This window comes from Panthera tigris, chromosome D1, assembly GCF_018350195.1.
Source record: "Panthera tigris isolate Pti1 chromosome D1, P.tigris_Pti1_mat1.1, whole genome shotgun sequence".
Classification (NCBI taxonomy): domain Eukaryota; kingdom Metazoa; phylum Chordata; class Mammalia; order Carnivora; family Felidae; genus Panthera; species Panthera tigris.
The window spans coordinates 113,107,374-113,243,791 of record NC_056669.1 but is presented as its reverse complement, the minus strand read 5'-3'; the positions used below and the strand labels follow the sequence as shown (position 1 = coordinate 113,243,791).

The following is a 136,418-nucleotide window of genomic DNA, read 5'->3' as shown; positions in this document are numbered from 1 at the left end:
CCCTCTCTCTCTCTCTCTCTCTCTGCCCCTCCCCCGCTCACACTCTGTCTATTCTCTCTCTCTCCAAAATAAAAAAAACATTAAAAAAAATTTTTTTAATGAGTTATTGGGACCTCATCAAGATAAAAAGCTACTGTATAGCGAAAGAAACAATCTGCAAAACTCAAAGGCAACCAGCAGAATGGGAGAAGATATTTCCAAATGCAATATTGGATAAAGCATATACAAAATCCATCAAGAACTTGTCACACTCAACACCCAAAAAACGAATAATCAAGGGAAGAAATAAGCAAAAGAGAGTAAGAAATGGTCAGAAGACATCCAGATGGCCAACAGACACATGAAAAGATGCTCCACATCACTCATCATCAGGAAAATACACATCAAAACCACAATGAGATACCACCTGGCACCCGTCAGAACGGCTGACATTAACAACTCAGGCAACAACAGATGTTGGCGAGGATGCGGGGAAAGGGGAACCCTTTGGCAAACTGGTGCAGCCACTCTGGAAAACAGTATGGAGGTTCCTCCAAAAACTAAAATAGAACTACCCTAGACCCGGCAATTTCGCTACTAGGTATTTATCCAAGGGATACAAGTATTTTGTTTCGAAGGGTCACAGGCACCCCCATGTTTATAGCAGCCCTATCGACAATAGCCAAAGGATGGAAAGAGCCCAAATGTCCATCGAAGGATGAATGGATCAAGAAAATGTGGTATATACATACAGTGGAGTATTACTCGGCAACCGAAAAGAATGAAATCTTGCCAATTGCAACTATGTGGATGGAACTGGAGGGTATTATGCTAAGTGAAATTAGTCAGAGAAAGACAAATATCATATGACTCATATGAGGAATTTAAGATACAGAACAGATGAACATAAGGGAAGAGAAGCAAAACATAATATAAACACAGGGAGGGAGACAAACCCTAAGAGACTCTTAAATACAGGGAACACACTGAGGGTTGCTGGAGGGGCTTTGGGTGGGGAGATGGGCTAAATGGGTGACAGGCATTAGGAGGGCACTTGTTGGGATGAGCACCGGGTGTTATGAGTAAGTGATGAATCATTAAATTCTATCCATGAAATCATTATTACACTATACGGTAACTAGCTTGGATGTATATTTAAAACGATAAAAATTAAACATGAAAAGAAAGGTGAGGAGGGAGCTTGTCTTCAGGACAACAGCGAGGTGATGAACAGGGGCTGGCCTGGGAACGGCGCGGGGCTGGGGGGCTGGGGGGCGGGAAGGTAGGGAGAGGCTCTCAGGCTTGGGAAGAAAACTACAGAGACCCTAAGCCGGAACTGAGTCTGGTGGCTTCCAGGGATGGAGAGAAGGCTCCCGGGGCTGGGAGAGGTGGGGAGCATGCACGAGGGGGGGGGTCAGAGGGAGGAAATTCTGTCCGCAGATGGGCCTTGAGGCCAGAGCAACATTTGCCCTTCCCTGGTGTCCAGCCTGCAGCCCTGACGATGAGCCAGTTCCTTGAAAGGAGTTTCTCTCTGTGTGATATTCACACCCTCTTGGTTTTAGTTTCTCTGGGGCACCGGGTTCAGGAAAACCTTCCTGGGGAGGGTGCCCCCGAGGTGGGTTGCGCACCACGCCAATCAATGGTGGTGACCGGGCCCCGCAGGGTGGGAGGTGACGGGGTCTGGTCTGCAGGCTCTGGGCAAGCGCCCGGTTAGAGTACCGACGATGCAGGATGAGTGACGTGGCCAGCCTGCCTTGTGGCAGGGTGGGGGGCGGGGAGGGCCCTGGGGGGCGGGGAGGGGACGGGTCCGGGCCAAGCCCACTGTGTTAGGGATCATCTATCGGTGGCTTGAAATAATACCAAGTATTCTCCCAGTTCTGGAGGCCAGAAGTCGGAAACCAGCCTCACTGGGTTAAAACAGACATGTCACAGGTCTGGTTCCTTCTGGAGGCTCCGGGGAGGTGCCTGCAGTCCTTAGCTCAGGGTCTCTTGTCTCATCCTCACTGCCAGCCACCTAGCATCCTCCCTCTCCACTCTGACCCTCTGGCCTCGCTGGTACTTGGACATGAGGGGCGAAGTCAGAGCGAGGCCAGGGGAGGGACAGTTGTGGGAGCAGGCTGCCGGGGGGTGCCAGGGGGCACATACAGGAAAACTAGAGCAAAGGGACAGATAAAGAAAAGAAGGGCATCTGAGTGGCCCATAATGGGGCCTGGGGCAAGTGCATACATAACCTGAGGGAGGCTGAGTTGAGGGGCTGGAGATGGGATGGGTGGGTGGCTGGACTTGAGAAAGCTGACTGGACTGTGAGAAGATAGGCCACGGGGGATGGACTCGGTAGGATGGGGTCCTAGGGGCTGGGTTGGATGGTGTGGGTCATGGGGGCTGGACTGGGTTGGATGGTGTAGGTCTCGGGGGCTGAGTTGGGTGGGTGGGATGGAGCCCTAGGGGCTGGGTTGGATGGTGTGGGTCATGGGGGCTGGACTGGGTTGGATGGTGTAGGTCTTGGGGGCTGAGTTGGGTGGGTGGGATGGAGCCCTAGGGGCTGGGTTGGATGGTGTGGGTCATGGGGGCTGGACTGGGTTGGATGGTGTAGGTCTTGGGGGCTGAGTTGGGTGGGTGGGATGGAGCCCTGGGGGCTGGGTTGGATGGTGTGGGTCATGGGGGCTGGACTGGGTTGGATGGTGTAGGTCTTGGGGGCTGAGTTGGGTGGGTGAGATGGAGCCCTAGGGGCTGGGTTGGATGGTGTGGGTCATGGGGGCTGGACTGGGTTGGATGGTGTAGGTCTTGGGGGCTGAGTTGGGTGGGTGGGATGGAGCCCTGGGGGCTGGGTTGGATTGGATGGGATTGGTCATGAGGGCTGGGTTGGATGGAATGGGCCCTGGGGGCTAGGTTGGGGTCGTGGGGGCTGGGTTCTGTTGGATAGAATGGGTCATGGGCGCTGCGTTGGGTTGTATAGAATGGGTCATGGGGGCTGGGTTGAGTTGGATGGAATAGGTCATGGGGGCTGGGGTCGTGGGGGCTGGGTTCGGTTGGATAGAATGGGTCATGGGGTCTCGGTTGGGTTGGATGGAGTGGGCCCTGGGGGCTGGGTCATGGGGGCTGGGTTGGGTGGGTGAATTGGGTCATGGGGGCCGGGTTGGGTGGGAAGGGAAGGTTGGTTCAACTGGGGTGGCAGTGGTGGTTAGACTGTCTGTCCCAAGTCTGCTGGGCTGGATTGGGTGGGTTGTTTGTCAGTCCTGCTCTGTGTCAGTACTCCAAGTGCCCCACAGAAGAAGGTGTGACTTGTGTCGCTCCCGGCAGGTGGAGGCTGATGCCAGGGAGGGGTGCTGCCCAAACACCTGCATCGGGCTCCACCCAGATGTGCCAGTGACCACCTTCCCGGCAGCTGGCTGCAGCTGACCTTTCCCCAGAAGCATCCCATTCTAAGGGACCCGGCTTTGCCCCTGGAAAGGGGCCTGGGGCCATCTTGCCTCAGTCCACCAGAAGTGTCCTTGCAGGGGAAGGGGGTGTCTGCCTCAGTGCCCTGCAGGGGCAGGGCCATGCGAGCCCAGCACAGCCTCACATCGATGGGTGCACAGGTGGGTGCGGGCCAGATCCCAAATCATCTCCACTCCTGGGAGAACCTGCTTGGCCTCAGTGTGACCGGAACAGATGTTATCTCTCCTGCAGCCCTCCGCCCTCTGCCCACGGCCCGAAGGGCTGCCAGGCTTGTTCCCAGGGCTGGGCCGGTGGCCAGCGGTCAGTACCCACCTGCTCTGGGGAATGCCAGCTCCTCTGTGGCACCCAGCCCCTCCCAGGCAGCCGGACAAACGGGTCTGGGGCTGTAACGCCCCCTCTCTTGGGAGCAGTGACTCAGAAAGGCAGGGAGGGTGGGTGGGGGCAGTGGCCCCGTGTCCCGTGCACAATGCCCCGATTCCTCCTCCGTGACCCCAAGTGTTCCTGCGACTCTGGCTCAGACAGTCAGTGAGCAGAGGGACAGGGACGATGGGCCTGGGCCCCGCCCCCTGGAGGCCTCCACTTTCAGTCTGGAGGGACCCAGACCGTGGGTGCCAGTCCCCTGCCCTGCAGGTGACCCAGGGCTGTCCCTTGCACTTCCCACACTCGCTCTGGGGAAGCGTGGCTCTGGAGACACGCGGGTCCCCTGCTGCGAGACCCCAGGCAGGCCCTCAGAGGCTGCTCCTGGAGACTTGGCCTCTTGTCTGTAAAATGGGACTGTGATACAGAGCCTCTCCTGCAGGGAGGGCACAGTGCCCGGTGCCCGAGGCATAGCCCACCCCCCTCTGTCTGAACGAGGACTTTGGCCACCTCTGTTCTGACCTCGTCTGTACCTTCTAACTGGTGAAGTTCTTTCCAGCTGGCCTCTCATCGGGCAGAAGCCCCCGGGGCAGCATCCCCTGATGGGGACGGAAACTATGTCTCCAGCACAAGCCTGCCGGGAGCCAGCGAGACTCCCTGACCGCCCCGAGATGGCAGATGGCACCCACCTGACCCTCGCCGCCCACCGGCACATGCCCACCCACTCGCCCCATCTCCCTACAGAAACCAGCCAGTCTCAGCACTGCGGAGACCGTTCTTGAGACGCAGGCCCGCCGTCCTCCCAGAGCTCGCCTCGCTGAAACAGCCTCTGTGTCACCACCACCACCCGGCCTCTGCCTTTGGATGTTGTGAGCGGCGAGCGGCCGAACCCGGTCTGTTCGGGACCCCTGAGCCAGGTGTCCTTGCCCCCCGCGCCCCGGCCACGTGACTCTCTGAACTTTGCCCCCTCTGGCCACATGCTGAAGGGGGGACCCGAGGAGGACCCCCCACTCACTGCTCTGCCGCGAGTTTGCAGGACGGGGCCCCTACCCTGGATGCTGGCAAAGGAGGGCAGGGGGAGGCCCAGGCCCTGGGCAGGGGGTGGGGTCTCGCAGGGCCCCCGGAGGGCACCTGGGGCTGTGCAGGCCTCCCCTCAGGAGTATGTTCGGGAAAACCTGGTACCACAGAGTGCCTGCAGGGGTGGCCTCGGGAGGAGCGGCCACAGCAGGGGGACATCCGTGCGGCACCCGTGGGGGCCCTGGGGACGCATGATGGGCAGAACCCACGCAAACCCTGCCCTCTGGGAGCTGGGGGCCTGGGCAAGTTGGGGGGGATGGCAACTTCAGGAACCGTCGAGGGAGCAGGCACAGGGCACTGGCTGGGGGCACATCACAACTTACATGGGAGGTCAGGGTGATGACCTGGGGGGAAAGCGAGCCTCCTGACTACTGGGGCAAGCGTCCCGGCCAAGGGACGGGGCAGCAAGTGGGAAGGCCCCAAAGTGAGCACGGGAGGTGGGGTCGGCCAACAGGAAGGCGCCGGGGGCCCCAAACCGCTGAGCCTGGGAGCCGCCCTCAGAGGTGCTGGAGTGGCTGGTGCCTGTCGCTAACCCCGGGGAGCGTGGCAGGCCAGGGGCAGGACCGGCCCCGAGGGACGTGGCCAATGCGGCCAGAGGGACAGCTGGGGACAAGCCTCCCCAGGGAGAGCCCCCCAGGGGAGACAGGGAGAAGGAGGCGGGTCGCCAAGATGACTGCGGGGTCCCGCCTGGCACAGGACAGCGGGGAGGCCCCAGGCCCTGCTGACCTCTGAGCACATGATGAGAGGCCTTCTTGTGGTCAGCAGGGCCTGGCCGGCCACTTCCTTCCCTTTCCCGAAGCGGCCTCTGCGCGCTGCGGGTGGGGGCGGTCGTGGGAGGCTGGGCTGCGCCCTGGGCCATCCTCTGCCTTGCAGCACCCCCTGGGGGAGGCGGCCCCTCTGCTCAGCCTCGGCCGGTCTCTGCCCACAGCCGCCTGTGCCTGGAGCGGGGACAGAGGCTCTCGAAGCCCCTTCAGTGCGGCCACAGCCCATTGGCCCTGCTGGTTTCTGCCATCTGGGTGGCCCTGCCTGTCCTTCCCCCTGTCCCCTGACCATGGAAGATCTCAGGACCTGCCCGGCGGCGAGTGGGGTCCAGGCCCCGTGCCCCCGTGGGGAACAGAGCACGAATGCCACTTCTCCCCGTCCCTGACCCTCAGTCCGCTCACCCTGCTCTGTCCCTTCCTGCCAACCGGTCCCCTTGTCCTGGTGCTGGGTTGAATAGAGCCCCCTCCCAACAAGAGATAGGCATACCTGTAAGGGTCAATTTGATGTGTCAACTGGGCTGGGCCATGGCAGGTGGGGCGGGGGGGAGGGCTGACATTTGGTGGAAGTTGATTCTGAGTGTGTCTATGCACGTGTTTCTGGATGAGACTAACATGTGAATCGGTGGACTGAGTGAAGTTAGTTTTCCACAGGGTGGGTGGGCCTCGTCCAATCAGTTGAAGGTGTGACTAGAACAAAAGGCTGACCCTCCCCTGAGTGAGAGGGAGCTCTTCCTGCCTGATGGCTTTTAGCCTGGGATGTCAGCTTTTTCCTGCCTTTTGGACTAGAACTGGAACGTCGGCTCTCCTGGGGCTGCAGCTTGCCACCTGGAGATCTCGGGACTTGCCAGGCTCCGTAATCATGTGACCCGATTCCTTATAAAATAGACAGGTGGATAGATACGCAGATTGATTGATGATAGATGATTGACAGATGATAGACAGATAGACAGACAGACAGACAGACATCCTGTCGGCTCTCTGGAGAACCCTGACTAACACAGCATCCTAATCCCGAGAACCTGTGAGCACATGACCTCACACAGCAAAGGGACTTTGCAGATGGACTTGAGTGGACCACCCTGAGCTGGGGGGATTGCCCTGGGTGGTTTGGGTGGGCCCTAAAGGCAATCACAAGTGTCCCGATGACAGGGAGGCAGGAGGGCCAGAGACAAGGAGAGTCTGGAAGACACCAGCCGCTGCCCATGTGGTTGGGGGACGGGGCCACGGACTGGGATTCCCAGAAGCTAGAAAGGCCAGGAACGGATTTGCCGTGGAGACTCCGGAAGGAGCCAGCCCCGGGGGACCCCTGGACTTGAGCCCAGTGACACCCATGTTGGACTCCCAGCAGCTCCCAGACCATCAGGTGGTGGTGGGTGTGGCTTTGAGCCTTGATGTTGGCTGTGGGAAGGGGACACAGGCCTCCAGCCGGCCTGGGGGGATTGGGTCAGGCTCCTGGTCCCCCTCACGTGTGAGTCCCTGACTTGCCAAGGGGGGGCGACATTGTCCACGTGCCGACTCCTCAGAGCCAGGGGAGGGATGGAACAGGCTGCTCAAGCAGCTCTCCAGGGGGGCCTGAGCCCTGCCACCACCCCCAGGGGCACAGGGAGGAGTCTCCCCTCCAGACTGCGCCCCCGGAGCAGGGGTGCTTTCCCGGCCCCCGCCCCTTCCTGGGCCCCTGTGCTTCACCTCTCGTTGACCTTGCTGGGTCACCAAGCACAGCCCCCCGCTGAGACCCAGGAGCCCTCCAGGAGTGGGTGCCAGGAGCTGGGTCTGGCGGGGAAAGGGAGCCCCCAGTCACCCCGGCAGGGCGGTGACAAGAGTCTGCTCGGCCCTCCTCCTGCCCTCCCCGCTCCCCTGTGGGCCGGGGACAGAGGACAGGGCCCTGTCACCTCCTGTACCGCCCTGGGAGCGGCCCCACAGGATCAGGGGCCTTCCCGCCCCTCACTCCCAAGGAGCGTTGTTTCTGTTGGTCACTTTTACGCTCTCGGCGGTGCAGGCAATTAGCTCCCAGAGGTGTATTCAGAAAAGCAGTGCACACACGTGTTTAGAGCTGCGTTCACACCACCCCCCCACACACACGGGGGTCACACCGCGTTCACACCCCCCCCACACACACGGGGCGGCTCACACCGCAGACGGTCACCGGCCCCCGCCCTGGAGGCCGGAGCCCGAGGTCCAGGCGTGGGCGGGGCAGGGTCCCCCCGAGGCCCCTCTCCTGCGTGTGGACAGCCGTCCTCTCCCTGTGTCCTCAGGGGGTCGTCCCTCCGTGCGTGTCTGGGTCCCGATCCCCTCTTCTTACAAGGACCCCGGCCGCACGGGACCAGGGCCCACCCCGGTGACCCCGTGTCACCTTAAACATTCACAGATGCCGTCCCCGTGTGTGGTCACGTCCTGAAGTCCTGGGGCCAGAACTCCAGCACGGATCTGGGGGCACAACTCAGCCGTCACGGCAGCACCCCTGCCCCTTCCACGTCCTCACCCCCGCACACGCACATCCTTCCTGTGGGCACACGCACCTCCGTATTTCCAAGTCGCAGCCCGGAACGGCTGTCTGCTGACCTCCCGCTGTGCGCTACAGAGACGGGGCTCTCCCCGGTCAGGCCCCGGTGACACACACCATGGGTGTCCCCACGACCCCCTCCGCCGGCCCACCCGGGCCCACACTCCTCTGTTCTCTGCACCCTGGGGCCCGCAGACTCCTTTGCCCCCCCCCCCCCACAGCTCCCTTTCCGCTCCTCTGAACACTTGCCGATGGTTCCCGGGGCACTTGGACACAGGACACAGGTCCACGTGGTTCTCCCCAGGCCCCCACGCCTCGTGCACTTCACCCCTGCTCAGCCCGGCTGCCGACTCGCCCCGCAGACCTTTCCCGAGCAGCCTCGACAGTGCCGTCCCCGGTGCCTGCCTGCTCTGGGCCCCCATCCCCTCCTGTCCTGAGGTCCTGCCCCCACCCCGTGCAGAGAAGCCCCCCCCCAGGGCCCCGACAGGGGGCTCCCCAGCCCAAATCTGAACCACCTGGCACCATTTTCACTGCACCTGCTGCGTTTGCTGTCCCGGCGACCTGTGGTGTGAACCCGTCCTTAAAGTTAGTCTAACCAGTCTTGACATACGGCTGTCCCAAGGAACGCGGCTCTGCGGTTGAGGGCGGTGAGCACACTGGGGGGCCCCCTGGTGCCCTGTGACCCGCTCACCGACATCCGCCCTCCCGGCCCCTCCCTGCCCCCAACCCACCCAGCAGCACCTGCTGGAGTTTGCGCAGTCTGGACTTTGGTGTGGTCGTAGTCAGGTAGCAGTAGTATCTCTCTCTCTCTCTCTCTCTCTCTCTCAATGTTTATTTATTTATTTTTGAGACGGAGAAAGAGGGAGGCAGAGGATCCGAAGCAGGCTCCGCACTGACGGCACAGAGCCCGACGGGGGGCTCGGACCCACAGACCATGAGATCACGACCTGAGCCAAAGTCAGACGCCCAACAGACTGAGCCACCCGGGCGCCCCTTCCTCTGGTCTCTTGCCCCTCAGCGTAATTATTCCGAGATGTGTCCTTGTCACTGCCTTTATCAATGTTGCTTTACCGTTGCCCAGTAACACATGACCATTCTCTCAGTGCCTCAAAACAACACGAATATATCATTTTACGATCCCGGACGTCAGAAACCTGAATGGGGTTCACTGGGCCAAAACCCAGGTGTCTCTGGGCCGTGCTCCCTCAGAGGCTCCAAGGACACCCCGGCTCCTTGTCCTTTCTGGCCGCTCGAGGCCCCACACTCCTCGGCTTGTGGCCGCCTTCCATCTCCAGACGCAGCCACGGCGGCCAGTCCCCTGTGGCCTCCCTCCGGCCCTCCTTCCGGGAAGCCACACGCCCCTCTCCCACCTTAAGCCCCCCTGTGATGACAGGGCTCCCTCAGCTAATCCGGGATGATCTCCCTCTTTCAAGGTCAGCTGCCTAGCAATCCTAACGCCGTCTGCAACCTCTCCTCCGGTGCCACCCGCCGTTCGAGGGTCGGGGCACGCCCGTCTTCCGGGACGTTGTTCTGCCTGCCACGATCGATGTCACATTACTTTTCATCGATGAATAGTGTTCTAGAACATGCACGTGTCGCAACCTGTCCCTCCTTTTCAGCGCGGGCGCACATTTGGGCGGCTTCCGGTTTCTGGCTGTTCCAAACAAAGCTGCTAGAACATTCACGTACCCGTCTTCGCGGGGGTGTATGCCTGACTGTCCCGTGGAACAGATTGCTGCCTCGTGGGGAGGGGCGTGCGGGATGTTCAAAGGCCTGTCCAAACGGCCTCTGCAAAGTGCCTGTGTGGCTCTCCCCTCGCGCCAGCGCCGCGTGGGGGCCCCGGTGGCTCCAGTGCCCTCACCGGCACTTGGTAGGGTCCCTACTTCCCATCTTAGCCGCTCTACTAGGTGTTTCGTGGCCTTTCGCCGTGGGTTTCTTTGGCGCGTCCCGAATGACTTAGGAATTTGGGCATCTTTTCAGGCGCTCATCGGCCACTTGTGAATCTTTGTGGAGTGTGCCTGCAGACCCTTCCCCATTTCTTTATCGGTCCACCCGTCTTATCGTTGGTGGGGAAAGTTCTTTATATATGCCAGCTACACATCCTTTGTCGTTTTGCAAAATATACGTGTTTTGCAAATATTCTCTCCTAGCTGGTGGTTTCTTCTCGCATCCTTTTGACAGTGTCTTTCGAAGAGAAGTTCAAAAATTTTTTTGGTGAATTCAAATTTATTGATTGTTTTCTTTTATACTGCTTTTTCTGTCAAGTATCGTGTTTTTTTTTAATTTTTTTTTTAACGTTTATTTATTTTGAGACAGAGAGAGACAGAGCATGAACGGGGGAGGGGCAGAGAGAGAGGGAGACACAGAACCGGAAGCAGGCTCCAGGCTCCGAGCCGTCAGCCCAGAGCCCGACGCGGGGCTCGAACTCGCGGACCGCGAGATCGTGACCTGAGCTGAAGTTGGACGCTTAACCGACTGAGCCACCCAGGCGCCCCATGTCAAGTATCGTGTTTAATAAATCTCTGCCGAGCTCAAGGTCAGTAAGATTTTCATCCCTGCTTTCTTCCACAAGCTACACAGTCTGATCTCCGACATGAGGTATACCCTCCCTTTTCAATTAATTCTTGCAAAGGCAATCCTTTCTCCACGGGATTGCCTCGGCAACCTGGCTGAAAACTGGGCGACCTCACGCGTGGACGCTGCTCCGACCGGAGTCTCCGGGTCAGGTCACTGAGTCATTCACTGTTCCTCTGCATCAAAGTGAGTTCACCTCCCTTACATCCTTGCATTTTTACATAGTCTGGAATGAGCTTGTTAATTTGTAAAAAAACAAAAAAAAAACAAAAAAAAAAAAGAAAGAAACAAAGGAAAAAAAAAACTCCCGGGGTTTGATTCACACTGGGTTGAATCTATACAGCAGCTTGGGAACAGCAGGCACCCCGGTCACATGGAATTTTTTCCTGTCCGTGAACCCTGCCTCTGTCCATTAATTACTTCAGCTTCCTACCTTCTCTCGGAGCATCTTAGTTTTCAGAGTGCGAGTCTTAGATGCCTTTTGTCAGATTTACCTACAAATATTTTCTATTTTTTTATTCTTTTTAAAACGGCATTTTGAAACCTCGATTTCCAAATGTTCGTTTCTAGTGTAAGAAATACAATAATAGGGGCGCCTGGGCGGCTCAGTCGGTTGAGCGTCCGACTTCGGCTCAGGTCCTGATCTCGTGGTTCATGAGTTCAAGCCCCGCGTCGGGCTCTGTGCTGACAGCTCGGAGCCTGGAGCTGCTTCAGATTCTGTGTCTCCCTCTCTCTCTGCTCCTCCCCTGCTCATGCTCTCTCTCTCTCCCTCTATCTCTCTCTCTCTCAAAAATAAATAAACATTAAAAAGAAAGAAAGAAAGAAAGAAAGAAAGAAAGAAAGAAAGAAAGAAAGAAAGAAAGAAAGACAACGGATTTTGTGTGCTGACCTTCTATCCTACAAACCCGCTGAGCTCCCAGGTTGATTCTAGCAACTCACAGATTTTGTGGGGTCTCTAAGAAGATGATTGTGTCTTCCTCAAATAGAGTCAGTTTTATTTTCTCTCTGCTCTGGATGCTTTGCTTTCCTTCCCTGCTTGTACTGGCAAGACCTCGAGCACGTCATCGGACCGGAGGGGTGACGGCAGGCACCCTCCCTCTCTCCCGTCGGCGGGGAGAGTGCTCTGTCCTGCACCAGAAAAGGCCATGTCCGCCCTGGTGGTGTTATAGACGCCTGTCATCAGGTTGTGGGATTTCCCTTTTATTCCGTTTTCTGGGACCTTCTCTCAGGAATGGAGGGTAGGTTTTATAAAATGCGTCTTCTGCACATTTGAAGATGATCACACACTTTCGCTTCTTTTAGTCTGTTTGTTTATATGATGAACTAAAATTCATCAGTTTTCAAATGTCACAACCACCCGGCACGCCGGGAAGAAGCCCCACTTGGTTGCGTGTTATCTGTGTCATGTTAAGACTTTGTTAAGAATGTTTGCATTTCTGTTCACGGCCTGTAGTTTTGTTTCTGATAACTCACACCTGTGCCTGGTTACGGGCGCAGAGCACCGCCGGCCTCGGAGGAGCCCCGGGAACTGTTTCCTTGCCTTCAAATTTCTGGAACAGTTCACGTAGAATGAGCGTTATTTCCTTCTTGGGTGTTGGGTAGGATCCGTCATGAAGACGTCCTGTCCTGGACGTCTCTAAGGCTTTAAAGCACAATTTCAATTTCTTGGTCGGTTTGAGGTCACCTGGCTCGCGCGCCTCCTTCGGCAAAGCCGGGGCGTGTGGTCAGTTCGCCTCCGTGGATGAACTGGAAGAAGGGTGCTTGTCACAGTCCCTTCCTCTCCTTCACGCTTCTGCTGCATCTGTGATAACCACCAGGGTCTCTCTCCTGATACCGACAATCCGTGTCTGCTCTCATTGTCTGCATCAATCCGACGCGTAAAAGGTTGATTAAGTTGTTTAATCTGAAAAAAAAAAAAAAAAACAGCTTTGGTTTCATTGATTTTCCGTTTCCAATTTCATAGATTTCTGCCCTCACGTCCATCACTTCCTTTCTTCTGCCGACCTCAGATTTCATCTGTTTTCCTTCTCCGATCTCTTCAAGCGGAGGCTGAGGTCATAGATTTGAGACCTCTCCTCTTTTCTCATGTGACTTAAGCCAGATCCAATGAACTTGTTAAAAATTAATTTACTTCTTAAATCCCAGTGTGGCTAACGGACGCATTGTATTAGGTTCAGGTGCGCGGTATGGTGACTCAGCAGTCCTGCTCGGTCCTCCTCGGTGCCTGCCAGGAGCACACGCCCGAGTCCCCGCCCCTGTCACCGCCCCGGCCTCCTCCGCCACCGGACACGCGTGCCCTCTGAAGTTCAGAGTCTGATCCTTTGTCTCTCTTTCTCTGCTCCTTTGTTTTGTTTCTTAAACTCCACGTGCGTGCGAGTGAAATCACATGGTGTTTTTGCCTTTCCAACTCCTCCCACCCAGCCCTGTCCCCTCGAGGTCCATCCATGTTACGTCCAATCAATGGTGACATCGTGTTTCCGTTTTCATTCTGTTTGAAATGCTTTCTGGTTTTCCTTCTTTGACGCATGTGTTATACCCGAGTGTTGTTGTTTGCTTTCTATATTGTATCAGTTTCCTGCCGCTGAATGACCGGTTATGCAAATAGAGGCTTCAAACAACACCCCCTTATTTTCACCCGGTCCCGGAGGCCAGGATGTGGCGGGACAGCGTGGGTCCTCTCCTGCACGGACACCCGCCTGGCAGAACTCAGGCCCTTGCCGTCGGAGGACTGAAGTCCGGGCCTCCTGGTGGCCACCTGACTGCCGTTCGCAGCTCCCAGAGGCCCCTCTCAGGTCCTCCTCATGCCCCTCCACCGACCGAAGTGACAATGAACCTCTTCTCCCTCAAGCTTCAGATCTCGGACTTAGAACTCTCTGACTAGGTTGGGCCCATCCAGACAATCTCCCCGTCTTAAAGTCAACTGAATAGTACCTTAATTACGTATGCAAAAATCCCTTTGTTTAACAGAAAATTCACAGGAGTAACACCAACACCAGAGGGCACAGGTCACAAGTCCACCTTAGAATTCTGCCCACCCCACTCACACCACCCCCCACCCCCCGGGGATTTGGGGGTTTCCCACATACTGCCCTCTTTTACATTTAGAATTCGATTCTACGGTAGCCGCACTTGGTCTGATTTGAATCCTTTTAAGCTTATTTAAGAATTGTTTTACGGCCCGAAGTATGGTTTACCTTGGTAAATGTTTCATGGGTACCTGAAAAGAATGTGAATTCTGCTGTTTTCAGGGTGGAGTGTTTTATGAATGTCAATTATGTCCATTGGGTTGGCAGCGGGGATCGCGTTCACTTCCTTCCTGACTTTCTGCTTACTTGTTGCCGCGATTATTGACAGAGTTGTTGAACTCTCCTACTGTCGTTGTGGGTTTGTCTACTTCTCCTTTCAACGCCATTAACTTTTGCCTTATGTATTTTAAAGCACTGTTATCAGGTGCGTTAACGTGTAGGATTGTTACACCTCTTGATGAATGGACCCACTTACCACTATGAAATGACTTTTTTATGCCTGATAATATTCTTTGCACAAAACGTACTTTGTCTTGTTGGGAAAATAAGTAAAGTTCTGCACCGTAAGATGGCTGATGGGACTAACATAACTCTAGTTCCTAGCTTAGAAACTCCTTCCAGGTTCTTCTTCCTGCCCTGCTTGCCGTGTGAGCCAGATTAGTACCAGCGCGGGACGCAGAAGTAACGCATTATGAGAAATTGTCCCCCTTGCTTGTGCGCAAGACTCAGACATCTGGAGAAGGATCTCCTCTGAGCCCGCCGGTGTAAAATAAAACTCCGATCCACCAAGATCTCCGAGTGCTGCTTGGTTTTTCCGCCAGTGATCCAGCCTGGTTCCGTAAGAGTCTGAAGTTAATATATGCCACTCTCTTCTCTGATGATGAGGATTACCGTGGTGTATCTATTTCTGTCTATTTACTTTTAACCTATTGGTGTTTTGTGTCTTCATGTTTATTTTTATTTTTATTTTTATCATATGCCTTTTAAAAATATTTATTTATTTTGGAGAGAGAAGAGAGTGTGAGCGTGACAGGGGCAGAGAGGGCGACAGAGGATCTGAGGCAGGCTCTGTGATAACAGCAGTGAGCCCGATGTGGGGCTCAGACTCATGAACCGTGAGATCATGACCTGAGCTGATGTGGGACGCTCAACCGACTGAGCAGACCTAACCTCATCACAGTGACCCTCCTGTCTCTGGAATGTCATTCTGTATGGACACTAGGCTTACAGACAAAATGGAACAAGGGCACCAACGTGACCTGCCATGAGCTGGTGACCCCAATGTCTACCTAGACCCCGCTGAGTGGTCTGGAGGGAAATAACAGAACGCACAGCTCCCAATAGCTGTTTCAATGTATTTTGTGTGTTTTGAGCGAGAACTTGGCTGATAGATGTGGAGTGGGGTATGAGAGAAGGAGGCTGCACGGCCTGAGGGAAGAGAGCCTCCCTTTGCAGAGCTGGGGACATCAGAGGAAGGAGAAGGCTTGGAGGGGACATACTTGCGGTGCAGCCATGGGTCGGATTCTGGAGTCGAGTTCAGGCAAGAGGTCTGGGCTGAGGGTCAGTGGATATGTGGAGTTGAAGGCCACAGGCATCACTGACCGAGCTCCCTGGGGACAGGGCACACCCAAAGCAGTGAAAGGGCGGAGGCTGAGGTCATGAGGCATTTCAAACGGGAGGAAGATGGAGGGTTGGAAAAGGTGGTGATGCGATCGTTATTTTACGGCCGGGAGGACATGTCTCCCCCTCCGTGGAAACCAGTCCCAGGTGTACAGATGATCTAACAGTAAAAAGTGGAACTGTCTAAGGAACGCAGCAAGCAATGGGCAGCGATGGAGAGGAGATGACAAGACTCTCTGGAGGTGGCGGGTCTGGATTCCAATCCCGACGGGGCCAGGCGTGACCTCTGTGAGCTTGTGAAGGTCACCAGCCCCCGTGCCCCTCATTCATCATCTGTACGATGTAATAATGGCGGAGTTCCCTCTTGGACCAAACGGCCTGGCCCAGATGACCCGCTAGACGTGAGTTAGCCCTCATCATCTTCGTTAGTGGTCTTTCTTCTGGTTTTTACTTGCGTCGCTTTAGTGCCTCAGAGCCGGGACGGCCTTTCCAAGTGTGACACTGAACCCAGAGGCCAAACACCTGAAAGACTGACGAATTTGGTTACGTACACTTTTTTCTTTTACGTTTGATTAAGTTGAAAATTTTTTAAGCGTTTAATTAGGTAAAACCCTAAGTAGGCCAGGTCAAAAGGCCACTGACCAACTCAAATGAATGGCAATCACAGAAGGGGTTGCGTTTCCCTAATATATGGGGAGCTCCTGTAAATAATCTTCTTAACAAGAACCAGTGGAAACACTGACAACCGAGATAAGCAAGCATTCAGAGGAAAGGAAGTATAATCGGCCTAACTATATGAAGACGTGTTCAAAGCCCCTCATAATAAAAGAAATGTGGATGAGAACAGAGATACCATCAGTTTCTCATCAGATGAGAAAAACAGAACAAAACAAAGCCTTTAACATGCACACAGGTTTGTGAAACAAGAGAATGGGGCAACAAGTCTCGCGTGCTTTGCTGGAGGAAATATAAATCAGACCAACTTCTGGGAAAGGGAATTTGATAAAATGCATTGAGTTTCAAGTGTACGTAACCTTTGACCCACCAGTTCTCATTCCGGGATTTGTCGTGCAGACACCCTCGTGCGTGTGCGGACGGAACGTGTGCGGTGCCGTCACCACAGCCCCGCGCACGCTAGCGGGGGTCCGCCAGACCTAGACGTCCGTCCCGAGAGGGCTGGCTAGGTACATGTGGAACACCAGGTACAATGGAGCACTGGAGGGCTACGCTAGAAATGAGAGTAAGGAGGGTCCCTGTACACACTCCGGGGAATGATCTCGGAGACATTTGTTAAGCCAAAACAAAAACAAAAGAAAAAAACATGGCCCAGAATAATTAGTATGATATACACAGGAAAGAGGAATTCAAATAATGTATTTTAATCTCCCTTTTTTCTACAGGATATCTCAGGATGGACACAAATGAACCTGGGGACCCAGGAGTCTTCTGGGAGGAAGGCGGGTGGGGGGTGGAGAGGGAAAACCATCCATCGAGAGCTTTGACTGCACACCCCTTTTCGTTTAGAGCCATGTGAACATATTAGTCAAAAACAATAAATCGAATTCTAAGTTGTTTTGGATGTTTATTTTTGAGAGAGAGACGGAGAGCAAGCGAGGTAGGGCCAGAGAGAGGGAGGGAGACACAGAATCCGAAGCAGGTTCCAGGCTCCGAGCAGTCGGCACAGAGCCTGACGCGGGGCTCCAACTCACCAACCGAGAGATCGTGACCTGAGACGAAGTTGGACACTCAACCGACTGAGCCACCCAGGCACCCCAACAATAAATTGAATTCTAAACATGTTTCGAGAAAATCCATTAAGAGAAAAAAGAAGAAAAACCGTATGTTCGTCTTATAAGCTGTGGAAATTTTCCTCATGAAATTCAACGTCTATTCATTATTTTTTTTATAACGAGTATCATAACCAATTAGAAACCGAAGGGAAGTTCTTTAGCTTGATAAGTTAGCTACCAGAAATCTATGGCAAATACTATATTGGATGGTAAAATATTAAAAGCATCCGTCCCGGATCAAGAATATAACAAGAATGCCTGCTGTCACCATTTTTTCTTAGACATTGGCAGGAAGCCTCGCCAGTCTACAGACCAACCAGATCGATAGGGGAGGGAGAAAAAGGACCGGGATATGAAAGGAAGAAAGTTCTTAGCATTCTCAGGCGATGTCACTGCGAAAACCTAGAGAATCTCCAGAAAAAACTTGATAGGAGAATGTAGCAAGGCTCCTGGATAAAAGATTAATATACAACAACCACAAAAATGAAATGCCTTTCTCCAAACTAGGAGCAACAGACAATACGCTTCAGAATTACATGTATCAATTACAACAGTAACAAAAAAGGTAACTAACAAACATGTTTATGACCTTTGTGGAGACAGAGAATTACAAACAACGTGTCAAAGGATTAAAAGGAAACTAAATTAATGGAGAGACAGACAGACAGGACAGAGCTTCCCAGGGGACTAGACAAGCTGATTCTAAAATTAATATAAAAGAGCAGTGTTGTCAAGAATGTCCTTGTATTTAGTAACTGGAAAGAGAGGAAGAGAGACAGAGAGACAGAGACGGAGAGAGAACAGGCTTCCGTCCCATCACTAGCAAGCATCACTCTGAAACAGTGGCTGTTAAGACGCAAGGGCCCTGGCAAAGGTAGGGGCCGTGTAACAGTGTAGTGCGTTTTACTTGTACTCAAAGCAGGTGTCTTTGTCCTTGCTCATTCCATTCCTGTTGTCCCCCCCCCCCCCGCCCCCGCCCTGCCCCGGAATGGAAGCTCCCTGGCTTTGCTCGCTGCTGATTCCGGGGGCCTCTGACCGGTCGGCCAAAAGATGCTCCCGTCACCCCGAATGAGGCATCGTCCTGAACTCCCCCTCAGACGTGGCCTTACATGAATGCAGTTTTCAACGTTAAGCCATTTTACGCTCCTGGAACAAACCCACATTGGTTCGGGAGGGTTTGTTACACGGTTCGGGACATGACCTGCTGACATTTCGTTTAGGATTTTTGCATTTAAAATAGGATCCCCTTGGACCTCTCCTTTCTTGACTGTTCTTGTCTGCTTCTGGTAGTGAAGTCATACCAGCCTCATAAAAGGGATGGTAAAACCCACTTATGTTTATGTTCAGCAGAGCACCTGTGTGAGATCGGAACTCCTGTGCTTTGATTTTCTTTCCTCCTTGTGGATGTTCGACCTCTGATTTCGTGTCTTCCAAGGGGCAGATACCTTTGGGTTTTATTGTTCTTGAGTCGGTTCAATGTTATCTTTTTCTGTGAGCTCGTTTATCCCCAAAACAATTCAAATTGCTTTGTATAAAGCTGTTTATAGCATTCTCTCGTTATTGTGCAAAGTTTCGGATGCATCTGCGTTTGTCTCCTTTTCGCCGTTGGTGTTGTGGGTGGTTTCCCCCCACACCCCCTTGGGTCTTGGGAGCACTTGTGATACGTCTTTGTTTTCAATGTCATCAATTCCTACTGCATTTTAAAAACGCGTTTCCCTCAAATTCTGGAGGGCGGTTATTTGCCCTGTCTTCTCCTTCATACGCAAGGTGACCGCCCCGCTGACCTCAGCCCGGCTTCCTTTCCAGTGGAGAGCTTCCGGTTTTCCCAAGCACGGCGTCAGCCGCATTCCCGAGACTCTGCTCCACAGTATTTCCTGTTTTCATCATCGCCTTGTGCCAAGCTCTATCTGACCCCCATTATGAGTTATTCTTTGCCCTCCGGCTAGTTTAGAACGTCTTTTTTTTTTTCAGGCTCAGGATGCATTTTACAGGTCCTTGTTATTTTGTTTTCCTAACTCTCTTGTATGATCAGAGATGGGGGGTCGGTATGGGGCACATTCACGAAAGTACACGAGACTAAGGCGGTGGGCTTAGGTCATCGGTTAGCGCAAATGTGAGCCTGAGGAGAACGGTGACTCTGTCGGGGACAGAGAACTGCATGGGTCCTGCTAGATGGGGCTTGTTACCGTGCGGTTAAATCCTCTGTGCATGCTGCGTTCCAGAAATTGCAGGCAGCTTGTGTCAGACTAGCCCTCCGCAGACAAAATATACACATTCTTGACTCCTTAAAAGGACTTGGCAGAAGCTTGATGAGCTTCGACGTGAGGGCGAGCCCCGGGGGCTCTGGTCCCGAGGGTCTCCGGCCCGCGCAGCAGGGCGGCCCCGGCACGAGCAGCAGTCTCAACCTTGGTGAACTCGGAGGTCAGAGGGCAGGGCCTGGGGTGACAGAGGACACCCCAGGTAAGAGGGAGCCACAGAGAGGGGACCCTCCATTTGCACGTAACTCCCTCCAAATCCAGGGCCCCCGACCCCTGAACCAAGCACGTGCAGGGGGAGATCCAGGGGCCTGGCTGAAAGCGGCAGCGGGGGCACTGAAAGAGCTCAGAGTTTCAGAGTGCTCGGCAAGGCGACAGCAGCAAAGCGGGGAACCTGGTACACACCTAGGGCGTCCGTCCAAACCCCAGGAGGGCCACGGCCTCGGAGCACACCGTGCCCCAACAGTAAGCCTGGGGACAAGACGGCTGTTCTCACCAGGGGCGAGACGAGGTCTTTGCAAGCTCCGCGTGCCTGGGGAGGAGGTAAGCGGTCTGCAGCGACAAAAAAACGCTGGAACACTAGAGCGGCTCTGCGCTGGGCCAGTCTGACAGATTGGCAGAAGCGGAGAAGTCCCTAAAAACTCACAGACTACTTGTATTCAACTGAGACAAAACAGGTCATCCGAATGGCCCTCAACCGCCTAGAGAAACTGAACGTGCCATTTAGAGGCTCCTGAGAGGGGCGCCTGGTGGCTCAGTCGGTTGAGCGTCCGACTCAGGCTCAGGTCATGATCTCACTGCTCGTGAGTCCGAGCCCCGAGTCAGGCTCTGTGCTGACAGCTCAGAGCCTGGAGCCTGCTTCGGCCTCTGTGTCTCTGGCTCTCTCTGCCCCTGCCCCTCTTGCGCTCTGTCTCTCTCAAAAATAAATAAACATTAAAAACAATTTTTTTTAACTTTCAAAAGATTTAAGTCTCATGGAATAGTTTACCTGAACCCGATGGCAATTAGAAAAAAATTTCTTTAAAGATATCTAGAGGGGCGCCTGGGTGGCTCAGTCGGTCGAGCGTCCGACTTCGGCTCAGGTCACGATCTCCCGGTCCGTGAGTTCGAGCCCCGCGGCGGGCTCTGCGCTGACAGCTCGGAGCCTGGATCCTGCTTCCGATTCTGTGTCTCCCTCTCTCTGTCCCTTCCCCGCTCATGCTCTGTCTCTGTCTCTCAAAAATGAATAAACGTTTTTTTAAAAAGTTAAAAAAAAAAAAAAGATATCTAGAAAAGTCCCGAAATATTTGATATTCTCCTCCCCACCCTCCCCCCAAAAAAAGGAATTCCAAGGGAAATTCGAACATTTGAGCCAAATAAAAATGAAAAGAAAAACACACCATCGTGGGACACAGTTATTGCTGAGAAGGAAATGAATAGTTTAACATGGTCATCTTAGTAAAGAACAGAGGTTTAAAATGAGTGATCTAAATTTCCATCCAGCCAACGTTAGTAGAACGAGTAAAACTGAGAGCAGGTGTCCAGAACAACGTGGGTAATGTCTCCCTCCGGGTGCAAGGCGGTGGGTTTGCAAGGGGCCCTTATACAATATGGGGGTTCCCTAAACTGGGGGTGCACCATGGGGGGGGCGCAGACCCACCGCACTTTTGAGACTGTGTCAGCCAGAGAGGAGGGCAAAATTCGACAGAAATAAACACTCACAGAAGCGGGGGGGATGGGGCCACTTTGGGGTTCCCTTTCCTGCACCCCGAGCGCTGGGAGGACACGGGCGTGGCGTGTGGGGCACTCACAGGACCGTACATCGAGACGGGAAGTTTGCCGTACGTCCGATTAAATGTGCATTAGAGGTAAGACAGGCATTATTCACTGTGTTTATTGTTAATCTCTGCGTTGCCTTCACCCCCAGTCTTTCTCCCCCTGTACCTGCTACCGGCTAATATTTAGTTTCTACTGCTTTTTATCCCTAAAATTTACTCACTTTATTGTTTTCGGTTAATTTTTGCTTGGTTTTACCTGAGCGTTTGCTCCCCAGGTCGACATTGCTAAGCACAAAGTCGGCAGACAGTCCCGTGCTGGGCCCTTTCCAGGCGCGAAGTTTCTCGAGCCTTCTGTTTCTGCCAAGAGACCTGCTTCCTGTGGAGCAGTCTCCCGGTCAGACACCCGACACCCCCTACGTTTTGAGCAAAGAGCTCTCTTGCCTTCCCTTATCGTGACCCCTTAGGACGGGTTCCTAAACCGTAGCGCCCCCCGCCCCCCCCCCCCCCCCGGTTTCTCAGGGCTGCACGAACGGGGCCACACTGCACGCACACCCTTTTCCTACCTTCCTCAGCCGCGCAAATGGTCCACGTTCTTCAGGGCGAGCGCACCCTCCTGGAAATTAGCCATCGTGTGTCCACGTGGCTTTGCCGTCCCTCTCGGGCGGGCATTTGCTCCACGGCGAATCTGGGGCCGCGGTGACCGTTCGCGGACGCGTGTGTCGTGACATTTACGTGCTTTCACCTTTCCCGGGTAATGCCCAGTGGCCCGGGTAAAGGGCCGCACCCGGTCCCCTTTTGGTGGCAGACCTCCTGATCGCCGGCATCGTCCACAGAGCTTGGCTCCGTCGGGCACTTAACCGTTAGCCCATCTGGATGCTGCAATGGTAATCGGTGTGATTTTTTTACCCAGCCGTGTTGAGATACCATCCGCACGCGACGCACAATTCGGGGCTTTTGGTACATCCATGGGGCTGTGCAGCCGCGGACATCTCTGGACCCCCGTAGAGACCCCGTTCCTCTTAGCTGCCACCCCCAGTATCCCCACAGCCCCTGCAACCGCTCAGCTCCTTTCAGCGTCTACGTACTGGCCTATTCTGGGCGCTTCGTACAACAGGGAGCGGAATCCTACCACGCGAGGTCTTCTGCGGCCGGCTTCTCTCACGGAGCACGTGTTCAAGGTTCCTCCACATTGTGGGGCGCGTCAGGGCTTTGTCTCCTTTGGCGGCCACATGACAGGCCGTCACAGGGATCCCAGACATCTCGTTTCCCTTCCACCAGTTGGAGGGCACGCGGTTGTCTCCTCTCCGTGGTTTTGAACGTTCGCGTGCACGTTTTTGCGTGGAGGTACGTTTTCATTTCAGTTGGGCGGATACCCGGGACTGGAATGGCCGGGTCACACGGTAACTCGACGTTTGGCTTTTTGCAGAACCGCGAGACCGTTTCCCAGGGCGCTGCGGTGCCCGCACACTCTCGCCGGCACTGTTCGCTACTGCCTTCCTTCCGGAACGTACCATCCCGGCAGGTGCGATGGGTTTCTGTTGACCGTCTTTCCACGTGCTTGTTGGCCACGTGTGTGTCTTCTGTGGAGAAAAGTCTACCGATCGGTGCTGGTTTAATCTGCGCTCCCTGATTACACGTCAGGGAGATGATCTGCTTTGAGCATTTACCGCCATTTCCATCTCACGATTGCAGAATGGCTGTTTGAATAGTTTGCCCACTTTCTATTGTTACCTGTTCTGTTCTTTTTAATTTTTTTAAAATGTTTTTTATTTATTTTTGAGACAGAGAGAGAGACAGAGCAGGGGAGGGGCAGAGAGAGAGGGAGACACAGAATCCGAAGCAGGCTCCAGGCTCTGAGCCGTCAGCACAGAGCCCGACGCGGGGCTCGAACTCACAAACCGAGAGACCATGACCTGAGCCGAAGTCGGATGCTCAGCTGACTGAGCCACCCAGGCGCCCCGATTGTTACCTGTTCCATCCTTTTACCGACTTGCGGGACTTGGCCGTTTATTCTGTACACTTAAAGCTTTGCTTTTTACGCACGTTCCAAACACATCCTCCAATTTGTGACTTTTCCTTGAACCTTTTTTACGGTGTCTTTTGATGAACGGAACTTAGTTAACTAGACCTAAATGTGGTAAAATACATCGATTCTATTTTCCGTTCAACTATGGTTTAAGAAATCTTTTCCTGCCTTAGCTCATGAGGAGACTTAGGTGTCCTGTAGTCTCTTTTAAATGTGTTGGGACATTGATCCAAAGCTGGGACACGTCCTACGGCCCCTGTCCCCACGAGTCACGCGGTCACACTCCACGCCCTCGCCTGGGTGCGGTCCAGTCAGCGGGCTGGGGCAAAGATGAGGGATTCTGCAGAGGGAGTTAAAGCCCCTGACCAGTGCCTTTGAGGTAATCAGGGAGGTCTTCCTGCTGGACTTGAGCCCATCGGGGGAGCCCCTGAACACAGGGTCCAGAGGCGGGGGGCCTCTCTGGGGGAGTCTCTCTCTCTCTCTCTCTGCCGCGTGCTCACTTGCAGGACGCAGGTCTGCCCTGAGTTCTACAGCATGGCCAGGAGCTCCGCCCACAGCCACACGGGGTCCTCGCCCAGTGGGGCCTTCAGATGAGAACGCAGCCCCGGCCGGCCGCCCGCCTGCGGAGAAGCCAGCGAGGTGTGCCCAGACTGCCCACCCACACAGGCCATGGGAGGGTGCTGTCTCCAGTCACCGGGTCTGTGATAAAGCCTCACACCGCACAGGAAGTGCCAGTAAAGCCAAGGTCGAGGAACCCCGATCTCCGGCATGTTTGCTCTATAAAGAGCCAGAGAGTAAATATTTTGGGATCCGCAGGCCGCGGCCGCCCAGTGCCAGCACTGTAATCATTTCCCCTGCCTGCGTAGTGAATACCAGCCCCATTCAGACGGACGGACGTCTGGGTGGTTCTGCAGGGGTCTCTGCTTCGGGGCCTCACGTGCTGGAAACAAGGTGGGCCGCTCCCTGCAGAATCCGGTGAGAACCCCCGCTGGGCCCCGCCGGGCTGTCGGTGGCATTCAGCCCCTTGTAGGTGCAGGACCGAGGGTGCCGCCTGCCGGCTGGCTGTGAGTGAGGGCCTCGCTCGGCCCCGGAGAAGCCCCCCCACCCATGTGAAGTCTGTCACCGTGAACTGCTCTGACGTCCTCTTCTGACACCAGCCGCTTTGGAAGACCTTGTGCGATTAGGTTGAGCCCACCCGGGGAATCTATTTTAAAGTCAAACCAACGGTCTACAAAATCCTCTTGCCGAGAAACAGAACACAGACACAGGAGCGATATCGTTGGGTCTTTACGCGCCGTCCTGGGAATTAGGGCAGGAAATCTGGGCAGTGGGGCGGCAGGGGGTGGGGGGAGATCTGAGAACCCAGCCCACCGCTGCCACTGTACCACGAAAGAAGCCACAGATGGTGTGGGAAGAAATGCAGGGGGCCGTGTTCTAATAAAACTTTAGTTGCAAAAACAGTGGTGAGCAGGATTTGGCCCGTGGCTGCTGTGGTTTGCTGACCCCCATTCCAGGAAGTGTCACCGGCAGCTGCAAAAACCATGACGACTGAAGATGGGGAGCCTGACGGCAGGTGGCTCTAGCTGGCCGTGCCCCAGCCGCTGCCCGCCGGCCAGTCTCTTGGAGGGGACCCATCAGCGCTCAGGTGCCTTCACATCTGAAGCAGTCTTGCCGACAAACTTGACCTCAAACCAATCAGGTCCAACGAGGGATAGAGTGTAGAAGACAGGATACGGCATGATCCATAAAATCCGGAATGTGGGAAACTTGTTCTTGCAACTAATTCCAGGGGGGTGCTTCCTGATGAACGGGGAGCTTCGGGGATGTAGCCCGCAGGGCCGTGTGAGTTCTGTGGGGGTCTGGATGCAAAGAAACCACCCCAAACCCATCCGTGAGGCGGTCGGGAAAATGTGACGATATACAAGCATTGCCTGTGCACTTTCCGGACGGGGTGATGGTAGGAGGGCAACGGAGAGTGACCTGTCTGCGGGGGTGCGTGTCCGGGGCTTGCCCGAGAGTCGTCTGGACAGTGAGTGGAGGGGCATGGCTGGGACCAGACTGGCCACTTGGTGATGGCGGCTGGATGTGGGTGAGAATCCTAGCGTTCTCCGTGCTGTGGTCCGTGTGCGAGATCCCCCCAGCACAGGGATAGCGAATACCCACGTTCCGACTGCAGCATTAGGCTCCCAACGGGCCGGCGGCGGGGGACTGGTGGAGGCTCTGGGAGTATGTGGGGAGTCTGGCCCATCCGTTAGAGGACCCAGGGAAACAGGGCCTCGCGAAGGGGGCCGCACCTGGACAGGACGGCCGCGAGCTCCCTCGGACCACCAAGTGTTTGTGAGTGGGAGCCAGTGTGTGCCTCAGGGGCCCTTCTCTCCACATGGCCCCAGAGGACGCTGCTCCCATCCCCAGGGATGCCCACGGGGTCCTGGAGCTCACCGCAGACACCCTGGACACGGGGCCCCAGAGCAAGAGGTGGGAGCGGGTCCCACAACGGCAACAGCAGACCCACCAGCGGGGGCGTGTCCGTGACCATCACTGGGGGCCCGTGTGGTTGGCCCCCCAGGCTCCTGGGGCAGGCGCTGCTCCGTCCGGCGCCGGGGGCAGAAGCAGGCTCAGCCCCGGGGCTCTGGCCTCCGGCGTCCTCTGCTCTTCCAGGGACTGGCCTGGACCCTTGTGGGGTCTTGTCACATCCCACCAGGGTCACCAGATGTGCAGGTTACAGCCTGGCCTGTGGGTGGAGCTGCTGTGGCCCCTGGGCACCAGGTTCCACGGCCCCATCCCCGAGTGTCCCCCAGGCTTCATACTTCTTCTGCTTTGTCTCTCGCCGGGCGGCCCAGAGTCTCTGGCTGGTCAGTGGTGCTCCCGGGTCACCTGCCTGGCCCTCGGGCCCACACCCCATTCTGCCCTGCAGCCGGGCTGGCCTGAGGGGGCCCCGGTGTCCGGTCCCTTCAGCACACAAGGTCCTGCCACCCAGTAAGGCCGTGGGGGAGCGGGGGCTTCAGGGACCCCCACTCCCTGTGGCCAAAGTCTCCCGGGAGAACTGCTGGGCCGTGGACCACGGAGCTCCCGGACCGGCACCCACACGCCACCCCCGAGCTGGCCTCGGGCATGTCCACCCTGGCTGGTCCTCCGGGCCTCATGTCTCCAAGACTTCTCTGACCTCAGGAGTCGGGCCGCAGGGAGTCAGACACGGGGTTGAGGGCGGAGGGGGGCCAGAGTGGGGAAGCAAGTGGAGGGGGCCGCAGCAGGTGGGGTCTGAGGTCAGCCCCTCGAGGCCGGTGCCCATTCTCTGAGGTCCCCGTCCTGGGACGCACGGCCTCCGCAGGAACCGGCCCCCGGTGGGGAAGGGGCTGCGCGGGTGGAACCCCGCCCCCACCCCCAGCACCACCCCCACAGCAGACGCAGCCCTCCTGGGTGTGCACGGGTGCCCTGAGCCCCTGATCTGCCGTCGTGTGGGCCTGGTTCGGTGCCCCTGAGCCCCAGCTCTGGGAGTTGACAAGCTGCACTGGGGGGTGGGCCTGCTTGGGCCTGGGGAGTCCCTTTCCCCAAGGTCAGGGTGAGGGCCGGCGTGGCGGTCTCTTGCTCCTGGCTGGGTCCAGTTCAGGGGAGGGCAGAGAGGACAGAGAGGCCCGAGGGGCTGCTAGAGGCCGGGGGTGGGGCCGGGAGGCCAGCTTAGGAGCTAGAAGCGCCCCCCACCCCGGACCAGCGAAGGCTCCGGGCCTGTAGATGTGGCTCGGACATGTGGAGTTGGCCGCTGGCCATGTGAGACCCCACGTGCTGTGGAGGCAGCCCGGCCCGTGCCCGATCGCACCCTGGCGGGAGAGCCGTCTGCTCCCGGGCCAGGGCAGCACCTGCAGAGGTCCGTGTGTGACTGTCCAGCGGGCAGGAGCTGGTGGGCTTTGTGGGACCGGGACTCCATCCCCCCACCCCCAGAGCAGGCTCATGTGCCGGGACAGCGCGAGGGCAGGGAGACGAGCCTTCTGTGGGGATGCCGCGGCGCTGGCATGGCCCTCCCCAGGCGGCCCGCCCCTGCCCTGTCCCCTCTGGCCACCTCACTGCTGTCCTCTGCCATCTCCGGGCCCCACCTGCCCCCACCCCACCCCGCACCCCCCCCCCAGGAGCCGCTCCTCTGTCTGTGAGCTGATGGCCTGGCCTGGCCTGCCCCAGGGCCTGGGTGCCGGGCGAGGTCCCTGTGTCTCCCTGTTTCCTTGCTCTTTCTCTGCCAACCACACAGAGACTCTATCCGTGGCCTTTGACGCCTCCATATCCAGGACTTCAGGTGGCCCTCTGGCTGGGGCGGGAAGGGGGGGTGCTGGGCAGAAGGCCTGAGGTCAGGAAATCAAACCCCATTTCGAGATGACCCAGCTTTCCCGTGTCCTGCCTTGAGCTCGTCTGGGGGCAGGAGGGGTCGCAGGGTGAAGGCCGGTTGGGCAGGCCTCTGGTCAGACCGGACCCCAGGACGGGGCTGCGATCCAGGAAGAGGGTCCCCGAACGGCGATTCCGTGGGGAGGGGCCCCAGGACGGGCCTCTGGGAGGGTCAGGCAGCGGCCTGTGCTGCAGGGGCCAGCGAGAGGCGTGTGCACGGAAGGGGGCGCCCAAACGCCTGCCAGGGCGGCTGGGCCCGGGCCGGGCGGCAGGCGGAGCCAGGCTGGGCGGGCAGGGAGGGTCGGGCGGGAGCCGGAGGTCAGGCCGCCTCCAGGAGCGGCCAGCGGACAGCAGGGGGAGCTTGGAACCTGACTGATCCGGCCCTGCCCCGGCCACCCCGCCACCTCGGCCCTGGCCCGACCTCCCAGGCAGGGCACGCTGAGGGGGCCTGCGTTATCCAGGGGCCCCCCGGCCGCCCTGGGGGTGACAGCTGGGAGGCTGGCAAAGGCCCAGGAGAGGGTACCTGCGGGGAGGGTCCCGGGCCGGCCAGCACTTCTGGCGGCCACCTGCAGACCGCCAGCTGCATGCCGCCAGGGAGGCCAGGGAGCCCCGGACACGCCTCACGGGCGCCCCAACCTGAGCGTCGGCCGGGGCTGCGCAGGGACCACGGCGGGGGTGGGGACCTGCGGGCGGCCCCGCCCGCTCCTGAGTCTGTTATGAGGCATCACAACCCTCGCCCGGGGTCTGCACCTGGTGGACTTTCTGCGGGTGTGTGGTCGCTACAGGCTCCGCGTGCCCACACGTTGTCCCCACCCGACACGTGTCCGGACCCCGAGAGGTGGCCAGGACCTGGCCACACACCCTCCCGGGGCCCCCCACCCTCTCTCGGGGCAGCAGGGCCCGAGGTCCCCCCGCCACCTCCCACGCCTGTTTGAGAGTGGTCTCCTGTGCATCTTGCCAGAGACCTGGGTCGGCCTGCCACACACCTGGGGGAGGCTAGGGGGCCGCAGTGGCGTGGGAGCAGGGCCGGTGGTCAGGCCTCGCGCGCTCCAAGGCAGCTTGGGAAGGGGCAGGCCCAGGGTCCAGGCGATTCCAGGGCCCCAGAGACTGAACGAGGCAGGCGAGGACAGCAAGGCGGGGACACTCCAACCTGGGTGGGGGGAGCACTGGGCCTGTGGGGTGCTGAGAGAGGGGACCCCACTGGGCAGGCCCACCCAGAGATACCCCGGAGAATACAAGCCAGCCTCCCTCCCACCCCGGGAACCCAGACCAGAACGTCTGGACAGACCCCCTCGCACCCCTCGCTGACACCCAGGGAGCCTGCGTGCCCCGGAACAGGCTTCCCGCACGCGGGAACCCTTGGGGGCACGTCTGGGTCCTGGCTCACCGGGGAACCCCTGGGAAGCTGGGACAGCTTTGTGACCCCCAGGAACCCCCCGGGCAAGACGGGTCACATGCACAACCCCCTCATACTCCTGACACAGGCAGGGAGACAATGGGGGGCAGAGCGAGGCCAGCCCCAAAAGGGGCCGATGGGGAGGGGGTGTGAGCAAAGGGCCCATCTTCCCGTGGGCCCCACGGCACCCAGGGGACAGGGGTCTGCGGCCCCCGGAGACGGTGTCCCCCGAGCAGCCTCCGCCCCTCCCCCTGGCCTGCGACCCCGGACGCTGCCCCAGGCCGAGGCGAACAAGTCCCTGCAGACGGGCTGCCCCCCGCCCCCTTCCCGGCGGGAAACGGCAGACGCGGTGGAGGGGTCTAGAACGTGTGCCCAGCCACTCCTGCTGGCAGCCTGTCCAGGACATGCGCCGTGTACGGAAGGCTTTGATCGCGTGCTCCCCAACCGCGGGGTCCCCCCTCTCCCCTCCGCACGGTCACTCCCCACCCCTGCCCCCGCTCGCCGCCCGGCCAGCGATGCCAGGGTTTGCATTGGCGTCCGGCCAAAGCCCGGAATGTGCCTGCTGGCTGCGGGACAGCTGTTCCTGGAACAGAGGCGACAAAGCACAGACTGTCTTTGAGACGTGGGCGGACGGGGTGCAGTCTGCCCAGAGCCACGCATGAATAGAGCACACAGGCTCTGGGACAAGATGAATGGGCTCACACAGGCCGGACACCCGTGAATGGGCCCCAGGCGTCCAAAGACGCGGTGGAACTTGGAACCGGCTGGCAGGGCCTCTGGGAGGTGTGGGGTGCCGCCGCTGAGAGCACACGCTGCTAACAGCCCTGGCGAAAGGGGACCAGAGCAAGAGCGCGTGGGGTGCGGGCCCTCGGGAGGGGGGTGCGAACCTGCAGTCAGCACACCCCGGTGAGCAAGCCCGCGTTCACCATCAGGGCGTCTCCAGGCTCCTGGTTGTGTCTGTGCAGCGTCACGGGGTGCAGGTCCCAGACCCTCCGTGATGCGGGGTCACATCCCTCAGACGTTCCGGGCAGTGTGGGGGCTTCGGACCCCCAAGGGAGGGGCACTGAGCCCCCCGGCGTTTAGATGGCAGGGAGCAGCCCGTGTGGACCGAGCACCAGCCCAGCACAGAGACGCCGGGACAGGCCTGGACGGGCTCCCCCGGGCCAGACGCCCCTGACCGGGCACCAGACGTCCAGAGACACCTCGGGCCTACGTGAGCGGCGGGCGCTGGGGGCTAGGCCGCCCGAGATCCTGACGACTTCAGTCGTGCCGTGCGGGAGCCGCCTTGCCGATGCCCAGGGCTGGGGGTGGGCGGCCCAGGGGCCCTGGAAACTGGGGGCACAGTACTTTCAGGTCACTGGCAGGTCACTGAGATGTTTGGGGGACTGGGGCACAGGCTGTGCGGACACTCAGAGACTCAGAGCCGCGGGTCCCCGGGGCCCAAGCCTTCACGTGAACGGTGTGGCCACGCTAGGAAGAAGGGGGAATAGAGGGCCGGACCCTAATTCAGAGGAGGGTGGTGGAATCCGGAGATTCGGGGTGGTAGGACTCCGGCCCCCATCCGTTCAGGTGAACGAGGGAGGATCTCTCAGCCCTCAGGTGAGCTGACGGCAAGCCAGGCCAGTCGCCCAGAGCCACGCAGAAGCGGGGCGGGGAGGCGCCGGCTGCGGGGACACAGACGGGGCCGTCAGACTCGCAGGCAGGAGCAGGAGGCCGCCACCTCCCGGGACCCGGCTCTCGAGAGCAGGTGCTACAGGCCTGGGGCCCGAGGCGCCCAGGTGAGGCACGAGGGGGGCTCCGGGTCCTTAGTTTTCCGGGCTGAGGGGCGTACCCCCTCGGGCTACAGAGAGGCCCAGAGGGCGGGCTGGTATAGGAGTCACCCCGAGGCCCCAGGGAACGGGGTACGGTCCGCGGAGCCTCCAGAGCAGAATCCACGAGTTTTCCGTGACCGGCCACCAGGCTGTAGACGTGGGGTGGGCAGTTGGGCTCTCGGGCAGAGGAGGGTACGGGAGCCCAGGCGCTCCGACCAACAGGGTTCCGGACCCACTCAGGCTCATGGGGTACAGGACCCGTACACTGCAGTGAACGGGGCTCAGAACCCAGACACTCAGAATGATGGGGTTCAGCTTCCACACGCTCTGTCATGGGGTTCAAGACCCCAGGCGTGACCCCATCATTCTGAGCTCGCGGGAGGCCTAGGACGGGTGTCCCAGACACCTGGGCGGGCCCAGCACACAGATGAATGGCGCACACGGCCACAGACGAGGGTGATACGCGCGGGTAGGGGTAGACCGAGCACAGGGCGTCCGAGCCACAGGAACGAGGCCACCGGGGGGGCCTGGCCCAGCACTCAGGCCTACGGGAGACATGTCAGTGCAGGACTCAGGTGCCCACGGGGCCAACCGGTGAGCAGGAGAAGGGGGCCCACCGGACCTTGGCCGCCACGGTCCCAGGAGGGGCCCCCAGGGCCCGGGTCACGGAGAATCCCGGTTTTCGGACCTGGGAGCTGGATTACAAGCTGTGCTCGCAGTCAGCCGCGGAAGCGGGTGTCCCCTGAGCGTCCAGGTGAACGGGGAATATGCACCCAGACCGTCCACAGAGTGGGAGTCACACCCCCAGAAATCCGGGCAGCCCACAGACTCCCAGAGGAAGGGGGCAGAGGCGGCGTGGGTCACAGGGCTGGGGCAAGGTGAGCGCGCGGGGCCCGCGGGAACGGGGGGCGGCGGCCGGGGTCAGCGCGGGCAGGGTGCACGCGTGCTGTCCTGGCACGTCTCACGCTTCTGTGCCAGCAGCTCCCGGCCACCCCGAGCCAGCGTTCGCCCTGAGTTCCAACCTCAAACATTCCCCAGGCAACCTCAAAGGAAGCACCCCCGTCCAGGAGCCCCGCCAGGGTCTCCGTGCGGCTGTCGGCTGCCAAGCCGCCGTCTCGGGGGCCGCAGGGCTGGCCGGGGGCTGCCAGCTCTGTTTGGTTTTCCCCTTCCTGCCCTGGACGCTCAGACGCCCGTCTCGCCGTGGAGGCGCCCGTGTCCTGGGACAGGCACAAAGGCCCTACAGTGGGGCTGGGGGGGAGCCGCGCACGGGGCACATGTGCTCACGCCACACCAGGGCCCCGCGGCACGTGCGGCCGGCCTTGCTTCTTCCCCCCAGAGCACGGGCGCCTGCCTGCCCCCCAACGGCCTGCTCCCGTGGCCCCGAGGCGTCAGCCGCTTCTCCCAAATCCCCATCGCCGGGTAGGACCAGGAGAAAGCGCCGAGCCCCTGGACGGGGGGGGGGGGGGGGGGGGGGGGGGGGGGGGGGGACGCGTTCCCAGAGCCGCGCGTGACCGGCAGGTCCACGCACGCACACGCAAGCCCGCCCCCCACCTGCAACGTCTCCCGAGCGACCTCGGAGCCGGGGGCCGAGCCTCCCGGAAGTCCGGCCTGACCAGTCCTGCCGGCGGCCCCCGTGCCACCGGCTCTCCTGTTAAGCATTAACCAGCTCTACGTCTGGCTGCGGGCAGGAGTGGGTTCAGAGAGTCACCCTGGCCTGGAAGGGTCACTCAGGGCCGGGCCCGGGGAGGGACCTGAGCTGGCCAGAGCAGAGAGGGCGCTGAGGTCACAGGCCCTGCTGGCCCTGTCAAAGCAGGAGCTGGGGGTGGCGGCGGGGGTGGGGGGCTGGTCCAACAGAAACCCAGAGCTCTGGGGACAGGCCAACCTCGCCAGGGGCACAGGCATGGATGGAGTGACGTCCAGAAGCCCAGGCGTCAGCAGGGCAAGGCAGACCCAGATAGTCGCCTGGTGACGGCTTGCCCACGTGACAGTGCGTCCGGGCCAGCCCTGCCCAGCACGAGCCGCGCGGTTCTGGCCGAGCTGTGGCCTTGTGCCTTTTCAGGCAGCACCAGAAAGCTGCACTCCTCCAGACCCAGACGTCCCTGGGGCTCAGGACACCCTCCTCGGGGTGCAGAACCTTCTCAGACCGGGTCCGGCCGTCCCTCCCTCCCGCTTCCCGGTGTTCAGCCCAGGTGGGCGGTCAACCCCTTATTGCCAGGCCTCCGGAGGACCAGAAATGCCCCCGTGTCCCCTGGAGGGACCCCTGGAGGTGGCCCGGAGCCTGGACGCCTGGTACCTGGGTCTCAGGGGGGACCCTCCTCCCAAGGGAGTTCCCTGATTCCTGAGGGCCAGCAGTTCCGGCCTTGAGGTGGGGCTCCCCGAAGCCCTGCCTCTCACATCCCTCCCCCACCCAGCAGACTCTCTCATTCACTGGAGGCCCGGCCACGGCTCCTTGCGTGTGCTAGGTAGAGAGGAGGCCTGGAGGCCAGGCCGGCCGCAGGAAGTTCAGGCAGCAGGTGAGAATTTTCTACACCGGGGCGGGGGAGGGAGTGGTGACTGTCACCCCAACAACATCTGGGGGAGCCCTGCTCTTCCCGAGGGGGAGACTTGCTCCCTCCCACAGTACAAACAATGCCAGCTGGGCTGTTGATGGGGGGCAGCGGTTGGCTTGACTTCCGTGGGTGCCCAGCCCCAGGCTGACGTGGATCCCTCCACCTGGCGGAGTCGGGGCTCCCGAGTGGGAGAGGCAGGGTGGACCCAGCACAAACGGCCTGGCAGGTCAGGTGGTCGGAGGGTGGGGAGTCACGGGGAGGGCTTCCTGGAGGAGGTGGGGCTCACACAGGCCTTGAAGGGCGAGTAGGGTGGGGTGGCATGGAAGGAACATCGAGCGTCAGCACAGAGCAGTGGGAACCAAGCTGGGTCCGTGCACACAGGTGGCCACGAGGCCGTCCTGCTCCACAAGGAGCCTTGAGGCCGGATCTGCACAGGGGCGGGAGGGTGTGTCCCACAGCGGGTGGCCGGGACAGGGACTCCACTTAGGAAGGATGCCCAGCCCCCTTCCTGGGGAAAAAGAGCCTTAGCACTAGAGAGGCTTTTCCCCGCCGGGTCACAGAAGAGGGAGCAGGGGTGGAACCTTGGAGGGACCTCCGGCCTCCTGGGCTGTAGGCGGGAAGGCCCCTCCCGGAGGTGGCTCCAGGCCTGGAGGGCGGCGGGGGGCGCTGGGGTAGGAGAGCCGGACAGCCCTCCCATGGCCCCCAAGAGTCGCCCTTGGGTATCTGCCCCCCCTCCCCCCCCCCCCCGGGGTTCCCGGGCACTTTCCCAGAAGCCGGACCTGCTGGCTGGGTCCAGCGGAGCGGCCGGCGCCACCTGGTGGCGGCGCGCCTGCCTGAACCTGCACCACCATGGGGGCCTGGCGGTCCTGAGGGACCCTGTGCCTCTCCCAGGCCTTGGGGTCCTGCAGCCCTTGTGGCCAGCCTGCCCAGGGTCCTGGGACACTCTAGGGCCAGCTTCCAGGCATCTCCTGCGGTCCTGGGGTCAACCTTCCCCAGGCCGGCCCAGGAATCCTGCCAGGCGAGCAGTACTCGTGCGTCCGTGCCCGGCCCCGCCCCCGCCCCCGTGCAGGGGCCGTGGGAGGGGCACACGCACACACCTACACCCGCAGGTGTGCGCACACCCACAGGCGTGTGCGCACACACAGGCACGCACGCGCCGGGATTCTCCAGCCGACAACCTATCTGGAATTCTCCACCATGAAAACCTCCAGTGGAGCTGTTCCAATCCCAGAACACACACAGGCCCTGGCGTTTCCGGAAGGTTGGCTCCCGGGGAGCTGGGGGCTCCGACCCCCCGGAAGCCCTCAGGCCATCGAGCAGACCTGGGAGTGTCCTTCAGGGGACATGGGGCCCGGAGACCTGTGAGCTTCCACGGCAGGGGCTCACCCGAGGGGCCCCCGGCCACACCCGTCTCCATACTTGGTGGGGCCCGTGCAGAAAACTTGCAGCCCTTGTTCAAAATGGTTACAATTTCCAGAGCGCGAGGGCGGGTGTTGGACCAGGCCCGGGGCCCTTCCCTCTGCGTGCGGGACCTGCCTCCACGTCCCTTCTCGGTGCTGTGGCTCCACGGGCCTGGGCCTCTGCTCCTGTCCCTTCGCCTACTGGTCTGTGAGAGGCCTCGTGGGGACAGCATGCACACAGCCCCTGCAGGGGTGACGGGGCCGGGCCTGGGGGCCGGGCCACCTGGGGTCTGGGCGCTTCCCCGCCTCTTTAAGCAGAGGCTCCATCCACAGCACACGAAAGGGCTGGGGTGGTTCTGGGAGTGAGGCCTGGGCGCCGTGCAGGAGCCAGGGGATCCAGGCCGGGTGCCTGGTGATTCCTGGAGGGGGTGGCCCGGCCTGGCCTTTGTGGACAAACAGGAGGAGGCCCCTGGTGGCCAGAACCGTGACTTTGGCCACCAGTGCTCCCCGGGGGGGGGGGGGGAGGGGGGAGGAGGAGCTGAGCCAGAGAGAGACTTCCGCGGGTCTGGGGTCCCAGGATGCCCCGTCGTGGCACTGGCCCCCAGCTCAGAGCCCCACGTCCCTGACGTGGGTGTGCTCCCACCCCAGGCCCCTGGCAGGGAGGCTACACCAGGCCCACTCCCCTCCCACCAGCAAGAAGGGTGGCAGGTCGGCAGGTGGGCAGGTCCGGGCAGCGGCTGCTGAGTCAGTTTGCAAGGAATGTTCTGGCCTCTCCCAGCTTCACCCTGTCCCTGCCTGCCCCCACCTCACCCTTCTCCCCAGGCGTGGCTGGCATGGCGCCCAGGCCAGGAACGCATCTCCAGCCCGGGCTTGCTCGGACCAGCTCCCCCCCAGCAGTCGACCCCCACCACTCCCCCTGCTTGCCCCCATGACCTCAACAGAGCCCCGGTCCCTCAGAGCCCCCACCCCCACGCTCCCAGGTTACTTCCCGGGCCAGAGCCCCCCCCCCCCCCTCCGCCGCCCCGCAAGCGTGAACAGGCTCCACCTGTGTGACGGAGAACCATGGCAGGCCTGAGGTCAGGGCGGGGGTGAACCGGGACCCCAGCGACAGCCCCCAGGCAGATCCCAGGGCCCAGGGGAGAGAGGCCTGGAGGGAGGGGGCTCTGCAATGAGGAAGGCCTGGCCTGCTGGGCTGGGGGCTGGGGGCTGGGGAGGCGGCCAGGAGGCTGGGCCTGTGTCTGCTGAGCCGGCCGTCTGGCCGGGGCCTTCCTCCCTTGGCTCTACTCACAGCCCTTGCCCCCAGCCACCCCAGGCTGCCTCCTTGCCCAGGCAAACCCTGGGCTGATGCTGCTGGGCAGATGGGGCAGTGGGGCTGGGGGCCGCGGGGCCGTCCCCGGGCGTGACCCGGCCACCCGGGCGCTCTGCTCCAGGCCAGCAGGAAGGGGAGATGGGGCGCCCCCCAGACGCCCACAGCACCCTGGCCCCGGCGGGCACCACAACTGTACCCGGGCTCATTCCGGACCTCATCGCCAGGCTCCCCTGTGAGCTGCGGGATGCCCAGCAGGGGTGTGGGGATGGCGGGCCCGGTGGGGGCAGCTGCTGTCCACGGATGCACCTCAGGCCCCTTTCTGTGCCCTCCCCCAGGGCCCAGCTGGGCGCCCACGGCCATCGCTGTGGCTGCCGGCGTCCTCGCCGTGTCCTGCCTCCTCTGTGTCGCCTGTTGCTGCTGCTGCCATCTCCGCAGACAGGGCTGCAGGAAGAAGCCCAGGGGCCAGGAGGCTGTGGGCCTGGGCGGCCCTCAGGGCACCACCAGCATCCACCTGGTGAGGAGCACCAGCTGCGGGCTGCTCAGTCCCAGAGGGCAGCTCAAGGCCCAGGCAGGGAGGACCCTCCCGGCCGGGGGAAGTGATGAGCAGAGGCGAGAGGAAGGCAGTGTAGGAGGAGGGAGGCCCCGAGCGCCAGCCCCAGGGGTCGGGCCATGGGGAGCCACGGAAGGTCCTTGAGGAGGGCAGTGCTGCAAGAACGGATGTGGGGGAGGCACATCAGTTAAGGCCTGTGCCACAGAACTGAGGATACGAGCCCTTCTGTGGCCTGGTCTGGAGGTAGGTGCTTGGACCGCAGACCTGGGGCTGGGGCCCGGGAGGCCCAGGGCTGCCACGGGGGCCCGGTCCCAGCAGCCCCCGCCTCCTGTCCCCACCCGCCCCAGGTGCAACCGGACGTGGAGAGCTCGGAGTCTGCCCCCGGGGGCCCCCAGCACTGGGGACGCCTGCTGCTCTCCCTGGGGTATGACTTTGGAAGCCAGGAGGTGAGGGGCCCCCCTTGCAGGCCCAGAGGGTCCGCGGGGCGTGTGCAGGGGAGACGGGTGCCGGGCGGGCGCTGGGCGCGGGGCCGCCCGGGGACGGCCCCCGGCTGAGCAGCCCCTGGCTCCCAGATCCAGGTGGGCCTCAAGCAGGCCGCAGACCTGAGGGCCGGGGGCCAGGGCGGCACGGCAGACCCCTACGCCCGCGTCAGCCTCTCCACGGGGGCGGGGCACACGCACGAGACCAGGGTGCATCGTGGCACGCTGTGCCCCACGTTCCACGAGACCTGCTGCTTCCACGTGCGTCTGGGCTGGGGGAGGGGTGCGGGGGGCCGGGGCCGGGGCGAGGGGACCCGCTCACACGCTCTCCTGCAGGTGCCGCAGCGCGAGCTGGCTCGGACCGCCCTGCGGGTGCAGGTGCTAAGCTTCGGGCGGTTCTCTGCCCACGAGCCGCTGGCTGAGCTCAGCCTGCCGCTGGGCACCGTGGACCCGCAGCACGTCCTAGAGCAGTGGTACCAGCTGGGCCCGCCGGGCACCGCCGAGGTGAGCCCAGGGACTGCCGGACTCCGGCCTGGCCCTGCCCGGGGTGCCCCGGGGGTCGGGGGGCGGTGGAGACCGAGGCCCCCCCATCTCGCTGCCCGCAGCCCGAGCCCTCGGGTGAGCTGTGCCTCTCGCTCCGGTATGTGCCCGGCTCGGGCCGGCTGACCGTCGTCGTGCTGGAGGCCCGAGGCCTGAGCCCGGGACTGGCAGGTGAGAGCCCTCCCTGCCCCTTCCACATGGAGAGAGAGGGAGCCCTGTGCTTGGCCCTGGGACCCGGGATGCCTTCTGACCCCTTCTGCCTGCCCAGACCCCTACGTGAAGGTCCAGCTCATGCTGAACCAGAGGAAGTGGAGGAAGAGAAAGACCTCGGCTCGGAAGGGCACGGCCGCCCCCTACTTCAACGAGGCCTTCACCTTCCTCGTGCCTTTCAGCCAGGTCCAGGTGGGCTGCCTGGAGAAAGGGGTGGGAGGGGCGGGGCGGGGTGGGGTGGGGTGGGGTGGGGTGGGGCGGGCCCACCCTTGGGGCCAAGCTGACCCCTGTCTTTCTCTCCCTCCCTGCCCTTCTGCCCGCCTCTGCCCAGAGCGTGGATCTGGTGCTGGCCGTCTGGGCCCGGGGCCCGCAGTTCCGGGCCGAGCCCGTGGGCAAGGTGCTGCTGGGCGCGCGGGCCTCGGGTCAGGCCCTGCAGCACTGGGCCGACATGCTGGCCCACGCCCGGCGGCCTGTTGCCCAGTGGCACCGCCTGCGGCCCGCCGGGGAGGTGGACGGCGCCCTGGCCCTGAAGCCCCGCCTGCACCTGCCCTTGCCTGGCTCCTGAAAGCGCCCTCGGGCCTCGGCCTCCCAGGCTGCGGTGTGGGCGCCTGTCCAAGCCGCCCCACGGGACCACTAATAAACGCCTCCTCCCGTTGCCGTGCTGTGTCTTTCCTGAGCCCTCGGGGACACGGTCGGGGCAGGGGTTCCGCCGTCACCGCTGTGGGGAAAGGACCCGAGGCCTCGGGGGGTGAAGGGGTCCCCTCCAGGCCCCACGGGGACGGTGTGAAGAGGTAGGGAGCCCTCTCTGTCAGCGGGGCTGCAGGGACAGTGTGGTGGGAGGTAGGCTGGAGCCGGCCCCGTGGGGACAGTGTGGGTGATGAGGAGGCATTTGGGGGGTGGTGATGGTGGAGGGAAAGGAAAGGACTCCAACCTGGGGGGGGCCCGCTTCGCACCCCCCCCCCCCCGCCACCGCACAGGGCCCCAAACCTTCCAGAGGCCGCTGTAGGGCCGCCTCTTCCAGACGGCAGGGGGCAGTAGATACCTTCGGAAGCCTCCTCCGGCCTTCGGGGGCTCAGCCCCGGCCAGGAGTGCAGCAATAACCCCCACACATCTGGATGGCTTTAGCTCCCCTGACCCTCCCTGTGGCCCGTGAGGCCGGCAGGCCTGGGGCCACGCACCCCCAGCTCAGAGGATGCCAAGTCATGCTCCTACGGATGTCTCTGCTGGGTGGGGGGCCCGGGCAGTGTGTGGTGGGGGGACGGGGCTCAGTCCCGGGCAGCCGGGCGGGCCCCAGGCCCCCTCAGGTCAGGGAGAGGTTCCCAGGCGGTGGTGTCACCGTCCTCGGGTTGAAGGACGCGTTCGAATGAGCCAGGAACCACCCCAGGGCAGGGTGTTTCCGGCCGGCTGCACGTCCAGGCGCCCTCCCTTCTTCTCCCAGGAGGGAGGGTGGCATCCCACCTAGGGGAGGGCAGCCCCCACCCAGAGGGCCCTGGCCACTGCCGCAAGGCCGTGTTTGGGGGTCTGGGCCTTGGGGAAAGGAAGGGATGTGGCCAGCTCGTGCCTGAGATGCCCGGCCCGGCTGGGAGGCAGCAGTGAGATGCAGGGCACTGCTCCCTCCGGGAAGCCTGCCCGCCCAGGGGAAACTGTGGGGAAACCGCAGTGTGGACCCTGACTTAGGACCAGAGTGACCCCTCAGCTGATCTCGAGCCGTGTGCCCCGAGGTGGCCCGGCGAGGCCAAGTACATCTGACCACAGGCTCCTTGCAAGAACAAGGGAGGCTTCTCGAACTCGTCACTGAGCTCTAAATAGAGCAACCCAACCTCGGTGTACACCCCCCCCGGCCCCCCCACCACCGCCAAGACTTCTTGGACTGGATGACAGCACGCGGCTGGGCCGGGCCAGGCGGCCTGGGCAGGTGGGGAGGCCCCTGTGCCCCCATTGGTCTGAGGAGGGCTCCATGCCCTTTCTGAGCAGGGGCCCAGCCTGGGGGAGGCCATTTATACCCCTCCCCCTGGGCCCACCAGCCCAACTTGCCGCTGCGGCCTGACCTCGCTCTTCACGTTGCTGCTCAGACTCTAGGTGAGGCCAGCCCGGCCGGCAGAGGCCAGGACAGGCGCTTCTGGAGCTTGTTTGCAGGATGAGTTCCCTGGGTGGGGGTCTGGGGGCTGGGGGCCACCTCCAGCAGCCCTCTCTCGGGGGCTTGCATGGTGTGGGGCGTGAGCCGGAGATGCGTCGGGGGACGGCCTGGGGGCGGCAGGGGTCGAGGACGGCCCCCCCGATCAGCAGGCCTCACTCTTGGGTGGGACACCAGGAGGAGATCTGACGGGTCGGGGGACCCCAGGCCAAAGCGGGGAGTGGTTTCTCACATGCACTTGGGCCCAAAGCCGAAGGAGCAGAGCTAAAATTAGCTGGATGGCTCTGGTGGCCACCTGCGCTGGCCCGTCCCACCCCTCCCTCAGGGACAGCTGCGGCCACTCCGGGCCCTGCCTGGGACATTCTGGGAACACTTTCTCCTCTTCTCACCCTGGCAATTCCAAGACAGAGCCTCAAGGAGGTCGGAGTGGGGGCAGGGCAACAGGCAGGCTTGGTGCGAGGCCTGCCCCCACCCCCACCCCACCCCCAACCTGGGCAGCCGGTGTCCACGGCAGGACAGGAGCCACCGCCCTCACACCTCGGCCTTTTCTCTCCCACAGGCTCTAAGCCCAGGACTTCAGGATGGGGGAGTAAGTGCCATCCAAGCCCAGGGCCCCTGCCACCCCTGCCCTCCCCCACCCCGGGGTGGGGGGGGTCTCCACAGCGCCCAGCCCCCGCCCTGGCCCCGTCCCACTCCCACCTGCCCCCACGCTGCCTCATCCACGCCCTGACCTCTGTCTTCTCTCCCCTACCCCACCTGCACTCTCGGGACAGTGAGGAGGTGAGTACCTACTTGGGGGGGGGGGCATGAGACACAGAGGGGATGGGACCCCCTACTTGGGATAGGTCAAAGGTCAGAGCTCAAGGGAAGCTGCCCAGCCCTCCCCCCACGAACGAGCCCCACCCAGCCACCAGGACAGGGGCGAAAACAGGAAGTGGCTGCCAGTGCCTCGTGGGGCAGGGGAAGTGAGGCTGTGGCCAGGTCACCAGAATCGCTTCTTATTCCCGATTGCCACCCCCCCGACCCCCCCCACCACAGCCTTGGCTCTGTAGGGATGCCCTGCACCTCCCACTTCTCCCCTCCCCTTAACCTTTGAACCCGACCTGCCACCTGGGTACAGGTGTCCTGGGCCCAGCCCCCCCACCGGGGCCTCCGGAACCCCGGTGTCCAGCTGCCTCCTAGACAGGGCCCACCGGCCTGGGGCGGGCTGAGCGGGAGGGGATATGGCGGTGCTGGGGACTGGGCTGGCCCTGACTCTGCCCCCTCCCCCTTGCCCCACAGAAACGCAACAGGGCCATCACGGCCCGGAGACAGCACCTGAAGGTAGGCGCTGGCCCCGAGAGGGCCGTCCCGGGGTCTGCGCGGGGCGAGGCCCCCACAGCCCCTCACTGGCCTGCCCCCCACCCCCCCCCCCTGCAGAGTGTGATGCTCCAGATCGCGGCCACCGAGCTGGAGAAGGAGGAGAGTCGCCGTGAGACTGAGAAGCAGAACTACCTGTCTGAGCACTGCCCCCCACTGCACGTCCCCGGCTCCATGTCTGAAGTGCAGGTACCCTCCCCTGGCGGCGCCCCGGCCTGCTGCCTCGGTCTCCCCACCGGTCAAGAGAGGGGGCAGGGCAGGTGGAGGTCGGGTGGGCAGCGGCCCGCCCACCCGCTGCCCCCACCCCCAGGAGCTCTGCAAGCAGCTGCACGCCAAGATCGACGCGGCCGAGGAGGAGAAGTATGACATGGAAATAAGGGTCCAGAAGAGCAGCAAGGAGGTGAGCGGCCGGTGGGGGGGGGGGGGGGCCGGGACAGGGCGAGGGGCGCCCTGGACGGGAGGGGGCGGGGGGCCTGGCCAGCGCGGGCTCCCACCCAGCCCTTCCCCGCCGGCAGCTGGAGGACATGAACCAGAAGCTGTTCGACCTGAGAGGCAAGTTCAAGAGGCCCCCGCTGAGACGGGTGCGCATGTCGGCTGACGCCATGCTCAAGGCGCTGCTGGGCTCCAAGCACAAGGTGTGCATGGACCTTCGGGCCAACCTGAAGCAGGTCAAGAAGGAGGACACCGAGAAGGTACGCTGCGGCCCGGCCCCAGGCTCCCGGGGTGTCTGCGGGGGGGCTCGACCGCGCTGCCCGCCTCGGGGGCGGAGGGGGGGGGGCGACAGGGAGGCTAAGGGGTGACCCGCAGCCTCCTCCTGAGCCCTGTCCTGGCCCGTCCCCAGGAGCGGGACCTGCGCGACGTGGGCGACTGGCGGAAGAACATCGAGGAGAAGTCTGGCATGGAGGGCAGGAAGAAGATGTTCGAGTCCGAGTCCTAGGCCGCCCGTGCCCCACCAGGGCCCGGAGCTCCCGGCGCAGTGAGGGAGGATGGGGCTCGTCTAAGTGCTCAATAAAGGATTCCAATCCCCATGACTGGTCTGGTCTGGTCCTGCGCAGCCTCACTGCCCACCGACTGCCTCGGGCGCCCAGCAGACTGTTGTGTGCGGGGGGTGCTGGCCCAGGGTGGGTTGGTGTGGTCAGTGGTGAGCGGTCCGTCCCCGCTGTTCCCCAAGACCTGCCCCGGACTCGCCCGCCCCGGGAGGGCTTGGGGGCAGATGGCCTGGGCCGCGTCGGAGCCACGGTGGCGGAGAAGAGGTCATTTGTCCGTTTGCCTGGCATCATCAGGGGGCCTGCCAGGCCCAGAGACCCTCTGTGTGGCGTGATTCCATGCGACGTGGGTGGCCCCCCATCCCTCCCACGGGGGGCTCGTGGGCACAGTCCCGTCTCAGACAGCCCTCCCGGGGTGGCTCGTGCCCATCCAGCAGGGACGCACCGGGGCTGGGGTCCACGCTCCCGCCTGGGGGCTGATGGCAGGCCCACCTGGCCCCACGGCAGGCCCGGCGACAGGGCTCACGCTGCGTCTGCGCCCCCCCCCCCCCGCCAAGGCCTTGGCCCACCTCACAACGTCAAAGGAGGCCATCCCTGACAGGCCCTGAAGAGGACGGTCACGGCAAGGCCACGGCTGTCCCACCTCCTCTGTGGGGAGTGACACGGTGACCCGCCAAGGTCTGAACACCCGAATATTTGGAGGGGTACCCAGGAGAGATGCCCGGGGAGGCCAGGCCACCCACCCTGCCCTTGGGGGAGCTCCCCGAAGGCCCTCCCAGCTCGGACACCCGTGCACGGCCCCCAGCTCCAGCTCCGGCAGGATGTTGGGGGCCAAGGCACTCCCCACGCAGAGCTGAGAGTGGGCAAGGCAGGCAGTGAGTTCAATGAACAGTTTCGGTGGCCAGATAGAGCGATAGGGGCAGCACCCCACCACAGACCCGACAGAGTGACCTGGGCAGGTCCAGGGGCCCTGCCTACCAGGAGGGTCCTCGGGAGGCAGGGACACCCGGCTCCCCCGAGACTCAACATCCTGGTTTGGGAAGACTCACCATGTGGAGAAATGATGGGGTTTTTTGGTTTTTTTTAGTCAAGGAAATGTCAAACACACAGTCCCAGGTAGTGACCCCCTGGGTGGGAAGGTGATGGGAGGGGCCACGCAGGGACAGATGCCGTGACTAGGGCTGGGAAGAAGATTCGCGGGTGTTCGTTACAACAGGCAAACGGGACAAGGAGCAAACATCACAGCTAGCCCCACACGCCCTCTCTGCACACGGCCGGGCTGTCCTGGTGTCCCCCAAAAGACACACAGCCTCGGGCGGGGATGTCCGTGAAGCCTGTGGCCGGCCCAGCACCCGGCACACAGAGGGGGCTCTGCATTCTAGAAAGATCTCCACGGGTGGAGAACAGGCAGTCCAGGAGTGAGGCTGGAGTGGGGGAGGGCACAGGAACCGCAGCCATCTCCCGGGAGGGAGGGAGGGGAGAGGGGTGGGAGATACTTAAGAGACAGAGTCCCCGAGGGGGATGGGAACAGGCGGGGGTGGGGGGGGCTCCTCCCCAGGGAGGGGGCTCTGAGCAAATGAGGGGCCGGCTCTCAGCTGTGGGTTTGCTGGACGCAGGGGTCTGGGCTGGAGATGGGGGTCCGGGCATCTTCAGAAATGAGTGTTGGGGGATCCCCAACAATGGGCAGGAGGGGGAGGGGAAGAGAACGCTGCTCCTGGAGGCCCGGGCCGGATGCTGCCCAGGAAGGACCCCGGAAGCGAGGAGCAGGGCGCCAAAGGTACGGCGGCCGTGGCCTGCCGTGTCGGTGACGCTGGAGGTCGGGGTGTGGATGCAGCCGCAGGAAGCCCCAGGGGACCTCAGCCGGGAGAGGTGAGGAGGGGGAGCATGGCAGGCAGCCCAGGAGGTCAAGGGCAGGAGGGCGTGGGGCGGGGGCAAGGCTGGTGCGCGTCCAGGTGGGCTCGTGTGCGCCTGTGTGAGGCAGGTTCGTGCCCACAGCTCTTTCCCTGTCCTCGACACCATCCTCCACAGAGGGCTTCCCGGAGGAGGCGCTGAGCCAGGGCTGGGGGAGCAGCCCCACAGATGAGCCGGGAAGCAGAGAGGTGGGCCAAACAAATCCACATACAGCAACAGAACTGAGGGAGCAGGTCGCAAGGATGCAGACCGGCAGGTGTGCGGTGGGGGGGGTTGGGGGCGTCCCCAGGAAGCAGGCCCCCTTGGTCTTTCGGGGCCGAGGAGCTGAGGGGGGGCGGATGTGCCCGTGTTCTGTGTATCGTCACCCTTGAAACTTTTCTGTAAGTTTGAAATAATTTCTCCAAAGTTAAACTTTTCCTTGACCATCGAAACAATAAAATTCCCGAGCAACCGTGAAAACAGATGAGGTGGAATCGACCAAGATGGCGTGGACCAGGTGTTGGATGTGGAGACATGGGCGTGGACAGGCCGGGCGAGCACTGGGACCACAGGGCGGGCCTGGGGGACCCCGCACCCCTGCTGGGGCCGGGCAGGGACCACAGGGCGGGCCCGGGGGACCCCGCACCCCTGCCGGGGCCGGGCAGGGACCGCAGGGCGGGCCCGGGGGACCCCCGCACCCCTGCTGGGGTTGGGCAGGGACCACAGGGCGGGCCCAGGGGACCCCGCACCCCTCCCGGGGCCGGGCAGGGACCGCAGGGCGGGCCTGGGGGGACACTGCCCCCCCCACCCCAGTATGAGGTGGTGAGAGGGTGCGTGAGGGCGAGCCGCCTTGGCCCGAGGAGGCAGGGAAGAGTGGGCAGTGCCTCGTTGGGGGACCTGGAAGTGTGTGGAGCTGGGACGGGCATGGTCCAGGGGCTTCCCAGTTGATGGGACTGGCCCAGACTCAGGGGGACCTCCCCTCCACCCCTGCCCTGCCGGCCAAGGGGAAGCCCGAGTGGGGCTCTGGGCCCAGAGTTCCTCTGTGAGCAAGCAGCCCCTGCTGAGGCCCACCCCTCTCCCCGGCCAGCCTTGCCCCTGTGACCTGTCCCCTCTTTGGTCCCTGAGCACCAGCTCTCTGGGTCCAGACCTGCCTTTGTCCCTTGTGAGGCCTCCGGGTCCTCTGCTGTTCTGTTTCTGCCTCCCTGACACCTCCTGGCCGGCTGCTGGGACTCAGTTTCCCCGACTATAATGGGAGAAGAGAATGCCCACCTCACTGGATGGCCAGATGGGGAGGGACCAGCGCGTGTCCCCAGCATCACACATGTCACACCTGCCTCAGTACTGGGCCTGGAAGCATGTCTGGGCTGTTCCTCGGCTGCCCGCCCCCCCAACCCCCCAACCTTCAGTTTCCCTCAAGTCACTTCTTCCAGGAAGACCTCCATGATCCGTCAGGCCCCAGGGCCCAGCACGTCTGGGCCTAGACGGCCATCACTAGAGGGGAGGGAGGCCGTCGGGTAGGGACGGGACTTTGGGCGCCCCCTACCCCCCCATCTCTTAGCCACGCCCATCACCAACGTCCTTGCTGGGAGGGGGCCCGGCCCACGGGAGACCCTCCATCCAGACAGCTTCTCCCCCCAGTGCCCACCTCGGTTCCCCGGGACCCTCCACCTCTGAGCCCCTCCAGGCCGGCCTCGGGGAGGGGGCCCTTCTGCCCCGCACCACCCCCTCGCTCTGGAGGGGATTGCTGGCAACTCCAGGTGCAGACCGGTACCGGCCCACCTCCCAGCTGCCCCACCAGGCCCTTCCAGGACCCCCAGTGACCTGGGCCCACGTCACCCAAACCAGAGGCCCCAGCACCAGGCTCTCACCTTCCTCCCCGGGGCCTTTCCCGACTATAAAATGGAATAAGGGAACCCCCAGATGGCCAGTGGCCCCTCCTCACCTGCCTGTCTACCCATCTGCCCCTGGGGTCCCTCCAGCCTGTCCGCCCCCGGCTGCCTTTCAGACTCCCTGTCCCCTCCCGCCCAGATGTTGACCGCACCATCTGGACCCCCAGTGCATCCTGGGCACCCCAGCGTCTCACTGTCTCACCCCGGGGCTCGTAGGGGGCTGACGCAGGACCTGCCGGCTGCCGAGGACACTGCTGCCTCTCCCTCCCGGGCGCGCAGCTTGAGGACCGGTGACGCCCTGACGCTGAGCTCTCGGTGGCGCGTGTGCATCCAGCCGGGCCCCTGGCCCCCCAGCCCTCCTCACGGTCTCCAGGCCCCTCCCCTGCCGCTGGGCATGGAGCGCCAGCCGGGGACTCTGAGGCCCTCAGGGAGGAGAAGCCTGGGGTCCTGGGACAGCTGCGGAGACCCCTCCCCAACACCTCGGCCCCAGAGTTGGGCGGAGTGAGGGCGGAGCCCCCAGGGCTGTTTGGTACAGCAACTGCTCCGCTTTCCTGAGCAACAGGTCCCTGCGTCAGTGTCCTGGGGCCGCACGAGGAAGGCCCACACACGGGGCTCACACCGCAGACGGTCACCGTCCCCCATCCCGGCGGCCGGAGCCCGAGGTCCAGGCGTGGGCGGGGCTGGGTCCCTCCAAGCCCCTCTCCTTGTGTGTGGCCGGCCGTCCTCCCCCTGTGTCCTCACGGGGTCGTCCCTCCGTGCGTGTCTGTGTCCCGATCCCCTCTTCTTACAAGGACCCCGGTCACACGGGACCAGGGCCCACCCCGGTGGCCCCGTGTTACCTTGATCACCTACAAGGCCCCGTCTCCTGTGCGGCCCTGCTCCCAGGCCCGAGCTCATAGGGACACGGCTGAGCCCACGACCCTCTCCAGCCCACCCTGTCCTCTCACGCTCAGTGTCCCCTCCTGAACCTGAGAGCACCCTTCCCACTGCCCCACACGGCTCGCCCCCAATCCTCTGCCCACACTGCTCCGGCCCTGGGCGCTGGCACGTGCTGGCACTCCCTCCCCCTGAGCTCAGGCCTCCGCGGGCCTCCTCACACACCCCTGTGCTCCGCCAGCTCCCCGATTCTGACCAACCAGCTGTCCTTTCTGGCCTGCCCTGCCCTGCGTGTAGACGGCTTCTCCATTCCTGACCTCTCCTGCTCACTCACTCCGTCCATCCTCCCAGCCCCTCTCCAGCATCCTGTCGCTCAATGTCACTTGAGCGTGTGGTCCTGACACTGTCTTCCCTGGGGAACCCGTCCCACCTGGGCCTTTGAGGTCACTTTGCCCGCGACCCCAGCTGCCCCTGGACAGTTTGCCCGGGTGGCCCGCAGACCCTGCAGAGTCAGTGCACCGCCCCCCCCCCCCCCACTGTGTCCCTCTGCACTGCCCGCCCTGCACAGACCTCCCCCTGGCCCCGGCCTCAGGGCTCTGTGTGCCGCTCGGCTCAGTGCCCGAGCCAGGAGCCCGCCTGGAGCCCACCGCCCGCCAGCAGCGCTCACTCAGGCCCAGCCTTGGGTCGGCTTACGGCCTCACTCGACCACCCGCTCTGCCACTGGCCCGCGCACGTGTCTGCAGGCGCCAGGATGGACGAGGCAAGGTGTCCACCTCTCAAGTTCCATTGCCGAATGACAGCAAGGGACCCAAAGAGGGAGCATCCGTTTCTCAGCAGACCCCTCTCGTCAGAGCAGGGCGCGGGTGGCACTGCGGGTCCCCGGGAGGCCTCGCCCCATCCGCCGAACGGCGAGGAGGGCCCCTCGAGGAGCCGCCGGTGAAGGGAGGGGTGGGAGCCCCGGTGGCCAGGGCTGGACGGTCCAGGGCATTTTCAGCTTTATCTGTTTAAAGCCTGGAGAGGTTTGGGTGCGAGCACGTAGAAGGGTGCTGGCCCGGGAGGGAGTCTGACCCAAGGTTCTGGCAGAGGAGCTAAGGGGCAGGGTTGGGGCAGAGCAGGGGGGCTGAGCGGGGGGCAGAAGAAGGGACTGAGCAGGGGAGCAGAGGAGGGGGCAGAGCAGGGAGGCAGAGCAGGGGGACAGAGTGGGAGGCAAAGGAGGGGGCAGAGGAGGGGTGCAGAGCAAGGGTGCAGAGCAGGGGGCAGAGCAGGGGGCTGAACAGGGGGCAGAGCAGGGGGACAGAGAAGGGGGCAGAGGAAGGAGGCAGAGGAGGCGGCTGAACAGAGGGGCAGAGTGGGGGGCAAAAGAGAGGGCAGAGGAGGGGGGCAGAGCAGAGGGCAGAGCAGGGGGACAGAGTGGGAGGCAAAGGAGGGGGCAGAAGATGGGTGCAGAGCAGGGGAGCTGAGAAGGGGGCAGAGCAGGGGGACTGAGCAGGGGAGCAGAGGAGGGGGCAGAGCAGGGGGGCAGAGCAGGGGAGCCAAGCAGGGGGCTGAACAGGGGGGCAGAGTGGGGGGCAAAGGAGAGGGCAGAGGAGGGGACTGAGCAGGGGGCAGAGAAGGGGGCAGAGCAGGGGGGCAGAGCAGGGGGACAGAGCGGGGGACAAAGGAGGGGGCAGAGGAGGGGTGCAGAACAGGGGGGCTGAGAAGGGGACAGAGCAGGGGGACTGAGCAGGGGGGAAGAGAAGGGGGCAGAGGGGGGCAGAGCAGGGGGCAGAGGAGGGGGCAGAGCAGGGGAGCAGAGCAGGGGGCAGAGCAGGGGAGAAGAGCAGAGGGCTGAGCAGGGGGGAAGAGAAGGGGGCAGAGGGGGGCAGAGCAGGGGGCAGAGCAGGGGGCTGAGCAGGGGAGCAGAGGAGGGGGCAGAGTAGGGGGCAGAGGAGGGGGCAGAGCAGGGGGCAGAGGAGGGGGCAGAGCAGGGGGCAGAGCAGGGGGCAGAGGAGGGGGCTGAGCAGGGGGCAGAGGAGGGGGCAGAGCAGGGGGGCAGAGCAGGGGGCTGAGCAGGGGGCAGAGCAGGGGGCTGAGCAGGGGGCTGAGCAGGGGGCAGAGCAGGAGGGCAGAGCAGGGGGCTGAGCAGGGGGGCTGAGCAGGGGGCCAGAGCTCAGGACTACAGGTGGTTCCAGATGAAAGTCCCGCCTGTGCTGGCTTCTGCGTCTTCCTTCGAGTGTGGGGTGACGAGGAGGGAGGCCTGGGGTGACCCTGGGAGGGGCGACCGCATCTGGGCTCCTTCAGCACCCTGCGGCCTGCAGCACCCCCCCCCCCCGGAGGATGCGTCTGCCTCCCAGCCTCCGGGCCCATCGGGGCTCGACGGCAGGGGGTGGACGGCTGGCACAAAGACCCGCAGCCAGGGCGGCTTACACAGCAGGAACTGGTGTCCCCCAGTCCCTGCTCCAGGCGTGGGCAGGTGGGTTCCCTCCGAGGCGGTGAGGGAGAGTCTGTTCCGGGTCCGTCTCCCCCCCGCCCCACATCCTGCGGTTTCCTGCCTTGTTTGAAGCTCCCCGGCTGGTAGACGCACCCCCACCTCTGCCTCCGCGTCCTCACGTGGCCTCGCCCTGCGTGCGAGTCTCACTCAAATTTCCTCTTTTTATAAGAACACAGTCTCATGGGACGAGGGGCCCACCCTGACGACCTCATCCTCACTCATTACATCTGCAAGGACCCTTTCTCCAAATCAGGTCCCACTGTGAGGTCCGGAGTGGGGGGGACACAGTTTCCCCCCCCGCAGGAGGGAGCAGTTGCCTCTGGGCCTTTGAGGACGGGCGTGGGCAGGGGAGGCCAGCAGCCCGCGAGGGCCCTGGGGTCCGGCGAGCGTCCAGAGGGTCACAAGGGCCAGGGCCTGAGAGGGGGTGAACGGGCGGGTCCGGCAGGTCAGGGCGGCGCCCCCCTCGGGGCTGCTTTCAAGCTCCACGGTCTCCCTTTTGACGTTCTTAATAGCGTTTGACCCAGAGGCCCCGCCTTTTCACGCCGCACCAGGCCCGTGAATCAGGGGACAGTGGCGGCGGCCGGAAGACATGTCTTGGGAGGAGCACCCGGCCTCTATCTGCCCTCACCGTTCCTGGCAAGGCCCCTAAATTTCCCAGCTGTGATGTTGGGGCCGACCTCACCGTAGGGGCAGAGGAAGGACCAAATGGCGGGCCGATCCGGGGTGGCCCGTGTCCCTGGGGATGCTGGCCGCGATGCTGAGGCCCAGCCCCCACTCGGACAGACGTCCAGCCACTGCATCCTGGTCCGTGGCAGGACAGCGAGAGTGACCCTGGGAACCACAGAGGGGACGGGGGAGGCAGCAGGCTGAGAGCTCCCGGTGGCCCTGCGCAGTCCTGGTGCGGGACCTCCTTCACAGCGTTGAATGGGGAGGCTCCTCGGTGCGTGCGGGTGGGGACGAGGGCGCCTCACCGCCTCCCAGTCGGCTTGTCCCTTGGCCAGGCCCCACCCTGAAGCATGAACACTCTGGGGGCGCTACTGCCCTCCCCGCCTCCCTGGGGAGCCCCTACGCCCCCACCTCCGGGGCCTGGTGATGCTGATGGTGCCAAGTCAGCTCCAAGCTCCCTGAGTGTGGGGGCGAGGAGCCCGGGAGGGGCAGCAGGAGACCGGGGAACCCAGCAGCTCAGGAAAGTAAAGGAAGCAGGGGTGTGCGGCACGGGGCATTTCTGCAGGGCCCCAGCGGTCAGTGGCCTGAAGAGCTCAGACCAGTCGGGGGGCCCGAGGTGTGGCCTCGAGAGGCTCGGAGAACAGGTGCATCTGTGCTCCGCTCCCGGGAGGCTTCCGTCCAGAGAGACGATGCTTATCGTGGAGGCTTGGGGGCCGGACCCGTGTCCTGGTGCTTACGCACGGCCTGCCGCGCCCAGACTTCCATCCAGGACTGTGGGGGATTCAGGAGCCCACGGGGCCTCCCCGACAGGCGTCCCGACACCGTCTGGCCCGTGCACGCACTGCCGCCTTCCCGGGGCCCCTCTCTGTCACCGCTGGCCCTTGCAACTTGCTTAACACTTCCTGATGACTGGTTGGGTTTTTTTTTTTTTCTCTTCTCTTGCATCAACAGATTAAAAAACAACACCCCAACCCCAGCCCCAGTGCCCTTCAAACCTCAACCTGCAGCCGGAAGGGGGAAGTGAAACCCAGCTGGGGGAGGGGGACGCTGGGACCAGCCGCCTGAGGGAGCAGCCGGAGTCACAGGCACACGCACAGCCCCAAGCGGCCCGGACCCCGGCCCGATGGCAGAGGCTCCGAGCCACCCTGGCTCCGAGGAGCAGGAGGCGCTCCTGGCGGACAAAGACGCCGGGTAAGAGTCCGTTCTGAGCGCGCGGGAGAGTTCGCATTTACAGTGGGTGGCGCTTAATCTGGGGGTGGATGGGGCCGCCGGGACTTGGGGCAGCAGGCGGCTGCAGGGTACTTCCCCGGGTCCCCGTCTCACCCCGCGGTGGGTGCGTGTCTCTCCAGTCGGCCTCTGTAGCCGGGCTTCAGCGGGAGAGGCCGGCTTCGCGCCCCAGCCACTGGGATGCTGACCCAGGACACGGAGGCCCGGACCCCCGAGGCAGGGACTCAGGGCCTTACCCCGGCAGGAGGTGGGGGTGGGAGGGCCCGGCCGGGAGGGGCTGCTTGGCCCCAGGACCCTCGAAGCCCTTGCTGGAGGCCGGGCCGGGTGCCCCGCCCGCCCCCGCCCAGGTGACGGAGGTGACGATGCTGGCCGCTGCCTGCTCCCAGTGCTGCAGCCGCTGTTGCTTAGAGATGGCGCGGGAGGCGGACACGGGCAGAAGGGGAGTGCCACACACCCGGACCTGGGCAGGGAGCCCCGCGGAGCCGCTGGGTGCCAGCCCGTGCAGGGACAGGACACCCAGAGCCACCAGCATGGAGAGGAGGGCGCTGCTGGTCAGCTCCGTCTGCTGCCCCACCCCCGCCCCCCGCAGCACCTGCTGGGCAGGGCGGAGCCGCAGGCCAGGTCCCCACAGCCTCAGGGCTGACTTGTTCAGTGGGTTCTAACCACTGAGGTCGGTGTCGCCTCCCTGATCCTGTGGCGACGTCTTTATTCGTAACGAGGGAACCGATCTGGAAGCCTCTGCCATGAGTGTGCATGTGTGCGTGAGGCAGGTGGAAGGGTGCCTTCCCCTCGCCCAGGCCCACAGGGCGCCCTGCTTCGGGGGTTCAGGGGCCCGAGCGCTGGGGGGAGGGGGCGACCGGCAGACAGCTGTGCCCCACTCAGGAATGTCTCCTCCCATCAGCCTGTCTCGTGTTCCTCCGGCCACCGTGTGCCCATAGAAGGGCACGGCTTGAGCAGCCTGGCCGGGGCATCCCCGCCTCCCTCCTTGACCCCCCCACCCCAGCTGTCCCGCGGGCGGAGGACACAGAGGACGGCGTGGACCGCGGCCGAGGCCCAGGCAGGCGGGGAGGCACCCTGTGCCTGCTCGGTCAGGAGCTCGGCCTGAGAGCTGGCTGAATGCCCCTGGCCCCTTAGGGCCTGGGACCCCCGCCCAAGCACCCCTCCCCCCCCCCCCAATGTGGTGTCAGAACGAAACTGAGACCCAGGGTGAGGCACGGTTCTCATTTCACAAGGTGACTAAGGGAACTGGGATTTTTCTGTCCAGAGTGGGTGAGAAGTCCCGTTGCCCAGGATGGGGATGTGTGGCCTGGGAAGCCCCCATGGGAGACCCCAGGAGGGCCAAGGCTGGGCAGGTTGGGGCTGGAGCATTCCAGATAAGACCTGCCCCCAGACCCCCTCTATTGCCTGCATCCAAGACATCGCCCCTCCTATCCAGCCAGGTCAGGCCTCCCCCCTGCAACTGGGCAATGGGCTGTCCCCTCAGACTGTCCCCTCAGACTCTTCCAAGATGGGGCCACCCCCCTCAGACTAACCCTTGCCAGACTGCCCTAAGATGGGGCCACCCTGCTCAGACTGCCCCAGGATGGGGCCACTTCCTCAGACTACCCCAGGAGGGGGCTTTCCCTCTCAGACTGCCCCAGGATTGGGTCACCCCCCTCAGACTGCCCTGGGATGGGGCCACCCTGCTCAGACTGCCCCAGGATGGGGCCACTTCCTCAGACTACCCCAGGAGGGGGCTTTCCCTCTCAGACTGCCCCAGGATGGGCCATCCTCCTCAGACTGCCCCAGGATTGGGCCACCTCCCTCAGACTGCCCCCAGGATGAGGCTTCCCCTCTCAGACTGCCTCAGGATGGGGCCAACGCCCCTCAGACTGCTATGGGATGGGACCACCTCCCTCAGACAGCCCCAGGATGGGGCCTCTCCTCTCAGAACCTCACATTAGGGCCTAGGACTGGGGCGTACCCCAACAACGTGCCCTGGGCAGGGTGTTTGCCCCTCCTCTGTCCCACTTGTGGGCCAGGTCAAGATACCCTCTCCTTGCTCTGGCTGCCCAGCTGTGGGGTCCCACAGGGCTGGCCAGGACCACGGGTCTCTGTGGGGCCCCCTGGTGGAGCTGAGGTGTGGCCCTGCACCCCTCCCTGTGGGGAACCATGGACCTGAGACCCTGAGGAGAGCGGGGACAGGGCCTCCACACAGTGCATGGAAGGGAGTCTCAAGATGTCCCAGGGTCCTGGGCTTGGCAGGTCTGGATCCCTGAATCCCAACCCCTTGGAGGCCCCATGTGCACCCCCAGCGTGCACCCCGAACTTCAGCAGGGCCAGACCAGGCTGTGCTGGGCCCTCCCCATGTCCACGTGACAGGAGAGCTGCCCCACACTGCAGACGGGCCTCGCCCCTGCCCCGGCCCGGCCTGCTCCCCAGCTTGGCAAGGATGCCCTCTCCCGGGGGTCTCTGTACCCCTGTCCCCAGCATGCTCTTTCTCCACGAGGCCACTGGACCCCACATGTGGAACCATTCACCACGGGGCAGCAAAAGCCATACCTCCGGAGGCCCCTGCAGGCCGGCCCTGGGTCCTCAGACCTCACTTCCCCTCCAAGATTTGCTAAAAGCACCTCCGAGTTCTGACAGGTGCCAGAGTCACTGCAGACTTTCCTTCCAAGCCCTGCCTGGCTGTCCTGCCCCATTGCCAGGTTTCCAAAGGCCCATCAGGCCCACCTGCAGTGACCACTGCCCTCGGCTTCCTTTGCATCTGCCACTGCCTGTGGTCAAGCCCCAGCCTGGGAGCCCTAGTCCTGTCCTGGGATCCCTGATCCTATCCTGGAGCCCTGGTCTTTTCTTGGGAGCCCTGCTCCTGTCCTGGAGCCCTGGTCAGTCCTGGAGTCCTGGTCCTATCCTGGAGGCCTATTTCTGTCCTGGGAGCCCTGATCCTACCTTGGGAACCCTGGTCCTGTCCTAGAGCCCTGGTCCTGTCCTGGGAACCATGATCCTATCCTGGAAAGCCTGGTTCTATCCTGGAGCCCTGGTCCTATCCTGAGGCCTGGTCCTATTCTGGGAGCCCTGGTCCTATCCTGGGACCCTGGTCCAGTCCTGGGGCCCTAGTCTTGTCCTGGGGCCCTGGACCTGTCCTGGAGTCCTGGTCCTGTACTGGAGCTCTGGTCTTGTCTTGGGAGCCTTGGTCCTGTCCTGGAGCCCTGGTCCTATCGTGGAGCCCTGGTTCTGTCCTGGGAACCTTGGTCCTGTCCTGGAGCCCTCGTCCTGTCCTGGAGCCCTCGTTCTGTCCTGGGAGCCCTGGTCCTGTCCTGGAGCCCTGGTCCTGTCCTGGAGCCTTGGTCCTGTCCTGGGAACCTTGGTCCTGTCCTGGAGCCCTGGTCTTGTCCTGGAGACCTGGTCCTGTCCTGGAGTCCTGGTCCTGTCCTGGGGCCCTGGTCCTGTCCTGGGACCCTGGCCCTGTCCTGGAGCCCTGCTCCTGTCCTGGAGCCCTGGTCAGTCCTGGAGTCCTGGTCCTATCCTGGAGGCCTATTTCTGTCCTGGGAGCCCTGATCCTACCTTGGGAACCCTGGTCCTGTCCTAGAGCCCTGGTCCTGTCCTGGGAACCATGATCCTATCCTGGAAAGCCTGGTTCTATCCTGGAGCCCTGGTCCTATCCTGAGGCCTGGTCCTATTCTGGGAGCCCTGGTCCTATCCTGGGACCCTGGTCCCGTCCTGGGGCCCTAGTCTTGTCCTGGGGCCCTGGACCTGTCCTGGAGTCCTGGTCCTGTCCTGGAGCTCTGGTCTTGTCTTGGGAGTCTTGGTCCTGTCCTGGAGCCCTGGTCCTGTCCTGGGATCCCTGGTCTTGTCCTGGGATCCCTGGTCAGTCCTGGAGTCCTGGTCCTATCCTGGAGGCCTGTTTCTGTCCTGGGAGCCGTGATACTACCTTGGGAACCCTGGTCCTGTCCTGGGGCCCTGGCCCTGTCCTGGAGTCCTGGTCCTGTCCTGGAGCTCTGGTCTTGTCTTGGGAGTCTTGGTCCTGTCCTGGGGCCCTGGTCCTGTCCTGGGAGCCTTGGTCCTGTCCTGGAGCCCTGGTTCTGTCCTGGGAACCTTGGTCCTGTCCTGGAGCCCTGCTCCTGTCCTGGAGCCCTGATTCTGTCCTGGGAACCTTGGTCCTGTCCTGGAGCCCTGGTTCTGTCCTGGGAACCTTGGTCCTGTCCTGGAGCCCTGCTCCTGTCCTGGAGCCTTGGTCCTGTCCTGGAGCCCTGGTCCTGTCCTGGAGCCCTGGTCCTGTCCTGGAGCCCTGGTTCTGTCCTGGGAACCTTGGTCCTGTCCTGGAGTCCTGGTCCTATCCTGGAGGCCTATTTCTGTCCTGGGAGCCCTGATCCTACCTTGGGAACCCTGGTCCTGTCCTGGAGACCTGGTCCTGTCCAGGATCCCTGGTCCTGTCTTGGAGTCCTGGTCCTGTCCTGGAGCCCTGGTTCTGTTCTGGGAGCCTTGGTCCTGTCCTGGAGCCCTGGTCCTGTCCTGGGGCCCTGGTCCTGTCCTGGAGCCCTGGTCTTGTCTTGGGAACCCTGGTCCTGTCCTGGAGCCCTGGTCCTGTCCTGGAGCCCTGGTCCTGTCCTGGAGCCCTGGTCAGTCCTGGAGTCCTGGTCCTATCCTGGAGGCCTATTTCTGTCCTGGGAGCCCTGATCCTACCTTGGGAACCCTGGTCCTGTCCTGAAGACCTGGTCCTGCCCTGGGAACCATGATCCTATACTGGAAAGCCTGGTTCTATCCTTGATCCCTGGACCTGTCCTGGAGTCTTGGTCCTGTCCTGGAGCTCTGGTCCTGTCCTGGGAACCTTGGTCCTGTCCTGGAGCCCTGGTCCTGTCCTGGAGCCCTGGTCCTGTCCTGGAGCCCTGGTCCTGTCCTGGGAACCATGATCCTATCCTGGAAAGCCTGGTTCTATCCTGGAGCCCTGGACCTGTCCTGAAGTCTTGGTCCTGTCCTGGAGCCCTGGTCCTGTCCTGGGATCCCTGGTCTTGTCCTGGAGTCCTGGTCAGTTCTGGAGTCCTGGTCTTATCCTGGGGGCCTGTTTCTGTCCTGGGAGCCATGATCCTACCTTGGGAACCCTGGTCCTGTCCTGGGGCCCTGGCCCTGTCCTGGAGTCCTGGTCCTGTCCTGGAGCTCTGGTCTTGTCTTGGGAGCCTTGGTCCTGTCCTGGAGCCCTGGTCCTGTCCTGGGAGCCCTGGTCCTGTCCTGGAGCCCTGGTTCTGTCCTGGGAACCTTGGTCCTGTCCTGGAGCCCTGGTCCTGTCCTGGAGCCCTGGTCCTGTTCTGGAGCCCTGGTTCTGTCCTGGGAACCTTGGTCCTGTCCTGGAGCCCTGGTCCTGTCCTGGAGCCCTGGTTCTGTCCTGGGAACCTTGGTCCTGTCCTGGAGCCCTGCTCCTGTCCTGGAGCCCTGGTTCTGTCCTGGGAACCTTGGTCCTGTCCTGGAGCCCTGCTCCTGTCCTGGAGCCCTGGTCAGTCCTGGGAGCCTTGGTCCTGTCCTGGAGCCCTGGTTCTGTCCTGGGAACCTTGGTCCTGTCCTGGAGCCCTGCTCCTGTCCTGGAGCCCTGGTCAGTCCTGGGAGCCTTGGTCCTGTCCTGGAGCCCTGGTTCTGTCCTGGGAACCTTGGTCCTGTCCTGGAGCCCTGCTCCTGTTCTGGAGCCCTGGTCAGTCCTGGGTGCCTTGGTCCTGTCCTGGAGCCCTGGTCCTGTCCTGGGAGCCTTGGTCCTGTCCTGGAGCCCTGGTCCTATCCTGGAGGCCTATTTCTGTCCTGGGAGCCCTTATCCTACCTTGGGAACCCTGGTCCTGTCCTGGAGACCTGGTCCTATCCAAGATCCCTGGTCCTGTCTTGGAGTCCTGGTCCTGTCCTAGAGCCCTGGTTCTGTCCTGGGAGCCTTGGTCCTGTCCTGGAGCTCTGGTCCTGTCCTGGAGCCCTGGTTCTGTCCTGGGAACCTTGGTCCTGTCCTGGAGCCCTGGTCCTGTCCTGGAGCCCTGGTCAGTCCTGGGTGCCTTGGTCCTGTCCTGGAGCCCTGGTCCTGTCCTGGGAGCCTTGGTCCTGTCCTGGAGCCCTGGTTCTGTCCTGGGAACCTTGGTCCTGTCCTGGAGCCCTGCTCCTGTCCTGGAGCCCTGGTCAGTCCTGGGTGCCTTGGTCCTGTCCTGGAGCCCTGGTCCTGTCCTGGGAGCCTTGGTCCTGTCCTGGAGCCCTGGTTCTGTCCTGGGAACCTTGGTCCTGTCCTGGAGTCCTGGTCCTATCCTGGAGGCCTATTTCTGTCCTGGGAGCCCTTTTCCTACCTTGGGAACCCTGGTCCTGTCCTGGAGACCTGGTCCTATCCAAGATCCCTGGTCCTGTCTTGGAGTCCTGGTCCTGTCCTAGAGCCCTGGTTCTGTCCTGGGAGCCTTGGTCCTGTCCTGGAGCTCTGGTCCTGTCCTGGAGCCCTGGTCTTGTCTTGGGAGCCTTGGTCCTGTCCTGGAGGCCTGTTTCTGTCCTGGGAGCCCTGATCCTACCTTGGGAACCCTGGTCCTGTCCTGGAGCCCTGGTCCTGTCCTGGAGCCTTGGTCCTGTCCTTGAGCCCTGCTCCTGTCCTGGAGCCCTGGTCAGTCCTGGAGTCCTGGTCCTATCCTGGAAGCCCATTTCTGTCCTGGGAGCCCTGATCCTACCTTGGGAACCCTGGTCCTGTCCTGGAGCCCTGGTCCTGTCCTGGATCCTGGCCCTATTCTGGGAGCCCTGGTCCCATCCTGGGACCCTGGTCCCGTCCTGGGGCCCTAGTCCTGACTGGGAGCCCTGGTCCTAAGCACCAACCCCCGCCCCCGACTGATTGGGCAGCTCTGGCCCTGAGGACCCTGTTGGGGGCCAGGTTTGGGTAAGCCACTGTTTCCCTGCCCCCTGGGCTCCTGACCCCCGCTGCCCCGCAGGCAGGGCATGGCTCCTGGTGATTCAGGGATGCTGCCCCAGTACTTTTCCATGTGTGGAGCTAAGAAGCAGGGCAGAGACCTAAGAGAGGGCAGGGACCACCTTCGGGGCCACCCTGGGCAGAGTCCCCTTCTGGGCTATCTGTCCCTGCAGAAGCCCTTGGCCTTGCTCTTTGGACCCCAGGGTCTTCAGGAAAGAGGCCACAAGTCCCCTCGGGCTATGGGTGGCTGGCGTCTGAAGGAGGGAGCTGAGCTAGCCTGGGGGCTGTGGACACCCTGGACTTCATCCTCCTGACTCCCTAAGGGAGCCAGGGTGGGAGGGGTCTGTGGCCTTGGAGGGGCAGCACCCCACGGGTCAGGACCCCCACACACAGCCAGACCCCCTGGTGGTCCTTCACCCCTCGCCCTCCCAGCAAGGCTGGACACCACCTGGTAGAGCTGGGGCGCACGGCTCTGGGGCAGCAGGCAGCGCCCCAGGCCGTGAAGGAGGGAGAGTGGAAGCAGGTGCTGGCCTTGGCGGTGGGCTGCGGGTAGGTGCCCTGGGTGTGGCTCCCCAGGGCTCCTTCCCAGCCCTGCCCAGGCTCCAGACCTGAGGACTGCAGTCAGAGCTGGGTCAGGCCTTAGACTCCCAGGTGGGCCCCCTCTCCTCCTCCCTCCAGGTCAGGGGTCTCTGGCGCCCGGAAATTTCCCAGGGAGGGGGAGGCTGAGCTCAGCCCAGATGATGGATGCCTTCTCCCGTGCCTGGGCTGGCGGAGGTCACTGGCTTCCTCTTGCCTTCCCTCTGGGCCCTGTCACATTCTTTCCCTAGGTGGGGGACAGGGAGAGGACACCACACCATACTTGGGGACATTGCAGCCCCCCCCCCCCCCCCCGCTGCTGATTCAGGAAGTCGGAAATCCTCTCCTGCATCCTGGCCCCCTCCCTGGTCCCCATCTGCCTCCTCATACAAACAATGCTGGAGGCACACAGGGGCAGCACCAGGAGGGTCTCAGGGACCAGAATAAGGCAGGCCCCAGACAGGGTGACACTGTAGTTCCGTGCGGTGGCTGGCCTGCACGACCCCACTAGCTCGCCTCTGCCTCAGTCTCCCTCAGAGGTTGCCAGAGTGGTGGGTGGGCCCTCGGGAAGATGAGGGTCCCAGCAGTGAGGCTGAGGGCTTGAGCTTTGTTCTCCTGGGGTCTGAGCCCCCAGTGCAGGGGGAGGAGCAGGAGGAGGGGCACAGGGTCCCAGAGGTATGGCTCTTTCTGGAACAAGTAAGCCCCACCCCTGAGGCCTCAGTTTCCCCATGTTCCAGCCTTCACCAAGCTCTTCAAACAGAGGTTCCCGTTAGCCAGTGAGGCACTTGACGGGGAGAAACCAAGGCTTTAAGGGCCGAATGAACTGCCAAGAGACACTGTCCCAAACCTGGAGGGACACTGGCTGACCCCAGCTTGGAGGTGTGTGTCCTAACAACCTGCTCTGGGACCCGCTCTGGCTCAAGGTTGGGGTGCAGGCCCAGGGGGCCCAGGGTATCTGGGCTGCCTCTCATAGGTGCTCAATAACCCCACACAGGGCTGCCTGATGGCTCTGCTCCCAGCGGGTTCCCGTAGGGGTGAGGTCGGTGCTCCCTGAGGCCCATCCAGAATAAGGCATAGCTGAAAAGTCACCTCCAGAGACCTCCCCAAAGGTAGAAATGGGACTTGGCCCTATCAGAACAAGCTGATTTTTTTCGAGAGGCGTCGCTCCCAGGGCCCACAGCCAGTTCATCTCAGGGAAGCCTCTTTCCAGGGGCTCCTAACATCTTCTCGGATATTGGGGATCCAGGGCAACCAGCAAAGGGAGTTCTCAAACCTTCCTAGGGGTAGGAGTACATAGCCACAGGCCAGCCCCGTCCCGCCCCTGCCCCCACCCCATGAGCCTGGACAGGGGGCTGGGGGTCTATGTGGGGTGTGGGGCGGATAGGAGCTGAGGGAATATTGGAAATCAGGCCTCCTAACCCTGTTGGCCAGCAGAGCCTTGTGGTGCCGGACACAGGCCATTAAGAAGTGGGGGGCAGGAGGTGGGGAGGAAAGCCCCTCACGCTTTCCTGGGGGGGGGCAGCCCTGTCCAAACTCCATCAGCTAACTGCCTCCAAGCTGCCAAGTTGGGAGCTGGTGGGGTGCTGGAGGGACCACTGTCTAGTCCTACTGGCTGGCAGGGAGGGACTGTCGGGGAACCCAGAGCCTGCCTATAACCCCCTCCGAGGCACCCACCTCCCCCCGGCAAGAGTAGGAGGGACTCGGACCTTGGAGCCTGCCACAGGGGCAGCTGTATTGTTGTTCAGAAGGCAGCAGGGACAGCCAGCAGAGGTGGGGTGTAACAGTAGCAGTGTGTGGGGGGAGGGGGTGGCAAGTTCTGCACCAGTTCCCCCACCCCCCAGAGCCTCGGCTTCCTCAGCTGCCACATGGACTGTGTGGGAGGAGAGGGGGACAGTCACTGCCCTGCTTTGTGCTTGGCAGATGGGACCTCAGATGCTGCTCCTTCCTGCTCCCAGGGAGGAGCACAGCCCCGCACTCCATAGGCGTCTGTCCCCCTTCCTGGGCATAACTCGTTATTTTTATAGTTTTGCTGCCAAGGTAACCCAAGGCTGCCTTCTCGTCCTCCCCCAGGTACCACCTCTCAGGAGAGAAGTGGGACTCAGGACAGATGGATCTAGCCAGTTGTTTCTGGAGGAACCTAGAAAGAAACCTTCAGTCTTTCCCTTGGTCTCACTCCCAACCCAGTCCCAGCTTTCTTACTACACCCACCTCCCTGGCTCTTCTCTCTCTGCTGGGCTGAGGCCCACATAAGACAGATGAGGGCTCAGGGCATTTGGAGGCTGCCTCCAGTGTAAACCAGAGACATTTCTCTATCCAGGGCCACTAGGAGCCATGAGGTCACCCTCTTACCCCTTCTCCCCACCCCCACCTGGGTGCCTATTGCATCTTTCATTGGTATACCACTCTGTGAGCGTGTGTGTGTTGAGGACACATTCCTACTTCTCTGGTCCTTATTTAAGCTCTATTTTGGCACTCAGCCTACCGGGCCATGAGAGTCTTCTCTTTTATCTTCTTGGACTACAAGCTTATGAGCCATGTCTTAGTCACAGAAAAAAAGAAAAAAAGAAACTAAAAGACTTAATGATGGAGAAAAGTCTGAATGAAAGGAAAAGTGGGTGAAGAAAGTTAGGAATTAGGAACAGTTGAATGGATGGATGGATGATGGATAATGGAGGAATGGATGGATGAAGGGGTAGATGGATGGGTGGACGGACAGATGGTGGGAGGTGAATGGATAGATGAATGATGGATAGATGGATAAGGGATGGATGGATGGTGGGTGGATAGATGGATGGGTGGGTGAGTCGATGGGTGGATAATGAATTGATGGATGATGAATGGATGGATGGACAGATAGATGTTTGTGTAGACAGATTATGGATGGGTGGATAGATGGACAGATGGATGGATGGACAGATGGATGGATGTGTAGGTAGATGATGGGCGGGTGGATGGATGATGAATAATGGATGGGTGGGTGGGTGGGTGATGAATGATGGATGAATGGACAGAGGGATAGCTGTGTGAATGGATGATGGATGAGTGGATAGATGATGGATGGGTAGATGGATGTGTGGATAGATGTATGTAGGTATGGAATATGGATGGATGGATAGGTGGGTGGGTGGGTGGGTAAATGGATGGATGGATGGATGGATTGGTGAATGGACACATGGAATGGAAGTATGGATAAGCTCGTGGGTAATTGGATGGCATGTTGACAGATAGCTCATTGGTAGACTAATAGAAGGTTATGAAGACATATGGATGAAAGGGAAACCAACCACAGAAGACTTTTAATGATAGAGAACAAACTGAGGACTGATGGAGGCAGGTGGGTGGGAGGTAGGTTAGAGGGATAATGTGTATTAAGAAGGAACTTGTGGGGCGCCTGGATGGCTCAGTCGGTTGAGTGTCCAACTTCAGCTCAGGTTATGATCTCACAGTTCATGAGTTCGAGCCCCGCGTAAGGCTCTGTGCTGACAGCTCAGAGCCTGGAGCCTGCTTCAGATTCTGTGTCTCCCTCTCTCTCTGCTCCTCCTCCCCTCACATGCTGTCTCTCTCTCTCAAAAATAAAGATTTTAAAAATTTTTTAAAAAAGAAGGAACTTGTTGCGATGAGCACTCGGAATTGTATATAAATGATGAATTACTGAATTCTACTTCTAAAATCAATATTGCATTGTATATTAACTAAAACATCAATAATAAAATAATAATGATAAAAATAATAATAAAAGACATATGGATGGATAATGGATAGAGTTTTAGATGGACAGATCTAAAATCAATGGACAAAATTGATCCATTGATCTAAAATCAATCTAATGGAGGGGCGCCTGGGTGGCTCAGTTGGTTGAGCATCCGACTTTGGCTTAGGTCATGATCTCATGGTTTTTGGGTTCAAGCCCTGCATTGGGCTCTGTGCTGACAGCTCAGAGCCTGGAGCCTCCTTCAAATTCTGTATCTCCCTCTCTCTCTGTCCCTCTTCCACTCGTGCCCTGTCTTTCTCTCTCTCCAAAAACAAAGAAACATTCAAAAACATTCTAATTAAAAAAATAAGTAGAATCAATCCAATGGACAGATTGGCAAAAATAGGAAATAGTAGATGAATGGAAAGACAGACAGTGAGTAAATAGACATGTGGTTGGGTGGATAAGCTAGATAAACTATTGAAGAGATAGACTGATGAACAGATGCACCTGAATCAGGAGGTTTTCACTCACTGTTCTCTCTTTCTAGGACACTTTCTCCCACCAATGTATATAGCTGTCGCTAATATTTCTCAAGTCTCTTTTCAAATAAGGAAAAGCTTATTCCTTCCTAAGGGGTTTTCTTTGACTATCATATATCCTCCAGAACTCCATATCCTCCCACCCTGAATTATATTTTCTATAGCATTTACCATCATTTGATATATTACAATATATACTTGTTTGTTTTCGTTGTTGTTCTAGCTAAAATGTCACCCTGTGAGAACAGGGACTTTGTTAATGCTAAGTCCCCAGTACCTAAAAAGTGAATACAGTAAGTGTTGAAAATTATATGAATAGATTGAACAAATCTTTGAGGATAATTGGAGGTATGAATACATGGATGGCGGCTTAGATGAAATATGGATGAGTGATAGTATGGATGAAAGTAATAGTAACTTTTTTTGGAGGTTTACCAGGTTGCAGCAACTATTTTAAGTATTAACTCATTTGGATGGCTTAATGGTCAAAGTAATTGGCAAACACATATATGGAAAGATAAACAGATATGTGTTTACGCACATATACATGACCTGCTATATGGGAAGATGGATGGACATATATATGAGTGAGTGTATGAATGAGATTGATTAATAGTAAATACTTTGGAGATATGAATGAAAGTGAGGACAGAAAAATATTTGGAGAGATAGAGGATATATTAAAGAATGAACAGATAGTTCACTGGTTGGGTAGCTAGGCAAATAGATATAAAATTGACAGTTGAACACATAGGTAACTATCTATATGAGTGGTTATCATGCTCCAAGTGGATGGATGCTTCTTCTAAGTGTTTTATATGTATTATGACATTTAGATAAATGGATGGATGTGTGTGTGTGTAGAGGGAGTGGATGGATGAATGGAGGGGTGGATGAGTGGGTGGATGGTTAGATGGATAGATACTCGCTCAATGGAGAAATGTAAAGAAAGATGAATAGACACAGATATATATGTATTGATAAATGATTGAATGGATTGATGGAAGGATATCTTGTTCTTATATGGGTAAATGAATATACAGATATCCTGAGAAGTTGATGTGCTAATAATGATCTATGGGGAGAAAATAACTATATAGAGAGGATGGGTGGATGATGGATGGATGAATAGTGGATGGATGGAGGGTAAATAGATGGATGGATGAATGGATGAGTGGATGGATGGATGGATGAGTGGTGGGTAGATGAGTGGATGGGTGGATGGACAGATGGAGGGTGGAAGATGGATGGATAATGGTTGGAGGATGGGTGGGTGAATGGATGGAGGATGGATGGGTGGATGGATAGATGGATGGATGGATGGATGGATGGATAACGAATGATGAATGGATGGGTGAATGGACAGATAGAAGGTAGATGGATGGATAATGGATGCAGGATGGATGGTGGATGGATGGATGGGTAGGTGGGTGGATGGATGATAGATGGATGATTGATAGATGGGTAAATGAATGGAAGGAGGATGGATAGATGATGAATGGGCGAATGGATGAATGGAGGGTGGATGGGTGGGTGGGTGGATGACAGATGAGTGGTGGATGACTGGATGCATGGGGAAACCACAGGAAAGTTGACGTCAAATACTCTGCCCTGTTGTTCCTATTAGGACATGCTCCAGTTATAAAGCTACGAATGCCGGCTGCTGCATTTAAAGAGCTATTTTTTGCCACCTCCCACCCACCGGCATTTCTGACAGATAATCACGTAATTCTATTTTAAGTTCTTAGTGACAGAGAACTCCTGACATCCGAGGCAGCCTTCTCCCCATGGGAATATTTTTCCTTCTTTTGAACCAAACTATACCTTGGCACATTCCCTTCCTGGCTGTCCGTGACTGGGATTCCAGAACCGAGAACAGGAGGCGGGGGTGGGGGATGGGGGAATGCGCAGGTTGAGATGGAAAAGAGGCTCGGGCTCACTCTCCCTGGGTGATCTGGCTCAGCCTGAGGACCGACCCTGCGGCCTTGCTCCCCATCCCTTTTCCGTGCTCTGCTAGAAGCTTGAGGTGTGGACAGCTCTGGCAGGATGCTGGGGATGGGTCATGGGCACAACACCCGCGTTCTCTGGCTTCCCCGGGGTTGTGGGAGGGGAGAGCTGCGGGTGCCCCTCCAGGACTGGCCACGGGACTAGCCTGTGGAGGGCGGAAGGAGCCAGACTTCATGACCCCCACGAAGTCTGCGCTGGCCAGCCACCCCCTGAGTCACTGCGGACCTGAGCTGTGGGCCCACGGGGCTGCCCCTCCAACACTCACTGCCCTCACAGTGACTCGCTCGCGTGTGCGCCGCTCGCCCATCTGATCGTAGCCTCGCCTCTGTCCGGTCACACATCCCCCGGGTGGTCTCAGTCCTGGCCACCCGCGCCAGCACAAGGTCGGGCTAGCTGGGGACCCGGGCCGGCACGAGGTCAGGCTAGCTAGGGACCCGGGCCGGCACGAGGTCAGGCTAGCTGGGGAGGTGAGAGGGGCCATGCCACTGTGCTGCGGGGACAGAGGGCGGCAGGGACAGGCGGTCAGCAGACCGGGTCGTGGTTCTGGCTCTCCGGTCCCAGTTCGGAGACCTCGAACACCGGTCTGTGCCTCGGTTTCCCCACGCGGGACCTGGGTGCGTTGGCGTCTGCCTCCCAGAGCGGCCGTGAGGGCTGGTGAGCCGGGCGAGCCGCTGGATGTAAGACCGCTGGGCACTGAGCTGGGCTCAGCGACGCCCCGCCGACATGAGTCCAGTTCCCGCCTTGTCCGGTCACTCGCCCGCGAGCATTCTCTAGTGAGTCACGGCGACTAAGCCCAACCAGAGGAACAGTGGGCTGGGCTGCACCTCCCGGGCCTTGGCCAGCGCACGGGGGCAGGGGGCCTGCTGGCCAGGGCACCGCACTGACCTGGTGCCCACCGGCCACCCTGGGGGCGTGCTCTCTGGTATCGCACGGGGCTGGCCGTGTTTGTCTCTGCCTCTGGGGTCTCCCTGCTCTGAGCTCCCGGGGTAGTCGGGCAGGGGCCGGGGCGGGCAGGGGCTCCCCATTTGGGGAGCTGAGAGGATTCCCCCCTCGAGGTGATAAGTGGAGCAGAGAGCTGGGCATAAACAAGGGGAAAACTGGAGAACCAGGAGGGAGGGGAGGGAGGGAGGGGGAGGGAGGGAGGGGAGAGAGGGAGAAGAGGAAGGGAGGGGAGAGGAAGGGAGGGGGAGGGAGGGAGGGGGAGGGAGAGAAACAGAGATAGGGGCAGAGAGAGCCACAGAGGGAGAGGAGAGGAGACAGGGGCTGAGTGTGGGAGCAGGGAGGGATTGGGGGGGGGGGCTGGCGAGGAAGGAGCCGAGAGCCCAGGCCAGCTGGGGCAGGCCAGGGGGGCTTGATCCAAGACGTCCATAAAGGAGAGGACCAGTGGGCTGGCCAGGCCAGGCCCAGGACGAGGAGAGAGGCAGGGGGGGATGGAGAGGCAGATGTGGGGGGGGGGGGAGGGGGGAGGGGGGAGATACCCTGAGGGTAGCAGGGATGAGCTGCAGGGGGCTGGAGAGTGAGTGAGGGCGGCGGCCGCCAAGGTGACTGAGGGGACAGGATGCCCATCACAGGCCGCTGAGGTCCCGCTAAGCCCCGGAGCTGCTGGGCTGGAGGGTTTTCTCTCTGACATTTTTACTAGTCTCGGAAGGAGGGGGAGGGGGAGGGGGAGGAGGCCGAGGGGGGAGAAGGGGGCTGGGGGGAACAAAAGGGAAACGGCTGCTAGGCGTCCTGAAGGGGAGACCCACAGAGCGCGTGAGGCCGCACAGACTGGGGGGGGGGGGGGGAGGGGGGGGGACAGGGGCACCCGGCCCCCCGGGGACAGCCAGCAGGGAGCCAGCCCCGGAGACCCCCCCCCCCCCGGTGGAGAGACACAGGTCACAGACAGGCAGAGGGGGAGAGCAGACGTGGGAGGGGGCGTCAGAGGCAGAGAGACCAGACAGCCAGACAGAGGGAGCGACAGCTCGGATCCAGGGACAGGGACAGGGGACGAGGGAGCAAAGGAGGGGACGGGAGAGAGAAAGAAGAGAGGAAGGGGGGAGAGGGGTCCCGGTGGAGGAGGAGGAGCAGGGGGAGGGCAGCAGACAGAGGCCGGCAGCCTTTGAAGAAGGAGCAGCCGCGTCCCCAGGGCTGGGGTCAGGCCAGGTCGCCGGGCCGGAGGCATGAGTGGCTCTGCCCTCCTGAGGAGAAGTTCCAGCAAAAGGGGCCTGGAGAACCTCGTGAGGTAGGTGCCCTCCGGCCCGGGCTGGGGCAGGGCGGGCAGGACCGGGGCGCCGTGGGCAGGGTGTGGGCCGTGCGCACGTGCGCCGGCCGCTGTTAGTTCGGCTCCGCCGGCCGCGCGCCCTCCTTCTCTCCCACCTGCACACCCGCCTGGCCTCGGCCGGGCCGCGGTCTCCCCAGAGACCTTCTCCTGGCCCTGGGGCCTCCGCCCCGGCCCGCCGCTCCCAGGGCAAGAAGCGGGTCTCCAGCACCGCTTCCGAGGCCTCGATGTGCTCCCGCCGGCCCCTGGGGACCACCCTGTGACCCCTTGCCTTACAGACGAGGGAGCCGGACTTTGCGGCCACACTCCCCACCCCCCGTAGCGCACCAGCCCTGCGTGGGAGGTGCCACAGGGCCGCGGTGAGTGCTTGGGCCTCAGAGGCAGATTTTCCCCAGCTGAAATCCTGGCTCCTGCATCGTAGGGCTTTGGTCCGGGACCCTGTCCTCCCTGGACCTCAGTTTCCCCCTTTGTAAAGTAGTGGTCTGCTGGTACCTACCCCGAAGAGGACGAGAGAGAGAGCAGAGGCAAAGGGCCAGAGGTGGGCTCAGAGCCCCTGCTCCATGCCACGGGCCTCTCGTGGCCTCACTCTGAGCCACCTGCAATGTCCTTCCTCCTCCTCTACCCTTCCAGGCGTCTAAGGCCTAGCTGAAATGCTGCCTCCTCCATGCAGCCTGCCTTGGCTTCTCCTTTGACGGCATGGGGCGCGCTGGGCAGACTGCAAGCTCCTGGAGGGAGAGACAGGCATCTCAGCACTCCCAGCTCCACCCAAGCCCTGACTCCGGGAAGGAGGAGGGACAAGGGGTGCGGGTCGGCTGAGAGCAGCCGGCACCCCTCCAGCTCGGGACAGTCGGGTCCCTCAGACCCTGAGTGATGGCTCTCTCCCGGCCCCACGCAGGCATGGCTCCAGGGCCCCCTGCTCCAGGGTCAGGACACGTTCCCTTGCAGCCACCCGCCCCCCCCCCCCTCATAAGGTGGACCCCACGAGTCAGCTGCCGGCTTCACGTGTGTTCTTTTCTGGCTCTGCCAGGCTCCTCCCCTGAGCGGCTGACCAGGGGACCCTCATGCAAGACCATGCGTCTCAGGTGGGCCTCCACCTCCCTGCCCAGCGGGATGTGGCCGCCCAGGGGTCACTGCTGCTGTCCCCATCCAGAAACTTCTGTGGCCAGAGGACCAAGGGGCACCGGGGGTCAAGCCCCGGGGCTCACCAGCGCTGCTTAACAAGTGGGGAAATTGAGGCCCAAGAGGGCAGTTGTACCGTACATTGGGGATGACAGAAGGAGCCCCGACGCGGGCTGGGCACACGTCCCTCGTCGCAGGAGGACGTGGGCCACAAACACCTGTCCGGTGGTAACCGTGGCTCCGTTCTGAAACCCAGCGTCAAGCTGCTGTCCTGGGTGAGCAGGGGACACCCTGGAGGCACCGATGGGGCACGGCAGGTGTGGCACAGCTCAGCCGAGAGTGGGGGCCAGGCCGGTGCGCGGGCCCGGAGCCCCCAGAGGACCTGGACCGGGGAAGGCGGGCCTGCAGAGGCCAGTGGGGCAGAGACAGAAGGAAGCGGCCCTTTGGGCCCCCTCGTGGGGGGCGTGGGGGGCGGGGTGGAGAGCAGGCGAGAGCGTCTCCCAAAGAATAACGTGGGGGCGTCTGTCGCACCCCGGCAAGCCAGTTGCACACCGCACACGGGGACGCTCACGGAGGCACACGGACCGCACGGCTTCCAGGCCCAGCCACGGCCGGGCTTACACCCCCACGCGTGGACCCGAGAGGCCGGGCGGCCGGCGGCATCCCCGCTGCCCTCACTGAGATTAGTGTCTCCTGCGTCTCGGCCGTGACTCCCCGAAGCCTGGGCAGACGACCGTTGTCCTCGTTTGACCGACAGAAAACCAGGCGCAGAGAGGCTAGTGACTCCCCCCAGGCCACCCGGGGCGTGGGGGAGCCTGCCCCCCCGGGCCCCGCGCTTCACCAAAATCCTTCGCCACGGACCTCCTGGGTGCGGGGTGGGAAGGGGGGCGTCGGAGGCGGTGCCCCTCGCGGTGACAAGCTCCAGAGGCGCATGCGGGGAGCCGGCTGGGGTGGGTGTAAATTGAATCCAGTTTAAGCAGGCTAAAAATGGGCCCGGGGAGGGGGACTCGTCCCCGTGCCCCTCCCGTACCCTTGGCACGGCTTGGCACAGTCCTTGCGGCCCTGGGGGCCCTCCTCAGCTGTCAAAGCTTCAGGGGGGCAGGGCCAGCCGGGGACCACTCCCTCCTCCTGCAGCCCCCAGCCCAGCTCTATCCCCCTTGCAGGTGGCTCCCTCCTGTTGCCCCCGGGGTGACGGGGGATCCAAAGCTCTGCCCGGGCCCACCTTGGGCCAGGCCCGCATTAGCGATGACCGGGGGGCAGCAAGGGGACCCTGGGCGCCCTCACTTCCACAGGCCTCCTGAATTCTGGGCTGCCTTCCCGGGTTAACAGTCTTTGGGAGCCTGGCTTTCTGAGGCAGCGGCCTGGCTGGCACAGCCCAACGGGGCTGGCTGGGTCACCCTGCTGGCGTCCTTATCGGCGTTTGGGCTCCCAGTCTCCCAGGGGAGGCTCTCCGGGCTGGAGGAGCCTGGCACAAGTCCCTGTGCCCACGCCTCCCCCCCCACCCCTGACAGCCTTCAGGCCTGGCCCCCGCCCCGGGGACGCCAGGCCCGGGAGGCCTCTGGGGACCCCTGTGTGGCCAGCAGGGCAAGGGATGGGGCTGGCCCAAGGAGGCGATGGGTGGGGGGAGGCCAGGCCTCCAAACCAGGTTCCAAAGAGGCGTGGCTGCCTCAGGCCCACCCAGGGCCCCAGATGGGAGGGGGCTGCCCTTGCCCTGGCAGAGCCCCGGTGTCTGGTGGGTGGTGCTGCCCTGGGACCAAGCGGTCTGTCGGCCAGAGCCGCCCCAGGAACCCCAGCGAGCTGGCATCGCGGGGGTGTGGGGACTGAGCGGCCCAGCCCCCTGGGCAGGACGTCAGGGCCAGAACCCAGAGCACTGAGGTTCGGGCCAGGCTCCAGTCCCGTCCCTCGAACCAGAGCGGGACAGGGCGGCGAGCAAGCAGCAGCCTGGGTGCCTCGGGCACCTGTGGGCTCGCCACCCCCCCGCGCCCCTGCTGCAGCATCGAGAGGGCACCCCGTGGCTCATGGGCCCCGAGGGGTGGCTGGAGAGGCCACGGCTCCCAGGAGCGCCTCGTCTAGCTTGGACTGGCTCCGCACAGGTTGGTGGCCGGGGGCCGACGCACACAGGTGTCCAGGGGCAAGTGGGAGCTGGTGGGGGGGTAGCCCTGGGGGGCCCCTGGGGGCAGGGAGAATGTGGGATCTGGCGGTGGCCCACCCTGGAAGGTGAGAGCGTGGCTGTGAGGGGCATTGCCCACCCAGGAAAGGAGAGGTCCGGACGCGGGTTTGACACGAGGCTGGGGCTGGGGCGTCGTGTGCCCGTGGGCTGTGAGGCTCTTCTAGAGAGTGTCCCTGCAGGCGTGGGGACAAGGCCATGGAAAGAGAAAGGAGGTGAGAGACAGGGAAGGGGATAAGGAGGAGGGGGCGAGGGGCAGGAGGTCTCCACGAAGGCATAAAGAGGGCGTGCAGGGATGGAGACGTGATGGGGACGGGGACAGGATGGGGACAGGAAGGGACAGGATAGGGAAGCAAAGAGGACAGGATGGGACAGGACAGGCATAGGAGAGGGATAGAGGGGGACAGGACAAGAGAGGACAGAGACAGGACAGAGTAAGGACAGGACAGGATGGGACAGGGGACGGGATGGGGACAGGATGGTGGGCAAGAGGAGGGTGAGGTCGAATGAAAGCAAAAAAGAGGGAAAGGATGAACGAGGCAGGGGACGGGGTGAAGGCGTCGTGGAGGCTCATCAGCCCCTCCCATGTGTCCCCTCCCAAGTGTCTCCTCCTATGTGTCTCCTCCCACATTGTCTCTCCTACGTGTCCCTTCCCACGTGTCCCCTCCTGCGCTGCCCCTCCCATGTGTCCCCTCCCATGCTGTGCACCCCCGCTATCTGCCCCACATTGTCCCATGCTGTCTGTTCTACGCTCTCCACACTGTCCCCTCCAACACTATCCACCCACACTGTCCCACCCTGTCTCCTCCCACACTGTCTCTCCTCTATTGTCCCTTTCCATGCTGTCTGCCCCATGCTGTCCCCTCCACACTGTCCTCTCTCACATTGTCTCTCTCATACCGTCCCCTCCCATGCTGTCTGTCCCATGCTGTCCACCCCCACTGTCTGCCCCACACTGCTCTCCCCACGCTGTCCCCTCCCACGCTGTCCCCTCCCACACTGTCCCCTCTCACATTGTCTCTCCCATGCTATCTCCTCCCATGCTGTCTGCCCCATGCTGTTCCCTCCCATATGTCCCCTCCCATACTGTCCACCTCATGCTATCCCTTACCAGGCTGTCCCCCACCTGCTGTCCCCTCCCACGCTGTCCGCTCCACACTGTCCACCCCACACTGTCTGCCCCACGCCGTCCCCTCCCATGCCGTCCCCTCTCATGCCATCCCCTCCCATGCCGTCCTCATGAAGCGGCAGAGGGCAGGAGGCCCCAAGGGCCAGAAGGTCTGGGAGGAGGTCTGGGGCGGCCAGTGTAGCGCCTGCGGCTGTTCACCGGGGAGATGGGAGGGGCCGGAACGGGCAAGAAGGAAGGAGGGAAGGCCAGTGAGGCCAAGAGAGGGGGACAGGAGAGGAGAGGGGCTGCGGGTGGGGCCGCGTCTCCTCTGAGCGGGGCAGACTCCCTCTCGACCCTCCGGGTGCCCTGCACCAGCCGGCAGCACCTGTGCGCTTGGAGCCCCAAGTCAGACGCCACACTGATCAGCCTCAGTTTCCCCTCCTGCAACAGCCCCCAGATCCCGCCCGTGTCCTCAGGGACAGACACCAGGACAGGTCTCGCCCGACTCAGCCAGCGGGCCACCCCAAGCCCGGCCCCGCGTGCCCCTCCGTGTGGATAAGGAAGCTGAGGCTCGGGGAGGGTTCGAGGCCCGGTGGGCAGGCAGCGAGGGTCTGCAGGATTAAGGGGCACACGGCCAGGAGCTGTCACGGCAAGACTGAATGGGGGCCAGTCCAGGGGTACAGCCCCGGCTCCTGTTCTGCCATGCCCCCCTGGGCCCCAGGATACTCAGTCCCAGGGGCTGGAGCACCTCAGAGGAGGGGCTGGGGGCGGGGGCAGGTGGCAGAAATGGCCCTGGCAGTGTCCAGCACAGGGTCAGGCCGCTCCGTGCACTTGGGGGCTCTTCGGGGAGGCAGGGCCGGGAGCCGATGGCAGGCGGCTGAGCCAGGCTGCGTCCGGGGACGGGGGTGGGCAGCCGGGCTTTGAGACCCCGGGATGACAGCCATTTGGGCACTGACTGGGCAGAGCCGGGCGCGGGGCCCTCGGGGTGTGCGGAAGACCGGGGTACGACCCGGCAGGGGGATGGGGACAGGGCGGCAGAGGCCCCAGCCGGTGCCAGCCACCAGTCGCGTGTCATGGAACGTGCCAAAGCCCAGCCTCGTGAGCGCTCTGAGCCCTGTGCCAGGCGGTCCCAGCCCGGCTCGGGAGCGCCTGGCTTCCCTGGAGGGCCGTCCAGCGCCAGGAGGAGCCGGGGCCGGGACTGGAGGTGAGGCCGGGGCCACCAGGCAGCCGGGGGGGGGGGTGTGTGGGGACCGTGGGGTCAGTCCCACACACGGCCCGGAGGCGTGGGCAGGGGCAACTCGCTGACGCAAAGGATGCGGAGGGGCGGGGAGGGGGGGGGGGTGCCTGGGTGTCTCCGGGACACTTGGCCCGGACCCAGCAGCACTGTGGTCAGTGACTCGGAGAAGAGTCACAGCACGTGCAGCGTGCTGGGCAGAGGGAGGGACGGTGAGCCCGGGGCCAGTGCCCGTCTCTGCCACGCCAGCATCCCACAGGCAGGGCGAGCCGGGGGGAGGGGGAGGCCTCGCTCTCTGACCCCAGGCCCGGAGGGGCAGGCCAGCCAGAGCAGACGGGGGCAGAGATGCGGAAGAGCCGCGGTGCCGGGGCAAGGAGGCTGACGGTGGAGCACATCACAGGAGGTAGGGTACCCAGCAAGAGGGAGGTGACGGCCAGCCAGAGGGACATCAAGCTTGGTTCTGGACCTTATTGTGGGCAGAAGGGGACAGTCCCCGATCCAGACTCTGGGAACCGAGGGAAACCTGGGAGAGAAGGACTTGGAGGCAAAGCCCCCACGAGGAAGGTTTCCGGGACACAGACTCTGTCTCCCTCGAGCCGGAACCCTCTGCCAGCGAGCAGGCGCCTAGGCGACAGAGACTCCCCGGCACAGCCGCCTTCCGGTCAGGCCGTTTGGGCACATGATGAGGGTCCACCCAGCTGGCCCGGATGCCCTGGGGACCGCTGGTGGGATGGGCTGCCCTGGGCTGGGTCGCCCGGACTGGCATTGGGGGTCTGGGGCGAAGCCGGGCCCTGCACGGGGCTGTCGGGGGAGAGGCCCGCCGGCCCCAGGGAGCCTGGGCGGCCCACGTGCTGGAGGGCGGCAGTGGGCAAGGCAGGGACCAGGAGAGCAGCTTAGTGGGGGGGCGTGTGAGCAGGGAGGGAGGAAGGGAACCCCAAGGAACGGGTGCTCTCCCCACACCACTTTCTCCCGGAGGGGCGCCCGAGCGGGATGTGCTGGGACTGGGGGGGGTCACCCAGGAGGGGCGTGGCTCTATGTCTGGACTGGGGGGATGGGAGCAGAAAGGATGGCGGCCTGCACACTGCTTTGCTGCCCCTTCCTCTCCGACGGGCCTCTGCTCACCATGTCAACCATCACCGGGCGTGGGCACCAGGGACCCTGTCCCGAGAGGACTTCCTGCCGGCCAGTCCCCGATGGCTTGGAATAGGGGCCCTCGCCTGTGGTGCCTGAGCCACAACTTGGGCGCAGCGTTGGCTTTCTTGGAAGCTCTAAGGTCCACGGGTGCAGGGACCTCACTGTGGGCCCTGTCACCTGACGGGATAGAGAGCTGGTTGAAGAGGGGGGTGGGGACGAACAGGGGACAGGCCACTCCAGACCCACGAGCAGGGGAGGGGGATGGGGACAGCGGTGGCAGTGGCTGCGGTCTCTTGTCTCCTTTTCCCAGGAGGAGACCTCTCAGCCCCCCCTTCAGCTGTGAACTGGGGTGGCCGTGCCCCCTAAGTGGGGTGAGAACCGGGTGGCATCTTGAGGCCTGAGGTGGGGGGCATCCCGGGCCAGGCAGGGTCTGGAGCTGGTGCTCCTCAGGGGACCCCGGTGACCTGAGGGCCAGGGCAGAGACGACCCTCCCTGATCTGCCCCCGGGGCTGGCAAAGAAAGATGGGCAGAAAGGGGATTCCTTGGCTTTGGGGGCTCTGTGGGGCAGCTAGGGGGTTTCCCCAAACAAGAGCCCCCCCAAGTGCCACCCCACTGGGGGAAGATGAGGGCAAGGAGGCCCAGCGAGGGCCCTACGGAGGTGACATGGTGGTTAAGGGGGTGCTGGCCTCGATGGCGAGAAGGGGATGCCCAGGCAGAAGGTGGGCCCGGCTGGGGGCTCGGGGCTGATGAGGGTGTAAAGGATCCCGGTGGAGAAGCCGCTCTGGACTCCCTCCCCTCCCCGCCCGCCCCAGGCAGGGCTCCGAAGGCCCAGAGCCCCCCAGCCGGGCCGGCCGGTGGCTGGGAAGGAGCGAAGGTCCCTCCTCTCAGCCCTGGCCTAGGCCCCGGGGCAGGTGGAGCAGGGCCCCCAGAGGCCGCGGCTGTGCCCCACATCCCCCAGCACTAGGCCGGTGTCCTGGAGGAGGCCCCAGCCCGGGGGCCTCTGTCCCTCCCCACTTGCCAGGGTAGCTTGTGCCCCCAGCCTGTGCCTTTCTCTCTGTGAGCAGGTCCGTGTCCCCTCCTCTGGGGAGACTTCTTAGATGGGGCCTGCCCACCAGGCCCAAGAGGGAGGTGGTGTGGGGCAGGCCAGGTCGGCCGACGGTGCCATCCAAGGGGAAGCGGGAGCTGGGGTGGCCTGGGGAGGGGTCTTGGTTCACACGGTGTGCACCCTTTTTACAGCTGGAGAGCTGAGGCTGGGCCTGGGGTCTCATCCTGGGCAGGGGGTCAGAGAGACCAAAGCCACAGCCCTGCCCTGGTCCCAGCCCCTCCACCTGGGCTGGCGGGCTGTGTGGTTGCCTCCCTTTGGCCTTCACCCCATCCCCCCCTCACCCCTTCAGCCTTCACCCCATCACCCCAGCGAGGTCAACAGCCTCCCCCCCGACCTGTGTCCCCTGCAGCTGCCTTCCACGGAGCTCCTCCCTGCTCAGAACCTCCTGGGACCCCCAGAGTCCCTAGCTGCTCTGCCTTGGGTCTTCCGAGACCTAACAGGACCCTCAGGCCCCTGGGCCCTGCCTTGTTAATGCTGCCCCCTCTGGGAGCAACCACAAAGGGGAGGGGCAAGAAGGATTGAACTCCTGCACAGCTGGGCGGAGCTGCGTGAGGTGCCAGCCTGTGAGGGGGAAAAACGGGGGAGGAGGAGGAGAGGAAGAGGAGGAGGGGAGGAGGGGAGGAGGGGAGGAGGAGGTGGGGAGGTAGGGAGGAAAAGGAGGAGGGGGGAGGAAGGGGAAGAGGAGGGGAGGAGAAGGGGGAAAGAGGAGGAGGGGAGGTGAGGAGGAGGAGTGGAGGGGGAGAGGAGGAGAGGAGAAGGAGGGAGGGAGGAGGAGGGAGGGAGGAGGAGGAGGAGGAGGGGAGGGGAGAGGAGGAGAGGAGAAGGAGGGAGGGAGGGGGAGGAGGAGGAGGGGAGGGGGAGGAGGGGAGGTAGGGAGGAAGAGGAGGAGGAGAGGAGGAGGAGAGAAGAGGAGGAGGAGGAGGGGAGGAGGGGAGGAGTAGGGAGGGAGGGGAGGAGGAGGAGGGGAGGGGGAGGAGGGGAGGTAGGGAGGAAGAGGAGGAGGAAAGGAGGAGGGGAGGGGGGAGGAGGGGGAGGAAGGGAGAGGGAGAAGGAGGAGGGGAGGGGAGAGGAGGAGAGGAGAAGGAGAGAGGGAGGGGGAGGAGGAAGAGGGGAGGGGAGGAGAGGATAAGGAGGGGAGGGGGGAAGAGGAGGAGGAGGAGAGGAGGAGGAGAGAAGAGGAGAGGAGGAGGATGGGAGGAGGAGAAGTAGGGAGGAGGGGAGGAGGGGAGGAGGAGAGGAGGAGGAGAGAAGAGGAGGAGGAGGGGGAAGGGGGAGGAAGGGGGAGGAGGAGGAGGGGAGGAGGAGAAGTAGGGAGGAGGGGAGGAGGAGAGGAAGAGGAGAGAAGAGGAGGAAGAGGGGAGGGGGGAGGAGGAGTGAGGGAGGGGGAGGATGAGGAGGGGAGGAGAGGAGGAGGAGAAGAGGAGAAGTAGGGAGGAGGGGAGGAGGAGAGGAGGAGGAGAGAAGAGGAGCAGAAGAGGGGAGGACAGGAGGAGGCGGGAGGGAGGGGGAGGAGGAGGAGGGGAGGGGAAGAGGGGAGAGGAGGAGGGGAGGTAGGGAGGAAGAGGAGGAGGAAAGGAGGAGGGGAGGGGGGAGGAGGGGGAGGGAGGGGGAAGAGGAGGAGGGGGGAGGAGAGGAGAAGGGGAGGAGGAGAAGTAGGGAGGAGGGGAGGAGGAGAAGAGGAGAGAAGAGGAGGAGGAGGAGGGAGGAGGGGAGGAGGAGGAGGGGAGGTAGGGAGGAAGAGGAGGAGGAGAAGGGAGGCCGGCAGGAAGGAGGCCTAAGGCCTCGGTGCTCCAGGCCTCTCCCTGTGCCCCAGGCCTCTGCTCCCTGGTCATGTGAGACCCTGCTACCCCACTGCTGTCCCGGGCTCCCTGAGCCACCGCGTCCCCAGTTAGCCTGGTTACTCTCCCTGGGTCAGCGGGGTCTCGCCTCACCCGTAGTCCCTCTGTCTCCCCAGGGACTCTGGAGATCTGGAGGCTCCTGTGCCCTCCCGGCCCGGAGCCCTCCCTGCCAGTCTAACTGCATCTCCCCTCCTCCACGCCCACTGGGCCTCCTTCCAGAAAGGACCTGAAGGCTGGCACAGGGCTTCCCGGGGCCGCCTCACGGGGGGCTCAGAGACTCTCCCGTCCGCCTCCCGCAGCCGCCCCTCCGGGGCCACCTGAGCGCTCTGGCCGCTGGCCTTGGCTTGGCTCTTGTACCCTCTCCCTGGCCCACACACTCCGGTTCATCTTTCCGACCCAAGTTCAAGGTCGTCTCCTGGGCTCCCCTGGGCAGCGGGACTGGGCTCGTTGCGGGGGGGTGGGGGTGGGGGTTGTCCACCTGGGGCAGTGACTTTGAGGAAGCCCGGAGATGCGCCCGGAGACCTGCTGCCGGAGGGGGCACGGCTGGGAGGGCGGTCTGGACCCGCGCCAGGGCCCTCGGGTGGGGTGTGGGGGGAGCCGGGTCCCCCCAGCTGCATCTCCGTGTGCCCACCCCTGGCCCCGGGCAGCAGCGTGCCCCTCCCGCCGCCCCACCCCCCACCCACCTGCTCATTTGGGGCCGCCTTCGAGCTCCCCGCTCACCCCGCTGCCGCCTCTCTGCAGGGACGAGTGACCTCCGGGGCCCTGGCGGTGCCCACAGACCCCTCCCCCTGCTGCCTGGGGCAGCCCCCCGCCCGCCTCGCATAACCAGTGAGGGGCACCCTCGGAGTTGTGGGGCGTGGGGCTGCCCTCCCTGAGCTCCCTGACGGGGCCCCCGACCTCTGCCCTTGGGGGCTCGCTCTCTGGGAGTCGGGGACGCTTGCCATCCTGCTGTCCCCGGAAGCCAAGGAGGAGGAGGAGGAGGCCTCTCTCCGGGCTGGCTCCCACTTCACTCACGGGCTCTACGGCCGCCGGAGGGACCAGTGGCTCTGCAAGTGTCCACCCCGGTCGACAGCGTAGAACCCCCTGGCGAGGCGGGGCGCGGAGGGGACCAGAGACCCCGGGGGTGGTCGGTCCGCGGTGGGGCTGACCAGGGCTGCTCCCCCGGCCTCTCTGGCAGCTTCCTCTGGCCGTGTCGGGGACACCTGTGGCCCAGAGGGTGCCCCGCAGACCTGAAGAAAGGGTTCTCCGACGACAGGCCTGGCCCTGCCTGGCTGTCCTCCCTTTGGGCCCCTGCCCCGAGCCCGGCGCCCGAGCTCTCCCCTCGACCTTTAGGCACCAGAGACGGGTGGCCTTTAGGCCTTTAGGCGCCGGACAAGCGGCCTGCAGGGGGCAGAGTCAAGCCGGGACCAAAACCACGCAGGCAGACAGGGGAGGAAGGAGGTGGGGGCAGCTGCGAGGGCCGGGCCGGCTCAGGAGCCTATCACGGGACCCTGGTGGGGGGACCGGGGGGCCGCAGAGGGAGGAGTGGGGGGCCGGCGCCCCGAGTCGGGGCCGGTAGGCGGTGGACGTGGCCAACGGGGCAGCCCCGAACGCGGGGACCCCCACTCAGAACGGGGAGCTGGGAGGCGGCCCGGGGCCCGCTGGGGTGCGCGCGCCCCGTGCACCTGGGTGGGGGCGAGGCCCCGCGGCGGAGCCCGATGCTGGGGGAGCAGAGCCCCACTCGGCAGCCCCCGGGGCTGAGCCCGGGCTGCAAAGAGCCAGAGCAGACACAGGAAATAGCCTAATTGCGTTCGCTAAGGAACACCAAATCCCTTACAGCTGCACGCGGGCTGAGCCAGGGGCCACGGGTGGGGCGGCCATCGCCGGTGTCCTGACAGCTCCGTGGAGCCTGCCAAGGGGTCTGGGCTGCTGGCCGGGGAAGGGGGGCGCCTTTCCCAGGCCAGAGGCCCCCACCCCACCCCAGGAGAGCCGCCCCCTCTCAGTTCCCAGAACGGAGCCCAGCTGTGGAACAGTGAGGGGTGAGGTCACGGGAGGGGCCAGAGGGGCCGCATTACTCACATCCTGGGGCTGGTGGGAGGGGGGAGGCGAGGGGGAGGGCCCCTTGTCCTTGGGCCGCTGGGGCTCCCGGCCCAGGGCTTTGGGGAGACGCCAGGAGACCCCTACCCCGTATCCCTTGTCTGCCTGCCCCCCCCCACCCCGCCCCCCGGCCCCTGCCTGTCAGGGCTCCCGGGGCCACGTGCAAATGGCGGGTCGCAGAGCGTGGCCCTCAGAGGGGCCGGCTCACAGGGCCGCTTGTCGGGGCGATGGCAAGGACAGCAGAAAACGGGGTCTGGAGCGGGGACCCCGGACCTGCCATTTTGGCCCCCGCCTTGTTCCCGCTCGTGAATCCGTGTGCGTGCTGTGGGGTGTTTGGAACCGTGGGTGGAGGGTGGGTGAGCGTGCCACGCGGGCCTGGGTGTCGAGCTCACGGAGGACGTGTGTGTGTGTGTGTGTGTGTGTGCACGCGCATTATTGCCTCGTGTGCACCTGGGCGTGCAAGGGGGGCCGGGCCCGCGTGGGGCTCTTGTGGCCTGGACGTACCGCCCGACAGGTGGACCCCAGAGGATCTGCTCATGTCTGTGTGTGGGGTGACAGGCAACTTGCGGGCTCTGCACTCAGATCTCGGGGCAAGGGTCTGGGGAGCGGGAACCACGACCCTGGGCCCCAGGGCAACACTTCCCCAGATAACGTGGCCCTGCAGCCTCCGAGCCGAAGGCCCAGGGCAGGATGGGAGCAGGCGTGGGGAAGGAAGGGCTCCCTAGGCCCCCGGGGGTGGGAGCCGAAGGCACTTCTGAGCATCGAGGGTGGGAGACCAGGGGTGCTGCGGGCTGAGCAGGTCTGTAGTCCCAGGTGGCCACGGCGGGGGGCGGTGGGGGGGAGCGGGCCTGGAGCCCGGGGCTGAGGAGGGCCTGGCTTTTGTCTGGGAGGCTCTGGGAAGACCTGGGACAGATTAGATCATGGCTGGCAGGGCTGCTGAGACCATGGAGCCGGCCGTCCCGGCCAAGGGACGGAGTCCCAGAAGGAGCGGGCCGCGGGGTCAGGCGGCGGGCAGCAGCGGGAAGGGACCGAGACCCCAGGCTAGGGCAGTGAGCCCTGCAGAGGCAGAGACCAGGACTCCCCTCTCTGGGTCCAGTGGAGCCTGGGTGGTGGGGGAGGCAGGGCCGTGTCGGCGACCCAGGCCCGGGGTGCCCCCCGGATGCCGACAGTGTGAGATCTGCTAGGCCAGGGCCAGGGGGACCAGGCTGTGAACCCCTCGTCCCAGGCTGACCTTGTGTCGCCCTTAGTGAGGGACCCCGAGAAGCCACGGGGTCAGCGTGCACCGAGGGAACAAGCTCTCTGGCTCTGCGGTGGCCTCGGGTCCGTCCTCTGTGAACGGGCCCAGAGAGGTCAGGTTCAGGGTGCAGGCAGCCTCTTCTTGGGGCCCTTGGGGGGGCAGGAGGGAGGGCCCCAGCCGGGGTACCCGGGCAGGGAGGTGGCTGCCCGGCTGGGTCTGCCCCTGGCCTGACAGTGCCTGATCAGCGAGGCTGCTGCCACCGGATTCCAGTGGGGACACGTGGCACCTGTCTGGTACCTGCAGCAGCCGCTTCCCAGGGCCTCGGGGGCCACAGAGCCAGGCCCGCCCGTGTCCCGGCTCTGATTAGGTCCAGGAGGCCTGGCTGCTGGGCTGGGGGTGGGGGGGGGAGGACAGAGGGTCTCAGTCCTGCCTGGACACCGGAGCCCCCTCCACCACCGGGAGGACAGGAGCAGCGGGGCGCAGGCTGAGGCCCGACTGACGCTCCGTGTCCCCCAGGCTCACGACTCAGCGGAGCGCGGAAGATGAGGAGGAGGCCGCCCGCGAGCGTCGCCGCCGGGCGAGGGACAGGGAGCTTCGGGCCCGGGACGAGGACGGCGGCCAGTCCCCCGAGCCGCCGGAGCGGGAGAGCCTGTAAGCCGCCCCCCAGCAGTCCGCCTGGCCCCGCTCCCCCGGGCAGAGGGGAGGCTGGTGGTGGGGCCCTGGGCTGGGGCTCCCGGAGGAGGAGAGTGAGGAGGGGCTCAGCGCGGGTGCGGAGACAGCTTAGGGTGAGGGTCCCTGAAGCCCGAGGCGTCAGTGGAGGCGGCCGGCCGGCCGGAGGGACTCACGTGCGGCCACCCCTCCCAGCCAGCCTCCCAGAGCGCTGACTCAGGCTCTGGCCGCCCTGCGCGGCCCTGGCCCCTGCTTGGACCGACACTGACCCCAGCTGCGTGGCCCTGGCCCCGGAGCCCCCCGCCCAAGCTCCCTGCTGCCGGTGACTCATGGAGGCCACGTCCAACTTGGCGGGCCGCAGGCCGGCTCGTTTCCTCCCTGGGCCCAGGAGGCCTCCGCGGCCGGGCTGGGCTGTTTTTACAATAATGCCCCCCTTCCTCCCGCCCCTGTTTTGTTCCATTTTCTCCGAGTCAGCAGCTCTGGGCGGGGGTGGGGTGCTGCAGCGGTCACGGCCCCTCAGGCCAGGTCCTCAGTTTAGATAGCAGGGGCTGGGGGCACATGGGGAGCCCACCAGCACCAGATCCCAGTCCTGCCCTGACGGGGGGGGGGGGGGGCGGGGGACAGGGTCTCACCCTGCTGCCCGCGGAGGGAGCAGTCACCAGAGCCCTGGAGGGAGACATGTCACCCACACACGGGGACCCCAGGGTGACAGGGGAGGCACAGCCCAGCAGTCAGGGGGCCCTAGACGAGTGGAGGAGGCACAGCCCAGCTCTTGGGGAGCCTTGGACTGATGAGGGAGGCATAGTTCAGCTCTCAGAGGCCCTAGACTGATGGGGGGGCACAGCCCAACTCTTTGGGAGCACTGAACTGATGGGGGAGGCATAGCCCAACTCTCAGGGGACTCGAGACCAAGGGAGGAAGCACAGTCCAATTCTCAGGAGGCCCTAGACTGATGGGGGAGCACATCCCAGCTCTCAGGAGGCCCTAGACTGATAGGGGAGGCATAGCCCAATTCTCAGGGGGCCCTAGACTGATAACGGGAGGCCTAACCTAGCTCTCAAGATATCCTAGACTGATGGGGAAGCACAACCCAGCTCTTAGGGAGCTCTGAACTTATGGGGGAGGCATAGCCCAGCTCTCAGGGGACTCTAGACTAATGGGAGGGACAGAGCTTAATTCTCAGGAGGCTCTAGATTGATGGGGGGACATAGCCCAGCTCTCAGGAGGCCCTAGACTGATGGGAGAGGCGTAGCCCAGATCTCAAGAGGTCCTAGAGTGATGGAGGCACAGCCCAGCTCTTAGAGAGCCCTAGACTGATGAAGGAGGCATAGCCCAGGTCTCAAGAGGTCCTAGACTGATGGGGGAGTCACAGCCCAGCTCTCATGGGACTCTAGACTGATGAAGGAGGCATAGCCCAGCTCTCAGGGGACTCTAGACTAATGGGAGGGGCAGAGCTTAATTCTCAGGAGGCTCTAGACTGATGAGGGAGGCATAGCCCAGATCTCAAGAGGTCCTAGAGTGATGGGGGAGGCACATCCCAGCTCTTAGAGAGCCCTAGACTGATGAAGGAGGCATAGCCCAGCTCTCAGGGTACCAAGACTGATGGAAAAGGCACAGCCCAGCTCCTGGGGAACCCTAGACTGATGGGGGAGGCATAACCCAGCTCTCAAGGGATAGACTGATGGGGGAGGCATAGCCCTGCTTTCAGGGGAGCCTAGACTGATGGAAGAAGCATAGCTCAGCTCTCAAGGGACCCTAGACTGATGAAGGAGGCATAGCCCAGCTCCTGGGGAACCCTAGACTGAAGGGGGAGGCACAACCCAGCTCTCAAGGGACCCTAGACTGATGGGGAAGGCATCGCCCTGCTTTCAGGGGAGGCTAGACTGATGGAGGAAGCATAGCTCGGCTCTCAGGAGGCCCTAGACTAGTGAGAGAGGCACAGCCCAGTTCTCAGGGGACCTAGACTGATGGCAGAGGCACAGCCCAGGTCTTAGCAGGCCCTCCACTGATGGAGGAAGCACAGCCTAGCTCTGTGGGAACCTTAGTCTCATGAGGGAGACATAGCCCTGTTCTTGGGGAGCCCTAGCTTAATAGGGTCAGACACAACCTCGGCCTCAGGCAGCTCCAGACTATGGAGGAGACACAGTCCTGCCCTCAGGGATTCTCTAACAGCGGGGAGGCTCAGCCCAGCCATGCGTGCTGCCCCTGGCAGACAGGGTCTCCCACCCCTGGAGCCCAGGGTCTGAGGAAGGAAGGAGAGGTGGCCAGTGTGTATAGCGTGCCCCCTGCCCCTCATGGCCCCGTCCGGCTCTGAGCACCCGGTGCTTCTCTTTTAGCCTCAGCCTGAAGCCCTCGGAGGCCCCTGAACTGGATGAGGACGAGGGTTTCAGTGACTGGTCCCAGAAGCCAGAGCCACAGCGGCAGCCCTGGGAGGCCGGGGGGGCCTCCAACAGCGGGGAGCCCCTCGGAGCGAGAGTCCGGAGGGGCAGCAGGAGGAGAACAGGCAAGTGGGGGTCAGAGGCCGGAGGCAGGGTTACCAGGCAGGGGCGCTCTCCAAGCCCCCAGCCTGTGCCTGAGCAAAGGCCACCGGCCCCGCAAAATGCCCCCGGGCTGGGAGCAGGGGGAAGGGAGGAAGAGAGCTAGACGGCGGCGGGGCGGCGGGCCGAGGGGCTGCGGGGAGGGGTGGGGAGGAAATCTCATTCCTGGGCTCCCCAGGGCCCCTGGGCCCCATCCAGACCAGCTGCGGCCCGGCCAGGGTGTTGCCACATCAGCACACATCTGCAGCCCACTTACGTAATGGAGGCTCTGCGCCCCTGCCGCCCGCCCGCCCCTTCCTCCCTCGGGGCTGGCTGATCTCCATTCCCACGGAGGGGAGCAGGTATTTCCAGATGTGTGGGCCTGTGAGTTGGCCTGGGGGGACAAGCTTTCCAGATGTGCAGACGTGTTTGCTGGGCTGAACAGGGCAGGAGGGGGTGGGGGCCCAGGGATGGGGGGCTGCTCCGGGAGCTTTACCCCCACCCCAGTTCTGGGGTCTGAGGCACCCTGCAGGCGTGCTCAAGGGCCCCCCACCGTGGGCAGGGTCCAAGCTCTACCCAGGAGCTTCAAGCTTGGGGGACACCACCTCCCGGCCCTTTAAGGCCCCTCTAGTCTCCATCTCTAGCTAGGACCGTCCCCATCTCCAGTCTTCCAACCACCCTACCAGCAGGCTCCTGCACCCCAGGAGCCAGCTGCCTGGCTGGGGCCCTGGTCCTGGCCACCCCTGGTCACCGGTGCCCCTGCAGGCCTCATTTTCCCCCATCTGCCTTTGAGGCTCAGTGCACACCCTACCCTTCTGAGGTGGGTCTGGGGTCTGCAAGGATGGCCTGTCCCCTGGTGTCGGGTGGCCGCAGCCCTGCCGGCTGCCTCCTCTTTCCCTCCGGCCTCAGGCCACAGCTGTTCCCAACAGCAGGGGGCACTTTGGCTCTTCTGTTGAACCCTCCTGCTCTGCTCACAAGCAAGCCTCCTCCCCGCCCCACACCTGCCTGGCCCCGGGACCCGCTGGAGCTGAATGGGCCCTCTGTGTGCCCGGCCGGCTCGCACTGACCCACCTTGGGCGGTGGGTCTGGGTCTGGGCTGGCACCAACACCAAGGGGCGTGAAATCATGGAAAATGCGAGAATTTCTTGCTGGTTCAGTCCTGCTCAAATGCAGAGCCCTGCTGGCTGCCGGCGGGCATAGCCAGTGCAGGCAGCCCCTCTTCTCAAGGGTGCCGTCCTAGCTGTGACCTCGGCCCTTGCCTTGTCCCTTAGCTGATCGTCCCGCAAACCACCCACAGATCCTGCCCTGCTCCTATGCGAAACCCTTCTTCCTCAGGCCCACCTGCCTCCCTCATGGAGCAGGGCAGAAGCAGGCGGAGGGGGGGAGGGCCTAGGCCAGCAGGGTGGACACAGACAAGCATGGGCCGGGGGCTGGGGCCCATCCAGAGACTCTGGAGACCGGGTCCGGCCTCCGAGTGTGAGGCGAGAGGGGGCTGAGGCAGCGGGCCCTGTCTACAAAGGCGCCCCAGGGCTGGAGGGCTGCCTCCGAGGTCCTTGGGCCCACTTCCCCCGATGAGGCTGGGGTCTCAGGATTCCTTGGCACTCAACTGGTCAGACCGCCCCACCTTCCGGACGGAGAAGCTGAGGTTTGGAAACCCAGAGGGACTCAAACCCAGCAACTGAACGACCTTCACCGGGATTGCATCCCTCCCCTGCCCCCCAGGCCCCATCAGCATGCCTGCGGGAGCCAGGGTGGTGATGAGCAGAGTCCAGCCAGAGTCAGCCTGGAGGAGTTGCATCTGAGCCCCAGCTCAGAGCTCCAGGACGGGCCGGGAACAGAGGAGACAGAGCCCAAGGACCCAGAGGGGACCGTCCAAGGCAGCCTGGGGCCGGCAGAAGCCGAAGAGGCAGACGAGCAGGTGATGGTGGCTCCCTTTGGGGTCCGGGTGCACCCCGCCCCTCGGGCTGGGTCTGTGTCTGCTGACCGTCTGCTCAGCAGGCTGCCCTAGAGGGAGACGCCCCCCCCCACCCCAGGCTCTGTGGCACCCGCATTCCCAGAAGGAGGAGGGTCTTTGTGACCCTGGGATCAAGCGACTTTCCTCTGGACTCACCAGTCCCCACTGCAGAGAATTCGAGAAACAGAGCATGTCAGGGCTGGAAAGGGCCTGAGGCCAGGGAGGGGAAGATGTTTGCTCCAACAAGTCCCGAATGGGGCAGGAGGGGTGCAAGGGGTGCTCATCATATAAACTCTGATGTTCTATTCCTAGCACCAGAAACGCCAGCAGCCCAGGACGCCCAGCCCCCTGGTCTTGGAGGGTGCTACCGAACAGGGCTCACCTCCCCTGAGCCCCAGCACCAAAGTAGGTCGAGCCCCAGAGCCTGCTGCCTTTTCCTCTTTCCAGAATCACAGCACCAACCCCACGACAGCCCCAGAGAGGAAGCCACACGGCAGTGCCAGGAACACGAGTACACCCTGCTCTTTCTCTGCCATCCCCCCAGCCTGGCACTCAGCACATCCCTGAGAAATGAATCAGCGGATGGCTCGATTGGTGGATGGGAGTCACTGGGGCAATGGGGGGGTGGGGGGCTCTGGTTGGAGACTCACATCTCTGCTTGCCTTCCGCAGCTCATCGACAGAACCGAGTCCCTGAACCGCTCCATCAGGAAGAGGTGAACCTGCTGCTTTCCAGACTAGGACTTGGGGTTCCCCAAGACGGTGTCGAAGAGAGGGGCCTGGGGGCTAGAGACGCAGAGCCCCGAGGGAGCTCTGGTAGGGGCCAGGGTGGGTGTGGAAGCCCAGTGAGGGAGCATGGGGCGTGACCCTTCTCCTACCCTCCAGTAACAGCGTGAAGAAGTCCCAACCGGCCTTGCCCATCTCCAAGATTGATGAGCGACTGGAGCAGTACACACAGGCCATTGAGGTATGCTCAGGCCTCCCTTCTTCTGCTGGGTCCCTCCTCCATTCACATACCCATTGTCTCATCCCAACCACACCCCTCCATCCAACCAATACCCTTGTATGCAACCAATACCCCTCCATCCAACCAAGACCCCTCCATCCAACCAAGACCACTCCATCCAACCAATACCCTTCCATCCAACCAAGACCCCTCCATCCAACCAAGACCACTCCATCCAACCAATACCCTTCCATCCAACCAAGACCCCTCCATCCAACCAAGACCACTCCATCCAAACAATATCTCTCCATGCAACAAAGACCACTCCATCAAACCAACTCCCCTCCATCCAACCAATACCTTCCTATCCAACCGATGCTCCTTCATCCAACCAATGTCTTTCCATACAAACAACACTCCTCCATTCAGCGAACACCCCTCCATCCAACCACCGCTCATTCAGACCTACACCTCTCTGTCCTACCAACGCCCCTCTCTCCAACAACCCCCCCATTCAATCCGTGCTCCTCCAGCCCTATGTTCTGAGCAGCATGATAGCACCACATCTGTCTCTTACCCCACCATATCACCTGTGCTCCTCAGATCAAGAAGGTGTTTCACAAGTACACCAAATGGAGGCACATGCATTTTTTTTTTCAGAGTGCCCTGCCCTAGCCCCTTACTGGTAAAGCACTCCTCTGGAAATACAAAGATGTAGAAGAAGTCATGTATTGGAGACCCTCACCCTGGCTTCTCTGACATGTCCCATGTGGCTGTCCACTAAAGTGGTCCTGGGTTTTTCCTCCTCTGCAGACTGCTGGCCGGACCCCCAAGCTGACCCGCCAGCCCTCCATTGAGCTGCCCAGCATGGCTGTGGCGAGCACCAAGAGCCGGTGGGAGACAGGAGAAGTGCAGGCTCAGTCCACTGCCAAGACCCCCTCTTGCAAGGTAACACCCATCCCAGGGTGAGGTGGGGTCCCCTTGGTGAGGCAAGTATGAGGCTGTCTAGGCTGCAGTGTGGGTAGACAGAGCACTGGGATGTTTGGGGGGTGCTCACCAGGCTGGCCCCCAGAGTGGAAGGCCATGTGGGGGAACTGGTGGCCCAGTGCATGTAGGTGGTGCCGCTTTCCCTTTCTTACTTCCTCCCCTGGGCTCTCGTACAAGGAAGTGGGTGGGCAGGCCTGGGACCCAGCCGGGCAAGGCTGGACAGGAGAGAAAGGACCACGGCTTTGAGTTCCCTGGTCGAGGGTCTGCACCTGTGACATGTCCTTCCTCTGAACATAGGATATCGTAGCTGGAGACATGAGCAAGAAAAGCCTCTGGGAGCAAAAAGGAGGCTCCAAGACGTCATCGACAATTAAGGTAGGGTCTAAATGTGGCTGATGTAGGGAGGGCAGGTCTAGCAGTCGAAAGCAAAGAGGGGCTATCCTCAGTGTATCCGGGAGGGCTTCCCAGAGGCAGCACCATCTCCGTTCTGCCGCTCTCAGCTTTGCTCTTGGTCACCTCTCCAGCAGAGCACTCCGTCTGGAAAGAGGTACAAGTTTGTGGCCACCGGACATGGGAAGTATGAGAAGGTGCTTGTGGACGAGGGCTCGGTGCCCTAGGCTGCCCTTCTTGGTGAGTCCAGGGCAGCAGCCCGAGCGTGAGGTGTCGTGTGTGTGGAACGGGTCCTTCTGGGAATGTGGAGCCATGGACAAGGCCCGCTTTGTTACAGCTGCAAGGGCGGCCTGTGGGGACTGAATGCCCGGCCTTGGAGCTGGTCGGAACCCACACTTGGCTCGCTCTCCTATACCAGCTGGGGGCCCCTCCAGGGTCCACCACCCCGCCCATCACCTGGTGAAAAAACATGGTCCACTGCCGTGGTTAGACACACTTTATTAGTGGCCTGGGTCCCAGGATCCATTTACAGCACCCGTTATGCCCTGCGTGATGCAGCTGGCCGCCTGCTGGCTGCCTCTTCCCCTCCTGAGTCCTGCACCCAGGCACCTCCGTGTCCCTCTGCCATCACTGCTGACCCCATCAGAGCCCTGGCCCCTGTCTCGAGTCAGCGGGGACTGCAGACGCGGGGGCCCCAAAGCCGCATGAGGCCTGGGGTCCCCTCTGCTGCCTCCCCTGCCCCGGGACCAAGGACACCCGTCCTTACCCAGCCATCGAAGCTGGGCCCCGCCCCCATCTCCCGCCAGCGAGCCCCCCTCACACCTTGCCCCCCAGGCGGGGGGATCAGAGGCGGGCAACAAAAGGAGCTGAGCCTGGGGTCTGGCCTCCCCCCACCCCCCACATGTGTCAGGAATGACAGTCAAACCGCTGATGCAGCCACTGGTGCCACGCACAACTGAGTCGCCCTGGCCAGCCAGCCCTGCTCTGCACAGCAAACATAAATCTGTCCCCCATCTTTCCCGGAGGGGCGGGGGGACCACAGAACCCAGCCCCAGCATCCTCCCTGCCCTGCCGGCCCGCAGCCCCTCAGGAGCCCAGGCACCCCCCTGCACCTCCTTGCCCCGAGTCCCGAGCCATGGGCCCTGCTGTGCGGGGCCGACTCATCTACCCGCTGCCTCATCACTGAGCCGTGTTCCTTCCTTCTTGTGCGTGGTTTTACCCCGTTAGCCCCATATATATTCTAACCCAGTGCAGACCCCTTCTCTGCCCCAGTCCATGCCATGGAGACCGGCCTCCTCCCCGACCCCACCTGCCCCTGCCGCACCCCGCCACAGTCCTTCCTGCTGCAGCCTGTCCGTCCCGCACCTCCCGGCTGCCCGGTGTCCGTCCGGCCCTGGCGCCCTCTGCAGTGGCCGTGGCTCCCCAGCTGGACCCCCTGTCCCTCTTCTGTCCACACCACGGTCCTAGGCCCCGGTGCCGCCCTGACCGGTCACTGGAGCTTCCAGCCAGCTGCCGTCCGGTTGAAGTTCTTGGGCTTGGGGTTTAGGTCCACGACGGAGTGGACTATAGGGGGCGGCCGGGCGGCTGCCTCCTGCAGCTTCCGGGCGTTGAATCGCGGCCTGCACAGGAAGGGCAGGCGGCCCAGGCCGGCCAGGGTACAAGCCCCATCCCTGGGCCCAGCCGGGCTGCCTTGGGACTTGGCCACGGACATGCGATACAGCACCGCGTCCCACATCCTGGAGGCCCGGGAGGCTGGGGGCCGGGACGCTGGGAGGGCGGGGGCTGTCACCTCTTGCCCCCCGCGCTCTGGGCTCTGCTCTGGCCCCGGGCATGGGGATGTTTCCGCCTCCTCCATCAGCTGCTTCTTCAGGCGCGTCCAGCCGCTGAGCCGGGGCCTCGGTGCAACTTTGGGGACAGGGTATGGGTGCGGGCCTGAGGGCGGGGACGGGGACGAGGCCGCCCGGGGACTGGAGACCTGCTCGGCCTCAGCGGCAGGGCCAGCCACAGGGGGCTTCTCCACGGGCTCAGCTGAGGCCGGCCTGTGAGGCGAGGGTCCCGGTGAGCGGTAGGTGGGGACTATGGGCACCACAAGCCGAGTGCCGCCCTCTCTGGGCACCAAGGCCTCAGGGCCAGGGCACTGAGGAGGGGGAGCCTCAGGGCAAGGACCGGCAGTCTGGGCCTCTGTGGGCAGAGGGCGGATGTGGGCCGCGGGGGCCGGGGGCTGGGCCCCAGGAGGGTACGGGACCGTGTCCCGGTCCTGCCCACCAGACCCCCCATCTGGGGCCGTCTGGCAGGGCTCCGGGGTCCTGGCCCGTGGGGACGGCACGAGCCGGATGTGTACCTGGCTGACGTGGGTGGCCCCTGCTGTGGGGGCCGAGACCTGCGTGAAGCCGCTGGGGGACCGGGTGGGGTGCAGGGCCGGCGTCGTGAGCCGGAGCCCCGTGGCCTTGAAGTGGGCAGCCAGGCTCCTGTGCTGAGTGAAGCTGAAGGGGGCTGTGGACGTCTGCAGAGGCGATGCCACGTGCTGGATGACGGAGGGGTGGGGGGGAGCGGGGCAGGGCGGGCACGGAGCGCGGGCCCTCCGCGGGGCGCGGGGCCGTTGGCTCCTGGTCGTGGCTGGCCTCACTCACGGGGGACAGGGAAGTGCGGAAAGCCCCCAGTGGCACGGGGGCCCCGCCCCCGGTCATCTTCTTCCGGGCAGCCTTCCTCAGAAGTTTCTGCAGACGAAGGTTGTCCTTGCCTGGCTTGGGCAGCAGGGGTGGCGGGGGTCCCGAGGGCCCCGGGGGGCACAGGCCGGCCACGATGAGCATCGTCGCACCCTGGGGTGGAGAGGGACAGCCGTCACAGGCCGGCCGTCCTCTCTGCCGGTGCCCCGCCCCCCCCCCCCCACCCCGTGGTGAGGTAGGAGCTCCTGAGGCCCAGAGGGGTCACGGCCCGACCCTGACCATCAGAATCTCTGCTTCCCGAGCGCCCGGCACCTGCCGGGTGTGTCCCTAGCAAGTCTGTCCGCGTCCGCAGCTCTGCGGGGCGGCTCTGCCTCCAGCCGCTTCAGAGAGGAGCCCACGGAGGCCCGAGTGACTCGGTGGGTGACGGCCGAGGGCGCCGCCCGGGGGCACAGCCTAGACCGTGAGACCCGTGGACGGGCTCCAAGGGGGAGGCACGTGCTGGGCCGGCCGCCCGCCGGGGCAGGAAGAGCGCCCGCCCGCAGACGCGTGAGGGGCGCCACACCGTCGCCAGTCTGACCACAGGCTCGTCCACTGTGAGCCAGCGGTGAGGGTGGCGGCCAGAGGCTCAGGAAAGCTGAGGCTGCATCATCAGAGGTCGATTGGCCGGGAGGTGGGAGCAATTTTCGCTGAGCTACGCTAAATGGGATATTCCCGCAGACATCCTGGCTGGGGTGGTCCTGGCCAAGCCGCCCGCCCTGGTTTCTGGGCGCCACGTGCTCGCAAGGACGTTGACAAATGGCGTCTGGGCCAAGCCGGAGGCCGGCCGGTTTGTGGGAGGAAGGAGGCCCGGAGCTGCCGGCCTGTGGGGGCCGGCTCTGTCAGGCGGGAGCGGGTCTGCCTGGGGAGGGGCCTCAGGGGTCTGCCCGGGGTTCCCGCTCGGCTGTGCCTGCTTCAGGGGGGCCCAGGACCCCAGGGACCGCGGGAGCTCTGGGGCAGCCAGGCTAGCGGGAGAGCAGGCGACGGGCACAGCTCCCTTCACCTTGAATCCCAAGTAGGCCCGCGGCCCCGGGGGGGCCCCCGGTGTCAGGAAGCAAGCTTCCAAGGTGGAAGCGGACGTGGGGTTCCGGTGGCTGGAGCAGGGCGGCTGCTCCCGGGGGAGGGGGTGCCGTAGGCAGGGCCAGCGTGGCCACCAGAGACGGGCTGGAGACGCGGAGGGCAGGGGGTAGCCCCCTCCCCGGACCGGAGCCTGACACCCCCACCCATGCCGGTGTTTCAGCTTTCCTGAGACCGCAGACAGCTCGGGCAGCACCCTCCGCCCTCGCAGGGGCGAGTCCAGCCAGACGCCCACCCCGGCCCTGCCACGGGAGCCGCTGCCGTTGCCTGCCTGGCCTGCCCGCGCCCGGCCAACACCCACCACCGTCGCCGTCTCTCCACTCCTCGACCCCCCGACCGCTCTCCCCTCCCGCTCTCTGACCCCCACTCTACCTCGCACAGCAGGGGCAGGACAGGGACTCTCACTGGTGATTGACCAAAGGGGCCGCCCCCGCAGAGACCAAGAGTCCCCGAGGAAGGCCCAGCCTGGGCAGAGAGAGGACACGTGCTGGGGGACCTCCAGGTCAAGAGACACCAGCGCCTGCACCGCATTCTCAGGCCCTGCCCCCTCCCTTGCTCCCGGCTTGCAGCCTTGTCCTCCGTGTGCAATAAAGCTCCTTGTGTGTTCCAAGCGCTGGCTCTGTGTCCATAACTGGGGGGAGCGACAAAGAAGAGGGCCAGCCCGATGGGAAGTCCTCCCCAGCCCCTGGACAGTGGTAGGATCCAGAATCAGACACTCTGTCCTGTTTCATGGTCTTCTGCAGTATTAGACTCTGAGATCTGAGGTGTGTGGTGGCTTAAGTTGGGGCGCATATGATGGGGGGTTTCAGTCTTCCTCTTCCAGAACATCTATGATGCTTCCCTCCTTGACTGGCCAGATTAAATTTTACTGCACCCGAAACAGTGTGCATTTCTGATCTGTACCCCTAGACTGTGAACTCCCTGAAAACAAGACCCACCTTGGGGTCATCCCCCATTCCAGCACCTGGGAGGTGCTCAGTGAGGATTTGGTGGGTGGACAGATGTGGATGGTGGACGGACGGACGGACGGATGGATGGATGGATGGATGAGTGGATGGATGGACAAATGGATGGATGGATGAGTGGATGGATAGATGGATGGATGGATGGATGGATGGATGGATGGATGGACGAATGGATGGGTGGAGGGATGGATGGATGGATGGACGAATGGGTGGGTGGAGGGATGGATGGATGGATGAGTGGATGGATAGATGGATGGATGGATGGATGGATGGACGAATGGATGGGTGGAGGGATGGATGGATGGATGGACGAATGGGTGGGTGGAGGGATGGATGGATGGATGAGTGGATGGATGGATGGATGGATGGATGGATGGATGGACGAATGGGTGGGTGGAGGGATGGATGGATGGATGAGTGGATGGATGGACGAATGGATGGGTGGAAGGATGGATGGATGGATGGGTGGAGGGATGATGGATGAGTGGATGGATGGACGAATGGATGGACAGATGGGTGGATGGATGGATGGATGGATGGATAGATGGACGAATGGGCCGGTGGAGGGATGATAGGTGGAAGAGTGGGTGGACAGATATGGATGATGGATGATGGGTGAAGGAGTGGAGGGATGGATAGGTGGGTGGACTGATGTATAAATAGCAAGATGGGTGGATGAATCTTGGCTAATGGATAGATGGATTGATAGAGAATAGATAGACAGGTACATGGGTGTATGTACAGAAGGTAGTTGGACAGAAAAACCATTGTATGGACAGTAGATGGAAGAAGCGATGGAGAGGCAGTCAGATCAATGTGTGCTGCATGGGTAGTAGGTGGCTGGCTGGCTGGCTGGGTGTGTTGGTGGGCAGACGGATGATGGTTGGATGGACAGTGGAAGGGAGGAAAGAAGGTAGTGAATGTGAGAACGGATGGGAACAAGCAGGTGGGTGGGTGAACGGACCAGTGTGTGAAGGCGGAGACAGGGCGGAGGGAGTGCTCCCCAGCCCTGGGCCCGCACCCAGATCTGACATTGGGCTCTGCTGCCCTTGTCGTCGGGGGAACCCACTGAAGAGCAGGACCACTGGACCTTTGGCGTTCCAGGTCCGGCTCTGCTGGGAACCTCCATTTTCAGAAGTCTCTGTGATTAAAATCGGCCTGCCTCCTGGAGGATGGAGTAAATACGGACCAGTCAGGAGCATTAATGCTCCACCAAGCCACAGCCATCTTTTCTCACCACGGCCCACCTTGGAGACTGCATCCAGGGCCGTCCTCTGCCAGCCGGGGCGCATCTCCCAGCGGGCACGCCGCGTTCTCCCTCCCCACCCAGCGGGAAGGCACATCAGCCTAGGGGAGCAGCAGAGACGGCCACAAAGCCCATGGCGGCACAGTGAGCCGGGATCAGAGCGGAGGACGCCACGGGATGAGAGGCGGCGGGTGGGGGGTGGGGGGGGGTGGACGGTGCCAGGAAGCCAGACGGCCACGCTGCCCTGACCCACCCCGGCCCTCTCAGGAGCCTCGCACCCCAGCCCAGCCTCGGGGACGGGGACCCAGGGCTTGTCTCCTCTGAGTATCTCCAAGCCCGCCTCTGCCGTGACGTAAGACCCTGCCTCTCAGAGCCTGCGGGTCGGGGCCTGCGCGCCAGAAGGGTCCAGAGGTTCAGAAGGGCCCCTGCCCGAGGGGTACCTGGACCGGGATACCCAGGCACTGCCCCCCTGCCATCGGTCCCGCCTGCCCGAGAGCCCCACCCCAGCGCAGAACTCCAGCCCCGCGTGCGGGAGGCGGAACAGACCAGTGACCTACACACGGCAAAGAGGCACCCAGGCTAGTGGGGCCGCAGACGCACGGGGCTGTGGCAGGACCGTCTCTGAAGTGCTGTGTCAGCCGCTTCTATCTGGGGCCTGGCAGAGCCCAAGCCCGTGGGGCTGGCACCAGTGTGGGTGCCCAGGACCTGTTCAAGGTCCCTCGGGCCCCGCCACCCGACCCGTGCAAACCGGGGCCCGGACCAGACTGAGGGGCCCCGCTCTCCCCCGCCACCCTAGGGTCCCCCCTGAAGGTAGCCGGAGCCAAACCGCTCTGGGGCCGCCTCTCCCTGTCCCGGCTTCCTCCCTGCTCTGTGGCCTCGCTCAGCACCTCCGGCTTTGGAAGCCGCCCCCCCACCATCCCTGGGCCCAGGGCCTGCGTGGTCAGTTCTCAGACCCTCTCTGGGGTTGAGATCCATCCTGCACCCCGACCAGGGCTGGGCCACCCTTATCCCTTGCCCCCACCCCGGGCCCCCAGACCCCCGCCAGCCCTCCGGGGAGGCCCCTGCCCTGCCCCTCTCCTCCCACCCTGCCCGGCCAGGCCAGGTGGACCGGGGTGTGGATTACCTGTCGAAGGTTCTCGGAGGCCTGCGGCCTGTCCAGCAGAGCCTGCTCAATGCTGTCCGGCCGCACCACGGGCCTGGTGCCCTGAGGGGGAGGTCACGGATACCCAAAATAAAACCTGTGCTGTTCCTCCTCTGACCTCAGCGCCCGTTCTCTGGCTCGGCCCGTTCACGGGAGAGCACCTGCCAGGGGCCGAGGCCACTGAGCGGGCGGCCGCCCTCCTCTGCTGGCCGAGGAGGGCCACTGCAGGGCCTGGGCGTGCCCGTCGGCAGGTGCCGCTCCTAAGAGCAACAGGGGCAGCGGGCGGCTCCCGGGAGCAAGGTGGTCTGAGCGGGGCTGGGTGTGCACGGGGTTTCCTCGACCAAGCCCCAGCACAGCCTACAGACAAGGCCGAATGGTCCCGAACGTGCTGTCCCACGAGTGTGCCCACGTCTGGGGGGGCAGGGGGTGGTGAGGACCCAGAGGAGCCAGCCTGAGAAGGGAAACCTTACCACAGGAAAGAGGCCACGGCGGCCCCCGGGAGCCTCGTGGGGCCCTCCCTAGAAGTGAGTCTTGAGGTGGTCCCGCTGGGCAGAGTTGGCCAAGGGTCAGCTGTATGTGGCCCCCCCGAAACCCTGGCCCATCCGAGGATCTGGGCAGCTTGGGAGACAGCATCAGACGGGAGGAACAAGTTCAGACGGGAACGGGGGGGCAGGGGGCAGGGGTGTCCCCAGTAACTCCAGCCTCCGCGAGGCAGGAGGGAGAGGGTCCCTGCCTCCCCCTGCTGTGTGACAGTGGGCATGCCTCTCCTGTCGTGGGTCCCTGTGGCCTTATCTCCGACTTGCAGGGATTGAATGAGGTGCCAGCAGAAGCCTTCTGGAAGCTTCTGAGGCCCCAGAGCAGGCAGAGAGCTGGGTGGAGCTGGGGCTGGGGCGTCCCTGACCAGAAGCCTCCTCCGTGTCTCCCCAGGGCTCACCCCGGTCCTGCGCACTGAGCAGACCCCACCGTCGGTGTTCCTCCCTTGCCTGGAGCCCTCGGGTCTGGAAGGAGGTGCCGGCCTGCTCTGACCCCTCTTCGTGTCTCGGTTTCCCTAATCCGAGGGTCAGGCCTCTCGGAGCTCGTGGCCTTGCCAGCTAGTGAGGGGACCATCAGAGGCCCGGGAAAGGTGTCTGCCGGGCGGATGGTGCCATCTGGAGTTCTGTGGACAGAACGGCCAGGCTCCACGGGCACGTGGCGGAGCCCGCCCTGAGCAGCACGCTGAGTCTGGCCTCGGGGAGAGAGGACCTCAGGGTCTGGACCCCCAGACGGCGGCTCCCAGGCTGAAGGAAGGGGTACGGCCCCGGTCGCTGGGGGAGACCCAGCAGGACCGCCAGCAGTCGAGATCCTGTTTGGGCTGTTTCTTCTCCCACCCGTCTGTCCTGTGCCCCAACAGCACCCACGCGAGAGCCAGGCCTGGTCACTAAGTGGGGCGCAGACAGGACAGAGGCCCGGCTGAGGACGCCCAGAGCCCTGCTCTCCACGGCGGTCTCTGGGACGCCAGGCCGCGTGCTCTGATGGAGGACGCAGGTGGGCCTGGGGCAATGTGCCCACGCCCCAGACACCGTGGGGGGTGGGGGGCAGCTGGACTGGGGGAGTCGGGGCCCCCGTCTGGGACCCCACAGCAGCCTGGCCCAGAGAGAGCCTTGGCTGCATCCCTGGGGCCACTCCGTCCCTCCCGTCACCCCTCCTCAGCCCATCAAGAATGTGCCCGCTGTCGGGGGAGTAAAAATAGAAGCTGACACTTCCCGGGGAGGAGGGTGGACCTTGCCTCCGTCTCCAGACACGTCCCCCACATCCGCGCCTCCTCAGGCCTCCTCCTCTGCCGTTCCTATACTTGGTAAGGGGCCTGCGTGGGCACGGCCCCTTCCCGCCTGCCCCACATGCCCGGCCACCCAGCCCCTGGCCAATGGGCTGCTGGGAAAGATCAAATGTCACTATAACATGAGGGCGTGAGCTGAGCGGGCAGTGCCTGAGCCGGTCCTGTCCACAGGGAGCTCTAACCCTTCTCTCCAGACTCAGCCACAGGTCGGTATGGCCCAGGGCTGGGCGGGGCCGGCCCGGCATCTGAGGCACGTCTTGGGTCCCGGGGTGCTGAGAGGGGCCAGGCCGTCGTGTTCGCACATGTCTCAGCTCTGAGCGTGGCGGCCCGGAGAGCCCACGAAGACAGCCCAGGGTCCCAAGGGTGCTGGCGCAGAGGGCGATGCTCTCTGGACGTGGGGGAAGCCACTCTGAACGGGAACGCGACAGCTGGGGTGGCCCAAGGAGGAAGGTGGGGGCTCCCTGGAAGGAACGGGGCAGAGGGCTGGACAGAGGTGCCCAGGAAGGGCGCTGCCCACAGCCCCGAGGGCCCCCGGGCGCCGTGTCCTGCCCGCCCCCCCAGCCCCGGCCCATCTGGGCCTTTCCCCGGGGACTCCAATAAGCCGAGGGCACCGAGGCCAGCCCCTCGCACAAGCTGGGGGTTCTTGGCCTCAAGCAGTCATTGCCTCCAATCCTGGCATTTGTAGAGACGGACACGTCGGGCGGCTTGTGTAATTAATTCATCCCCAGGGGCAGCTCCGTGAGGAGGGGAGGCCGGGACCCTCGCAGCCCCAGGGGCACCTCCCAGAGGTCAAGGACAGGGCCGGACGGGCCCAGGCAGGGGGCGCAGTGGGGACCTGGGCCTGTGTCCTCGCAGGGTGGAGGGCATGCTCCCCAGGGCCCCGCCCCTGCTCCTTGCCCTCCCGCCTCCCCCTGCCCCATGCCGTGGGCTCAGCTGCCCTCCTGACTTCGCCCAGACCGGGCGCCCGCACCTGCTGGTGTCCTCAGCCACCGGGGGAAGCCGGGCCAGGAGCCACTGCAGGATACAGTGGGGGCCCAGCCGGGGAGTGGTGACGCGGCCGGGGGCTCACAGCCAGTGAGGACAGGGCCTCCCACCTTTCCCACCCCATCTCGTCACCTGGGAAGGAGGGAAGGGGGTATGTGTCTCCAAGGAGGTCTGACCTCAGGGGCTATTTTCACTGTCGCCCCCGCTGAGGGATGGGCTTCCTTCCCAGCTGTCGAAATGCCGTCCCTGCCCTCTGGCACCCCCCACCTTGGCCCCTCCCCGACAGACAGTGAGATGAGGGGACAGAGCAGCCCTGTGATGTGTCCTTCAGGGCTCCCCTGGCCAGAGGGGCAGGATGCAGGAGAAGTGAGACTTTGCCAGGGGCTTGCGGGCACCCTGCCCGGGGATACGGGGGTCCTCCTGGGCACCCCCTTGGACACCAGCCCAGAAGGCAGGAAGGCAAGATGCAGGAGGTCAGGCGGGCCTGGGACACCTGCGGGGGCTGGCGGGGAGCTGGCCAGGAGGAGACCTGAGCTCCGTGGCTGCCCTCTCAGCCCCCCTCCCAGCGTCTTGGGTTTCTGGGCAGAGGTGTCTTGGCTAATTTGGGTGCCTATTTCTGGACACCTCAGCTGCCACTGGCTCCTTAAAAATAACCAGCCCCTGGGCTCAGGCCACACCAGCCCCCACTTGAGGCTGCCGACAGGTGTAGGGCCCTGGCCGGGTCGAGGGGGGGCCAGCAGGGCGAGGCCCCGGGCTCCCATGGAGCCTCCCATCCTAGAGAGTGGCCCCTGGCGGGCCGGGGTGCTGGGGACAGGGCCCACGGGGAGAGACGGGGCCCGGGAACAGGGGGAGACCCCAGCTGTACACGAGGCGGGAGGCTGTAGCCGGAGGGGGCACCGAGCCCTCTTCCAGGGAAGAGCCACGCGCTTCCCCGGGCTGGGGTGGGGGGAGCAGCGAGCTGTGGGTTAATTCTGCACGGAGCTTAAATTGCTCTGGGAAAATTAACATTCTTGACAGAGGCTTCGGAAAACTGTTCCCACCTTAGCGCTGTGATGCTCAGGCCTCCTCGGATGATGAGCTTGTGTTTTCTTATACGCAGCTCCCTGGGGGGGCACGGCTATTGTCTTCCACTAAGCTGTGATATGTTGTCATGAACTTTGTGTTTTAAAACCCCGGGCCAACAGTGTGATACAGCTGCTCAGAGCGTTCCCAGGCCCCGGGCCGCCTCAGGCGTGTGCGGCGGCCAGCTCACGGAAAGAGGGTCCCTGAGCGCACTGGCCTGGCGCGGGCCGCACCTGCACACGTGAGCTTCCCTGCAGACATTGACAAATTCAAGAGCGTCCGAGGGGCCTGGGAAAGCAGGCCGGGGAGGGCCAGCCAGATGGGGCCGTCCACTCCGTTCGCGCTCGGGCCCCGGGCTGGGGGCACGCGGCCGCGGCCAGATCCCGTCCCCGTGAGCCCGGGGGGAGGGGGGGGAGACGAGGAGACGGAACGGCTCGTACGTTCTTGTGATTTGGAGAGAGGGGGCTGCACAGGGCCCTGGGGGATGCCCAGGGCACCCCAGAAGGAAGACGTGGGGTCCCTGCAGGAAAGCATCAGTGGGGGAAGGGAGCTTGGAGCTCACACCGGGAGAGGCTGTCACAGGGATGGCGGGGGCCGGGCACACGCACTGGGGGAGCTGGGCTCTGTAATCTAGGGGCTCCTGGGGAGCCCCCCGACCTCGGCCCAAAGGCACAGCCCATCACGAAGCGGGTTTTGAGTCCGCGTCAGCAGGGTTTCCCTGCTGTCCAAAGCAGCCTAGACGCCCCTCCTCGGGGAGTGCTGTACAGAGGATGTCGGCCCTGGGTGGGGGTGGACGCCACGACCTTCCAGCATCCCGTCCAACTCTGCGATTCCAAGCTCCAGGCTGGAGCCGGGGCAGGAAGGGGGGCAGGGTGGGAGCAGAGTCCGGCGAGGAGGGCTGTGGGGGCCTGGGGAGGAGGCCCGCCCAAGGCCGGACACTTGGCCTCCACCCTGTCCTTGGACGTCCCCTCACACCCCCAGCCCTAAGAGCCCAGCGCTCGCCCACGCCAGCACTCCTAGACCAAGGCCTTCCTGACTCTCATCTTGGTCCCCCCCCCCCCCCCCACAGAAACAACCCTCCCACCATGTCGGACGAGGAAGTGTGAGTACCAGTCTGAGTAGCTGCCTGCCCCGTGTGGGCCCCTGGACCTGAGCTGTGTTCAGAGGCCAGAGGACCTGCTGGTGTTTGTTACGAGCCGCTGAGTGAAAGCCCACCTCACCCGTTCTCTCTCTCTCTCCCCTCCCTCTTCTCTCTTTCTTACCCTCTACCCCCAACAGTGAGCAGGTGGAGGGTAAGTGTCAAACCATCTCCTCTCTGCGCCCACCCCAGATGGAAAGCTCACACTTGAGGCAGGCCCGTCCAACTGTTGACAACGTGGCTGTCCTTGGGGACCCCTGGCGGGGAACCCCAAGAAGCGCCACGGTCCGCGGTGGGCGCTAGACCGACCCCCTCTGAACATGGGCTCCCCACTCCCGCCCCTGCGGCTGGGACCCCCTCTTTCTCCAAGGACATGTCCCCGAGATGTGGTCACATGAAAACCCTGCCCCGTATGCCCAGCCTGTCCCGCTGGCTCTCCGGGGCGGCGTCCGGGAGGGGGTCCCGGGCCCTGGCCGCCCCTTCAAGCTCACCCAGCAGGACCTGGGTGCCCCAGCACCAGACCCCCCAGCCCTGCGGGCTTTTCTCCCCTGGAGCTGGCGGCCTCCTCGGGGCCCAGGGACCCCCGGTCCCCCTCCTCAGGGTTCCGGGGCTGGGGCAGCTGGCTCCGGGCCCCCCGCCCCCGCTGACACGGTCCCTGTGTTCTACCCCCTTGCAGAGCAGTACGAGGAAGAAGGTAACTCTGGGAGCCCCGCACGCCCCCCACCCCGACCCAGCGGCCCCGCCGCCCCTTAGCTCACAACCTCCGCTTGCGGCTCGGCCACTGGACTTCGGCTCCCGGAGCCCGTCCGTCGGTTAACTGTGTGTCTCATCATTAACTACTCTCTGACGTCCCTGCTGACCTCCCGTCTCTTAATCCACTAATAGAAAATCCTTCGTTCCTGCACATCCCCGTGGTGCTGCAGGGACTGAGCTGACACGTGCCGGTTAAGACTCCCCCTCACCGACATCAAGGGCCGGGTGGTGTGGACCCTGCTTGTCCCTCTCTCCGTCTCCGTCTCTGTCTCTCGCTCTCTCCGTCTGACTCTTTCTCTCTGTCTGTCTCTGTCTCTCCCTCTGTCTGTCTCTGTCTCTCTCTCTGTCTCTGTGTCCCTGTCTCTCTCAGCATCCCCGCCTTGGGGCATAAGCTTCGGGCCGATCTGGAGCCCCCTCCCTCGCTTGGGCTGGCGTCTGGGGGGGAGGCCCGCGGTCGTGCCTGGGCGGGTCCGGAACAAAGGGGTGCCGCGGCACCCCGGGAACCGTGCGGGAGGCGTCCCCGCACCCTCACCAGGCTGGGCCGTGAGGCGCTCTGGGTGCTATGTTCTGGGTTTTGAACATGTTTTGAAAACACTTCGCTACCCTGACAACGTAAGCAAAACGTTTCTTTTTGTGTCAAAAGGTGGAAAGACTCCTCTCTGAGTGGGACGCGTGGTCCTGGGGAACTGCCCCTTCCCCAGCGAAGGCTCCCCTGCCCCCATTTCCGCCAAAACCCTCCCACACAGACACCCCCGTGTCAGGGCAGGCGGGTGGCCGCGGTCCCACGACCCCAAGGAGGCGGCAAAGGGCCCGAGGGTGCTCACGGGACAGAGGCAGAGTCCAGGCCCCGTTCTCCCGGGCTCACCACCTCCAGCCCGGAGCACCCACTGCCCCTTCTCCCCGAAGGCCCCCTCCCGCCACTGCGCATGCTCCCCCCTAATGACTGTCCTTGTTTCCTCTCTCCCTCCTGTCCCGCGGCTCCCACCTCAGAAGAGGCCCAGGAGGAAGGTAAGTGGGGTCCAGGAGCCCGGCCCCCACGACACCCTCAGCCCTTCTGCCCCCCGCGTGTCCCCACCCCCTAAAGACGTGCCGTGTGCTCTTGGCCTAACCTCTCCTCTCTCCTCCCGCCACCCGCACGCCCGGCGCCCCTCCACCCGCAGAAGTCCATAAAGAAGGTATGAAGACACAGGACTTCTGGTCCCCATGTGGGGCCCGGGCCTGGCTGGAGCCCACGCAGGGCGGGGGAGAGGGCGGGGAGGCAGCGAGGTGCCAGCCAGCAAAGGACTCCCACATGTGGCCCTAACATCACCCACTAACCTCGGCCAACGCTTAACCAGAGAGGGGGGGGGTCCCCGGGGCCACGCACCCTGTGAGAGGCGGGGCCGCGGATGGGCCTCAGGCCCCGGCACGGGGAGACCGGGTCAGTGGAGGCCTGGCCTCACCGTCCTGGAAACATCCCTCCCCTGAGGGTGGGTAACCGAGAGCCCACGGCCGAATGTGACCCCTCGACCGGGTCGGGGCCCGAGCCAGAGGGCGGGTGACACTGTCACTCCCTGGCCACCCCTCCACCATGCCCCGTGGGCCCCTCTTCAGGAGCCGGGCGCACAGCGGCAGGGTAGGGGATCCTGTGCCCGGATGGGCGGGCTGAGCAGCCGAGCGTGTCCCTCGGAGGCTAGACAACAAGGCGGTGGGTGCCCTGCTCTGGGGCCGGCAGGAGGGGTGACCCCTGGGCTATAGGCCCTGCCCTCAGGACTCACGCTGCTACCTTACCAGGCCGCAGCCAGAGGCTGCCAGCCCCCGTCAGCCCTTCCCGGGGGGCAGAGGAGAGGCGGGGACCCCAGTGTCCCCCACAAGCAGGGGTCTGCCACTCCACCCTGAGCCCTGCTCCCGGCAGATCAGCGAGGCAGGGACAGGATCGGGGAGGTGGGGGGCGGCAGTGCCCACGAACGCTGACGGTGCCTTGCTGGCTTCCCGCACGCTCCCCGCCCCTTGGCCTCGGCCGCTGACCCCCCGCCCCCCGAGTGGCAACCGGTGTTTCCATTAACCTGGGATCCTTCCTCCTTTGACCTCTGACCCACGCGTGGTGTTGCCTCTTGTTCCGTGGCCCTCCCTAACCTAGAAGTTCATGAACCAGGTATGTGCCATGACTTCAGTCCCGTGTGGGTGCCTGTGCACACGCGTGACCACGTGCGGGTGTGGGCAGGCACCCAGGGGCCGAGTAACCTACTCACAGTGTGGTTCTGCTGGGCCCCGCCACCCCTCACCCCTGTCCCCCTCAGTCTTTGCCGAGGCTCACAGCTGATTTTCTCTCTCCCCCACCCCCACGGTGCTGTTCTGCTGCTCACCCAGAAGAAGTCCAAGAAGGTATGCCCTGCCCCTGCCCCCCCCATCCCCGCCCTCCCCCACTTGCGGCCTGACTCCCGCCTCCTTCCCATGGGCTGAGGACAAGGTGGGAAAGGTTAGGTCCTGGGTGCTGGCTCCGGTAAGACTGACTGGTGGCCTACAGGCTTCCTCCTGGCCCCCTGGCAGACAGCATTCCGGGGTTGCGGGGATGAGGCCCTTCCTGGGCCCCCGGCAGGCAGGTGGGGGTGGCCAGCCGGAGCCTGAGGGCAGAGCCCACGGCAGGGCGCTGGCCCCCAGAAGAGGATGCCGAGGTCCACTAGGACCCTCTGGACCCGACAGGTTCAGGTGGAGAAGAGCAGAGGGGGAGAGACAGGACAGCGCCTCGCCCTGCCCCAGAGAGCACATCAGAGAGGGGGCGTCAGGAGGGGTGAGGTCGAGGGGAGGGTGGGCGGCCACATGGGGTGAAGCGGAAAGTCAGGCTGGGGCCCCAGGCAGGATGGCGGTGACCTGGAACAGCCGGGGGCCTCGCGTGCAAAGGGGCAATCAGGTCCCACATCCCACCCAGCACCTGGGTCGGGGCCAGACACACCCTTGGTGGGAGGGGGCCCCCGGGCGGGCCGTGCCGGGGTGGAGGCCAGGGAGACGCGGGTTCGAGTCAGGGGCCCGAGCTGTCTGCAGTCCCTCCCCTCGGCGGGGCTGCGGGGGCCTCCTGGCTGGGCCTGAACCCTGAGCACAACCCTGAGCGCGTCTTCCCTTCTCCGGCCTCAGAGAGGCTGCCCGGGGTGGGGGGCGGTGAGGGGTGCTGACCCCGGGCTTGGTGGGCAGATGCTGGGCTGCCCGGGTACAGGGGTCTGGGGAGCAGTCCTGCAGGGGATAGAGGTCACCAGCTCACCCTGGGACCCACCTTGAGACCGAGAGTCAAACAGGCAAGTGGGAGCGGGGTGGGGGGGGGGCTCCACCTGGGGGAGCTTTGCAGCACAGCCCCCCTAGCTCTTGGGGGCAGCCCCGGGACCTCTCCAGCTGGGCCCCCAGAGAAGGCAGACAGCTCAGAGGTACCCCTTCCCCTTCCTTCTGCCCCTTGGTCAGTTTCCTGCTCCCAAATCACCCCCTCCTCCCACCCAGTTTCCCCCACGCTCTCAGCCCCCCGCCAGGGTGCTGTTTGTGGGTGTGTGGCAGGCTCCTAAGTACCCCGGGTGAGCCCAAGCCGAGGGGGACACGTGGGGGCACACCAAGTACACGTGCAGCCGGACCCCCCCCCCCACCCCACCCCTGGTCGGCCAAGGGCACAGGCAGGGGAGCAGGTGGTCAAAGGCAAGCTCTCAGCCCGGCCCCTCTGGGTCATGTAGGCTGAAGGCAGTACGGTGGACCCTTCATCTCTCTGAAGGGCCCAGAGCGGACAGCGAGGCACAAGGGTCAGGCAACTGTTAGACATCTGCAGACCCCAGGCTGTGTCCCCACCAGCCAGGACCTCCCCAAGGCCGGAGGCGGGGGACGGGGTGGTCAAAGGAAGCAGCCGCCGCGGGAGGGCAGCCAGGCCCAGGCAGGCAGGTCGGGGAGGGGGGTAGCGTGGGGACTGGAGATCTCAGCGTGGATGGCCCCACGGCAGGCCCCCCGAAGCACCCACCCTCAGCTGCAAGGCTCCCAAGTTAGGGAGGGTCTCAGCTTTCCCAGATGGGCTCTGCCGGCCCCGGTGGACAGACTCAGAGAAGCCAGGGGCCCAGCCTGCCAGGGACGTCCACTCACCACCAGGCCTCCCCATCACGGCCGCCCTCAGCTCCTGCGTCCGGTCCCCAGACAGCCAGGGCACTGGTGGGGTCCGGGTGCTGTCCCTGGCTGGCGTCGGCCCCCATGGCCCCCGTACCCTCGGCCCCCGCCTCCCCAGAGGAGCAGAGGGAGGGTGAGGGAGGCAAGGGCCCCTGGCCGGACCCTTAGAGAGGACACACTGGGTCTGTACCCCTCTCCCTCGCCCGCCTGTCTTCCTCCCGATGGCCAGGCCGGCCGCTCGCATGGCGTCCACCGTGGGGCACAGCTGCCCAGGCCTCGCACACACTGTCCAGTTCCTATTTCTGCCCGGCACAGAGGTGGGGCGGTCAGAGGGGACCAGGCGCCTGGACAGGGGGTGCCTCCTCTCTTCCTCCTCGATCCCCCGAGGACGCCGTGCCCCTGGAGTCCGTTCCCTCCTTCCTCCCTCGTTCCCCCTCCCGTGCCACATCCTGGTCCACACGCCCGAGCTCTCCTCCTGGGACCCCACAGGGACTTTCTCTTGCTGCTGGCGGGCAGGCATATGGGTGGTAGGCTCGGCTGGAGGGGGAGAGGCAGGCGGGCGTCCAGGCAGGAGCCCCCAGCCCCCAGCCGGGTGGCCCCAAGGGGCCTGTGGGCAGGAGCAGGCCACCAGGCTCATCCGGTCTCTCTCCCCTCTCCCCATGCCGGCGCCGCGGTGTCCAGAGGAGAAACCGAGACCCAGGTGAGTGTGGGGCCCGGGCAGGGCTGGACACCAGGGTGGGCTGGAGGCAGGGGGCACCTGGGAAACTGGGGTCCCGTGGAAGACAACGCCTTTGGGCTCTGTGGGGGACGAAACCCCAAACCCCTTCGAGAAGGTGGCTGCTTCTTTGCTCCCTGGTTGGGTGTTCAAAGCTCTAGACATCTGGTGAAGGTCCTTGATGAAAATGGGGTTATTTGGTGCCTTCCCCCCAGGCGGGGAGCAGAGACGATCGCTGGGGGTACGGTGGGGCGTCCCCACCCATTCGTCCAGTGTGGGCAAGGAAGGCTTTCTGTAAGAGGAGGCTGGGGGGCCAAGGGAGGACGGGGAACAGGGGGTCGGGGGAGACAGGGCAGAGAGAGGGAGGCACAGCGGAGCTCCCCTCCTGCTCCCCGGCCCCCACTGCGCGCGGCCTGCGGTGGGGTTCTCCCGGCCCTAGACGTGAGGCACCCTTGAGAGGGGCTGGAGGGAGGGTCTTGCCCCGTGGCCCCTTCAGAAGAAAACCGTGAGCGGACCCACCGCCCCCACTGGGGCCTCTGGGGAGCCATCGTCCTGGTCCGGATGGTCTTTCCCTCCTTTGACCTGCTTGTGAGTATTTCAGGGATTTGTTTTTTTAACCCAAGTCTTCACCAGCACGTGCCCGGGGTTCGCGCCCACCTGAGGAGCGCTCCGGGGTCCGGGGGGCTGCGGCGCGCTCCGGGTACAGCCAGCATATTTCCACCCACTGCACTTTATTTTTCTGCTATTTTAAATAAAGCTGCCGGGTCACAAGATATTTTCTAGCTTTAAAAAAATGTTTGTGTTTTCATTATGAAAATAAAACACCTCATTAAAGAAAATTTGGAAAATACGTAAAAGTCCAATGAAGAAAGAAAATCATCTATAACTCTCCCCGCCCGCCAGCCAGACTGCGGGAAAAGGCAGAAAAGAATAAAAGCCTTACTTCTTCCTACTCTTTCCATGCATAGGGCTCGGAAAAAAAGATTTAAACTCTGAGCCGTTTTTCAAACATCGTACTGTCTATACAACCTTCAATTCTGCTGTTTTAAATTTTAGCACTATTCATAAGTATTTTTCCATGTTTTTACATAGCCTTCTTAAATATTTTGAATGGCCACATAATATTCCATCAATTGGACAAACCATAATTTCTGGAACCGTTCGCCTTCTGCGGGACATTAAGGCTTCCCCCAATATTTTACTATCATAAATAACGCTGGGTGGAAAGCGTTTTCTGTCTTTCGGGTTATTTCCCTAGGCCACATTCCCAGAACTGGAATTACTGGGTCAAAGAGTATGAACGTCTTTCAGGCTTTTGACGTCCGTTGCCAAATTGCTTTCCACGGGGGCCGTGCCAGCGCGGGCTCCGACGTGGACGTGAGCGGGTCTGTGCCCCACGCTGCCGCGCCCGGGGACACTGATGGATGAGGAGGGCCTCTCGGGGCCGCTTCTGCTCCCATGCCTCCGATTACTCCGGGAGAGCCTCTCCCGCGCACTGCCTCACTGGCCGTCTTTCTTACCGAGACCTGGCATCGTGCACCTTCTGCCCATTTATCTAACGGCAAAGGCGTCTGCACGATTTCTCAGCCATCGGTCTGCACAAGGATATAAGTCTTCTCTGTACTCGCTGAAAATATTTTTCTAGTCTGGGTTGGGCTCCCCCCCCCCCTTCCAATTTTTGCTTTTTTTTCACATACATAAGTTTTTCATTTGCATGGAGTCGTCTGGCCATCTTTCCCTTAGCGGGACCTTCTGGTGCTGCCGAGCTTAGAAAAACCCTCTCCTGTTCCAGCATTTGGGTCCATATTCAGACCCACTTTCTTCTGTGGCTTGTTTCAAACAACCGTTGTTGTCGTAACTCTTTGCTCCATCTGGAATGCACTGGGGGCAGGGCCCGGGATCCGGGGGCCTCGTTTCTTCCTCAAACTGCTTTCTGTCCAGCCCCCTTTCTTTGGGTCCCCAGGAAGACAGTTTAAAGAGGGGCCGGAGACACAAAAAGCGTCAGGATGGCCGTTCCCGACCACAGAGGCCAATGCCCCTCAGGGGTCTGCAGTGGCCAGCCTGTGTCTGGTCTGGCATGCCTGCGCTTCTTTCTTTGTTTGAGACTGAAGGAGAGAGTGCCCTTCCTGGACAGACGGGGGTGAAACAGCCCTTTCGATGTCCAGATGTTGGCAAAACAGAGGGACGCAAAGAGGCTGAACTCTTCTCAAAGGGGTCAGGCTGCTCTGGGGACAGTGGGTTACACGCCTGACCAGGACACACACACTTGTCCTCAGCTGGGTGCCCAGGGGGAAGGGTGGGAGGGCCAGACCCCTGGTAGGTCTCTACCTACCCCTGCTCACAAGCCTCTCTCTTCTTCAGACTCACTGCTCCTAAGATCCCGGAAGGAGAGAAAGTAGACTTCGATGTAAGTTTATGGGACCCGGATCAACATGGCCTCCATTCTCAGACCCCCAGCCTTCAGCCTACAGACAAGGCCTGGGAAGGTCATCTGCTCTCAATCAGCCAGAGCCAGAACCTCCTGGTTCCAGGAAACTCTGCCTTAATTTATTTCTGGACCAAAGGAAACTCCCACAGTGTCAAGCATCTCTCTTCCCTCCTCTCCCATCCACCCACCCATCCATCCACCCATCTGTCCATCCATCTGTCCACCATCCACCTACCCATCTATCCATCCATTCACTCATCCATTCACCCATCCATCCAACCATACATTCACCCATCATTCGTCCATTCACTCATCCATCCACCCATCCATCCAACCATCTGTCCATCATCCATCTACCCATCCATCCAACTACATATTCACCCATCATCCATCCATTCACTCATCCATCCACCCATCCATCCAACCATACATTCACCCATCATTCATCCATTCACTCATCCATCCACCCACCCATCCAATCATCTGTCCATCATCCATCTACCCATCCATCCAACTACATATTCACCCATCATCCATCCATTCACTCATCCATCCACCCATCCATCCAACCATACATTCACCCATCATTCATCCATTCACTCATCCATCCACCCATCCATCCAATCATCTGTCCATCATCCATCTACCCATCCATCCAACTACATATTCACCCATCATCCATCCATTCACTCATCCATCCACCCATCCATCCAACCATACATTCACCCATCATCCATCCATTCACTCATCCATCCACCCATCCAACCGCTCATCTGTCCACCATCCATCTACCCATCCAACCATCCATTCACTCATCCATCCACCCATCCATCCACCCGTCCATCCTTTCACCCACCCATCCGTCTGTCTATTCAATAAACTACCTCACTCACCAGTTTCCTCTCTGTCTGGCCCATGTGGAACATCTCTGAGGATGATAGCGGGGCCAAGTCAGAGCCAGTCCATCCCAGGAGTGCTGATGACCTCAGGGCTTGGCGGGGCCCCGATTTACCCACAGGGAGGGCAAAATTCCTACCCTGGGGCTAAGGGATCAGGTCGCCTTTGGGCCTCAGGAGGGCAGTGATCACGGGAACATGGTGAGGGCAAAACGTCCCTGGCCACCCTCGTGTCGGCCAGAGGAGACAGGGCGCCCCTGCCGGAGCACGGGAAGGGGCCGCCTGCCGCGCGGGGGGGTCAGGCGGGAGGAGCTGGAGACGAGGGGCCTCTTCCACCCACAGGACATCCAGAAGAAGCGCCAGAACAAGGACCTCATGGAGCTGCAGGCTCTCATCGACAGCCACTTTGAGGCTCGGAAGAAGGAAGAGGAGGAGCTGATCGCTCTCAAGGAGAGAATCGTGAGTCGGGGCCCTTCTGGGGGGAGGCGGGGGCGGGCGGGCGCCCCGGGAGGGGGCGCTGGGGCTGGCGAGGCGAGGTTGACCTGCTCCTCCCGCCACAGGAGAAGCGGCGTGCGGAGCGAGCCGAGCAGCAGAGGATCCGGGCCGAGAAGGAGCGGGAGCGCCAGAACCGGCTGGCGGTGAGCCGGGGGCCCCTTCCCCGCCCGGGACCCCGCGCCCGCCGGTGACCGGGGCCACCGGCCGGGCTCCCCCTGTCCTGCGCGGCTGCCCCGGGCGGGTCCCCGAAGCCCGGCACTGAGGCCTCGGGGACGGGGTCTCTGCAGGAAGAGAAAGCCCGGAGGGAGGAGGAGGACGCCAAGAGGAGAGCGGAGGACGACCTGAAGAAGAAGAAGGCCCTGTCCTCCATGGGCGCCAACTACAGCAGCTACCTGGCCAAGGTGAGCGCGGGCCCTCGGAGCCGCGGCGCCGACCGGCCTCCTGTCGGGGTGCGGCGCGCCCCTCCTGAGGCCGGGCCCCTCTGCCATGTCCCCTCAGGCCGACCAGAAGAGAGGCAAGAAGCAGACGGCCCGGGAGATGAAGAAGAAGGTTCTGGCAGAGAGGCGCAAGCCGCTCAACATCGACCATCTCAGCGAAGATAAGCTGAGGTGGGGCCGGGAGGGGGCGGGGCGCTGGCTCTCCGTGGCCACCCGAGGGGGACAGCGGGTGGCCTGCGTCCCGCCTTCCGGCGCTTACCGGCCTCGCCGCGCCTTTGCCGCCTTCCCAGGGACAAGGCCAAGGAACTCTGGGACACCCTCTACCAACTGGAGATCGACAAGTTCGAGTTTGGCGAGAAGCTGAAGCGCCAGAAATATGACGTGAGTGCGGACACCTTGGCCCTCGGGTCCCGGGGCGGCCACCTCCCTGCACCCGCACGGCCTCGGCGCCCGGGACGCCCACGAGGGCCGTCCTCACGGGGCCTGGCCGCAGGCACCCTCTGGGGCCGCCTCCGTGTCCCAAGAGGTCGGCCTCGCTCTGAGGGCCACAAGAGGAGCGGAGGGCAGAGGGGCCTCGGGGTCCAGGCTCCGAATCGCCCGGAGCCGGTGGACAGCTCGCCCCAGTACAGCACAATTTCCTCTAGCACCAGGGTGGCCTCCTTGGATCCCCTGGGGAGGCCCAGGCTCAGGTCCCCAAGCTGTCACCTCCTCGGGTCAGTGCAGGCAGGAGGGCACGCACCCCCCTCCAGCAGCTGGGAAAGGGGTCTGGGACTGAGTCCCCGGCAGGGTGGCTGCCTAGAGCCGCCCGGGAGGGGTTCACACCTCGGAACAGCGGCCCTGTGCAGATTCTGTCTCCCTGACGCCCCTCCAGTCCTGGGGAGGGGGCGCCGCCCTGGTGGCTGGGAGCTAACCTGCCCTGTGCACACGCGACCCCGCCCCGCCAGCTTCACCATCAGGGGCATGGTCCCCGCCGTCCGCTGTCCTCCAGGGTCCCTGGCGGGAGACGGCGCACACCCCAGGGGCATCTCCCACGGCTGTCGGCACAGGCCGCCGGGAAAGCGGGCGTCCGGTGACTGGAGAATGCGGCTCCTTCTCGGGAGCCGCGACGTAGGGCAATTCGCCCGGTCCGTCTCAGTTTCCTCACCTCTCCTGGAAGGAGGAGGGGCACCGGGGCCGCCCCCGGAGCACGCGTGTCCCTTCCGCGCCCGGGGTCAGGGACACCGCCGCCCTCTCCTGACGTTCCTCTGGGAGGCCCGGCGTGAAGGAGGGGGCTTCACCCGCACGCGGCCCCCCTCGGGGTCCAGGGAGTCGAGTCGGGCACCCAGTGCCTCCCGACACACCTGTGAGCGACCGGCAGTGGGTCCCCGGGGGCTGGAAGAGCCACGAGGGCCCCCGCCTGGGCTCGCCCAGCACGCGGCAGGGCCCCGAAGCCTCAGCCACCCACCCAGCCCGCTAACCATCTCGGTCTTTCTAGATCATGAACATGCGGGCCAGAGTGGAGATGCTGGCCAAGTTGTGAGTAGCCAGGGTCCACCCTGGACCGGGCTCGTGGTGTGCAATGCACGGTGAGCCTCTCGCATGGCAAACCAGGTTCGTGGAGGATGGCAGCGGAGGGCACGGGGACGGAGGCCGGCCTCCCGACCCCGCCTCCTCCCTACCACCTGCAGCCCGCGGCTTCCGAGGTCGCCCTGCCGTCCTTGCCGGCAGGCGGGGAAGGGCCTTGCCCGCCCCAACCAAGCCTCTCGGGCGTCAGGAGGAGGGAGCGAGAGGGCCGGCTCCGACCGGAGTCAGGGGCTCCGCGCGGCTCGCCTCCCTCCCCACGCCCCCGCCACGCGTCCTGCCGCAGGCCCGCAGGTAAGTGGCCGGCTCCAGAGCGGCTGCGTGTGTCGGCCCAGGTCTCCAGCGCAGGCGGCCCAAAGTAAGTCAGAGGCACGAGCCCCGGGGCCGAGGGCCGCTGCCTTCCGAGCAGAGGAGCCAGGGCGCAGTAAGGCAGCAAGGCCTCAGGCGAAGAGGGCCACCGGCCCGGCCCTGCTCGAACTGCCAGGTAAGCCACCCGTATTCTTCACAGATCACCAACCTCAGGAGCCGCATCGATCAGGCCCAGAAGCAGTGAGTAACCCCCCCTGCCCGTCGCTCTGTGCCGGGCACACGGTGCCAGGGGGCTGGCCGGCTGCCGCCCCCCTGACCGGGGCCCGGCGCTTTCAGCCGGTCCCAGGGGCCGCCGCCCTCGACGGTAACAACACTAACTGGTGGGCCACTGGCCCCCGCGTGTCTGGGCCCCGCACCCCCCGGCCTGCAGCCTCCTCTGGCCCCTCCTCACCCCAGAGCCCCGGGAGGAGGCCGCCTGGGGATTTGGGCCGTCCTGGGCCACCACCCCGACTCCCCAGCCGAGCGTTGCTCCGGAGGCGACCTGCTTGGCTGCGGGCCTCCCTGGCCCCCGTTTCTTCAGACGGTGAGCCCTCCGTCTGCAAAATCACCCGAGGTCCGTGGGACCCACGACCACAGACGCCAGGAAAGGCCTGGAGGAGCCCGCCGCCCCCAGGGTGGGCGCTCCAGTGCCCCCTGTGCTGGGGTTTTGCCTCCCAGTCTGATCACTGAGCCCGTTCACACCCCCACGGAGTGCAGTGTCCCCAGGACCGCTGGCCGTTGGGTTTCTCTCCCTCCCCCACTGGCCCCTGACTCCTTGCTGCCCCCAGGGCTGGGCTCCTCCGCCCCAGGGGACTGGCCAAGGGGACACCCTCCTCCCTGGGCTCTGTCATGGGGGTTGTGGCAGGCCTCGTGAGAGCCCTTCTGTGTGTGCCTGTGTGTGTGCGTGCATGTGCGTGAGGGTTCTCAGGCTGGCCCCTGCAGGACGCGGGCCACGGGCATGGCCACCAGCACCAGGGTCTCCCCTGAAGCCACAGCCAGGAGTTGTCCCCAGAGTGTCAGCTTCTGGGACCCACACGGCACCTTGACCCGGCACCCAGCTCCCTGCTGGCTGCCTGGTGTGCAAAGTCAGTCAGACAGGGTAGGCTCCTAAGGACCGCCATCCGGCAGGGCGCTGACCTTCCAGGCCCCGAGTCCACGAGGCCTGGCCTGCTGGCCCGGGGTCAGGGAACAAGGGACTGTCCTCAGCCTGTCCCGCCTCAGGAAGGCTGTGATCTGGGACGCACGGCACAGGCTCTTGCCAGGCCAAAGTAGCTGGGACAGTGAGAGCCATCTGTCCAGACAGCTTCCCTGGCAGGCTCCGGTCTGCCCGAGGGTGGCCCCCCGGAGCCCGAGCCCCTGGCAGGGGTTGGGGGGTGCCCTGGGCTCGCCGTTCCCTCCACTAACCACACTAACCGTCCTGGCACAAGGCGCCCAGGCCCAGCCGGGCCAAGTGCAGGTGAGTCAGCACTGCTTGAAATGTGTGCCCGGGGCTTGGGTGGGTGGGCTGAGCTGTCGGGGCCGGGGGGCTGCCGGGGGCAGGGGAGGGGGGCGCTGAGGAGGATCTGGGCCAGGGCCCCAACCTCCCCCCCCCAGCCGCTCAAGACCAGCTTGCTTCCGTTTGCAGTAGCAAGAAGGCCGGAGCCCAGCCCAAGGGCAAGGTCGGAGGGCGCTGGAAGTGAAGCAGCCAGGGAAGCTTCCGGAGGCAGAGACCCTCGGCCCGTGCAGCCCACGCAGCCGCGCCCGGCCCCCAGACCCACCCCCGGGCACCCCCCATGTCTCTGTCCTTGCTGCCCCCACCTCCTGGGGCCTGTGAATAAAGCTAGCAGGCTCCCCTCCGCTAAGTGTGTGCTGACTCCTGGACGGGGGGGGGCCCTGGGGGGCCTGGAGGAGGGGGCCGGGGGGTGGCTTGGGAGGACAGGAGCGTGGGGGTGGTCACCCCGCGGGCCGAGGGCCCGCGAGACACTGGGCGCTCAACTTCGGGGTCGGCCCGGGAGACGACCGGGCCCTGGGCCCAGGTCTGGGGCGCCCCACCCCGGCTCTGCCGGCGGCTTCCACATCTGTCCCCCACCCTGCGGCCCACATGCCCCTCGGTTCCCCGCCTCAGCTGGGGTCTTTGCCCCCAGCCCCCGCCGTGAGCGGTCCCCCGCCGCCTGGGTCGGCTCTGAAGCCAGGTTGGGGTGGGAGACCTTGGCTTTGGGAGGGTGTGGGAGGAGGGGGGCCGGAGCACACTGGGAGAGCTCACAGGCGTCCCCCGGAAACGTGGGGGGCAGACGCAGGGTCCAGAACAAGGGGGTGCACTCAGCCTGAGGGGCCTCTCGCCCGCGGAGGAAAGGAGCAGGAAAACACATTTCAGCGAGGGCAGACACAGCACACACAGACCGTTCTTTCTATATTATCAGACGGCACAGTGCACAACTGTGTAATAAATTTGAAAATCCTGACCAAACAGAATTATGGAAAATATAAATCACGAAAATTGGACGGAGACGTAGAGCCTCGCACAGCGAAGCATTCACGGAGGCGGCTTCAGAGCCCGGAGCCGCCCCTCGGGAGGGCTGCGCGGAGCCGAAGAACCCGAGAAGCGCGCCTTCCAGAGAGCCTCGGGGCGGCGGGACCCCGGGGCAAGGTCGAACCCCCAGGCGGCACGTGCTCACCCCAGACACAGGGCCGCGCCCCAGACAGACGCCCGTGGCGCGTGTGGGCGCCCCCCCCCCGCACACGCTCACAGATACACAGGCACGCGCGGGCCCCCCCCACCCCCGCGCCCCCCAGCCCCCGGCACACCCGTGGGAGCAGGTGAGATACACCAAGCGTGGCCCCAGAGCCTACTGCAGAGACTCCAAGGTGAAGGCCTTCGCCGCACAGACGGCAGGATCCGCCCAGCCCACGCCGCCGTCCCACCGCACGGCTTTCTTCCGAGAGGCGACAGCTGCCTGGGGAGACGGTCAGCCCGGGGCCAGGAGGGTCGGCTCACCCCGAGTTGTGCAGACACGGGCTGCCGGGAGCTGACCAGAACGCGGGCAACCACGGGCAACACGGACAGGTCCGGGATCTGACCGGGAGGTTTGAAAGCACATCCCAAGTCACCCACGGGTCAGGAGGATCAGAGTAGCGGGGGACAGACTTGAACCAGACAGTCAGGCGTGGAAGACGGGCATTGGCAGAAGCCTGTTCCTCCACCGGGGCACTTGGGGGGGCTCAGCCGGTTAAGCATCTGCCTCTTGGTTTCCGCTCAGGGCATGATCTCACGGATCTTGAGCTCAAGCCCCACGTCGGGCTCTGCACCGACAGCTCGGAGCCCACTTGGGATTCTCTCTCTCTCCCTTCTCTCTGCTTCTCCCCTCCTCTCTCTCTCTCTCTCTCACTCTCTCCCAAAATAAATAAACTTGAAAATCTAAAAAAAAAAGAAAAAGAAAAAGAAGAAGGTTGTTTCTCTAAACCAGAGTACACATAAAGCATTTTAGAAGCTGCCTGGGACCAGCGCTTGGAGCCAGCAGTCAGCCCCCTGCGGCCAAGTGGACCCAGGCAGGGAACTTATTAGCGTGTGTTTAGAAATGTCAACACATCTGGGGCTGAGCCTGGAGGCCGGGCTCTGCCAAGCAGCGGACCAGGCTGGAAAAGCAGGGGAGAGACCCCCCCCCGCCCCCCGCCAACCGCTCGTGTTAAACATCTAATTCAAGAAATCAGAAGATGGGGCGCCTGGGTGGCTCAGTCGGTTGAGCGACCGACTTTGGCTCAGGTCACGATCTCGCGGTCTGTGGGTTCGAGCCCCGCGTCGGGCTCTGTGCTGACAGCTCGGGGTCTGGACCTGCTTCGGATTCTGGGTCTCCCTCTCTCTCTGCCCCTCCCCCGTTCACGCTCTGTCTCTCTCTCAAAAATAAATAAACATTTGAAAAGTTTTAAAAAAAAAGAAAGAAAGAAATCAAAAGAGCCAAAGATTGGTTTTGCAAAAGAACTAGTGAAGTGGTCCTACTTGAATCACCAAAAATACTAAGAACTTTTTTAAATGACGTCACGACCGAGGGGGTTCCCTCTGATGCGAAGGTAGTTTTATATTGGCAAGCAAGCCTTCCGGGGGATTCTTGAGACATTCACCGAGCGGAGGCTTGGGGGAAACCTGGGGGAAACAGAACACAGTCAGTGAAGGCGATTCTCAGCCAATTAAGAGTCGAAGACGGTTTCCTTGGAGCGAGGAAAGCATCTTCCAAACGCCTACAGCAAACATCGCCCTCAACGAGGAAATGTTTCAAGACTCAGGCAGGAATGTCACCTGCCTCCTCACAGTCCGGGTGTCTCAGCCAGAGCTTCGGGGCGAGAAAAATAAACTGCCAGAAAAGGGGGTCAAGAGGCCAAGAAAAATTGTATCTTGTCCTACCTACTTGTGCCTTAAAAAATTGCCACCATTTGGGGCGCCCGACTGGCTCGGTCAATGGAATGTGTGACTCTTGGTCGGGTTGTGAGTTCGAGCCCCACGCTGGGTATAGAGAGTCCTTAAAAAGAAAATCTTAAAAGAAGTTGCCACCATTCACAACCAAATAGTTGTCTACCAAAAAAACCCCCAAGAAAATAAAATCTGCAACTCTAAATCAGAATGAAGAGTTCTGTATAGGTGTGCGCGAGCATAAGATAGAAAGATCGAGAGTTAGGCGACAGTGTTTAAAAATACCATTTACAACAGAAATGTGAAAACATACAATAATAAGTACAAATCTAGGAAAACATGTGCAAGACAAGCAGACAGATGATAAAATCGCATTATTGAAAAGTATCTAAACAGCATGAATACCTACAGGCTATTATATGTTCCCTAAGACGAGGAGTAATGTATCAAAACTATTTGCTCTCTCTAAATTAATCCACGAGTTCAGGGCAACTCAACCATGTTCCCGCAGGGATCCACGTAAATTCATGCTGAGTCTAAATGTGTGCAGAAGGAAAGGGGACTGTGGACAGACCAGACCACGTGAGGGGCAGCGCCGGCTCCCAGACGGACACAGACACGGACATGTGGACACAGACGTAAGTATGGACACAGACACGGACAGGGATGTGAACATGGGAACAGACACAGAGAAGGACGCAGTCACGGTCACAAGCACAGACACAGGCACAGACACGGAGGACAGGCACATGTGCGGGGCCATGGGCGCGCCTGGTGTCGGGGGCGTGGGGGGCGTGGGGGGCCCGGGACGGACCAACACCGCGAATAGTAAAACAGTGCGCCTGCCTCTTCACACCGACCACCGAAAATCAGCCCCCCTGCCAAGTGAAGACCTAAATCTGAGAAGGAAAACATTCCAAGTTTCAGGAAGCAGCTATAGGAGAGCATAGCTCCCACTAAGGGAATTTCTTGAACCAGGCGTAAAACCTCCGCACCGTGAAACGGGAGTTCAGTGAAGTCCAGAGGCATAAAGAAAGTCTTAAGAAGGTGAACCTCTCCAGGTTAGGAAGCAGAGCGCAGGTGAGCCAGCTCTCAAGGCCTTGGTGGGTTCAGGGGCCCTGGACTCAGGCAGGGCCACGGAGCCAGGGTGCGGTCCGGCAGGCAGAGGGGCTTCCCGGGAGGACACGGGCCTCTGTCCTGCTCCCTTCACCCCTCCCTCCCGAGCTCCAGGGACAGGCAGAGGGTCACCATGAAAGCTCATTTTGGTGACGTGGGCTCCGGACAAGGGACTCCGCGTGGGTCCTGCCGTCTCTTTTCTCACATTTGCACCAAATGACGCCATCAGCCCAGGGGAGCCACCAGCCACGTCTTAGGAGCACATCCCCGATGAAGGCCAGTGTTCAATATACAGAAGGAGCTTCGGGGCGCGTTAGGAGACGCAGCAGCCTTGACTACATGCCACATCCAAACCCAAAGTGACAGAGAACGTTTGTGACACTTGTATCAACGGGGCGGTAGTGGAGATGTGGTCATGGAGGAGGAGGTCCTTGCTCCGAGACTTGTCTGGGAGTGTCCTTCACGGCTCAGGAAGGGAGAGAGGTAGGGACCAGATGTAGCAAAATCGAGTCTGCAGATGGAAAGCTCTAGCACAGTGGTGCACACCTGTGCTCAGGTGCAGGCGCAGAGACGACCGGGCGCTGTGCTAGGGAGCAGATACCGGGACGCCTGGTCAACTCCAGGAAGCCTGCCAGTTCTGGTTCCTCTCCCGGCACAGATTACTGTTGGCAATTCCAGAACGCTGGAACCTTCATCCAGGGGACAGCAGACAGGTAAACTGTGGGAGATTCACAAATGGACTGTGCAGTTAAAACACAGGACCTGCAGTTAAATGCAACCACTGGCAAATCGTGAAAACACAACATTGGGGGCGATGAGTCAGTTGCAAAAGGAAAAAATTACTTACATAACATTTTTAAAAATATGAAAACAAGGGGCGCCTGGGTGGCTCAGTCCATTAAGCGTCCGACTCTTGATTTTGGCTCAGGTCATGATCTCATGGTTTGGGAGTTCGAGCCCCGCGTTGGGCTCTGTGCTGTCTGTCTGTCTCTCTGTCTGTCTGTCTGTCTGTCTGTCTCTCTCTCTCTCTCTCAATGGATAAGCTTTAAAAAATATGAAAACAAATTATATATGCCTAGATGTGAGGAACACACATCTCAGATGAACAGTTCCCCTCCAGGGGATTTTATTGTGAAGGGGCGACCCAGAGCACCAAGACAGGGTTCATCATGTTTTATTTCTTAAGCCAAGTGGTGGGTGCATAGATGCAGGTCCTTCCTATTTTTATTTCTACCTCCTGGTGTATCTGAAATAGTTCCTAATTGTTAAACATCGGGGGGAGGGCACTTGCCAAAAATCAATCCTTATTTCTGAGAACAAAACAAAGGCTCAAGAAACTATAGAAAACTATAAATAAGCACTTCCTTTATCTACATTCGGTGGTGGAACACGAAGTGTTTCAGTCCAAGACAGGAACCAAACGAGAACGCCTGCTTTTACCATTACTCTTCGGCCCTGGACTGGAAACTGAAGACAATGAGAAAGATGTTAAACGGAAATAAGATGTATAACTTCTGGAAAGGAGGAAACCAACTACCACATTCCTAGGAGCCCCGAGAGAGTCAGCGGAAGAACCTTCAGGATAAATGAGAGAACTCAGGAAAGTGGCCAGATGCAAAATACATATTTTAAATCAACATTTTTTATTATTTTCTAGCAACGACCAGAGAGAAGATAAAGTGGAATAAAAATATTATTCTCAAACAAAACAAAACAAAACAAAGAGCGTAAAATACTTAGCAATAACCCTCTTAGGAATGTTCAGGGTCTGTAGGAAGAGAAGGACAAAGTTTAATGAGAAACATAAAGATGAACTTTGAAAAAAGAGAGAGTGAGAGAGAGAGAGAGAGAGAGAAAGAAAAAACATCACTTGTTCTTGAGTGGGAAGTTTACCAAAAAAAATCAGTTCTTACCAAATTAATGTATAGGTTTGCCAGATCTTCAACCAAAATTCAAATAGGATTTATTTGGGGAAGAGGGTGAGCCAGGGGTGGGGAGGTGGTTGGCAAGATGAATCTCAGATTCATAGAGAAGGAAAAATATGCAGGGATCGCTAAGAAATGTTTGAAAATTAAGAGCAGATTTCCAAAGTGAAGGTATTATAGCTGATATGTGTTGAGTACTCCCTGCAGACCCTGGGTCCAGCAAAGTTCCTCTTAGTTTCCTCATGCAATGTTCACAGTAGACCAAAGAGGCAAATATTCCCATCATTTGTGTTTTCCAGAAGAGCAAACTGACGCTCAGAATGGGTGACGCCAGGTCCTGAGGTCACATAGCCCCTAAACAGTGGACTTAACCGTAGACCATGGATTACGACTTCACGCCCTCTGCTCTCTAAGGTTGTAAAATTTCGCCCAATTCTACAGTACTTATCAGCACGATATCACATATACATGAGCATCTGGAAGCCTCTCAGTCAATGAAAGGGAGGTGGTGAGATGTTTAATAAAAGAGGTTGGGAAAATCAGACGTGCATGTGGAGAAGAAAAGGCAAGGAGATTTTCACTGCATGCCAAATACCAAAATATATGCCGGGAGAATTAGAGAGTTCAGCATGAAAAAAAAATTGTTAAAACTAAACCTAGAGAGAAATGTAGGTACGTGTCTGTCTGCTTTCATGCTGGGGAGAAATTTCTAAGCTCACAAGCAGTGGAAGCATCAGGGAAGAAAGGTAAAGCTCAGTGGATTTCATTACTTGGACATTTTATGTTTCTATATCAAAGATGTTCATCAAAAGGCAGACTTCTTTTCCAGCCAAGACAGAGCAAGAGGGGTCAGATTTATCCTCCTGCCTGAAACAACCTAAAGCAGTGGGGGCGGGGGGGAGGAACCGAACAGAAATACACAAAACAATGGTTTTCAAGAGAGTGGGCATCAGGCAGTGAACACCTGAGGTCCCAGGGAGATGGGAAACAGTCAGGTTGAGTCCCACAATTGCCTAGTTTGCTTTTTTTGAGAGAGTTTCCAGGCCTCAGGGAAGGAAGGGGGATCTGCAGAGAGGTCCAAGAGGAACTCTGAGTAGACAATATAGAGCTGAGGGTCTGGGGAGACTTAGGCATAGGACTGAGGACCACAAAGGAGAGAGTGCCCAGGAATAGAACCCTGGAGGCCTGCAGAGAGGCCCCTCCAGCATTTACACTGGACAGAAACTGTCCAAGGCTGGGAAGAGAGCCACTGGAAAGGATTGGAGAGACCAGTGCCTGATGTTCACACAAGGCCGGGAAGAGGGTCTGCTCCCAGCAACCAGACCAGAAAAGTGGATAATTCATGGGGCACTGGGTATCAGAAATGTCTTGCCTCGGTAGCGGGAATAATTAACCCTGGATAAATAATGGAGCATTGCTCCAAACCTGCCTTGCAAATCAGAAAAAGCCTGGAAAGGATCAAAATGTGTCCAGATAACTTAACTACACCTCAGAACAAAGCTCTGGAATATATATAGAAATATAAAAATATCCCGCACCCACTGAGAGGAAATTCATGATGTCTGGCATCTCATAAAAACTGATCAGACAGGCAAAGAAATAGGAGAATGTGACCCATAAGGAGGAGAAAAACCAATCAAAACCAACTGTGATAAGTTAACACTGTAAACAAAAAACCAGCCAAGGTTGGGCCACAGCTAAAATGCCAACAGAGGAGATAAAAGGGAATAAATAAGACTCTTGAGAATTCAAAAGAAGGCAGAAGAAGGGGAAATGAGTAGAAAGAACAGGTGAGATGAATAGAAAGCAAGTAACAAGATGATTAACTCACACTCAGCCACACCGATAATCACATTAAATGTAAATGGTCTAAACACCCCAATTAAGAGGCTGAGCTGGTCATATTGGGTTTAAAAAGCAAGACTTCATTATATGCTGCCTACAAGAAACACATATTTTTAAAATTTTTTAAATGTTTGATTGACTTTTGAGAGACAGAGAGAAAAACAGAGTGCGAGTGGGGGAGGGTCAGAGAGAGAGGGAGACACAGAATCCGAAGCAGGCTCCAGGCTCAGAGCTGTCAGCACAGAGCCCGACGTGGGGCTCGAACCCACAAACCATGAGATCATGATCTGAGCTAAAGTCGGACGCTTAACCAACTGAACCACCAACGCACCCCAAGAAACACATTTTAACAAACACACCAACTGGTTAAAAGGAATTACAGTTACATGAAGCAACAACCGATAGAACTGAAAGGAGACAGACAAATCCATGGTCCTGGTCAAAGATTTCAACACCTTCTCTCAACAATTAATCCAACAAGTGGGCACAAAATCAGCAAGGACATAGGAGACTTGAACAATACTGCCAACCAACTTGACTTGCTTGGCAGGTATAGAATACTCCACTCAAATGTACATCATTTACCCATACAGACTATGTTCTGGGCCATAAGAAAAACTCAATAAGTTGAGAAGGATTCAAGTCACATAAATTATATTCTTTGACCATAGTGAAATTAAGCTAGAAATTAATGACAGAAAGATCCTTGGAAAATTCTCAAATGTTTGGAATCTAAATAACACACTTCTAAATAATTCATGAGTCAAAGAAAAATCAAAAAGGCAATTGATGCTTAGGAAGCATCGTCAACTGAATGAAAATGAAAGCACAGCACAAGGGAACTTGTGGAATGCCACTAAGGTGGTCCTGAGGGCAAAATTTACACCACCAAATATCCACCGTAGAAAATAAGAAAGGTCTCAAGTCAATAACCTCAGCTCCCACCTTAAGGAAAATCTAAAAATAAATGCAAATTAAACCCAAGTAAGCACAAGAAAGGAACTAATAGAGATCAAGTGGAAGTCAATGAAATAGAAAACAGAAAAATAATAGAAAAAAAAATTTTAAATCAAATGAGAGGCACCTGGGTGTCTCAATTGGTTAAGCGGCCACTCTTGGTTTTGGCTCAGGTCATGATCTCTCAGTTCATGAGTTCAAGCCCCTGCTTGGGATTCTCTCTCCCTCTCTCTTTGGCCCTCCCCTGCTTGCTCTCTCTCAAATAGATAAACAAACGTTAAAAAATAAATAAATAAAAATAAAATAAAAACTTGTTTTTTGAGAACATCGATAAAAATTGACAAAACTCTAGTCAATTTAATCAGGAGGAAAAAAAACAGCAGGAATTACCAAAATCAGGACTGAGGAAGGTGACATCACTACAGACTGCACAGATGTCAAAAGATAAAAGAATAATAAGGAAACTTATGAACAACCTCATGCCCACAAATTTGACAGGCTAGATGAAAATGGACACATTTCTTGAAATCAGAACTCACTCAAGAAGAAACAGACAACACAAGCAATCTTACATTGATTAAAGGACTCAAAGTGTAGTTAAAGCCTTTCCCACAAAGGAAGCTCTAGGCCTATCTGGGTCCAAACTCTGGGATCTACTTTTGGATCTACCAAACATTCAAAGGAAGAAATAATAGCAATAACATACAAATTCTTTTAAAGTTTATTTATTTGGGGGTGGGGGGGTGGGAGAGGGGCAGAGAAAGAGGGAGAAAAAGAATCCCAAGCAGCCCCTGTGCCAAGCCTGACTTGGGGCTCGACCCCACCAACCTTGCTGAAATCATGACCTGAACTGAAATCAAGCGTCAGATGCTTAATTGACTGAGCCACCCAGGTGCCCCATACATACAAATTCTTCTAAAAAAAAAAAAAATTGAAAAGGATGGAATACTTTCTAACTCATTTTATGAGGCCAGCATTCTCCTGATACCAAAACCAAAGACAATACAAGAAAATTATAGACCACTATCCCACATAAACATTGATGCAAAAATTCTAAGTAAAATTTTAGCAGGTAGAATTCAACAGTGGATTACATGTCATGGCCAAGTGTGGTTTATCCCAGCAACATGGGGTTTGTGTAACATTCAAAACTCAATCAGAGTACTTCACCATTTTAACAAACTAAGAAAGAAAAGTCATAGGATCATCTCAATAGAAGCAGAAAAAGCATTTTGACAAAATTCAACATCTATTTCTGACTTAAAAAAAAAGTTCCCAGCAAACCAGGAATAGAGGGGACTCCCTCAACCTAATGATGGGCGTCTAATGGTGAAAGACAAAGGTTTCTCGTCAGAGACAGGAACGAGACAAGGATGTCTGCTCACCACTTGCAGTCGCATTGTACTGGAATTTCTTGCCGGTGCAATTATGCCAGACAGAGTCACACTAATTGTAGGGGGAAAAGGAACGCTGCTTTACTCACAGACAACTGGATCCTCTAATCCAATGGAATCTATAGGAAAAGCCACAAGAACTGACAAGTGAGTTTACCCAGGTTTCTGGACACAAGGCCGCCATACAAAGTCAGTTGTACTTCTGTCAAATAGCAATGAACTATCAGATATTAACACTTAAAAACACCACTTCCTAATAGTATCAAAAAATAGGGATACATCTGAAAAAGGGCATGCAAGAGTTACATGTTGAAAATATGAAACACTGCCAAGAAAAGTCAAAGACTTGGATAACAGAGAGCTGTACAGTATTCATGGATTGGAAGGCTTACTCAACACTGTTAAGATGCTGGCTCTCCCCCAGTTTGGCCTATGCATTTAATGCAGTCCCAGTGAAAATTCCAGCATTTTCTTAATGTAGAAATTCACAAGCCTATTCATATGGAAATGCAAAGGACCAAGAGTAGCCAAAATAACCCTGAAAAAGAATAAAGTCAGGCTAACATTCTGAGAATTAGGATAAGTCTAGGGTAACCAAAACAGGGCGATATTGGTATAAAGATATTCCAATAGATCAACAGAGCAAAGTTTTCTAGAAATAAACCCACACATATGCAGAAATGATAGCTTTCCTAATAAATCATGTTGAAGCAAGTGGATATCCACACACAAGACAAAAAGATAGAGAAGGAGGAGGAGGAAGGAGGATTATTTGAATTCACATATCATACTATATACAAAATTAACTCAAAATGGATCATAGACTAAATGTAAAACCAGGAATATAAAAACATAGGGGAAGGGGCGCCTGGGTGGCTCAGTCGGTTAAGCGGCCGACTTCAGCTCAGGTCATGATCTCGCGGTCCGTGAGTTCGAGCCCCGCGTCGGGCTCTGTGCTGACAGCTCAGAGCCTGGAGCCTGTTTCGGATTCTGTGTCTCCCTCTCTCTGACCCTCCCCCGTTCATGCTCTGTCTCTCTCTGTCTCAAAAATAAATAAACGTTAAAAAAAAATTAAAAAAAAAAAACATAGGGGAAAATGGTTGTGAATATGGATCACCAAAGATTTCCTAGATATAATACCAAAAGCACAAGCCCTGAAAAACAAAAATATTGGTGAATTGAAATGCATCCAAAATCTTCAAAATTTGCTCTTCAAATTTCAATGTTTCATTGTAAAGAGAATGAAAACATAAGATGCCAGCTGGGAGAAAACCTTTGCAAAACATGTATTTCGTGAGGGGCTGACCCAGAATATAGAAATAACTCTTACAACTCGGTAACAAGAAAGCAAACCACCCAATTTTTTAAAATGGGCTGAAGAACAGGCACCTTAGTAAACAAGATCTCGGAATAGCAAGTAAGCCACGGTCATCGGCGAGACGCCACGTCAAATCACAGGAACCACCGATAAGAGTGGCTAATATTGAGAAGCCCAGCCATACCAAACGCTGGGCAGGATGCAGGGGAACCTCAGGTCGCTGGTGGGAATGTGAAATGATACGGTTCGGCAGTATCCTTTTTCTCGAGAAGTTAAACGTACACCTGCCATGTGATGTGGTCCTTATGTCCAGGCATTTCCCCATGAGAAAATTAAATGTTTGTTCTCACAAAGACTTTCACATGAATGTAAATAGCAGCTTTATTTTTAATCGTCAAAAAAACTGGAAACAACCCAAATGTCCATCAACAGACGAAAGCATAAACAAATTTTGGTCTGTCCATACCATGGCAATCTGGAGGAATGTAGGATCGAGGCAGCACGGATGAATCCCAAAATAGTTATGCTGGGAGAAAGAAACCAGACAGAGAAGAGGAGAAACTATATGCTTCCATTTATAGAAAACTCCAGAAAATGCAAGCTAACCAGGTCATTGGCTGCTTGATGGGGATGGGGAGGGGCACAGGAAGGGAGGAAAGAAGGGATTGCCACAGTCCAAAGATGCTTTCGGGGGCGATGGGCTGGGTCCTCCTTGTGTGTGGACGGCCATCCTCTCCCTATGTCCTCAAGGGGCCGTCCCTCTGTGCCCGTCTGGGTCCTGATCCCTCTTCTTACCAGGACACTGGACACACGGAATCAGGACCCACCCCGGTGACCCCATGTTACCTTAATCACCTCTGTACAGTCCCCGTCTCCAGATATGGTCACATCCTGGGGTGCTGGGGGTCAGAACTCCAACACACGGCCTTGGGAGGGACGGGATTCGGCCCATAGCACACCTTCATGGCAAAAATGAGCAAAAGACATAAACAGACAAGTCACAGACTCAGGAATACGAATGACCAATGAGTGGCAAATGCACAGGAGAGGCAGATACCGGTGAAGACAGACATGTGACACGCCGTCCTGATGCCCAGGTTTGCAAAGGCTTCCGTTTCTTATTATACGCCAGGCCCTGGCAGAGACGCGCCTCCAGGAACAAGGGCAGAGGGAAAGGCAGACACAGGTTTGGCACAGGTGCCAGGGACTCCTGCGGAGGGAACCTCGGTGCTCACGGGGCAGAGTCTCGGAGCCCGGCCGTGAAGGCAGGCATGCCACACGGTGCCATCGTGTGACCAGCCATCCTGACCCATTGTGCTGGCCGGGTGACCTCGGCTCCGGGGAGTGCGGCCTGCTTGGGGCCCCAAAGCCAGGACTGATGCCCGGTGAGGTGCAGGGGAGGGTCCAGAAGACCCTGCGGCCCCGGCCTGGGCTGTCCTGCCTGTGCGGGTACCAGCCTGACCAGCCTGACCATCAGCCAGCAGGGCCACCTCATACTTATGGAGCCTTCAAACCAGGAGGGAACCCTCTCAACCACACGGGAGGCCCCAAGGCAGGACTGCTCCTGGCGAAGCTCAGGGACGCTGGGCCCTGCTGGATGGCTGGCTGCCTGAGACCCCCGGGGACCGGAAACCCAGGGGGCCCCCATAAGGAGGGCACGCCCGACGGAGGCGGTGAGAGGCATAGGGCCGCTGGAGGCCGCCGGGCGGTGTAGTGAGGAGGAGACGCTGGGGCTGTGGGCTTCAAACAGGGGAGGGGGGCACCAGCCTGGAGAAGCGGTGAGGCCTGGGGGCCCATGCGAGCAGGGAGGCCCCAGCCAGGAGCGGGACAGAGGGACCTGCCGGGAGGACACAGTTGGTGCCTCCCCCGGCACGGAGCCGGGCTGCGATATGGTGATTGACGGCAAATCGACGTTGGGTCGTTGAGATGACCAAAGGCTAATCCTCACAGATACTTGGTCTTCGTCCACGGTGCCTGGCTCGCAGCTCCCGAACCCTTGGGGCGCCCAAGAACAACAGAAGCTTCTTTTGTTACGGGAGCTGGTCCCTGTCTTCGGTCCCACAAGGGTGAAGAGGGTGTCTTGTTCTGTGTAGCAGCCGGGTGACGCGCTAGAGGGAGGCTCCAGAAAGGCCCTAAGGGTGGGGGCTGGGTGCCCAGGAGGACCGTTGGAAGGTTCAGTCCTGCCCCCTGACCTCCGGGGAGGGGAGAGGGCTGGAGATGGGCTCAATCGCCAAAGGCCGATGATTTCATCAGTCAGGCTTCTGCAATGAAGCCTCCGTTAAGAGGAGGGGTTCCGAGAGCCTCCGGGCCGGCGAACACGTGGAGATTTGGGCAGGGGGGGGACCCTCAGAGAGTGTGGAGGCTCCACGCCGCGCCCCCACGCCGGACCCTGAGCACCTCTTCCGCCTGGCCATTCCCGATTATATTCTTTTATAATTAACTGACGATCCAGCGACGGATCCCCAAGGAGGGGGGCGTGGGAGCCTCCAGTTTATAGCCCATCGGTCAGAGGCACAGGTGATAACCTGGTTGGGAGACTGGCCGCTGAAGGGGGAGGGGGTCTTCTGGGAGCGGGCCGACTCCAGGTGGACAGGGTGGGATTTGCATTGAGTCATAGGACACCCAGCTGGTGCCCGAGACTGACACACGCCTGGGAATTTGATGATCTTGGCCCTTATGTGGGCCAAGAAACGCCCTGTCCCCTTCCGGAACGTTCTCCATTTCCTATGGTTCCTCATGGGCTTCAGGGGAGGAGGCAGGCTTGCAAGCAAGCAAGCAAGCCTCCTCCGGTGTCACTGTGCCACCTCGGGCCTGCGTACAGGGCGTGTCCGCGGTAGGTGGTAGGCACACGGCTCGTAGTTCTGGGCTTTGGAGGCCAGCGCAGGTTAGAGCCAAACCAGGTAGTGGGGTGACCGCCGTGCCTGCTTCTACAAAGCAGCTCAAAAGCAACAGAATATAAATAAAGAAAAAGTCGAAAGGTCGATGGCATCTCAGTGCCCCCAACGAGCCCCTCTACACCCTCTTCTCAACTCTGTCCTTCCCCACCTGGCTCTCTTGCTCCCCAGGGTCACCTAGGGCTGGTTCATGGGTATCTCTCTGCCCAGAACCCTGCTTCTGGGGACCCAGGGTGAGAGCCGGTCCCCTCCTCCCGCCAGAAGCCTTCTGAACCCCATCCCCCACCCCCACCGCTCCTGCCCTTGGGGGAGCCCTTCTGTGCAGATGGGGTGACAGAGGGTCAGGCTGCCTTCATGCAGGTGATGAGGGGCTTCTGAGGGCCAGCGGCTTAGCCACGCCACCACCAGACCTTTTCACTTGAAATGCCTCTCAGGGAGGCTCTCTGACCCCTCCTTCCAAACTGCAGTCCCCTCCCACCTCCTGTTACCTCCCCACATGTGTCTCCAAGAGCATCTGATGTTCGTCACTTGTTGACTTGGGGGACAATAACCACGAGGCAAAGGATTTGTCGGTTTAGTGCTTTTCTCTGTGTCCTCAACCCCTGGAAAGATGCTGGACGCACGGTCGTTCCCGGCAAATATGGGTGGAACGAACGAGTGAGAGTGCGTGAGTGAGTGAGTGCACACACGGCCTCTCTCCTGCCTCCTACACAGCCCAAAGTCACCTCCAAGCTCACCCCATCCTTCCCCCGTAGCCCAGGGTGTCCACGGCTCTCTGAAAAAAGCCCCATCGCCCCAGCCCAGCCTGGAAAACTCAGCACGTGAGTGGACACACGTGTGAGACTAGAAGAAGCATGTTCCCACACACCGATCAGAATGGCCCAAGTCCAGAATACTGACAGCACTAAATGTCGCCAGAGATGCGGAGTGGCAGGAACCCTCTCGCTGCCGCTGGGAAATGCAGGAGGACGGGGCGGCCGTCTGTGGAAGCCAGGCTGTGGTTTCTCTTCATGGTTATGGAGCCATGAAAAGACAGAGAGGACCCTTAAGTGGATCTTAAGGGCAAGCGGCCAATCTGAAAGGACAGCATGCTGTAGGACTCCAACACTGTGACACTCTGAAAAAGGCAAAACGCTGGAAAGTGTAAAAAAAGATCAGTGGTTGCCAGGGGGTTGCAGAGCACAGAGAATTCGGGCCATGAAACTACTCCGTATATGACCCTGTCCTGGTGGATGCTTGTCCTTATACATTCTTCTAAACCCACAGAATGTACATCAGGAAGGAATCCTAATGGCAATGGTGGACTTCAGTTAATAATAAGGTGTCAGTATGGCTCCGTCACTTGTAACAAGTGTCCCAGCTCATGCAGCGTGTTAAAAAAAGGGGCAATCCATGGGGGAGCGGAGGGGCACATACTAGAATTTCTGGGTATTTTCTGCAAACCTGAAATTGCTCTAAAAAATAGTGTCTATTAAAAACAAAACAAGACAAAGTTATCAGCGTTTCAAATTTAACTGTGCATCTTCCATTTTATGTGGCAGTCCCACCCCAGGGAAGGCATGTGGCCAGTGATGGGGTAGGTCTGATGACACCAGGGAGCGAGGAAGGGGGAAGGTGCACGCAGGTGCCCCAGGCTGCAAGACCAGCCTCTGCGCCCAGAAATCCCAGGCCTGATGGGGAGGAATCCCACTGGCAGATAATCAGAGAGATGGGACGGAGTGTTGAGGGCTCTGCACCATGGAGACCGCATCCCTGCCCTCACCCTCCTCCACGACCCTCAGCGACCTGCTCAGATATGATCCCCCTCCTTGGAGCAGCAGGTGGCCCCCTCCAACCCATCAGAGTCGGCCAACTGCCTTCCCCCGTCAGCCACACACACCGTGGGCCCGCCTTCCAGCCACATCTCTGAGGGCGCGTCACACCCAACATCATGCCTTGAAGTTCAAACACGTCCAGAGGCGGCGCTGACCAGAAGTCTCCTGGCCCCGAGATCCCCATTCTCCAGCTCCATCCCCCTCCCTGCCACCCAGCATGCCCCCTCCCCACTGACTTCTTCCTACAGAGGGCCTGGAGCCCTGTCCTTCTCTGCGCCTCCCCAGAAGGCAGGACTGTCTCGGCTAATGTCCCTAGCGGCCACTCACCTTCAGTAGCTTCGTCCTAGGCGAACCCACTTATGCCAAACACACGGACAAGGAGGGCGCCCCAGCCGCTCCCCGTGACCCAGGCCCTCCTCTCCGAAGCCTGGGACAGCCGGCAGGGCCGGCCTCCTTGCTGCCTGAACCGTGGTCACCCTGGAGGCAAGGCTCTTCTGCTACTTCCTGGGGGTCCCTTCTCTCCCCCACAGATTGCTGGCACTTCCCTCTTGCCCTCCCGGCTCTGAGGCTCTGAGGAGGATTGAAGTTGCTGTTGGTGCAAAGAGAACAGGCCACTCAGGTGGGGGAGAGGCAGCTAAAGGGATTGACGAATGGCCAAAAGCCGTGGGGCATAGGAAACCGGGGAAGAGCGGGGCCTGGGGGCTGGAGGAGGGAGGCTGCAGCCTGGTCCCCCCACATAGGTCTGCATGCTGTTGGTGGGGAGGGGGCAGTGGGTCCCGCATGTGCCCTACGGAGTCGGGGATCCCCTGGATGAGGGCTGTGTGGGAAGCTGTAAGGGGGAAGGGGTCACAGGAGATGGGGAGAGCAGCCTGGTGCTGGCCAGAAGGGCTGTGAGGGGCCTTGGAGCTTGAGATCTGGGAGGGGACAAAGCCACCGCAGCCAGATGGAGATAGGGGCCTTAGACAAGGGCCACCCACCCGCCCCTTCCCCCATCTCCGACCTTAGCTGGCTGGCCATGGCCTACAGTTGCATGTGGGGTCGTGCGGGGTGCAGAGGGGTGTGGAGGGGGGGACACGTGGGACTAAGGGCGTGCTGTAGGCCATGGGTGGGGTGAGAGAGGATTGGGGCAAGATGCGTTCTGGATACTTGGAGGGTGCGCGGGACTTGGGAGGGACCCAGGGACATGAGGGATTCTGGGCTCTTACAGGGTGTGCAGGACAAGGAGTTCAGGCTGGGTAGGGTCCAGGTGAATGGGTCAGGAGCAGTGGGGTAGGGACGTGGGTCCGGGCTGGTGCGACAGGAAGCTGGGGCAGAGGGAGTCAGGTGCCGTGAGTGGTGCGGATGCGGTAGGGTAGGAGTACAGGTGAGGGGCGGTGGGCCAGACAGTGGGCAGGACAGTGGGCGTGGTGAGACAGTGGGCGGAGCGATGGGGCAGGTGAATGGGGATGGGCGACAGGTGTACGGGGCGGGGTGTGGGGGGGCAGGTGTGAGGGGCGGGGCGGTGGGCGGGACCGTCGGGGGGCGGGCCAGTGGGTGTGGTTGTGGGCGGGGGTGTGCTCGGGGGGCGGGGCGGCGGACAGGTGGGTGGGGCGGGGCGGGGCGAGGGGCGGGGCGAGGGGCGGGGCGCCGCGCGCCCTCCCGGAAGCCAGGGGGCGCTGTGGCGGGCCCACGCGGGCGGTGCGTGCTCCTCCTTCCGCCCGCGGCCCGGAAGCCGGCGATGGCGCGGAATGTGCTGTGAGCGGCCGGGGGCCGGGGGCCCGGGGCGCGGGCCTTGGCGGGGTGGGGGGCGGGGTGCAGGACAGGGGGCTGCGGACGCGGCGCGGACCACGGGCGCCCGCCCGGGAGGGTCACCGCCGTCCGCGCCGCCGGGGCGAGGACACTGTGCGGGTGTCCGCCGGGACCCCCGCGGCCCGCCCCCCACGCTGGAGGCTGACGCCCCGTGTCCCCTGCGAGCGGCGCCGGCCCCGGGATGAACGGGTGGCGCACGCACTCGCGCGCGGCCGCCCCGGGTGGACCTGCAGGCCTGTGGCGGGGCCGGGGCGCCCCGGCAGGTGCAGCGGGGCCGAGGGGCCGGCGCGGACGTGGGGAGCAGCCAGGGCCGCGGGTCGGGAGGAGAGCCGGCGGGACCTGCGGGGAGGGTGGGGTCACGGGTGAGTCACCCTCGGGGCCACAGGGAGGTAGGGCAGGTGGCAGCGAGCCAGAGCGCTGTGCTGGGAGCAGAAGTTGGGAGTTCCGCTGGAGACGTGCTTGTGGGATCCGCGCTTGTGGGATCCGCGGGAGGGCCGGGCAGGGGGCGGGGCGGGCGCGCAGGGGTGCCGGCCCCTCCCACCAGGCCGGGAGAGCCCCGTTCTCGAGCCCCGAGGGAGGGTGTTCAGCAGTGCTGGTTGTTCCGGGGCTGGAAGGTTCCAGCGTCAGGCAGGCCCTTGGGACTCATCCTGACGCTCAGCGTCGGGGAGGACAGGGGGGTTCTGAGGCCATGCCCGCCCGGGGGAGACTCGCTCCCTGCCAGGCTCAGGCCTCTAACCTCCGACCCTCACACTGGGCCTCCCCCCACCCCCAAACCCAGGGACCCGGAGAGGTGGAGGGTCTGTTGACAGTTACCCAGAGGGCCTGACTTTGCCCCCTGCAGTGCCGCCGTTGGTCACCAGGGGGAATAAGTGAGCCCCTTGGGTAGCCAGCCATTGGCCCAAACTCCAGTGGAGGGTAAAACAAGGCAGGCCTCTTGTTCCCTGAGGCCTTGCAGCCTCCAGAAACTGCCCTTACCCCCCTCTCACCACGGAGGTTCTGCCGGGCAGCTGCCATGATGACTTGGTCACCGGCAGCTCTCAAGTAGATGGCGCTCAGCTCTGGGGCTCACCAGGGCCTCCGAACCCCTGGCTGTCCTCATTCTGCCCGGTATAGGATTGGCCTCGACCAGCCTCCTTTCACACTACAAGATCGGGGGCCGTGTGCAGCGCCGCAGCTTGGTCACCGGGGGTCCCAGTGAGACCCTTGATGGCACCCCGTGTCCCTGTGTGCCCACCCTCCCCCAGGCCTGGCCTCTGGCCTCCCTGCAGACTGGACCTCAGACACCCTCCTCACCCGGCTGCGCTGCCGTGTGCAGGCCCAGAGCACATGTGGGGTTGGCTGTGTCAGTGGGCCGGGGCTGTGGGTGGTGGCATCGCCTGTCCAGCTGTGCCCACCTGCTTTGGGAGTCCTCAGGGTGGGGACTGTGATGCTCTCCCACCCATACGGTGTGCGGGTGCCCACGCCCCTGCTGCGGGGAAAGCCAGGGTTCGTAGGGAGCACCGCCACGCTGGGCTGCGTGCTGGTGGGACCGTCACCTTGAACAAGCGTGTCTCCAAGCCCGGCCACCAGCGTGTGGGGGGGGCCGCGGTGGGCGTGCTCTCTGCTGGCCGGTTCCTTGAGTCTCCCATGGGCCCTTTCCAGGGGCCGGCCCTGAGGGTCTGCAGCCCCCGCTACTCGGAGTGGATGGGCACCAGGGGTCTCGGGGCCCACACCGGGCAGAGCCATGCCATCAGCACAGGGGGCCGTGGGGTGCCGGCCTATGGAGAGCTGCCCCCCTTTGCTTCCCACTCCTGTGGCTATGGGTGAACAGATGGGGGTGTGCCGGGGCAGCCCTGAGGTCGCGCATTCTGAGTGTTTGATGCAGACGAATGTCTCCCTCTCAGGTACCCTCTGTACCAGCTGGGCAACCCCCAGCTCCGTGTCTTCCGAACAAACTTCTTCATTCGGCTGGTGCGGCCCGGCACGGCCCAGCCCGAGGACACCGTGCAGTTCCGGATCCCCATGGAGTAAGCCCCCGAGTTCGGGCTGGGGAGCGCCCCCGAGGGGCTGGCCGACCTGCTGGTGTCACAGAGCCCGGCTCATAGGTGTGGCTTCCCCTTGCTCTCTCCGAGCCGCTCTGCAAATGTGGCCCAGGTCCTGGTGTTTGCAGAGCCTTCCTGCTGTTTGCGGAGCCTGGGGCGAGGCCGGGCTGCCCCCCCCACAGGGAAGCCTAGTTGAGGGCCTGACACTTCTTTTCCTGCATTGAGCTCAGTGCTTTTCCCAGCAGGCGGGCCCATCCTCTTGGAGCTCCTTACCATGGCTTCCCAAAACCTAGTTCTCAAGGTGGTTCCTTCACAGAGGCCCTGGCCACTGGAGGGATGCAGCGTCCTGTCACCCAAGCTGCAGGGCACTCTCTGGAGTCTCAGGACGTGACTGTCCCCGCGCATGGGCCTGGGCTTGGCCTGAGCGTCAGCTCTTAGAGGCCAGGTGTGGCCAAGGATGAGGTTTATGATGCCGCGTCAGGTGCAAAGGTTGGGGGCCTAAGCTACCGACGCCTTGGCTGCCGTTTCCAGGAAAGGACCTTGCGGTGGGGAGGCAGCTGTGCAAGGGACTGGCCATGGTGGGCCGGGCTCCTGGCCGCCCAGGGGTGCCCCCAGATCGGCCCTTCCCTCGGGAGAGCTCTGCTTGGGGGTCTGGCCCCTAGTGAGTGCAAATGGTGGCTGCAGCTGACCAGTCCCCCCGTGTCCCCCTGCCAATGTATGGAGGGCAGGAGAGCGCCAGCGGGGCTGGTGGCCGCATCGCCTGTGGCTCCTGCCCCACTGGCCAGCTGCCGTTTATCTCGGCCCGGCTGAGTCTCGCTTTTCTTCTCTGCCCAGGATGACCAGGGTGGACGTCAGGAATTACCTCGAGCGCATCTACAACGTGCCCGTGGCCGCCGTGCGGACGAGGGTGCAGCACGGTGCGTCCCGGGCCCCTGCCGCCCTGCCGGGGGGTGGGCTCCCCTCATCGCAGCCGCTCTGGGGGGTCTGCTTCCTGGCACGTGAGGGAACTGAGGCACTCAGGGTGAAGCAGCCTCCCAGGCCCTCGCTGCCCACAGGGCAGAGCTGGCACGGAACCCGGTCGGGCTGGCCCCGCTCCCGCTCCCACCCTGCCCACGCCGCACCACGCCGCGCAGCCCGCGTCCCCTCTGCCTCGGGAGCCGGTCAGCAAAGTGCTTTCCTCTTTGTTCCCTTAACCTCTGTCCCCCCACCCGGCAGCCTCCTGCGTGAGGGGAGGCAGCCCACGGGGGTCGCGGTGCTGACACGCGGGAAATATGGGTTTCTCGAGTTGCTCAGACACGTTTGCGTTTGCAACAGCAGAGCCTGGCGGTGCTCACCGCCCCGAGCACACTTGGTAAATGTGAACCGGTCACATTTCGGGCGTGACCTGCTGTAATCTGTGGGAGACCAACCGACTCTTCCACGTTTGCCTCTTTCTAGAAAGTGGGTTCCTGGATTAGTTGCACTGGAAATCTCGTGCTTGGAGTAAAGTGTTCCCCCCTCCCCCCCGACAGGTTCCAACAGGAAGAGGGATTACAGAAACGTCAGGATGAAGAAACCAGACTACAAGGTGGCCTATGTGCAGCTGGTGAGTGGGCTTCGGGCAGAGTCCCAAGTCATGGGCGTGACTTATCACGACCGTGACCTTGGTGCGGGGGACGTGTTTGTGCAGCAGCCCCCGCCTGGGGCCCTGCGAGGCAGGATTTCCAGGCCCGCGGCGCGCGGGGCAGAGCCTGCGCTTAGTTCTAACCCCCGGCGAATCCCCAGGCTGAGCTGGCGTTCCGAGCACATTCAGCTGATGGGAGGGGACCGCGCAGGGCATTTCGGAACTTCTCAGGGGCCAGCTGTGTCGCGCCCTTGGACTTTGAACGTGCTGTGACCACAGGCGGGTCCACTCAGGTCCAGGGGGTTCGGGCTCAGGCAGAAACCAGGGCTCTCCGAGCACCGAAGGGGCTCCTGCCGCGGATGGACGGCCTGGCCTGGCCTCCGACAGGCCTCAGGCTGGGAGGCAGTTACTGCCCTGGGCGGGGGGTGGGGGGCAGCCGCCTCCGAGCCTGGGTGGGTTCGCCGCGCCCCGGGGCCCTGGCTGAGCCCCCTCCCCTCTGGACTGGGTTGTGGGGCACCGGCACTTTCTGCCCCGTCCTCTGGATTGTGTGCTGCCTGGCCAGGGGCTCGGGAAGAGGGTCCAGGACCCCATCAGAGCTTTTGCCGGCCAGAGACCAGAGCCGTGGCGAGTGAAAGCCGGCTTCCCAGCCCCCTGCTCAGGCCCTCCCGTCCAGCGTGAGGTGACCCCGCTGGAGCCTCCTCGGACGAGCCCTCCAGGACCCCCAGCAGGGCCTCCCCTTGGTCTCCGTGAGGACCTGCCAGCGAGGGCCCTCCTTGCAGGGTCCGTTGGCTGCCCCCCACCCCCCGCTGTTGGAAACACGCGGCAGGGAGCTGGGGGCAGGGGCCTCCTCCGTGTCAGGAGCTCAGGGCGGGAGGCGGCCGGCCGTGGCCGCTAGATGGCAGTAGCGCTATTGCAAACCCCCTGGGCCCGCGGCCCCGTTTTAGGCGCTAGGAGGCCGTTGCTTGCAGGACCGGGTGAGCACGGCAGCGTTTCTGACTGCAGTTGCTGTTTTAAACAGGGGCCCCCGTAATTATTTGGCCTAATATTTGCCGTGCACAAAACCAGCCTATCCAGGTGGAGCGAGCGGCCGTTGGCCTTATAAAGGCGCCTGTGTCCTGTGTGTGAAATCGGGCCATCTGTCTCTGTCACGGCGTGCGGGCCCACACCCGCGTGCCGGCATTCGCCACCAGGGCTCCAGCAGGCCAGCTACGGTTACAAGCGGCTCCTGAGTCACCCGAGCCCCCACATTCTTCCCCGGGCCCCACCTCGCTCAGCGGAGCCTGCTTAGATCTGGTGCGTGCAGCTGCCGCTCGACGTGCCTTTCTTCCTCTGTGAAATCGGGCAGCACAACTGGGGACAGAGTCCCTGCTGGGCATGGTTCCTGCCGGCCCAGAGTGGCATTTGTGACGGACCCCCGCCCCCCAGCCTGGAAACCGGCAGGAAGCTCGGGCCCTTCCCCTCCGAAAGGGTCCCTTCTCTGCCCCCACCCCCGTGCCGAGCCCGGCCTCTCCCTCCCCGTGTGTCCCCGTGGGCCCCGCTCTGGGGCTTTCAAAAACAGAGCGAATTGTAAAGCGCACGAGGGTCAATCACGAACACAAATTAAGTTTCCGAGTCTATTTTGAGTTGACTGCTGCGGAAAAGCCCGTCCGGCGGGGTGGGGGCCCCACGTTTCCCCCGATGCCCTGATAAACATCTCTGTGGCCCTGTGGCCCTGTGGCCCACGCAGCCAGGGGAACGTCACCCTGCGCGCGGAAGCCTGCCGTTCCCACCGCGGTCGCTGGCCGG

At 61.9% G+C, this 136,418-nt stretch overlaps 6 protein-coding genes across 10 annotated transcripts in view; 5 read left to right on the top strand and 1 right to left on the bottom strand.

Moving 5' to 3' along the window:
• The first annotated feature begins 32,145 nt into the window (after nucleotides 1–32,145).
• On the top strand, nucleotides 32,146–38,419 carry SYT8 (synaptotagmin 8). 3 transcript variants are annotated; one of them, XM_042958296.1, is made up of 9 exons: nucleotides 32,146–32,154; nucleotides 36,115–36,225; nucleotides 36,329–36,507; nucleotides 36,891–36,989; nucleotides 37,116–37,283; nucleotides 37,359–37,526; nucleotides 37,628–37,733; nucleotides 37,831–37,964; nucleotides 38,104–38,419. In XM_042958296.1, the coding sequence occupies exons 2-9, from the start codon at nucleotides 36,132–36,134 to the stop codon at nucleotides 38,335–38,337; spliced, it is 1,182 nt and encodes a 393-aa protein (XP_042814230.1). In that variant the 5' UTR covers nucleotides 32,146–32,154; nucleotides 36,115–36,131; the 3' UTR covers nucleotides 38,338–38,419. The 3 variants fall into 3 exon arrangements, with proteins under 3 accessions (XP_042814230.1, XP_042814232.1, XP_042814231.1); XM_042958298.1 differs by lacking the exon at nucleotides 32,146–32,154 and adding an exon at nucleotides 32,807–32,924; XM_042958297.1 differs by lacking the exon at nucleotides 32,146–32,154 and adding an exon at nucleotides 33,074–33,248.
• A 2,067-nt stretch (nucleotides 38,420–40,486) lies between these two features.
• On the top strand, nucleotides 40,487–42,287 carry TNNI2 (troponin I2, fast skeletal type). 2 transcript variants are annotated; one of them, XM_042958644.1, is made up of 7 exons: nucleotides 40,487–40,495; nucleotides 40,680–40,686; nucleotides 41,188–41,229; nucleotides 41,326–41,454; nucleotides 41,576–41,665; nucleotides 41,781–41,957; nucleotides 42,107–42,287. In XM_042958644.1, the coding sequence occupies exons 1-7, from the start codon at nucleotides 40,488–40,490 to the stop codon at nucleotides 42,200–42,202; spliced, it is 549 nt and encodes a 182-aa protein (XP_042814578.1). In that variant the 5' UTR covers nucleotide 40,487; the 3' UTR covers nucleotides 42,203–42,287. The 2 variants fall into 2 exon arrangements, with proteins under 2 accessions (XP_042814578.1, XP_042814579.1); XM_042958645.1 differs by lacking the exons at nucleotides 40,487–40,495; nucleotides 40,680–40,686 and adding an exon at nucleotides 40,855–40,887.
• Nucleotides 42,288–51,024: 8,737 nt separating this feature from the next.
• LSP1 (lymphocyte specific protein 1) lies at nucleotides 51,025–92,096 on the top strand. Its single transcript, XM_042957548.1, is given in 12 exon segments — nucleotides 51,025–51,233; nucleotides 80,763–80,897; nucleotides 83,252–83,373; nucleotides 83,376–83,418; nucleotides 85,154–85,349; nucleotides 85,698–85,790; nucleotides 86,057–86,100; nucleotides 86,270–86,351; nucleotides 87,144–87,278; nucleotides 87,615–87,692; nucleotides 87,842–87,947; nucleotides 91,650–92,096. Coding segments are annotated over 11 exon segments (1,089 nt in total). The 5' UTR covers nucleotides 51,025–51,165; the 3' UTR covers nucleotides 87,935–87,947; nucleotides 91,650–92,096.
• Nucleotides 89,197–91,039, bottom strand: LOC122230978 (proline-rich protein 33-like). Its single transcript, XM_042957547.1, is given in 2 exon segments — nucleotides 89,197–90,252; nucleotides 90,254–91,039. Coding segments are annotated over 2 exon segments (1,320 nt in total). The 5' UTR covers nucleotides 90,518–91,039.
• A 4,712-nt stretch (nucleotides 92,097–96,808) lies between the features above and the next one.
• TNNT3 (troponin T3, fast skeletal type) lies at nucleotides 96,809–113,341 on the top strand. Its single transcript, XM_042957993.1, has 17 exons — nucleotides 96,809–96,860; nucleotides 99,770–99,802; nucleotides 99,979–99,992; nucleotides 100,515–100,532; nucleotides 101,582–101,599; nucleotides 101,752–101,766; nucleotides 102,711–102,725; nucleotides 102,941–102,955; nucleotides 105,380–105,398; nucleotides 107,775–107,820; nucleotides 109,080–109,196; nucleotides 109,298–109,375; nucleotides 109,520–109,633; nucleotides 109,731–109,840; nucleotides 109,960–110,050; nucleotides 111,738–111,778; nucleotides 113,202–113,341. Exons 2-17 carry the CDS (start codon nucleotides 99,786–99,788, stop codon nucleotides 113,254–113,256), a joined length of 783 nt encoding a protein of 260 aa, XP_042813927.1. The 5' UTR covers nucleotides 96,809–96,860; nucleotides 99,770–99,785; the 3' UTR covers nucleotides 113,257–113,341.
• Nucleotides 113,342–130,886: 17,545 nt separating this feature from the next.
• MRPL23 (mitochondrial ribosomal protein L23) overlaps nucleotides 130,887–136,418 on the top strand; it is a 7,185-nt gene continuing 1,653 nt past the window's right edge. For both annotated transcript variants that reach the window (XM_042959262.1, XM_042959261.1), the window contains exons 1-4: nucleotides 130,887–130,955; nucleotides 132,893–133,015; nucleotides 133,865–133,947; nucleotides 134,542–134,615. In XM_042959262.1, the coding sequence (XP_042815196.1) occupies nucleotides 130,939–130,955; nucleotides 132,893–133,015; nucleotides 133,865–133,947; nucleotides 134,542–134,615 (297 nt within the window). In that variant the 5' untranslated portion in view covers nucleotides 130,887–130,938. The remainder of the gene's footprint in view (nucleotides 130,956–132,892; nucleotides 133,016–133,864; nucleotides 133,948–134,541; nucleotides 134,616–136,418) is intronic.

What these genes read in the sequence shown, in the direction of transcription:
- SYT8 (XM_042958296.1), top strand. Translation starts at nt 36,132, where the DNA reads ATGGGGCGCCCCCCAGACGCCCACAGCACCCTGGCCCCGGCGGGCACC. An exon ending in GCACCACCAGCATCCACCTG is followed by an intron (nt 36,508 to 36,890) that starts GTGAGGAGCACC and finishes CACCCGCCCCAG; the next exon opens with GTGCAACCGGACGTGGAGAG. An exon ending in TGCCTTTCAGCCAGGTCCAG is followed by an intron (nt 37,965 to 38,103) that starts GTGGGCTGCCTG and finishes GCCTCTGCCCAG; the next exon opens with AGCGTGGATCTGGTGCTGGC.
- TNNI2 (XM_042958644.1), top strand. An exon ending in GCTCCATGTCTGAAGTGCAG is followed by an intron (nt 41,455 to 41,575) that starts GTACCCTCCCCT and finishes CCCCACCCCCAG; the next exon opens with GAGCTCTGCAAGCAGCTGCA. An exon ending in TCCAGAAGAGCAGCAAGGAG is followed by an intron (nt 41,666 to 41,780) that starts GTGAGCGGCCGG and finishes CCCCGCCGGCAG; the next exon opens with CTGGAGGACATGAACCAGAA.
- TNNT3 (XM_042957993.1), top strand. An exon ending in AGCGCCAGAACCGGCTGGCG is followed by an intron (nt 109,376 to 109,519) that starts GTGAGCCGGGGG and finishes GGGTCTCTGCAG; the next exon opens with GAAGAGAAAGCCCGGAGGGA. An exon ending in ACAGCAGCTACCTGGCCAAG is followed by an intron (nt 109,634 to 109,730) that starts GTGAGCGCGGGC and finishes ATGTCCCCTCAG; the next exon opens with GCCGACCAGAAGAGAGGCAA.